Genomic DNA, 140,786 nt, shown 5'->3' with positions numbered 1-140,786 from the left:
AACCAAACCTTGAGATTTGCTCAGAGGCAATCTATCATTGAGATTTATGTTTGTGTGCCCACACTCCCACTCCCCCCAGCATGATGCAGGCTACCAGTCTGCAGAAAGTTATTTAAAAAACTGCAAAGAAATGAGAATGGACCAGAGATGGAGAAAAACAAATAAACTACGAGGAAAAGCTGAAGAGCTTTACAGATGTGAAGACAATGGAAGTGAGAAAGAATTAAATCACAACACACAAGCTAAAGAGAGAGTGTATAGAGAGAGTATAGTGTATCAAATCAGGGCGTCAAGGTGCCAACCAAAAAAATAAATAAATTAACCATGCACCTTCAAAAAGAAAATCACTTATTTTAACACGTGTCCTTTTATAAGACAGATTCATTATAAATGAAACTACCCTTTCTGCCAGTGCTAATGAGGACATTATATCTGGCACTGGTTGTTTTATTTCATCAGCTACATGATCAGAGACTCAAGCCAACATCAAATAATTCATTTTACATAACTCCTTGCTTTCGTCAATTAAAGCTGCACCAATTAATTGATTAGTTGCTATTCAATTAATTGACAAATATTTCGATAATTGATCTTCTTTTTGAGTCATTTTTTGAGATAAAAAGTTTCTCAAATGTAAATATTTTCTTCTGTAAAAGTAAACTGAATATATTTCCGTCGTGGACTGCTGGTGGTAACAAAACTAGATACTTGAGGAGGTTTTTGGAAACACAAACTGACATTTTTCACTATTTTCTGACATTTTATGGACCAGTTAACAAACAACTACCATAATTAAACGAGAAAATGTCAGCAGAATATGTGATAATGAAAATAATTGTTAGGTGCAGCCCTAAAGGAGCACTAACCCTAACCCTAACCCATATGTTGCCACTTGCCAGTGTTCATTCAAAAAAGGTTTCCCCTGTCTTCTAATGTGTCTCAGTCTGATGCCAGAATAGAAGCAATAATGTAGACAAAGCTGGAGGTTCACCTTCCTTGAAACCAGGAAGTTACAACAAAGGGCCTTCACTGATATTCATTCAATCTGCGTTCCTGAGAGATTGGCCACCGCTGCTCTGGCCTTGACCTTACAGCAGGCTTTCTAGGTTTGACAATGTACACTCTCAACCTCTCATACTGTATGCTTATTCTGTGAGCTGCCCTGCCTGTAACACCACCAGAGACAATAGATCCCATTAGACTCACTGGAAGAAATGTTTGTGCTTGTGTCAACGATTGCCAGAATCATGAAATGTCAAACTGATTCAACATGACTTGGAAATATAACAACGTGTTTCTTTTTTCGATCTTTACTTTCCTGACTTTCAGTCACGTACAACTACCGGGCTTTCCATTTCCTCAAACCCACGAACATGACATCACCACAGCAACGGTCACGTCCAATTAGAGCCTAGAGAGCGGCAGGAGGGCTGAACCCCCACTAATGGGAAATAGATATCGCAGTTATTACTCTGCTAGGAGGGTACATTTATTGGGAAATATCACACACCACCTCGCTAAATGATGGAGACAGAGGCAAATTAGAGCAGAGGTCAATCTGACAGATCCATCAAGCTATGAAAAGGCCATATTCCCAACACGTATTACATATCTGCTTTCTTTAGAGAGCCAGAGCATAGTGATAGCAGACTTTTTTTAAGGAACCTTGAGGCCATTGGGTAAAAGTCAGCCCAACAGAAACAAACCCCATATAAAACTCAGCAGGATGTTGTACTGAATGTGTGTGGGCATATCACATTCTGGTAAAACACCCAAGCACAAGAGCACAAAATTATCACATCCCACTGAAAAACAACATCGTCCATTCTTCCCACCTCAGAACTCAAGCTAAAAAACACAAGACATGTGAAGTGAGTAGGAAGTGACAAATAAGTGGCCTTTGATTTGGTTTACAGTTAAAATATTCAAATCCATTCCCAAGTGTTTTGTCTATGTTTTCTGTCAATATTATGAAACTCGCTGCAATTCCCACTCGCCAAATAAAACCTCAAGTTTCACTCAAATAGTGTAAAATGTCTAAACACATGGTATGGTTTGTGGAGAGGGCTGAGCTTTCCGAACTCTGTTTGACACAGTCAGCTACCAAAGGCACAGTCAGTCAGACCCCATTGTGAAATCCGAATAATTAAAGGATTTAGCCAATCAATCTCCCAGTGCAATTTCCTCCATCCTGGCTCCAGCCCAATGGGGTTTAAGGGCAGCCTGTGGAGGTGAAGGTCACGGATCTATGGGACGTGTTCAGGAAGTAGCAGCACACAGCTCAGCCTGTAATGAATATCACGGACGTCAGAGTAAACACAACACCACCAGTCACACCTCGAATCACACTCTCTCTAAAATATTCTGCATTCCCAGCAAACACTGCACACTCAGTTACTTCAGAATCTGTTCACTCAGTACTGTCTGCAAAAGAAGCCAAACTGGAGACTGTATTGTATGGAGGGATATCTGAAACATGTTAGGCCAAATAAATATGGAAAAAATCCATTCAGGGGGGCAATTACAGTTGGCATAGCAATTGGTATCTGCACACAAACACATGCTAACAACATGAGTGGGGACCACAAAAAATAATAAGCTATTAAGTATTAGTCGAGGCACACAGTACAACATTGATGTTTCTGCTGGTGAATAACGTGGGCATTGAGAGATGGGGAGACACAGAACAAAGACTGTATGTCAGACCTGGGAAGGAACATCAGTCCTGCAAGTGTCTGAAACATATTCCATTTATTTTTCCTTAATCACCAATCAACCCTGCTGTCAAGTGGTTTGAGCCATGCTCAGAGAAAATATTCGGTCAGTCAGTGAGATCTTAAGCACAATACATCTCTCTATGCCTTGCCACGCTCTGTGAAGACAGAAATGAACCAAAATGAATTGGAATCAGCCAGAAGTCAATTAAACATGAAATAATACTCCCACAGAGGCTTGGTGTACTGTGGGATGTTTTTTTCCACACAAAAGTCGGGATGTCACATGAGGTAGAGGTTCTGCCTTCCAGTTTTCGACCTCGATTCAAAACAAGACGTTCCTTTCTGCCCGCAAAGGATTGAGATTAGGTGGCCACCTGTGTGTCCAAGAGTTCGCTATCAAAAGCAGAGAGCCAAAGGAGAAAGAAAACCCCAAAACAGAAAACTATTTATTGAGACAAATTCAGAGCAGGAAGGGAAATATTTGGTTAGCTCGGCGGCGAACGGTCGGCGGTGTTGGAGCAGTCCACGGTTGAAGTAGGGGGGAACAGCCGGCCCTTTGTTTGCGAACAGAATGGTGCACTCCGTGGGGTCACTGCAGGAGGCCCAACATCACAGACACAAGGACACACACACACATTCTCCTCCTCTCACACACATGCATGCACACACACACATGTTTGTCTGCACATGCATGCACTCACACACAAAAACCATAACATTCCTCTGCTTCTATGAATGTTTTATTAACCATGTGAATGGGTCACAGAGTTACACCCCCTAGCATAACTATAGTCTCCATAGTCACACACACACACACATATACCCACATGCAAACACGCTCCTGCTCTTTCTCACACTCACACACCTAGCAGGCAGTGTGGATGACATTCACATGGTGGGATTCCTGGTCTTTCATTGACATCAAACCTGCGTCTCCTTGTTAGGTCAGACTGTGTGAGACTGGCCCGAAACCATGAATCCCCAGTTACAGGCAGTCTGTAATTTAGATCTGTGTATCCTGGTATCTTTGCCTCAAATATGCATTAAAGGATTAGTTCACCCAATCACCAAAAAGATATACCCTCACTTCCCGCTGGTATGTAGCCATGTGAATAGTTTTGGTTTTATTTGCCGCCTCAGAGCTTCTAGTCGTCACCCCACTACGATGGAATTTAGTTTGTCGTGTTCACATAAAAAAATTCATTTTAAAAGCTTGGTAGCAAACTAAACTAGAGACAACGCACTATTTTGACAGCCTGTTCTGTGAATTATTCAAAGATATGGCGACACACTCTCTCTGATCCAGTCCATTCACTTCCATCGTATTAAGATCAGAAACAAACATCTCAAAACTTGGACAATTAAAACCAAAATGATCTGCATGTCTACCACCAAAGTAAAATTGAGAAAACTGAATGAAGTGAACATTTAAAATATTCTTTACATTTTGGAAAATAGGATTTGTCTTGTCACTGTGTAGTTGCAAGACAACCAGTGGAAACTCATCAAGAAATAATTAGCATGTGCACCCATGAAATCACAACTTGCACAATTAGTTTTTTGTAATGGATTCAACAAACGATACTCTGTATAATGTGTTAATTAGGGAGATTTAGGATTGCTAGTGGGCTTAGACTTTGGAGAGAACCAGGCTAGCTTTCAGTCTTTATGCTAAGCTGAGCTAACCTTCTCCTGGCTCCAGTTTCATACTTAACTGGCAGACATAAGAGTGGCATAAATTTTGTTCTACCCCTCAGCAAGAAAGCAAATAAGCTAATTTCCTAAAATGTCAAACCATTTTTTTAAAATGAAATGCAGACAAATAAGGAATCTAAAGAGGAAGAAAGTGATTTACATGTGGCTGCAGTTTTCACCTTGATGTTTTTGTCTGAATAACAGGATCCTAAAAGTCTTAAAACAGCCTTTAAACTGACATTGGCACTTTTAAGTGACCTCTCGCAGTTAAAGTGTGACCCGTTGTTTTGTCCAGCCTGAGGTAAACTGGAAAGTCACTTACATCAGTTGTAAACATCCTGGAAGATACACAACAAGCGGACATTTAGCTCAAACTACCCCCTCTACTTTTATGAGCACAAGACATTGCCAGTTAGTCCGACCCCTTACGTGCACAGTGCTGCTCTTTTTGGACAAATCACGACAACCTCAGCCACTCAAAGATACCCGGCCAATAGTTGGTGTATACTGTATCCCCTGAGCCCACACACAAACATCTATTAGACCCCACCGCTGAACCTGGAACCAGAACATCTCACCCAATGCCATGCAAAGGTGTGAAACTAGGAGCATTTCCAGAACCAACCATCAGCCCCTTCACCACACAAGCAGGAATGGTTATTCCTCATGCTCCTCCGTACCCCCACCAAGAGCAACCACTGTTTGGTTTGGACAGCCCTGCGAGGAGACCTCCACGTTGGACAAACTAGAACACACCGCGGCCCTGTAACACAGCCCGCGTAGTCAGACATAACAGGCTTCACACTTCAGTGCTGCTGTAGAGATCAATGTGCAGTAGTAATTTACATTTTACAAACCTTGTATTTATCAATCATTAAACCACTTAAATGACAAATTGCATTCAATCCTGCCAGCCTCCTGTCAGTATACTTTATTCATATATCAGTGATGCAACAATCAATATTGCATCCATCTGGTAATTTCTGTTTTGTGTCTTTTTCAGCTCAACCAATGAATGCTGTGCATCACGATGGCTGCAATTTCACTTGTCTGTTTAATATCCTTTCTGATGTTGACAGCCGGATCATATTGCTGCGTTTCCATACTTGGTCTGAAAATGATTGTTATGCATCTGATGTGGCTGTTTTTATTTGAATCAAAATGTGTGGGACTGTGATGCCAGTGTCAGCTTGACTACTTCCACATGTGGCTTTGAAGATCCAATAGCAACACAAGCACAATCCGTTGTTTGCGCGCTCTGACCTGTCACTTAACATACCCACTTTTCAGACAAAATGAAAGTCGCACCAAAGTGACACGTGGAACCGTAGCCTTTGATTAGCGTCTATCCCCCCACATGCCTGCTGGAGATCTCTTGAGAAACATTTAGGACTGGTTTCACCGTCCTGCTGTGTTTATCTTATTAACTCTAGTCTCGGTGATACTGCAGTCCTCCCAGTCACGATGGAGAGAGCATTATTGTAGATAATGCCCAACATTAATCTCATGCTGCCCTACATATTCAGGGTTAGAGGTCAAAGCCATTTCATGTTGTCATCCTCATGCTTGAACTTGTATCAGGCTGTCTCCTCCCCAGGACTATTTATTATTACCCTAATGCCCTGGTTTCAGATATCACTTAGACTCTCCTTCTCTCTCTCTGACTCTGTCTCTCTCTCTCTCTCCCTCTCTCTCTCTCTCTGCTTACACAGATGTGAGGTATATTAAAATGTTCAAGTATTCTAGTATAAACCCATGGCATTTTGTTGAAAAAAGACTCAAATATGTGTATAATGCCTCTTGAACAAAGGGAGATACTGCCATGGTACAAAAACGCTAAGGAAAGCCGAGGGCTGAAGCACTTCCATTCTTTTGCTGTTGTGCATCATTAGAGAAGTGATATACACTAATCCGTGAGCACTGATGACTCCATTTGTAATTTTTGGGATGTCTTTTGTCGGCATATGTTACTCTCTATAGACTGCGAGTTGAGCACACCAGTTCTTTTGTATACTCCCATGTTGTCATAATCCAATAAGTCCTCCGAATTATGAAACGGGTATTTTAATGGCATGCTAATAACAGAGGACAACAGCATACTATTGGGAAATTATCATTTGGTTTTTGAAATGTATTATTTCCAAAAAACAACTATAAATCTGTCAACATCTGTTTTGAAGGGCTTCTAATTTACATTGGTCATTCTCAAATGCCACTCTGAATTCTCACAGTGTTTTTCAAAGATGACACTTAACCAAGTAGAAAACAGTATTGCATATAGTCACATAAATAACCACAACAATTAATCATATTTTGTTTTTCTCAAAGAACTTGACATGGTATGGGAAAAGCCATAATCCTAATGCGATTGCGTGCTATGACAAAGCCATAGAACACGCTATCTCAGCTAACTGCATAATGCTGCTCTGCTATCACACACACATTTTCAAACACATCTCCAGAATAGTCCAGATTTAAGACCTGTCGCTGGTGTGGAACATAGTGAAAAGGAGTATCCTGTGGGGCCCTTGGGGGCCAGAAAGGTACTTAGTAGCCCCGTATGTGTGCTTGTGTGTGTGTGTGTGTGTGTGTGCATGTGTGTGTGTGTGTGTGTGTGTGTGTGTGTGTGTGTGTGTGTGTGTATGTGTATGTGAAGTGGCAAAGAGTGACCCGAGAGGCCCAGCTAGTTACAGCCTCTCTGCTGGAGACCACCACTTCCACAAAACAAGCATTGTTGGTACAGAGCTCCAGACACCAGAGACACACACTGGAAACAACTCATATGCACACACACAAGTACACATGCACACACACATATAAAAATAGACAAAATTGTGGCCGATGGTGAGTTTGAAATTGGCAACCAAAGCAAAGGTAATGCAGTGTTTGCCATGAATATATTTACAGAAAGTCGCTGGCAAGATGTTTATCTAACATCTACACCGGAGTGTTTCACTACAAAACTTTCGCTGACACACACATAGAAACACACACACAACACACTGTACAAAATGTGGATCACTGTCACTAACAATAGCCCTTGGGTGGTTGGTCAGACTATTATTGTAGGTGTTTCTATGCTAATAATGTGTGACTGAGAGCATGTCAAAAGCAGTTACTGGAAATAATGTGGGGAGCTGGAAATTGTGAGGTGGAATTACTTTGCATGCTATGAAAAAAAAGTAGAGTGTTGAGTTTCAACAGTGGCTTTGTCTCACCAGTGTTACACAATTGAGTACAAATTCAAATCTGAAACGCTGTGCCAAAGCCACTGCATCATTGTTATTACTCTATCGAAGCAAAATAGCATAAGGAAAACACCACCACCACCATCATCATCATCATCATCATCATCATCATCATCTATATCATCATCAGAGAGAGAGGCGGGGGGGTTAGAGGGGTGTCAGCATCATGACCTCCACCTCTGGCTGTGCGCTCTACAGAGACATCGTTGGCTGAAAGCGGTATACGTCAGCACCTCACCGCTCCAGTATAACCCCCCTCAAGCTTCTGGTGGTCACACAAACGCAAGTGTGAAAGTAGCAGCTCCAACTGTTGCCCGGACTAACCCATTCAGCATCAACGTCCCACACAGTCTGACACAGAGGAGTGAGACGGCTCACCGAGCAAGAAGGTGGAACTGGGAGAAGAGGTGGAACATTTACGCACAGCCTTTTTAGTCCGGATCTTTTTGGCGCGTCTTTGAAGTGAACATTGGATAGTTTTAGACGTTTTGCTGCACCATTTACCTCTTGGATTTTGCTTTTGTATTTATTTAAGTACTTAAACTACATCTCAGACAATGTTTTCCTCGCACCTGCTCCTGTTGCTGTTACACTGTGTCCTGGGTTTTGCATCGGTCAGGATCATGAAAAAGGGTTCCGGGAGCGCACAGGACAGTAGCTTCTTCCAGTCGTCGTCGTCGTCGTCAGACCCCTTCTCAGATGACCTGGATCAGGACATGGTCTCCCAGCATATGTCCAAACTGTACGAGAAATCCAACCAGGAAAACCGCCTTAAAGAGGGAAACACAGTCCGGAGTTTCAGAGCCAGCCAAGGTGTGTGAACATATTGATCAACCTGTCTGCAATAGTGCTAAAATCGCCTCCTGCAAAGATGCTCAGGTGTACTCATTGAAATGTATTTGTGGAACTAAAAACTAGAAGTGTAGCATTATCTTACATTATTGCTGCAGAAATCTGACGCAAAAACAAAAAGTGAGTAGAAGTCAGAAACTCACCTGATCCTCTCCATGGATAGTTATTAAAAGTGCAAGAGCTCATTGGGCTGCATGGCTCTGCCAGACGCTCTAAATAGGTAGGATTGTTTTGAAACAGTCTGAGAATGCATTTAAATGATTTTGGGACGCTGTGAGCACACGGTGTTTGTGGCAACAGCTGTGCCCCTTCTGCGCGGTGTCTCATCAATTACCGCAGACAGACGCGCAATATGCCCAAGAATGCCTGCGATTCCCTGTGAGCCGAGCAATGCCCAACTTCAATAAAGTTGAAACCGCAGCCACAGTTACGCGCTGCAAATGGTCATTGTCATGGCTTCTGTGTTCCTGTTGCGGCTACAGGATATGTGTGACTCCACGTTCTGGAGTCAAGGGGCTTAAGGCACAGTCGTTCCTCTCTGTCTGAGGCTGTTTTTATAAACACAACTCATAGACATTTATATCCCACATAGCTCTCAGATGGCATATCATAACACATGTGTATTTTTACTGCAAAGGCTGACTGTAATCCAAGGAGAGATGTAAGCGAGTTTTCACAACAATGTAAGATCTGTAAAAACAGTTGATTATGTCTTGGTGTCCGGGCAGACAGTGCTGGCTGTATTAGGCTTAAGGGGAAGCTTATTGAGAAACTGAGGTAAGCATTTCCATATGCAGGCTGAATCCGAGGTAATGTATATCTCTTGAGTCAGTCCATACTTCCGCTGAACTCTTATACAATGAACAATAACTCTGCTGTTGAAGTTAATGTTCATCATGAATATGTAGCTCTCTGCTCGCCCCCTCCACCCCTGCCAGCCAGATCCCCAGAGTTTGCTTCCTCTTAAGGGCACCTTCTGAAATGCATGCAGCCAAGGCATGCAGCCATGTACCAGCCATATGGCTCAGTCATGTAACAGACTTTAATAAGGAAAGGTGTTTCATTGTCCCAATTTGGAGTGTAACCACAGGAGTAGTGCTTTTGGTGTAATTTGGCACCTATTTTCAAATCCTGTTTCAATTGATGTCACATTTTATTATGTTTGTTTTTTTTATTCCTTTTCATGAAAACAGTTTTTAAACAAAATGAATGAAAAATACCATAAAAGCTCAAAAGTCTGAGTTCAATTGAGGTTTCTTTCTTGGTCACCTGTGCTTACATTGGAAAACACATCATCTAATGATGCCAAACATTTTTGTCCATCAGTATGGACCTGTCAAAGAACAACTGAAGAACCATGGAACATATACAAATACTGGCTAATTTGTCCATTTAAAACAGGAACATAGAAACACCTGTGAGCTACTAAACAGCACAATTGTTTCCATTCAACCCATTTTTTATGTCAAAGAGGTTTGGCAAATCTTATAAAAGAGAATTAGTTTATAAAAACATGGGTGAAGAATGGGTGTTATTGTTGTGTTGTTCACCTGACTGACTCGATTGACTGATTGTCATTGCAGACTCCTCAGACCACAGGTTGGTGTATCGACTAAACCTTACAACCCTACAGGACTCAGAGGTCATCCTCTCTGCCACATTCCACTTCCTGCTAGATCGGCACCCTCATCAAAAACCCTGGTTCTGTAAACGCTTCAAGAGCCCATCCTGTCGTTCCTCGCCTATCCACCCATCTACGTCCATCAGCCTGCTCCTTCGCTCTGTCTCCTCGGGGTTAGGGGTCAGCTTTGGGTCAATGGGGTCATTCCTGGGCAATATGACCTTCCACCCCCACAGGAGAGGGGTGTGGCAGATGAAAGATGTGACCCAGGTCATAATGGAGGCACGGGACAAGGGTCATCTCCTAGTGTCAGTGGAGTTGGACTTAGGGCAGCAGTACCAGAGGAAACCAGAGGAAGGACCGTCTGCTGGCAGCCTGCCCTACCTGTTACTCTACGCTAATGACCGTGCCTTGGCAGAGCCCAACAGTGTGGCTACAAGCCTTCAGAGGTACGACCCGTTCCCCGAGGGAGGAGAGCCCTCACATTCCTCACAGTCCTCTCGCCTCCTGCACAGGCCTAATTCCTCACCAGAGTTGAAAGGACGTGTGAGAAGGGAAGCAAATAGCCCTTCTGACCCCATTCAGAACAATGAGCTGCCCGAGGTCGACTACAGGCCTGATGGGTACAGGAAGGATGAACTCTGGGAGAGCACTTGGTACCTGGCGCTCAAACCAAAGCTTAAATCAGGAAGGAAGGAAAAGAAGAGAAAGAGCCAGGAGGAAGAACGAGTAGAGCCAGGTAGAATAGATAGAGAAGAACCTCAGGTTCTCAAAGAAGCAGAAATAACATCAGAGGGGCTCAAATCTGACGGCTCAACTGTGAAAAGACTGAAAGACAGTCGCACACTGGTGGTGGACGGACAAAGGCATGAGCGTAGACATGAGGAGAGGAATGGAAAAAAGCACAAGGGCAGTTCTACCCCTCAGTCGCCTGTTCTGAACTTTGATGAACAAACAATGCGTAAGGCCCGCAGGAGACAGTGGGGAGACACCCAGCACAAAGGCTGCTCCAGGAGGAACCTCAGAGTGGATTTTGCAGACATTGGCTGGAGCGAGTGGGTCATAGCACCCAAGGCCTTTGATGCCTACTACTGCACTGGCACATGTGGATTTCCCTTGCCTAAGGTAAGAGCAAACACCTAAGTTACTCTATATTGTCTAATTTGTTTCCAAAATGGCAGATTTCTTAGTTAATTTTCCATCTACTCTCCCATTTACCTCTACCTCTACTCAAACTTTCTTCTAGGTGGTGAGGCCCTCTAACCATGCCACCATTCAGAGCATAGTCCGAGCTGTTGGGATCATCCCTGGGGTTCCTGAGCCCTGTTGTGTCCCAGAGAGGATGAGTCCTCTAGCAGTGCTCTACCAGGATGAATCCAGGAACCCAGTGCTCAAGATTTACCCCAATATGTCCGTCCAGTCCTGCTCCTGCAGATAAAAAACAAAACAAAACTCAAAAAAGCGGGCATCAGCCTTGGAGACAGAGGACAAGGACGGATGTGGAGAGAAACATAAAAACAGGACTTACAGAGACAGAAGCATACCTCTGTTTGTTACGTGGTTTCTTGATACTGAGAAACAGAGTCACTTTGGCCATTGTTATTCCTCAAGTAACATGGGCTGTAGAGAAATCACTTCCATCTCTCCTGTCCTGCGGCAGCAGACTTGAAGAGACATTGTCTGGCATCTGCCTTAGCAAGAGGAACAGAGTCACACATGTAAAGTCAGCTCCACATGTCTCAGAGGCCCAGTTGTTTTGATTCAGTGTTTGAGGGATTCAGTGGATAGGCACATTTAAGGGATGTTTTCCTTTTATCTCAGAGCGTACTTGTTTTTGCTCACAGTGGATTTGGGTTCACATTTTGTGTACACCAAAGGCTACAAATGAAAGACTTTATCAGCGTGTCATCAGGCAGCTCACAGAGTAAAATACAGATGACAGAGATTATAAAACATATTTCCACATTTTTCACATGCTGTGTGTAGCCTACAGCTGTTCTTGCTTTGAAGCTAATCGTGCGCCACATTGTACATACACGCATACATACAATGTTAACTTGTTTGCAAGACAGAAACATTATTGTACATTCTTGCTCTGTATATCTTAAAAAAGGAAGTATCCAATGAGTTGTGGAGAGCATCTGGAATTAATTTACACCCACAACCCCCCTCATAACATGTCAAGAATGTTATAATGAAACCAGAAATATTTTTTTATTTTAAATGTGAAAATTGGTTGAAATGAATTTGTCATGGTTACTAGGCTATGTATTACTATATTTTAGATGAGATTGTATTTTTTACATCTATATTGTTTAAATTATGAAAATTAGCTGTCTATAAATTAGAATAAAAAAGTAATTTAATCCAATACTAGAATATTATTGCTTCGTACTGTCTCTGTTATTCTTGGTCATTACTGCATATAATACTAGATTCTTTGGGGGGAACATGTCAAAACAAACCTAAAAGGGCACCACTGTTCCAAAATAACTTCAGTACAAAGGCAGGAAAGTTCCACTCAAAGATAACCAACATTCCCCTAAAGCCCCTTGACCCGTTATTACCCTCACACCAAAGGCTCGGACGTCTGTTGTCCAGCAAATAATGTGGCTGCCGTGGATTAATGGTTGATGGAGAAGGCAGGCACACACCAATTAGGACGTCAGCCACTTGAACTTCAAAACATACTGCGCTTCCCCATTTTTTACCCATCTGCCCCCCCTACCCTATTAATTTCTAAGTCCAGGATGTTATCCTCAAAGGACTATTTTTTCAACAGATGGTCGTAGAAAGAAAATACAGATTTTTGTCACTGTTAGCCTCAGGAAAAGGCGGCGACCCATGTGCTGCATAAACAGTGTGTCACACTGACAGTGAAATTGATTATTAACCCTGGGGTAAGGTGAAACTCTGTGATAGTTTCCTCTTGGGTCTGCAAAAGTTGGCACGGACCACAACGTCTGTTTTCAACAACTGCATGCTTTTACGTTTACTAAGATAGCCAAGACTGGACCATAATTTTGTCTCAAGGACAGAGACATTTAGCAATCACATAGGGGATAGGGACAGAAGATTGAGCTTGTATACTGTTTATTGCAATGAAGAATTATGTGTTAAGTATATGGAAAGCTAAAAAACTAGTATTCTTTCAGCACTGAATCACAGGGGATTTAATGTAGCCTTTTTAAAGACTACAAAAGGGACCCAAACATCACACAAGTTGGACCTTCTAGTTACTGATGTGTTCATACTGCAATCAATTGGAAGCCTACACACAGGTGATCTGCATTTACTTAATTAAGTGACTTCTAAAACCAACTGGCTGCAGCAGCAATCATTTTTGTGGAATGCGTGTTTTTATCAGTAAAGGAGGTGAATACTTATACATGTATTTTGTATTTTATAAATTGTAATTCATTTAGATCATGCGGTATAAATCTGTTTTCACTTCAACATTTAAGTGTCTTTTCCTGTTGATGAACATCAAATGCCATATTAAACCCCCTTTGATTCAATGCTGTTCTACAAGAAAACATGAAGCTGCCCAAAAATCATTGTAGCCTGGTGGTAAAAATCATGATACACTTTCCTATACCAAAATAAAATGTGTGGGTGTTTTTAATGAAAAGGAAAGGTTTGTATGAGACAGCATGGCCTGTAGTACTATATACAGTGTTCACAAGACCAAAGTAGGCCTTTGTTTTACTCTAATATGTGATGATGAGATGATGAGCAGTATGAAAACACTGAAAAGATTCACTTTAATCCATGCTTGAGGATGCAGTGAAACATGTCTGAAAAACCAAATGTATGAATTGGTTTTCTCCTATTTTGAACAAGTGGAAATGTTCAACAGAAAACCTTTTCTGGGGTCTAACCCCCTTTTAAATTAAGATGATGACTGTAATTAGGGTTATTATAAATCATGTTTACATTAATAGATGTTTTAGTTTCAAAGTAGGCTGGCCCAATTGTAATGACACATCCAGTTTCATTTTTTCCCCTCATTTCCTGACTGATCCCTTTAAAAGTCGGGACCCACAGTCTGCTATTACAAAGTGAACCCAATGTCAACCGCAATCACAGTCACAGGAGAGTACTTACAATGGTCAAATCCAGTTGAGAAAACCACAGTAGTCTCGGCTCGTGTTCAGAAACCAGTATGCCTACAAGCCAGAATGAAACGAGGCAAGCGGGGAAACCAAGAGCAATATTTTTTTTTCCACAAGATGACTGTTCAATTAATGGAGAGCAATACAGCCATTATTAGAAAACAGAGGATTTTCTGTGTCTGGGCTGAAATGGCTCTTTCTTCACATGGTTACTGAGCTCAGAGAACTAATATCTCTGTTCATTAGGACATAGCAATAATAGAGTGACACTGTGCCTCTTAATCACCAGTTTAATCATGTAGACAACTGGGTATCTTATTTAAAAACCTTATTTTTCTTTTAGAAAGTAAAAAAACAAACATGCAACTGCTCATCCGTTTTTAAAAGAATTTAACTTTTGTCGAACAATCTTTTGCAGGCTAAAGATAATTTAAGAAAAACTCAGAAACATCATGCTTTGCTGTATATGTTCACATATTTTGGCAATGTTTTGTGTGATGTTTTCCAAAGAAAAGTATTAATGAACTCCCTGAAGGCACCTGTTGATGGACTAATCAGTTTATGATGGACGAAGAAGCTGGGAGATAAACTCTCAAATAAAAGCAGATAACAGTGTGGGTGGGTTTACATCCCTGCTTACATTACAGAACAGGGTCGAGGCTTGACTTTCCCATGAACTTCATGCTTTCTTCCCGCCTCATTTACCTGCAACAGAGACGGCTATTTATGTCCATCTGTCCGCGGCCTGACCTGAATGGGCTGCAAGCTCACTGTTAGTGGAGAAAAACTAAAAAATCAAAAAACATAGCAGCAGGCTTGGATCCCATCCAGGTATGCAGATGAATGATAACAGTAAGCTTTTTAAACTAGATCCTGGCTTCATGTTTTAGCCTTGAACTCAACCTTAATTACTCATCCTATTTCAGCCCATTTTCTCAAACAGCATGCTTAAATGATGAGTGAAACATCAACAAAGGAAAACAAAGATTGTTTTTGATGCATCTAAAACAAGATGTAGCCTATGTCTCGCATTGTCGGCGCATGAGAACAGGATGGCAACAAAAAGATGTTAGTTTCCATAATTTTGGTGCAGTGCATTGATTTATATAACATTTTCTGAACTATAATTTGGTTCTGGTGTATCAGGACAGTCACAAAGTAAACATACAGATTATGTATGTGTATAGTGTATATATATATGTATATATATATATGTGTGTGTGTATGGGGGGGGGGGTGAGAGAGAGAGAGAGAGAGAGAGAGAGAGAGAGAGAGAGAGATATTACTTATTCTTTATCCTGACTAATCCACAGAAGAAAGTGTCACTACTATTTTTTTTTTGTTGGGGGGGGGGGGGGGTTACACAATTTCTGATAAATTGGCCTGAACCAACATGATGATGGAAGAAGAAAAGAAACTGGACACGTGTGTTTCATGTTTGAGAGTTTTAAATTTGAAAATTAATGTGCAAACACACTCAATCCATATCGCATGTACAAAGCAGAGATAAACTGTTAAATAAGAGGATTGCGTCAGGATATTTATGACAATCATGAGCTGTCCTCGAGATCTCTCCGTCTTTTTTTCCATCCTGAGTTCCATAAGGCACAAAATAAGCATCAAGCTAACATACAGGACTGAAGGACAGATAATAATCTGCAGTGAGATCAGCTTCCACGTATCTCTATCGTCATCTAGTGGACAGGCTGTGATGGCCACTTGCTATTTTCTTAACAGCTACCTACATTCACTGTTACGAAGTCTTGCCGTGAATCTAAATCTGTTAAATATGGATAACGCTCTACACATCATTTGGGAAATAAATATAGGTTTTTTTCTGTCTTCTGTTGTCTCAGTTATGAGAAGTCATGTGTCTGGACAGGTGGTGCCGCTCTCGGAAGTATTCGTGGCAGATCGGGCAGGTGAGTTTCTCCTCCCGTCTCCTCCTCACCTGGGACTCCGCAGCGAACTCCTTCTTATGATGAGAACGCATGTGGAAAACGAGGTCAGAGGTCATGCGGAAGGACAGGTTGCATTTGGCGCACCAGTTCTGCACCGACACGCCGAAAGAGGTGAAAGTCGGTGGGAGGATCGTGAGAGACGAGGTTGTCTGTAGCTGAGCGCCAATGTTTCTAGACCAGTGTTCCGGTGCGTAATGGAAAGAGCTGTTTAATGTCACAGGGGAGGGCACAGTCTGTAAGTCACTGCTCAGGATGTTGGATGCCAGCAGATTGTTGTATCCCATGACAGTCCTGGAGGGGAAAGCATCTATCTCTATGCGGCTAGAGGGGGCTGTTGTTGCTCTGTTGACATGCGCCGGTGGCTCACTTGGAGAAGTTCTTGTGCTCGGTTTACAAAAAGCACTTTTCTGCTCACTTTGACTGTTGGAAAGGACTGGAGAAAACGCACTTCTGCTGCTTGAGCGCACACCAGAACTCTCTCCTCTCTCCGAATCTGTCTCTCTCTCCCTGTCGTGCGTAAAAGTCCCTTTGGGTTCTCCCACTTCACCAAAAGCATAATTCTTACATCCCAACTGGTCCAGTTTGATCCTATCAGCTTTCAGCTTCCCCATAGAACCAGTAGCATCTCCTGCTGTCTGATCGTGGCCCTTGGTCAGCTGTGTAATGTTACCATCATTTGAAATATTCGTTTTTTCTAACAGAACACTTTTACGCCCTTTGAAGTATGGAGTTTCCTCGTATTTCCTTTTCTTGTGTGGGATCTCTGTGTCCTCATTGCTGCCAGATTTTTTGTGTTCCAATTCTCTGGCGATGTTGTGAAAATCTGTCACTCGGTGTTGCCTCTTAATTTCCACATGCTTATGCTCGTAAAGGCGGCTCCAAGTGTCACTCTTTACTTGGGTGCACAGGAGTCGGCAGTGAGCCAGGTACGGATACTCATAATTGAAGACCTGGTTACATTTTCCACATTTAAAATCTGAAAGAGACACAGATCATAAGAACATGGTTAGTATATAAATCTACTTGAATTAAATTACAAATGACATTTAAATAAACATCGTCTTACAAGCTTCCATCAATAAAACGTGGCATTATAAGGCTATGTCTCACCTTCACTTGATGCTCGGATCATGTCTGTGAAGCCCAGTAGGTGAGACAGCTCCTGGTCGTACCACACTAGTAGCTCTTCCTCCTGCCGGATGTCCCGGGTGGTCCGCACGTACAGTTGACCCGCTTTCAAAAAGGCCTCGGTATTCTGCTCCTCCTCATTGCGCGCAGCCTGCACGAGCCGAAGCCAGGACAGCACCAAAGCAGAATTACGCATGACCTCAGGGTCCACCTGTTGACAGAAACCACCCGCATTGTACATCACATATTATTTCATATTCTTTTCTTAGCCTTGAATTATACATTATAAATGTAGACACATATGTTGATCTGATTTCATCATCATGACAAACAAAAAATGCAAATACAGTCATATAAGACAAATTTAGTAATAATTTTAAAATGAACGAACAAATCCCACCTAGTCCATTTTGCGTGACAAACTGATCACACACTCACCTTAAATACGTAGGATTTCGCTCTCTTGTCGCAGGATTTCTGCGCTATGAAGGCGATGGTGTCATAGAAAGTGTGCTGGAGCACACATGGACCAAAGCACGTGCCTGCAGGGATGCTGCGCGTAACGACCACACTGGTGTAGAGGTCTGCTGGATGCTGGAGAAACTTACTGTCACTGGTCCAGATGGACCGAGGCAGAAACATGTGATCCATCGTTAAACTGTAATAAAATGCAATGGTCTGTATTAGTTAAAGTGTAGGTGAATAATATGAATTTATAGAATTATTTTAAATTAAAGGTAACATCTCAAGGCCTATAGCTTAATCAATAATCCAATTGACTACTTTTTTGTGTTAGACAAAATATAGTGAACAGAAACAAACACTTATAACATAAAAATATGGCTTTTACTGGTCTGATATCTGCTGTTAGCTGATTTGGATTCAGATGCTCTAAAACCACGCTGAATCGTATTGTCCTTGTGATTTTTAAAATAGCAATTCTTGCAACAGTATATGAATTTCTTCTCAAAACGAAGCATGTCAGCTGTGAAGCAGGCACAGCCGGTGTCCATGCAAAATGGTTTCTAACGTCCTTTGTCTCAGTTTTTCAGTCGGTTTCTCCTTTTGTCTCCCCATCTGCCGTGGAGCCCAACTGATTCGTATGTGCGCAAAATAAGTTCATCTCGCCTTTTCCTCGTTTATAAACAATATTGACAAACGCAAATTTTGTGACTAGCGATTTTCCAGCTCTGGTCGACATAAAGTATCGGGAGGTAGATGGAGTTTTTATTTATTGTTGACAGCTGAGCGCGCAGCCTCATAACTGAATGATGCTGATATTGTCAACACGTCAATTTCCCCAAATCAAAATACCGGGGTTTGAAGAAGAAGTAGCGTATCCCTGTGGAGAAAGCAGAGGAGTGCATTGATGGGTTGCATGTGGACTCACCTGCTGGACATGGAGGAGGATGTTTGTGGCTCCTGACAGCACGTCCCAGCAGGTACAGTGGTCTCTGTACCGATGTGCCTTAGTTGTTGTGGTGACTGCAAGATGAGCAAGTTATCCGACTGAGTCTTCCTCCGTACTGCCGTCCCTCTCCGCTCCCACTCCCACTTATCCCCTTCAGAGAGCGCACTGAAGCGTTGCGCATTAATATAAACACATGCGCGCTCAGGCGAACACAAGCGCGCACACAAGCATTGAATTTAGTATCCCTTGGCAAATTCTCTCTTGTCTGATTTACCGTCCTTTCTATGAAGAAGATACATGGGCCCCAGTAGAGATAGAAAGCGCCGATATGATGATGATCTTCACATAAAGGGAATCACATAAAGACAAGAAATAACTTGCACCTTTTTTGTTTGAAACGTTTTAAATATAACTAGTCTCCTTACTGTCATTTCAGTGGACAATGTATTTGTATATTTTGTGATAGCAAGGCTGAATTTCCTACGATTATACAGGAACACAGCCTGTGATACATATCTCACGCAAACCTTTGCCAGGCTGCAGCTAATCTGATTAAAATCATTTTAATGTGCATGCTGACATCTTAATGTCTGTCAGAATAATGATTTGAAATACAAGTCACTCCACTATTTGCACTTTGCGCAATATAAAATACATCCAACTTTTACCAACGCTATGTGGGATTCAGTGAGGGTTCTGGACACGTTTTGGAAACAATAATTGTCCTATTTAATGCGGGTAATGGGAAATTGTAAAATTGGCCCCTTGTACTTGACATGAAGCAGGGTGGTCTGGGTTTGCCACCGGGTAAATGCATTATTCATAAACTAAATGTTTTCGTCTCATGAGTATTTAGTGGATTATTCTGCATCAAAGCTTTGGTTTGGGGTAAATGTCCTGTTGGTTATTTCCAGCCAACTTTCTGTAACGAGAGAACACATGAAACGAGAACACATGAAAGCCTTCGGGGATTCCTCAAGCGTACTCCAACAGTCTGGCTCAGGCAAAATTAATCAGTTAAACAATAGGATAAAACGTTTTTTATCAAACTTTCAAAATCACTTAACATGGCTTTGGCAAATTTGATGGCAATCAGGAATGCTTGAAGTACCTTTCAGCATAAGATGCTTCATGGGTCGATTTGCATTAGGGCCCATAATTGAATTGTGCACATGTTGCAGTTCCTCTGATTTTCATTTGGGGGCAAAATGTCAGAGACAGCAAATGAATGGCACACACACACACACACACACACACACACACACACACACACACACACACACACACACACACACACACACACACACACACACACACACACACAATCATTGCTACAACAAATAGGCCTAATCAAATTATTGAGTATTTCAAACAATGCACAAAATTATTTATTAATTAAATACGACAACTGTCTCTTGACCCTATGAGACCATCCTGTCTTGTACACATTCTAAATAATCCTAAAATTATGCGTATATGCAAAATTTGAGACGTAATTTTCAATTACAATTTGAACTGAATCTTGTGTGTTTGTGCTACATTATGTTTTTCTTAATAGTTGAAAAAAGAACAAACAAAAAAACAAGACAAGTTTATTTAAAGAGACTCTTAATTGATTTATTTAATTCTTCCTCAATAATCTGTATTTTGGATAATCCCACCTCGGACAGTAAGGACTCTGCATGCTTTTTGTGGGGCTTTTTTTTCTATGGCAAAGTGGAGTTTTGGATCTCTCCTCGGGTGTCGCTCCTCTCCTCCATCCTGCCCTGCCTCAATGCATTTTTTTTTCTGATCTGAAAGCGAAGACTTGGAGAGAGAGCCCGGCTCAAACTGAACAAGACTCCTGCAGGGCTCAATGCTCTCAATCTAACAGGACAGAACACAGAGAAACAACGCGATATAGACACACAGTCGATTCTGAAGCAGATGATAGAGAGAAAATGTGAAGATATTTAGTTGTCACAGTGTTGGAGTAGTCAACATAACCGGGAAAGATGGCGAGGACACACACTCGCATGTTCCTCGTCTTGGCTTTGCTGGGAATTTTCATTCTCGATGTGTCGGTGAAAGGAGAGCTGCAGGAAGAGCAACAGGAGGAGGAGGAGAGGTCCTGTCAGGGCGCCTTCGACCTCTACTTTGTCCTGGACAAGTGAGTGTCCGATATTATTTATGGCTTTGTTACTTTCTCATCGCTGCGCATTGCCATGCAACCGCCCAGTTGTTTGGAAACGCGGAGCGCATCAGTCGCACTTAGTTAGCCTCCATATCTCTGTTGTTGTACGGACAGGAGAGAAAAGTCACCTATAAGTTTGAGCTTGTAAATCAGAGTTTAACCTGTATTAAACTGCTTTCTATCATAAAATCAGACCCCAAACAAGACAGCGTGTTTCAGACAGCTTAATGATGTTCGTTCATTCTAACATTCACATTGAAGTATCTGTATGAACACATTTTCTACTATGTTTCATTCGAGTTAGAAAGAATTTATCGGTCACTTGGATACGCTATTCGTTTCGTCCGGTTCAAAGTAGTGAGGCAAACAGAGTCTTATCCACGGGATGTGGGCTGGGCGAGCAGGATGGATAGAGTTTCAGGCTGATGACGCCTGCGGACACAGCTGCAGCAGCTGCCCCACAGCGCTTCTATATGGCCTGCATGAGCCATATTGTGTGAGCTGACTGTATCCTGCACCGGTCATTGATGCCTGGAAGTAGAGTCTCTGCCTCATTGTTTTTCTGCAGGAAGTTAGAAATCTTCAGGCATATTTTACAGATGCTATTAAGTTGTAACAAATGACTTTATCAATGGTTAATGCCTATTTATAAATGCTTCATCAGTCAGCCATTTGAAGATACTGGGTTGTCGAGAAATAATCTAATAGTGCATGTCCCTCATCATAACTTGATTTGGCTTATGAATAGTTCATTAATTCATCGAAATCACACCTCCAATAAACATTTTGAACAATTCCCTTTATGATAAAAATATTACTTAATAACCTCTATTATAAAAGTGGTGCTTTAGAAATGTAATTCTAATCTTGATTTTAGTCTAATCCTGGAATGACCCACCTTCTCATTTTTGGGAATGTTTCTTTGTTTGATGGGCGTCAGTAGAGAGTTGACAGGAAATGAGGATGACAAACAAAGATCACTGACCTGATTTGAATCAGAGACCTTGCAATTAGCCTACTTGGTACCACTTTTAGATCTATAGACTGTAAGCTTGGAGGAATGAACATTAGGCCACCACTGCCCTAACAACCATTCCTAAGTTATTGAATATGATAATTGTAGGAATTTTCAGGCTACACAGATTGCATGTTTTTGCCAGCGTTTTGAGGCTGTGTGAGTTCGTACCACTCATTATCAATGTGTGATCTGTGCAGCTGCAGACTCTCTAGCTGCTCAGACATTATAATTGACATTTTTGTCATATCTTGGCTCGAGTTGCAAAATGAGATTATGTGCATGGACACAGTACAGTCAGACATGTCAAAACATGCTAAGCAGACCTAGAGAGAGAGAGAGAGAGAGAGAGAGAGAAAGCGATAGAAATAAATAAACAAGGTGCAGTTGATTTTCTCACTCCCTATTTGTGTAAAACAACAATGAGTTAAGAATAGATCATGTCTGCAAAAGAAAGAGTGATTTGTGGGGAGACAGTTAAACACTGTGGTGTTTGTGTATACCATTTAGGATTAAGGTGAGGTAACTGTTTAAAAGAGATTCTTGCACGTCCTCAGTTGCCCTTTGCTCACCTCCTTTGAGCTGTGTGGTGGACGCGTTGAGTGACATTTCACTTTGGTTTCAGCACATTTGATGATCTTTCAAATCTCCACAGCAACATCTGTCAGCCGCTCAGTCTTTACCCTTTGCTTCAAAAAGTTTAGGAGCAGCCTGGGGAGCGTGGCACGTCACGCATGGCCAAACCACTGGTACGCCTCTGTTTGTCAACTGTCTGGACCTGCATGCTCCAGCAGGCCTTAAGGAAGCTGCTGCTCTTTCTCCTGAGATGGCACTGACTTATTGGCTTTTTTCCAGATCTTAAATGCCACAGAGTGACCTAAGCTAATGCTTTAGTGTGGGGGCAGGGGGGTTTCTTCACCTCTTCAGCATCCAACTCACATGTTTCGCTTTGGCCTTACTGTCCAGAGGGATACGAGGCATGCTGAGTGGAGAATATTTATGTGCGCTCCACTGGAAGTATCTCAGCCCACTCAGAATGAGCATTAGAAAAAATAAAGCACCTTCAGCTCTCCACATTCCTACACTCAACATCTGACCCACCCCAAATACCAGGCTGCATTCTTCCTCTCAGTCTGGTAACCCACAAATAGAATAATAGGGCCTGTATTTAAGAGCTGGGAACAAACTGATTTGTTTTTACTGATTTAAGTACTCTGGGGGGCAAATTGTCCGCAAAAAGAGATTCTGCCCTTGTATTAAGCAAACGTATGAATATAATACGGAGTAATTGCTGAACTGGTTGGATGATGTACAACTGGAGCCTCCTAATATAAGCAGTGAAGTTACAGTATATTTACAGTACATGAACTGACTGTGAACTTGTTTAAAGAATGGGAAAGTTGCATAATGTATCTCAAAGACAGTTTGTTGGATGATGTGTTAAATAATAGCATGTTGGGCTATAACTAAGCATTATATTCATTTAAATAAACTCAGAGCAAGTCTCCAATTTTAATGACTCATATTTTAGTCTATAAAACAGGAAAACAATGCAAAAAAAGTTTATTTTCTCTGAATAGCAGTCCAAAAGCCAAAGCCATTCAATGACATACAGCGATGGAAACATGTAAAGCCCCACTTTTGAGAGGCTGGAAATGTTTGGCATTTGCTTGGTAATTGACTTAAACAATGAATCGACTATCACAATTTCCACATGTGTGATGAATAATAAGTCCAGTAAGGTTCACACACATAGCTTACACTGCTTCACTTCGATGAACAAAACACTTGAAGGACTGAACAGTGATTGAAAACTGCTTTCTGCCCTGCACAACTGAAATGAAACCAAGTTTTTGTTGTTATAAATACTGTTAATCTTACTTCAAACTAAAATAAGATTAAGTTGTTTGGTCAAATTGTGAAGGCAAGAATCGTCCCAGGAGACTCAGGGCTTTTATCATATCCTCACTTACACGGGAAAGGATAAGACGAGCAGGAAGCGACTGGTTAAATGGGAGGTACAAAAGAGCCTTCATGAATCTCATCAGCTCAGACTTTCTCTCTGTTTATGACCCTGTTACACACACTCAGACCCTCCCTCTGTTGAGCTTGGTGTAACTCTGCTGTTTGATGTCATTGCATCCACTCACACTCACATTTACCCCCTGCTGAGTACTACTTCTGCATCCCTCTGTTGTCCATGTCACAGCCTTTTCACTATGCGGACCCCCAACCTGTTGTTAGACTTGCTGTGCTCTCTGGGACCATCTGTTCCCCCTCACAGTCACATGCACGCTCACATAAACACCGATATCACACATACACACACACACACACACAGACACACACACACAAACAGCACAGAGACACACAGGCCAGCTGCCTGCTACATGGTCCCTGCTAGAGGCAGACTGCTACATCTGTCCCTGTCTAACCTCAACCCTCTGGCCCAGAAGCAATTAGCCCCCATTAGCACCCCCCTGGGACTGTTCTTCATTAAGGACACTCATGTACACAACAGCATGTAGCAGGCTAACCAGCCGCTTTCATCACTGACAGGTTACAGTCCAGCGTGATGGAATATGACTAAGCAGCCAGTGAACTGTCCTCAGTCAGGTGACCTCTGACTAGGTGAGATTTTAGATTGGAGCCCCCAAAAAGTGCAATAGTTCCTACAGTCCTGGAACTTCAAAACATGAATTCATGCTAAAAACTAAGTGCAACAATGTTACCTCCAGCTCAGGCAAAATCCTCCCAGTCTTCTGGATAAAAAGGCAAGGGGTTTGAAGGTGCCATTCAGTCGAGTGTTTAGCGGCATGGCCTGATGTAGTACATGATGTTTGATGGCTGTCAGGCGAAAACTGACCAACCGGTAAGGCTCTGAAAATCAAACTGGATAAAAGCCCACATAAGTCAACAGGGAAAAAGGAGAAAAAATGTCATGAAAGGAGAACAAGTGTGTATTGCCAAAAACTGTATTGAAGCAAGAAGTATGAAAAAAAAAGAAAAACACATCCCACTCATTTGGTGGCCCCTCCCTTATTATGAACCCTAGGCCACAGCCGCCCAAAGGATGTTTGAGATAAACTGTTCAAATGTTCCATTGTGTCATATCTAATCTAACAAATAAAGCATTATTATTCATAACATTACTATGAATTTGTATTTCAACAAATACTTTTTCACATTTTGCAGTTCAAAGGGAACATGTAGATCCCTTTGAACTGTTTTTCACCATTTCTGTGTTCAGGATTTGTTGGGCGGGCCTTAAAGGACTGAGTGATGTAGAGGGGACTAGCATGGCTACCTATGTTGCAACCTTAGCATTAGCATCTTAATGTCTACTGCAGTGACAACAGTAGATATAAACTCTCTGGGCTGATAGAAAGGTCTACACCCAACTATGAGATATTCTAGGTTAGCAGAGCTTCTTTGTTTGTTAATATACATAGTCTCCCATGGCCCTCTGGTCCTAGCAGAGTCATTAGCTGTTGGATCTGTCATGTGGATGTAGCTGTCTGGTAGCTCAATGGCGCTATTGGTGACTCTGCTGTTAAGCCATGCCTCCTTAAAATCATGATGTTGCATTCTAACATTTTATGAGTGGTGATCCACAGTAGAAGTTCATCCATGTTGTTCACCATAGACCGTAAATTAGCGAGGAAAATAACATTGACATGACTTGAAATTTGACATGATTGATCAATGGTTTGTGACAACTTGTGTTAACTACTCATTTAAGTTATATTATTACTGAAATAAGTCCACATTTACCTACAAAATATGTGCCCAATTAAACATTGGCTCCTAGGGTTACTTAAAAAAATCATCCATGTTGCTTGTCTTAACCTAAAAACAATTTTCATTTTTTAAATTGTATGTATCTTTTAAGGGAGTTCAGTATGATTCAATTCAGAGGCTCATACATGGACCAACCAATACAATGACATTACCATGCTGCTAGTGTGGGGAAAATGCCATAGTGAAAAACATTTTGAAAATGTATTCTTGAATGAGAAAGTTCAAACATCCAGTGAGATCTGCCTTTGTTTATTAGCATTTCTGTATTTCTCAACTCAACTCAACTCAACTTTATTTATTTAGCACTTTAAAACAACCACAGCTGAAACAAAGTGCTGTACATAAATTCATTTGATGAGATTGTATTTGTTGTAACTATTATTAGTCATCTTTAGCAACAATAATAGTTTCCTTATAAGGTCATATTTTTGTTGTTTTTTCAGATCTGGAAGCGTGAAGAATCATTGGATAGAGATTTACTCCTTTGTGGAGCAGCTGACAGAGAAGTTCATAAGGTAGAGTCAGTATTAGTCATTCTCATTTCTGGATGTCTTTTGGTTTTTATTTGTGTTAATGTGAAACAACTGTATGTTCACAGCCCCATGCTAAGAATGTCCTTCATAGTCTTCTCCACACGAGGAAACATCATTATGAAACTGACTGAGAACAGGTAAGCCCAACACCTGACCAACACTATCTGCTGTAAAGATCTCTCCATCCCTGTAACATGCAGACATGTCATCTCCTGTTGTGTTTATCTTTATGGAGATTTGTGAGGAGATTTTTCTGAACAGGTATTCTTACAACTCAAAATATAAATGGATACACATTTCACCCAAGTCCCTGTGTATTTATTCTATTGGGAATATTTCTCAACCTTTTTTCTTACTATTTAAGAGCAGCCAGTTCTTCAGCTCTCTTCCAGTGGAGTTTATCAAGCTGTGTGTCTGTTTACCCCACAGAGAGGCCATCACTGGCGGCCTGACGGCTCTGCGGAGAGTAATCCCTGGAGGAGACACATTTATGAATTTAGGCCTAGAGATGGTAAGGCTGCATTTTAAGGGTCCAGCACACTAACTCAGTCCAAATTATATTAAGTTATTTTAAGTTCTGTTTTCGGCAGCTGGAACAAAGGAGAATTAGATAATTAGTGGCTTTGATCATGAATTACTCTTGAACTCTGTGAACAAGTCAGGCATTGTAGATGTTAAATTAAGCATGATTCCACATTTCCAACTGGCCAGTTTCTCACCTCATAGAAGTTTATTGTGGATTGAATTTAATTCCTCTCTTCAGAACAGAAGACATTTTTTTCCCAAGTTCAAGTCAGATCATATGCCAGCATTTGGTGCATTGATCAAATCGGATAAACATAGAGTTTATGTTGACGTCTCAGCAAAAATACACTACTTGAAATGACACCTATCCAAGTGAACTGCCTCACCAGACCAAACAATCATACACACACATACACACAAAAACAACAAGGATAATTTGACACATTTGAATTTGTCATTCCTTCCCTTGTCTCAAATTGTACTTGTTTTCTTCTTAAATAACTGAACACATTGCAAAGTCTTGACTGGTGTAACTCTATGTAATTGCAGGCCAATACGCAGATATTTCAAGAGAAGCAGGGTAAGCTCTGTCCGGTATGAACTGCTCGTTACTTTTAATTCAGTACATTGTTTTGCTTGGAGAAGTTGATAGTTGTGTGTTTTACAGGGACAGCCAGTGTTATCATCGCCCTGACTGATGGAGAACTGACTGACTGGCAGTTTGACACAGCTCAGCGAGAGGTAAGATGGGCAAAATATTGTTAACACTTGGCTGTCGCAACTTTTTGTTTACTATACTCTCATGTCCATTGTCTTTTCTGTTTTATTGATGCCCTTTGTGGTTTTAATATGTTTAGTCTCCTCTCTTTGACATATTCAATCATTTCGCTGTTCTATTTTGATAGAATCATACCTGCAATTTTGATGCACATGACTTTGGTGCTCCATTAATTGATTCACATGAATTTAAAGATTCAATATTCACTACTACCATTTCAATCTGATTTTAGTTTACTTGAGCTCACATTCAACTAAAGCTAAACAACTTTCAACAAAATAGACACTTTTGTGGTAGTGTATGTAATAATGCTACTTCAGAGCTTTCCTATGAGGCTTCTATATAATTTTGTCTATTTTCTGTCTAAACTTCTTACTGATCTGATGTGTTTTTAGGATTGTTTAAAAGTATCCATACCTACCTACTGGAGTGTCTTTAAGCTCACTGCATTTTGGTTTATTTGTCCTTTTCTTGCAGGCGCAGAGGGCCAGGACTATGGGCGCCATTGTTTACTGTGTAGGGGTCAAAGAATTTAACCAGACCCAGGTAGGAACCACATAGGAATACAGCCAATATATAAAAACATAGCAAAGCAAATGCAAACGTTTCTGCTTGTCTGTATGGTTTTCCAGCTTGCAACTATTGCAGACACTGTGGAACATGTGTTTCCTGTGTGGGGAGGCTTCCAAGCCCTCAGGGGAATCATTGACTCGGTATGACACATACACACCACACATATGTACACATCCACTCACCCACACACAGAGAAACACACAAAATCATATTATGTTATTCAATTTTTTTTTCTCTTTTTGCCTCTTAGATCATCAAGAAGTCTTGCATTGAGATTCTGGCAGCAGAGCCATCCAGTGTGTGTGCAGGAGGTAAGAGGTGTGAGAAGCAAGGTTTCCTCCTCCTTGTTAAGACACTGGGCAGTCAATGATGTGTGATTGTGTCAGATGACAGTCATCTAAAGCCTCTGGAGTGGAACATGAGGTTGAGTAATCGCATGGACGCTTATGACCATGGAGTGACAGAGAGCGTATTGTCATTCACGGCCGGGGGAAATTAGCATAGCTGCTTCAGCCCAGCATGTGTGCAAAAAAAAGGGGAGGGAGGGACGGGTGTTGGTCAGAGGAATTAGCCGTGAATCTTTAAGCATGGCTGCTTCTCTGGCCTAGTTTGCCACATCGTATATGCTAGACAGACATTCTAGCTTTTTCAGCCCCTTCCTCTCCTTAACGTCTTCTCTCATGGACAGCAGTTTAAGGAAGTAAAAGACAGGCCAAGAGCTGAGCTCAGAGAGACGAGAGAGAGAAGGAGCCTTTATTGGTAGCCAGCAGGATGGATGAGCTTTGACATGACCTTATTAGGACTCACTTAAGAGAGTGCATTTGCAGCCGTGCTACCAGGACAACCAATGGAGATTAGCATCCATTACGGGATATGAAAGAAAGGAAAGTGTGTGGTTATAAGCAAGGAGAGGAGAGGAGGAGGAGGATGTTTTTGAGCATGACAGAAAACATTGCCCTAAAAGGACAAAAATGAAGATGGTAAAATAAGGAATCACAGTCATCCTCATGTGATAATTAGTCTTTGGTCCACTGCCAGAGCCTTAGTGTGTCACCCGACATGTGCCCAAATATCCTCCAACAGGCTCATTTATTATTCGATTGATGAGCAGCCTAATGGTTAGTGAACTAAGAAACCATGGACCCACTTTAATCAAGACCCGATTCTGGCCTAATTAATGAACACATGATTATGGTGTGCTGGGTTTGCCTTTGTTTTCAAATTATATGTATGAATCATAAATAACTTTAATGATTACTTCTTATCTGACACATTTTATTCTTATGAATGACCTTAAAATTGAGTGCATAAAAATACCTGCAATTTGTGTTCCTTACACACTCTTGCAGTATAATGTTATTTACTGTGGATGTGGTCACACTGGTCACGTGTTGCAAGAGTTTGTTGTTATTTTGAGCTACAAGACTGTGGACAAGATTCTTTAAAAGTTTGAATATAACCATTTACTTGGATCGATACATACTGACATATTGCATAGGTACTGTGACAGTACTGTGATTTTCTCTCTCTCTGCTTGCCATGTGGTCAAGTATTGTATAGGCTTTACACACACACACACATTTAGATGTGCTGTAGTAAGTGGACACACATACACACACATGTTCAGGCACATATACACACTTGTCCCTCACATTGATGTGAAGTGACCAGACCGAGCTGCCTGCAAACAGGCCATCAGACCGGACAGTGAACGTTGGGCCGCACTATCAGACATGACAGCACTGATTCCACACACACACACACACACACACACACACACACACACACACACACACTGAGAGCACACTGAGAGTTGGGCCTTATATCTAACATGACAGCAGAGATTGCTGCTTTCATTAACGTCTGACCCTTTCCTCCGTGTTGTCCCTTCCTCCTTTGCCCCTCCCTGCCCTTCACTGTCCCGTCGCACTAACGTGATTGAAGAGCCGCCGGTCGGACAAGGCATACCCCACTTTTCTCCACACACACACACACACACACACACACACACACACACAAAACTGACTGCACATGCATGTTCATGTGTACAGCCACACACAAACACACATTCATACAACTGTAATCCTTGTCAAACGTTCAGGTGAAGATGTAAATAGACATGTGGCCACAGAGGCAGGCGTAAAGCAGAGAGAGGGCAGCAGCATATGTGTTTTACAAGTCAGCAGGGCCCCACCAGTCTCTGCCCACCATGTGTCTGACAGCACTGACCTTTTAGCCCATCAAGCCTCAGCGTGTGTGTGTGTCACAGTGTGTGTGTAGACGATGCTCAGATTTTTTTGAGTTTACAGCCATAACTAATATATTAAGATTAGGTGTATGAAAAATCTATGGAAACTAACTTGATACCTATGTGATAAGATGGGGTATTAGACAATGTTTTGACTCATGATTTAATATTTGAATGAACAAGAATAGGACAATACTCAATTTAAAGATTATAGTAATATCTGCCATGTGCCATTTCCAATGTGTATTTTTGTGTATGTGCACATGCGCCCTGTCACAATACAGCTTGTGATAGTAACATTGTGTAAAAGGGGAACGACTGCTAAAGCAGCAAAGGCACTAAACATTAGGAATAATTAGTGTTAAGGCCCCCAATTAAGTTGCTGTTATGACTGTAAACTACATAAACCATTGTTTTATGTGAAAATGAATACAGTTATCTGATGTTATATAGTTGGTTCTGATTGTTGTGGTTATATTTTATAGTTAATTTAGTGGCAAGAGGGCGGAGGAGACAAGGGTGCGGGGTAAACAGGAAATGATTAGGCTGTCTGTAATGAGAAGTGTGTTTAATCGGGTGGTGCCTGATTATGTATGTGTGTGTTTGTGCATGTGTGTGTATATACACATGTGGATAATGAGGCCGGCTTTGGAAATGACAAGAGCAGCACTGACAATTTGCAAATCACTGGATATACATAAATATGCATGCACAGCAGTTTAACAAAGATACTTAGAGACAATTTTATTATGTTGTGCCTGCATACTTGTTTATACAAACCAAATTACACTATATTTAGATATGTATTATCTTGTACCGATATTATATTTGTAATACAACTCAATGTCAGTATTACTCTGTCTTGTGGATCACCACTTTTCTTTTTGGATCACGTTCACTGGCAAATATGCACTTTTCATTTCTACAGCATGTGTGAACATGAGATGAGCAGTAGTGCTATTTGTTTTTTCCACTCAGCTTTGCCTCTGTTTGTGTATTTATGGCTTTTCATAGTAGCTCATCTGACCTTTTAGAAAGCACTCTCACATATCCACCCATTTGCTGTGATGTTTTTATCCAGTGATCTTCACGCTGGAGCTTTAAAAGTTAAAGGTGTGGCGAATGTTTGCTTCTGTTGGCCAGGATAATGTTGAAGGAAAGAGCCAGTGACCACAAACACACACACACACACACACACACACACACACACACACACACACACACACACACACACACACACACACACACACACAAACTCATGCATGTTTAAACACATACATGCACACTCTGTAGACATGCAGACGCCTTAGAAAAACACAAAGACAGCACACATGCAGTATATACATGTTACATATATATCATCATGAAGACATCTGCATACAAACACACACATGTGCTAATGCCATGCTCTGGTGCCATAGGTAAGGTCAGACCTACTTTGACAGCACAGTAATGTTGTCAGCCCTGCAGGCATGTTTTTAAGCAAGTGTTTTTTTCCCGCTCTCTAACATATGCTGGGTAGCAGCCACATAGACACTCCAGCATATGCTGGAAAGCCTCTGTCAGTGCGCTTTAACAGTGCCTGAGGGAAACTAAAGGTCAAAGACACACACATATACGCACACTCCTCCTAGCTACTGCACAGACTGAGATATTTGTGAATAGAAGCACTTTTAGCATTAGCACCATTGGAGCATATTATGGCCTCTCCCCACATGCACGCACAAGCACACAGATATAAACAAGCCGTAATGAGGCATGCACACATTTTTACTGCTTACATGAGAGAAAGGGAATGGCTGTCAGCACTCACCATAATGGTACACCAGAAATTTCACTCTACTTCAAAGCCAAATAATGAGACCAATTTTGAAATTTTTCATCTCTCACAGACAGCTGAAAACATGTCTTGCTAATCATTACTTGTGGTGCCTGCACTGTTTTTGTTTTTTTCTCAGAGAATTTCCAGGTAGTGGTGAGAGGCAATGGGTTTCTCCATGCCAGAAACATTGATCAGGTCCTTTGCAGCTTTAAACTGAATGATACACACTCCATCGGTAAGTTCTGCAACAGCACACACACACACACACACACACACACACACACACACACACACACACACACACACACACACACACACACACACACACACACACAGAAACATACAAAAAAAGAGCAGGCAATATTTTGCATGTTTTCAGGATAAAACGAATAATTAGTGTTAAATTGAATATCAGATGCAAAAAGTTCTGATTAAGTTACATAAGATTTCTAGGACATTAAAATATCCATGATTTCAGTATGTGCTAATCTAGCTTTCAAAATATAATGAAACTACAGATTAATATGCCGTGCAATACTTTACATGTATTTAATTTGCTAACAATAATTTAGCATAAAGACTCACCATAAAAAAGAAGCACTGGACAGTAGTGAATTCACTTCTTTTGATTTCTACTTATTTCTACTTAGCAAGCTGCTATACTAGATTCATGCTTTCAGTCCTCTCTGGATGCATCTGGTTTGGCTTGCGCATTTAATAGCAATGAGGGAACTGTATTTGGCTCTGCAAATGTTTAAATTTCTGCTCTACAAAGTGTGATTTTGTTTCCCCATGTGTAGATGAGAGACCAGCTGGAATAGAGGATACTTTCCTTCTCTGTCCTGCTCCTGTCGTAGAGGAGGTCGGGAGGTAAGCTGCACATCTCTTTAGGCTCTTACCTGGTTTTCACTCTCATACTGTTTTCTTAGCTATAGCTCCATTACGCAAATTCTCCATGTACATCTGCAAGAAATCTTTGCCAGCTGCACGCAAGTTTGGTGTGGATACAGAAGACTGCTGTCCTTGAAGAAATTAGAACCAAAGTCATTGAGTGTCTGTAATCAATCAGTGTTTGTCACAGCTAACAAAGCCAGACACCAATCACAAGGGGACAGCAGGAGTAGAGCCCAGGAACACGACTTAATGAGAGCCTCCTGGAGAGGACCTTCGCAACCGCCTGTGTGTGTGTGTGGTTGTGTGTTTGTGAATTTTTGTGTGTGTGATGTATCCCAATCTCCGTCTGACACTTTAGAAGAGAGGAAGTGTGAGTGGAGTCGGCGGGGAAGTGTAAAGTTTCCTCTGAGGGCTTCTAGCTTTGCTCTGGGTGATTTAGGGTAGAAGTTTTTGTGAGGCAGACAGAGCGATGCTGCGGGGCTAAGCTTGGAGAGGAGAGGACCGAGGACCAGCAGCCTGCCTTGCTGCCTGCAGTCCTGTGCATAATTATACACTACAGCCTGCGGCCTCAGACACCTCCCAGTCATCATCTGTCTTGTTGATGTCACTCAGATTTCTAGCCCAATTTGAGCTTGTCTTGTCCGCCAGTGAAAAGTCCTGCTTTGATGGGGAAGTACTCCTCAGACATGGGTAAATAGGAATTTAGTTTACACATTGTGGCTGCAGGAAGATTTAAAATTCTGTGACATGCTACAGTATATTTGCCTACACATGTTATAGCAGACGTGGCACAATTTGAATTGAAACTCATGGAGAAGCTTGGACGATTGACAAAAAATCACTTCTTAAACCACCAAGAAAATATCTGACTCCTTTTCCATCTTTGTGTCTGGTTGATGCCACTGTGGTTTTATGCAGGTTGGCCTGCTCTTCCTGAGAGCAGATAAGAACACAGTGCACCATTACGTACAGCAATGGTGCCTGAAGGAGGCGTCCTTCCATGTAACAGAAGCCCATTAGAGCAAAGTCAGTGCTGCCCGACACCCTGCACGCTACTAAAGAGGAAGTCAGCTGTGAATGGCTAAAGGGCCCAGAGAGGATTTCAGCAGCTGGCTGATGAGTTCAGGGCTGTGGAGCATTAATGTACAGAGAGATGTGGAAATATGTAGTGAGACAAGTGTGCCACCGTGCAGGCTGGACAGGTTTCTGGTCCAAAATGATCTCTTTTTGTGTACTGTTGTGTACAGATTTACAACTATTGTAGTCCTCTCAACAAACTCCTCCATTTCATCATCCAATTCACTTATTTGTTTTTTCTGAAGCTTTCAACCACACCTTATGGCCTCCTTAGTGGATGGAGATGCTTATAAAGAAACTCCAAGAAAATGGACCTTGTGTTGATAATTAAGCTGTTGTTTTCCAGGTCATGAATGAAGCTTCAGACTCAGCTGTTTACGTTCATTATTACAGCACCAGTCTTAGAAAGAATCACTGACTGTTAAATAAATACCAAATAAACCTCACTAGTACAAAGACCACTTACATATTAAATAACACAGAGAGAAAACCATATCCATCTATGTTAGTAAAATAACCATATGCTTTTCATATGTACTGACATTCAGTTAGAAGTAATACAAAAAGTGTTGGCTTGCTGATACATGTTGCAAAGCACATTTTTCACAAATGAACGTAACATTTTACATACCAAACATTTCAAAATTATCAGTTGATTAATCAATAATGAAAACAATCACTATTTCCAGTCCTAAAAATCACTCTTACATGTGAGCTCATGTTATAAGGGGTCTGTTTCCTGTTTGGGGGTTTTAAAGACTGTACATAAAATCTTAGGGACTCCAGCTCCCAGCGTCACCTCTTCACCCAAACACCAAAGACCCTCACTCACCTCCTGTTCTATCCGAGCCTTGTCGCCTATGATGAAGTCATTGATGGCGCCTTCACGCAAATCTGTGTTGACTGGGAACCTTCCGGATGCGGCTCCCCCTCTTGCACACACACATAGACACACACAGGGCAAAGACATATATAGTGAGCAGATTGATGATTGATAGGGGCTGAGATCTCTCTGTCAGAGAGGAGCTGATAGCACCGTGTCCCTCTGCCTGCCTGAAAGGAGGGCTGACCATATAGTAAAGGGGGGGGGGGGGTGGAGAGAAAAGATGAGTGGCACCTGCATTGCAATTTCCTACTCTCAATCACTCTCAGTCAGTGACAGAATGAGTTATAAGACAAACTGCTGTGTTATAGGGAGGATACTGGAGGAAGAGAGGAGGCAAAGACAGAGTGTCAGTGATTGAGGAAGTGAAGGGGAGGGGGTTCGTCTCAGAAAGGGAGGGACAGCATTGAAGGGACGTAGAAACAGGAAAGGCCCTCCTCCTACCATCCCCCACTCTCTGTTTCCTCTCTGCTGGCCCCCCCACCTTGCAGTGACCTCCCCCCTGTCGCCCCCTCCTCATATCTAAACCCAGAGCTCAATACCCCCCTTGTCTCTGTCCCCCCAAACCATAAGCACGGCACAAGAAGCCTTTCTCATTCTTTTCCAAACCTGTAACTACAATCCAGCTGTCTGCTGTTTCTGCCATCTCCAACATTTCTTACTAACACATCTTGTTTTTATCTTTTTCTTACAAGCTTTATGAGTAACATGTCGAAAAAATGTTCATCTGTCCTTTTTACTACCTCTGTCCTGTCACCCTACCACCCAAAAAATATAAGTTTTTCTTGTTTCTGTCGGTCCTATCACTGCGCAGGCAAAGCTGCAGATAACAGCTTGGAATACCACAGAATAAGAAGTCATTTAGCTGTCTGTGGTTTCCACATTAGAGGTCTGAGTCTGATCCAAACACAAGAGATTCCTTCTGTGGGTGGAGAACTCCCTGACCTCTTTAAAGGCTTTGTGTCTATGTCAGCATGTTTGTGTGCTTATAAGGCAGCAAGTATGGACAGAGTAGATGAAGGAATGTATTTGACTCCTCGGGCAAGCTTTTATAGTAGCCGAAACATGAAAACTCTGTATGCAAGCAGATTTATGCAACTCTGTTTCACAAGTTTGTGTTTTGCAGGGTGATCTACCTGCAGGTGAGCATGAATGAGGGTCTCTCCTACATCACCAGCTCGGTTCACATCACTACTACTGAATGTGTGAGTACAAACTGTGTACAATCTGCACTATCACACCAACACCCAATGATATTACCCTCTGGCTTGCTGCCCACTTTGATTAAACTTCCTTCAAACTTCTTATTTTCTCTTGGTTCTCTAGTCTTCTTCCTCTCTCCACTCTGAGGTCTCCTCTGTTGTGTCTGTCATCAGAGGAGGCTGTGAGTACTTTGGCTTTTCATTTTCACTTTTTTTCTTCTGCTGTCTCGCAATTGAGTTTAATCTTCAATCCTGTAATTCTGTGTTTTCTTGTAGTTTGACGGCACCATCGTGCTGATTTCGTTGCTGGTGGTGTTCTTGCTGTTGGGTCTGCTGCTGATGTGGTGGTTCTGGCCCCTCTGCTGCACCGTGGTAAGTTTGTACCCCAGATATTAGTATTTTAGCTTATGGTCATTTGTTTCGCTCCTGACATACTGATTTTTTTTTTCAGGTAATCAAAGAGCCTCCACCACCTCCTCCCCCAGAGCCTGTAAGACACCAGCTACATGAAGCTGACCTGATTTTGTTTTTCTTTAAAGGGGACATGATATGCTTTGTGTGGTTTTCTGTTATTTATATACTCTTATGATGTCAGATATCTATATTAAACATGATAAAAGTTCCCAAACTCAACATTAATGTATGTAGAAATTAGGGGTGTGACGATACACTCAGCTCACGAGACGAGACACGATATTGGGTTCACGAGATCGAGACGAGACAAGATTTTAACTCTATTTTTAAGAAAACTTCAATGAGGAAATAAATGATTGTTCTTTTATTTGATATTCACAAAATGGAAATTGAATTGAAATGTTTTAACTAATCATCTTGTAATGAATCACTTCAGTTCTACTTTCTAAATATAATTATCATATGCAGTATGCAGCACTGTAAAAGGTTTCCCCATATAGATATTTTATAGATGGATAAGTTTCGTATTTATGGAAATAACAACCATAAATACAAAAGTCAATCACAAATACCAAAAAGTAACTTATAAAGAGTAGAAACAATTCTAATATATAAATATAAATTAAATAAAGTATCCAATTATCACAAATCCTCCTACCTCAGGCTCTCAGTGTAGAGAACTGAGGTCAAGCTGCTCCTCTCCTCATCTCATACTTCTGACTGGGATCTTCTCGGCAGGTAGAAGCTGCAACAAGGTTAATGATCCACACGTGACTTTATAAAAAGAAGACATGAAGTGCAAATGAGCGATAGAAAACCGATCGTCTTTTTTTTTTTTTTTGATGCGCCCCTTAATTATAGCTTCGCGAGACAAAATTCACTTCGACGAGAAATCTCGTCGCGTTTTCATCTCGCAATATTTCATGGCACACCACTAGTAGAAATGGTCCCTGCAATCAAAAGCCAGGGCTTCATCCTGCCCTGAACACTTTATTTATGAAGTTTTTTTCTACCTTGTTGATGAACTGACGTTGGTTCGTCATGCGTGCACATAAACAGCAATCCGTTACTTAGCCTTGGTTGCCAGGGTTGTTACTAAGGCTTTTCCATGTGTTGTTTGCATGGGGCTATGTGAGGGTCTATATGAGTTAAATAAGGAGGTTTTTGAACTGTGAATTTCAAAGACGTTCCAGTTGAACTCCAGAATAAAAAATATGGACCTGTAATGTCCATAATGTGTCCCCTATTCATAATGTTATTGAGAGATTTATACACGCAGTAGACTATATTACTGTTGTCATTGTAATGGTAATGTTAAATGTAGTATGTTTTGGAGACTATGATCTCTGTCATGTAATTCATGTTTTACTTTAAGGAATCAGATGATGAGGATGGGATGCCCAAGAAAAGGTGGCCCACAGTGGATGCTTCCTATTATGGAGGACGAGGAGTGGGTGGCATCAAACGCATGGAGGTACATGCAAACATGCAACTTTTTACACTTTTCAACACATTACAGTACATTTTAACAATGCTTTTTTCCTCCGTCTTTCCCAGGTACGATGGGGGGAGAAGGGGTCCACTGAGGAAGGTGCTAAGCTGGATAAACCTAAAAATGCTGTTGTAAAGATGCCAGAGCAAGAGTTTGAACCTTATGAGCCCAAGCCTCGAAAACCTTCCCGCCGTGCCCCACAGCAGAGGAGATGGTACACACCGATAAAGGTTTGGCTTTTTATATTAAAATGTGTTTACTTTTTTTATATATATATTTATTTTTGGGATAGGATAGAGTAATTTCAATAAAATAAAATAATAAAATAAAGTACACAGCAATAGAGAATACACAGTTATGCCTTCAGTTCATCCATCTCAAGGTATTTAAGTACAGGACTCCAAATTCTGTCCAACATTTGTGTTTTGTCCTTGCTAGAGAACCTTATCCTTTCTAAGTGCAACACATTAATCAGCTCTCTTTTCCACATAACATATGCTGGTGCGTTATCTGACTTCCACATAAGTAGAATAAGTTTTCTTGCTACAACCATACCATATGCAATAGCCTGACTTTCATACTTATTTATCATAGGTAACACACTCATGGCTCCTAACACAGCAAACATGTGTTTACTTTTTAACTAGTCTTTAAAATGTTTCTTCTCACTGCTTCTTTCCGTTGTCCAGGGGAAGCTAGATGCCCTGTGGGCGCTGTTCAGGAGAGGTTACGATCAGGTATCTCTGATGAGACCCCAGCCTGGAGCCCAGGTGAGTCTGCCTCTCAACTACAGTCTACCAAAGATGTAGTCTACCAAACACAGACATAATGGCTGATACAAAACTGCAATTATATGTAATTTTGGGGATTGTACTGTGGGTAACAAGCACTTAAAAGCTTCTTAGAGGGCATATTAGAGGGCACAGAAAGTATTTTCTGTCTCAGCGGGGGAACAATTGAGCATCTGCATCCTTTATGTCTTTCTTTATGTCACATTGCATAAAGACACGTCAGTGAGCAACATTACACGGCAGCAGCTCAGTACTGATTTGCTACACACACACTCTCACACATACACACAGTGTGAGTGAATGAGACACTGATACCGCTGTCCTCATCAAAGCTGCCATTGTTCATGAGCACAAGGAATACTGTACTCTTCTGTACTCTTCATTGATTCCCTGTGACTCCCAGAAAATGACCAGGTTTCTATTGAGTATACAAATAACATGTTACACACTGTCTACTATCACCTGATAATTATATATTTTTAAAACAACTACTCTGTCAAACCAGGTGAAAAACCAAGTGTCATCTAACATTATGTTGAAACTGCGAAGTCCTAAATCATGACATCACTGCATGCCAGCCAAGTGTGTGTGCCAGTAATAAAAAGAGCATGCAGAGCATAGCGGCCCCTTGTTATCTTGGCCCTGTGTACTGCATCCCATAACCCCACAGACATGTTTTCATCATCATACTGGTTGTCATGGTGAAACATCTGCTCAGTTGTAAATGGTTTCATTGTCACATCTCATAGCTTAAGTCATATAGCTGCAGAATTTATTGATTTGTTCTTTGTATAGCACGATTCATCTTTATGATGCAACAGTGTGTGTGAGTCTACTGTATCTAGAGTTCGTAAAAGTGGTCACCATCAATGGTTTTATCCCTTTTTTCCATCTTGGACTTTTAATTCTCTAAATAGCACAATTAATCTCTGTCAGGACAGACGTTTCTGGAGTCTTTGTGAGACATTTTCTGTGAGTCTCCAGTTCACAGGGACGCTCAACAATGACCCCCCCCCCCCCCGACCCTCTTCACGGACCATTAACTGAGGAAAATAAAACGTCACTTCTCACATGGAAAGAAATGAGAGGAAAAAATCCACTTTTGTTTTGTCTTGCTCAGAATTGTGCTAATAGCCATATCAGACATGAGAGACAACAATGATTGCCTGAAAAAGTCAGGCAAGTTCTTCACAAACTGCAGCTGTGTGTCATACAGGGTCGACTATCATTTGAGATTTGACACTAGTGCAAATACAACATCTGAATTTTAGTACCAATATCAAGAATATCAATGTTTATTTTTCCAAAAGAAGCCAAAATTCCTAAATCTGACATCTGTAAATGCACAGTTCTGTATAATAAATACATACAATACATTATTTAGCTGTGAAGATTGTATGTAAATCATGCAATTGAAATAGATGTAAATAAGAAACTGTTATCAAAAAACTAAAGCGCTTTGATGCACAGTCCTAATGACCAACAATGCAGCCGGATTACAAAAACCCCAACAAGGTGGCAAAAAGCACAGCGGTAACTAGCATGGATCAGACTCCTCAATGCAGCTTATTAACCAGCAGCTCAGGAGGAGCTCGTCCTGCTTTCTCCCCACATTACTCCTACTTCACTGCATCCGCAAACGGCCATCAGCAGGCTGCCAGTTTCTGCCACACTCTCTGTTTGCAATCCATGCGTCTGCGCTGTGTGTGTGTGTGTGTGCATGCATGTGTGTCACTGTAAGTTGTGTGTCAGCTCTCTCCGAGCAAGCGTCACACAAACAGATGGGGATTTGAAAGGCCACGAGCCATATTGTGACAGAAGAGATTCCCTTCTTTTGTCCCCAGAGCTGATGGCACTGATGGCCCTGTCACACAGCACAGCACAGACCAGAGGGCGGCCACCATCCCTCCGTCCTCACACACAGACGCCTTCCCTTCTTTCTCCCCTTCCTCCCACTCTGTTCACCCTAATTTCTAAAAACATATTTTCTCACTTATGTATTGCAGCATTTAACAATACACATAGTTTAGATTTTATTTGCCCAAGTTTTGAGATCTCTGAGATTTCTGTTACCACCCCGATGTATGATACTAATGAGATTAGTGGAGTTATGCAAGGTCTGTAACATATAACTGTTGAATCTTTAAAAATAGTTTTTACACTTTCAGCACCACAAATTAAATTCTGTTCACCTTTATCGTATCAGTGTGAAGGCAGAAATCTCAGAGACATATGATACCACTAGAGTCAAACGGAGTGAATGTAATTTGGTTGGGTTGACCCTTTAATGCTTGATCATTGCAGTACAGGTTTTTTTCATCCTGAGTAGTTTGATAACTCTTGTGTGGGAGCACGTGGGGTGTTTTCCTTATGCGAGTGGATCACTATAATGTCATGCGAGGTGACAGGCAAGAGCTGTCAGGTCACATGTATGTCTCCCCCTCTCGCGTCTTTCTACCGTTTCCTTTTCTATAATCGCAGCAAACGTATGTGTGTGTGTGCGTGTGTGTGTGTGTGTGCAAGCATCATTTCCCTGTAAACGGCTACAAAGTATTAGCTGTATGTAAGTGTGCGTGTGAGTCAGGGAAGGGCTTGTCTTGGGGCTCGGAAAGAAAAACAGAGGGGTTGGTGTGAAGAGGAACGCTGGAGGTGTTTTGGGGTTTTGTTTTTCTCTGAAAAAGGAGCTGAGGGTTTGAAGTAAACAATCGCCGAGAGCAGAAGCAAAGCTGTGGCAGACATTACAGCCAAAGGGACACGCAGGGAGTCTGACCATCACAAGTGGCACATTGCTGACATCTCATACAACTCATATACGTACACATCTGCAAAAAATGTCCTTGTTTCTCTACATTTCTGCAGCTCTATTCCAACACTGGTCATGTTTTTTAGTGCTCTCTTACAGCCTCCCCTCTAACCTTTCTCTCCCTCTGTTTCTGTTATTCATGAGGCTGAGGTTTCATTCAGGCCATATGTTCTGGTGGAGGCATGCTTACAGTCACAGACACACACACACACACACACATGCAAACACACTCATATTCATGAGCTTGTGTAGTCATTGTGTCCATATGCTCTCTCTGGTGTTGTGCTGCTGCTCTGCTGCTCACAAACTGGCCTTTTCACAGCAGCCCGGTGACAAGACCGAAGCAGTCACCTCCTCCCACCACCCCAACCAGACCGCCCCCAATCAATTACGTACCCCTCATACACACACACCCACACACAATGGCCCCCTCAGTCACAAAGCTACTACTGCTTGGGTCCTCTTAATGGCCCCTGTGTGACTTTAGGGCCTCTCTGTTTAATAAGGTGTTATAATCAGACCACCAAGGGTCTGTGACACAGAGACCTACTCCCCATCCTTCACACACTGACTGAGCAAGACAAGAATCTGTGTTTTTAAGTGTGAATGTGTGTGTGTGTGTCTGCACTAAGAGGCTATGCAGCAAACAGAGAGGAAAACCATCAATGAGAACAATAAGAGAAGCGTTCCTTTCTCCCAGACTTGTAAATTATGTTAAACGCCAAGGGGCCTCTGTTAACTATTGTGGGGATATTGAAATCCCCCCTTTACATTCCAACAAGTCAAGCACATAAGAGGCATAAACCACTTTCTGTTCTGCATCAAGAGGCTCTAGAGAGGCGGAGGGGAAATGGGGGGAAGCTGCAGACTGCAAAAGTGTGTGTCTGTGTGTGCCTGTGTGATCACTTTGTCAGTGCCCGTCTTTACTAGCATCACAGCTATTGTGGTGCAGGTGTGGACAGAATAAGCTCTGTGCTCTCTCTGAGGCCTCAAACACACTCTCCTCTGTCAGCAGAAGCTGGGCAAAGACTCACACAAACTACTTTGGCTGGTGGATCTTAGAGGCTCATTGATTTTGCACGAAAACCCCACACAAAATAGGCACTGCATTATAATCTATGTTCTGCATTGAAATGACAATGTGCAGTTGTGGCTTAACCTCCATCTGTCTTGCAGGGTCGCTGTATACAGTTCCAACGGGTCAAAGACGGGGAGTCCACCCCAAACAACCATGCTCCTCCTCATACACATCACTCTTCCTTGCCTCCTCCTCCTCCCTCTTCTTCTCCTCCGCCTGCCGAACAGCAACCTCTGGTCTCCAACTCTGTTCCCCGGACAAAGCCCCCATCTAGAGGGCCCCGCACCACACCCCCTTCCCGTGCACCTCCTTCTGGGGTTCGACCCCCTCCAGGTCCACCCCCAAGTCGTGCACCCCCGGGTCCACCAGGACCCCCACCATCTCGTCCCCCACCTCAGCTCTGATGATGAAGCGAGGGCATCCAGTTAACAAATGATACATCTATTCCTTCTTAAGAAACGTCCTCCTTTCATCCTGGAGACTCAGTGACAGCAGAGGTGTGAAATCTTGTAAGCCAGGAGCTCTGTCATGAAGCTCTGCGCTTTGTTGCTGGACAGCAAATAAAATATTTATCTTGATATCAAAATCAGCTACTGACTTTCATCATAACGTTTTTGTATAAAAAAAATCTAAAACAAATACATTATATAAAAACGCATGTAGTTAGTTGATTAAGCCTGCACGTATCTTGATTAAAGAGGGAAGAGTAAGTGCTATCCTTTCTACAAATTCAGCAAAAACAATTCATGCATAGAAAAGTGTTGCTTTTAGAAAGTTAGATTGTAAGAGGTTGTGTGTGTCTAACAGCAATGGTAAATGTACTTATTCACTTGGGGTGTTTTTTATTTTGCAGGGCGTGATAATGTGGATTGAGGATGTGGTAAAAGATGATTTGAATGTTGGCATGGTGGTTTTTAAATCTACATTATCTTAAGACTGATGCAGCAGTTTACCTTTTAAACCAAAGAAACTTTTCTAACTACTTTCTTAGTTAAAATTTAGTTCAGTGATCTTATTGCAACTGCAGGGCAGTTTCTGCATATTTTATTTATTTTAATACAGGCTTTGTCTGCATCGATTTTCTTCTGTATGTGGTAGATTTTTGGGTTTTTGAAATCATTCAGAGGGGAAAAGTATCAGGAACTCTAAGAGAAGAGCACTCAGGCATGACAGCTGATGTATTTGTGGTCTTTAACACCAAGTGAAAGATTGCATTGTAAATTTGTATCTTCTGGGTTTTCCTATATACTGCATTTACTGACTGAAATGATCATTTGCATTATTTCTGTATTAACAACTTTTTGTGTCTGTCTCCAATAAACTAAATGTTTTTTATGTGCTGCCTGGCAGGGATTTCTTTCATAGATATTAAAACTGTTAAAAGGTATTGCATTATATTTCATTATTATAAGGCAACTTCATATTTTTTTACACAATCATATTGTGAAGCAGCTTGCAAGCACACTGGGGTCAACCTAATGACATATTTACTGGTTAATTGGATATTACATGATGCAACATTTGGTGATGTAATGCGTTCCCTTTCTGGCAATGTTCTTTAATTAAACTAATTACATTTCCTCTGCTGTCAGGACACTAATAATCTATCCATGACATTTATATAGGTAGGCTACAAAATGAATCCTAAATTCTGCCGTTTATTACTTTTGGGTTGATTCAAAGTCATATTTCTGCTCTCATATATTTATTTTTGTCATTTGTTTTCTGTTTAAGTGACCAGTGCAGCAGTCAGTGGGGATGAGAAAGTATTCAGACCAGTAAAACATCTCTTTTTGTCATTGTAGGCTATTCTATGTAGACTGATGGCCAGAAAGTACAATCCATTCATTTAAAATTAAAAGTGGGATAGAGGTGAATACTGTGTGACACCACAGCACAGTATGTATATGTTTAACCGCAGAGCTGATGATGCCTGGTCTGGGAATGTCCTGAATCAGTCCAGGACATCTGCTCCCCTCCTCAAAAACAGTGACTGACTGACACACTATGCTCAGACACAAAATAGTACAATCAGGGGGTCAGTCAGTCACTGCGACTCATTTCGCTGCAATCCATTCATGAAATGAATCACACAAGGCTAATGGAAAATCTAACTACATACTGTAAAATAATACTGGATTGCTGATGAAGAAAAGTGGAAATTTATGTTTTTTACTTTTCAGTCCAAAAACAGCTTTAATGATGTTTTTTAATCATCTTAAATGCACCCATGAATGCTCTTAAACACGGTTAATAATCCAGAGGTCTGCAGCACCCTCAAGTGACCAAATAATGCATCACCTAAGGGACACATCATTTTCCCCAAACATATCTAGACACATAAATATATTTTCATGTTTATCAGAAGGGAGAGTTTAATCTGATGCATATGCAAAAGATTACACTTCAGTGATTTATTTAACAGCCAAATGAATTTCCATTTAGTCAGTCATATTCATCAAGGCAGGGAGGGACAGCACATTGAACATGTTTGTCGTCACACGCACTACTGACTTGAAAAAGCAGTATGACGTCAATCAATCATTTCTTAAGCTCTTTAAGAGGCTCAGTTTAAAAACAAACTGATATCACCTTTGTAGACGGTCTGTCAGAAACACACACACACACTTCCCACGCTGTATGCTTCTATTTGAGTATGTTCATGAACACACCATCACACACACACACACAACCTATTTAGAGTCCATTGAGTGATATGAAGTGTGTTCCTCAGGCTTTCCTCTTTTTCTTCTGCATTTTCTTTCCTGACAGCGCCCCCTTCTGGGCTCCTTTTACCATGCCCTTGAACTGGCCCTGCAGTTTGGCACGCTTCCTGTGAACGCACACAGAATGAAAAACGTCATTTATAAACTTGCTTATCAGAGAAATTTGGAACTTGTTGGAACTTGTTGGTTAAACTTTGCTCATACCTGCGATTGAGCTGGGCCTTCCTGAGAGGGATGTAAGCGTACGGGTCGAGTTTTCCTTTTTTCTTCACATCTCCCTTTCCTTTCTGAGGAGTGAAGAATGAAAGAACAAATACTGTGAATTGCAGTTTCTGATGAACACCCCATCTCTGTCAAGTGACGTCCTGCAGCCAATGTTTCTACACACTGTCGGACTCACCTTTGACTTATAGTCCACTCCGGTGTCTCGGCTGCCTCCCAGGGGTCTGTGGATACCTGAGCCCCCAGCTGAGTGAGAAGAAAACACCAACATATATCATCAGCATGATGTGTTGCTTTCTGGCAAAACTGTAACTGTCAAGATGTTAACCTAATGCCAAACCTAAGTCTATAACTTCATGAACAGCCTTGTTATGTCATGAATCATACCTTTATATTGCAACTGGGGCTCAACGTCCATGTCGTCATCAAAGTTGTCATCTTTAAACTTTCTCTTCTGTGTCTTTTTCTGATAGTAGAAAAGGTGGGTAAATGACAGAAATAACTGATAAAATGTCAAAGGTTGTGATTACATGTACAAATACTCACACTCTTGACTCCAGCTTCTTCTAGGATATCATTCATCTCTCCCATATCTGTGAGCAAAGTAAAGATTGGTTAAGACTTAAAGATTGTTTAGATCTAAAAGAGTTCACAGAGAAGACCGATTAATTGCACAATTCCTCTTACCTTTGTCTTTCACATCCTCCTCCTCTTCATCTTCTCTGATGATCAAACGTCCATCTGAAGTCACCTTGAAGCCGTGGTCAACCTTGGCACTCCTCTTCAGCTCTGGGTTTGTAGCTGAAAAAACAAAACCCCATCTTTATTTAATATCTGACTCCTCTTCAGGACATCATGTTTCTATTCCCAAAAGTCAATGTAAAGCTGACAAAAACAAAAGCACAGGAGGATTTATTACCAAGTACTCTCTGGGAAACCTTGGGGTCCAGGAAGTTGAGCGGGTCATCTTCCTCTCCTTCTTTGAGCCAGGCACGTCCCTTCTGCTTCTGCTGTTTGCCTGCTTTCTTCTGAGCATTACCAGCCTTTCCTTCATCCTCTGACAAGTCACTGTCTGAGTCTGCAAGGATGTCCTCAATACTAAAAAGGAGAGGACAGGAGATTTGTAAAGAGGACATTTAAGAAAATGTGCAAGGAAGAATGTAGCTCTGTGTGTTCCATACCTTTCATTCTTGGCTTTAGGTGCTTCTTCTTCGCTCTCGGAGTCGTCCTGCTGCTCTGAGACCTGTTTTCTTCTCTTGGTGCGAGCCTCAGCCTTGCGGATGTTTGCCAGCACCTTGTGATGTTCTGCAGGCAGCATGCTCTTCACCAGCTCAAACCTAGGAATACAGCAGAGAAACATAAACAAATGCACCGTAACTGCAGTTCTGTTCAAAATACATCTGGTACAGTCCAAACATCCAGTCAATGTGGAACCATCTCATTTTTGTGTCTCTTCCAAAACAATCAAGAGATTAAATCAGATGTTAATCTCAACAAACTGCAGAAGCAACTATTAAACAAAGCAAACCTTTGTTAGCGGTAGCATGTGATTTACGTATGCTACATTATTAGTGCTAACATGTGCTGCTTGTAAAGTCACCAGATGTGCTTGAGTTTATGAGACTGTTTCAGTTAACAGGTAGCAAACAAACAAATATTAGCTAAACAAAAAGACTTTATAAAGCATTCATTATAATAAAAGATCAATTCTGTTACAGCACAGAAATCATTTTAAATAAACAAGGGAAGACATCAACTATCCAGACCACACATCACATGTCCACATCCCAAGTAATTATGAAGCCTGATCGTACAGAAATTCCACTTTAACAACTCATTCAATGTAAGACTGAGACTAATCATATGACTGTGGTAAGACACTATGACATCACTTGTTTTTCATTAAAAAAGTTCATATAAAAGTAATTTATTGCACTTCTCTAGAATTACCCAAGAAACAAGAGGAACTATCTCACTCCTCACCCCCTTAGTAATAATTGAATCAAGATTTTACAGCTAAATAAAAATAAAATAACAGTTAAATCTGACATTTGCGGTGCTTATTAAACACAACAATGCCTCCCTCGGAGTAACGTTCAGGAATACAGACAGCTGGTTGATGCAAAAAAGATTTCTTCAGGCCTTACCCAAACTTTCTGATAAACTTCGTGAAGATGTTCTTCAGTTTGGTTCTGAAGTGTCTCCTCACGTCATCCTTGATGTTCCCAATGCCTTCCATCTGACAAGAAAAGCCAGAAATAAATGGAGGTCACAACTGTCTCTTATCGCACATTGAAAGTACTTTATCCATAATATAAATTTTTACCATGACAGTGGCATGTGAAGCTAGAGTCTTGTGATCCATGATGAAGAGGATGACCTTGATGAAGCCCAGAGCGGCTTTCACAATCTCCCTGGTACGAGCCCCCAGCAGGAGACAAACATTGTGCAGCAGCTGCTCCATGGTGGACACTTCTATTGAGTCTAAGAATGAAAGACACAGTGTTAGATTCAGTCTGGTATTTTTAAAAAAAGCTAATAACAGAATGGATGGAGCTGGCACTATTACCTTTATACTCAAACACAAGTCGAGTTAGCGCCAAAATTGTACAGGTGATCATGGTGACGGAGCCTGTGAGTCCTGCGTACACCAACACTAAATACTGCTCCATGGCATCTGGAGGACGTACAGATACTGTTTAAGCATTTCAAATCTTCACGCATGTCCACACACATTTCAAACAACACCAAAACAAGTTTATTTTACCTTTTTTGTTCCCACAGAAGCGGACAAATGCATTTCCTATTTCCACCAGAAGATTGTAGGCGTTCTTACGAGCTCCAACAGATACCTCTTTGGTGCATATAATCACCTGGAAGAGAGAGCATCCTCATGAAAATGGTAAGTGTGTGTGTACTCTCTGTGTCTGTGAATGCATGCATGTCTGTGTGAGGTTACCTCTGGCAGCAGTGCGGTGATAAAGTCCTTGTGTTCTTCACCCAGCCTCTTCACGATGTTGATCAGACACTTGAGTCTCGGCTGAGGAAAAGAAATGCATAATAAGATATGATCAGACAGCCGGGTAAAGCAAGACATACAATATCCATTTGACATGAGGCTTATATTCATTTCCTATACGCAGCAGTCTCACCCTCTTTGCTGGTGAAGAGGCGTTTTTCAGAGTCTCGAGCAGGGCGACTTTTAGAGTTTCTAGATTAGCCACGACAAATGATCTGCACTCATCACGCTCTCCTCCGCACATCTCCTCCAGCACGCGGTACGCCTTCTTCTGCATGCCTGGTTCTTTAGTCTGAATGAATGAACAGACAGTTATCAACAAGTAAAAATTTTGGGCCATGACAGGTTTCATTAAAAAAGTTTTAAAATACGCTTACCTGCAAATATGGTTTGATTAGCTCAAAGGTATTTGTCATGGTGCCTTCCTCTAAAAAGGGAGCCATGGCAACCACAAGATCCATCATTGACAGCCTGAGAGGTAGAGAAAGCAGAATGAGTATATTAATATGTCAGTAATATGCCTTCTACCATAACTCTATATGAATGCATCTATATCCAGGTCCTACCGTGTGAACTCGGTGCTGTCTGTGCAGCTCAATCTATCTGTGGCTTTTTGCAGGAATGTGTTGATCATCTGAGGAGAATTGTTTTGATCAGTGATAAACGAGCACAAGTAGAAAAAGCAATAATGTCTCATATTCCCTTTTTACATTTTTCACTGTAAAAATGTTACTCCTCTTGATTATTTAACTTAAATAGACAGCTAATCATGAGCTGATTCATCACTGTAGCACATGAGAACATAGCATGCAAGCATAACTCACCTGCATTTCAGTAACGGTTAAATAGACCTTGATGGTGTCTAGGACAGCCATCCTGTAGGTTCCAGACTCTCCAGCTGTAGGCTGCTGGCTGTACACATTGAACAAGATGGGCAGGAAGTTCTTAGAGAAGCGGCCCACTTCAGCCTTTTCTTCATCTGTAGACACAAGAGGAATCATAAACCATGTTACCAAATATACAACAAAAACACGCTGCCGTGGATTCAATGCACATGTTTGAGCTTGTGTGTCGACCTACCTGTGCTGCAGCTTTTGTTGATGATGGTGCGCAGAGCCTGGCAGACTGTGAGCCTCAGGTCTGGACGTTCATTAACAGCCATGCCCAGAGTGCGGGCGACTCCTTTGAAGGATGCCACCAGATCCACGGGACATGTACAGAAACCAGGGAGCATGGTCCAAATCTAAAAGAAGATCACAAATATGGCCTTTTTGGCAACTCATTCGACTTGGATTCTTCACTCAAGATACGTCAAAGTCCACGTGAAGTTACCTGAAGCTGTAAGGTCTGATAGACTTTGGCCTCCAGTTTCTGTCCCTGCTGTTCCAACTCTTCAGCTACAATGCAAGGACAGAGTCAACAGTTAACACACAATAAAAAACACACAACAACCCAGCCACCCCCACCCTTAAGTGGAGCATCACACATTTGATTTACCTCTCTGCTTGAGTGTAGAAGCCAGAGGGAGGAAATAAGAGTTGAAGAAACCCAGGTGAGTGTTCTTCACGTGATCTCTGATGACCGGGACCAGCCAGCTACGCGGAAACTCCAGGTCATCACTGATTTTTTTTATTTTTCAAAAAAGGACAAAACAGGATATTAAATCACAAAAATGTCAAAAAGTCAACTACAAAACTGCTGTTGTGTCCCGTTATGTGCGCTTACTCATAGCCGGTGATGTTGAGAGGCACAGCGCCCAACACGACTTCAGGCCCCATGCTCTCTATAGCTCCTCCTACAGCCAGATCCAACTCACCACTGAAGGGGAATTGGTGAGTGCAGCGCAGGTCTGCCAGAGACTGCAGGGACTGTCCATGAAACAACACAGAGTCTGATTTATTCTTTGACTATATAACCCTCCAACTACAAGTAAAGCTTTATCTTTGTCACACACTCTGGTCTGTAGAAGTTTGTCAGTGTACCTTAGTCATGATGGGGTGAGCTTGTTTCCCTGCAACACGGTAGAAACAGCCGAGCACTTGCAGAACAAATGGCCAGGATGCATGGAAGCGATAGGACAATCCTTCTTCTACAATACTGTAACAGACAGACACAGGCAAAATGATCATCATGATAATGCTCATGATGCTCATGACTAAGACCAGCTTAGCAAGCTGCTGGGGCATTTACCGAAACAGTTTGCAGACAGAAGATGGGTTCCCTGCAGAGGCTGTGGCAGTGATCATGCCCATTTCCTCCATGCATGGGGCCACACACTCAGTCAACAGTGTCTGAAACACAAACATAAACACACAAATAATAATAAAGCTCAATACAATAACTCTCATGCAACAAAGTGTTTCTGTATATTTCTATAAACTGTTAACTTTGGCTTGTGAGGAGAAAATTCAACAAATTCCATGTCGGAAATGCATGTTTCACGTTAAAATCCAGACTTTTGTTTTTTTTTTACCTTCAGAGTGTTGGCGGCTGCAGAAACCACCTGTGCGTGAGGCGACAACAAGCAGGACATGGCAGCAGAGAAGAGGCGGGGCAAGTGACCCAAACTCAGAGAACTCTGCAAACTAGAGAAAGACAGACTGCTGTTTAATCTGAAAGTTTAAAAAAAAAAAAAAGCAGAAATCGTTATGCTGCTATTAGGAAACATGTATTACCCTGCCAAGTGAACATGTGCTTTCTCCATGACAGCGAGCCAGGCCATCAGAGGCTGCAGGTCATTCTCACTGGGCAGGTAGTCATACAGAGCCTGGGGATGAGCGAAAGCCAGTTTTATATTTCATGCCAAATGTGACAGTATGACTGTTGCGACTTTGTTATATTTCAACATTCTCTCACCGTGATGATCTGTGCGTTAAGTTCTGGAGTCAGAGTTGCAGCATTTGGCTTCCCGCTGAATAGCTTATGAAAAGCCTGCATGGCACTCGCAGTCACCAGCTACAGACAGAAACAGCATTAAAAACGACATGTAGATGAACAAAGAGCATCTGGTGGCACCTATTGAGTGTTTTTATGTTCTCACCACATGGCTGAGTGTCATCACTCGCAGCAGTGTCTCACAACAGGACTTGACAGCTCCCAGAGGAAACGTCCCCATCAACTCCTTTAGAAGACCCAGCACATGAAGTGTTGTGGTGTCCTCTTTGCTGCCTGAGGAGGGGGGGGGGGTCAGAAATGAACTACAACTTGCTTTACAACCACATAATCCCTTTAACTATTTACCCTCTTTATAGTAAGCACAAATAGGTTCCTATTGGGGCTGTATGCTGCTGTAAAGTATGTCAGCAACCATGCTGTCTCACCTCCTGCCTGATCCATTTCTTTGATGCAGAACTTGGCTGTGGTCACTGCAGCAGGATGGTGTGTCGGGGCTCTATCTGTGAACAGGAAGTCACTACCTCTGAGGATGGAGCACACACCCTGCTGTGCTGCTTTACGCACCTGAGAGGAGAAATCAGACACAATTGCATTACATATATTTTTATACATTACAAGTTTGAGATAAATAACCAAAAGAAGGTAAGCAGTGACCAGTGGGCTGATGAGACAGACCTTTGGTTTGTTGTGCACTGTGAAGCTGAGCAGGCCATGATACGCCTGAAGAGTGGTTGGGTAAGTCCAGACGGATACATCCTGCTTCCTCAACAGAGTGGCCAGGCACGACAGGATCTACAAAATGCAAAAACACCAAAAGTCAATCTGTGATGTGGTTTTCAACAGTAAACAATGAAAAAGAGAAACAGCACAGAGACATATGTATTTACCCATCTAAGAGCTGAGGCGGCCTCAGATGTGGCCTGTTTAGACATGACGTCCATCAGAGCTTTGGTGGTGTCCGAGAACTTAGACATGAGGACCGGAGCAGGAACCCTGGTGAACACACAAAACAAGTCAATCAGATGACAAATATTCACTGTGATTTCTTATGAGACATGTTTTGGCATCTTTAGGTTTTGGAAAAACAGCGGTGTAAAAAGTCCAACCTTTTCATGACGAGGTTGAGGAGGTATGCTACTGCAGCCTGTGACTCCACTGAATCTACAACCTCCAGGGTGGTCATCTACAAAAAGCAGATACATGCCGCATTTTAAGATAGAACACATATATATTATCCCTTTTTAAATGTACCACACATTATTTATACACATATAAGTCTGGACACGCTTTCTCATTGATCTGAATGGGAAAGTGTGTCTAAACGTTTGACTGGTACTGTATATAACAAAGGCAGTGATTACCAAAGCTGCAAAGTACTCCGTTTCTGTCTCCTTCCCTCCTTGACCACGGATCACCTCAGTAACAGCTGCCAACACCGCACAGATCTGTGAAGCACATTAAGAAACACATTATTGTTGTTTGTTGTGTTGGTAGCATTGCCATTAACTCTCTTTGTACTCAATGTGACACAAACCTCTTTGTGAGCAGCTGAATTGGACTCCCAGAAGCGTTGCACCTTTCTGAATGTCAGGTTGGAGCAGTCTGACAGACCGCTGAGGAAGGTGCCCGAGGTCCTGTCTGATAACGCCTGGTCTGCCTCCTCTTCCATGCAGGCATCTTTATGGCCACCTGCACTGATCTCCAGTGGACCTGCCTGCAGCTCATTGTGTAGCTTTAGAGCATCAACTGTTAGATCACTCTTTTCTGTGGAAAAAAGATAAGACATTAAGATTTCCCTGTAGGTCTCATGTGACCTACATCAGTCATCACAGACAGAGACTTCTAAAATCCATTTTAGGACTTTGACACCGCTGACATTTAGATAACAGTGCTTTACAGAGACTCTTTTTTTTTGGCTCTGTACTTATGTATCTGTATCTGGAATTAAATAACTATAAGGCTGGGTGCTGACTTGCAGTTTTCAACATCTGAACTGCTCAAACAGTAGAGGAATCAAACATCTTTTTTCAATAATTGACCCTAAAGACAGTGCTGCTGTCATTGACACAGAGCCATGGTAAATAAAAATTGATCAAATGTAACCATGACTTGATCAAACTAAACATGTGTTCACTTTATAATGCGTCACCACAACAAGGATCAAGTGAAGCTGGCTGGAGCACAGGCACCACTGTGTCTGAAAATCTGATTATTTCTGCTGGTTATATACAAAATACAATAATGAATATGATGACATATTTAAAACTGGGGGACCATGTAGAAATAGTGTTATTCCTACAGTCTTCACCCAATGTGTGGAAATTAACACCCTCAACTTACAGCTGAAAGCCAGAAATTTAGCTGTAGAGTAATCAAAAATACATTCACAATCTAATGTGCTGTTGTATGGAACAACACAGCTGAATGTGTGTGTACAAATACTAACACTAGCATAATTATTCTGAAGACTGTCTATTGCAGGATGTTGCATTACAGGACAGCAGCAATAATGTGAGCCTGAGAAGTTGTCTAGGAGGAAATGTGTTCAATGTATTGAAGTAAGTATTGTATGAATTTTAAACTGCTCTATGCATAACATTCGGGCGAGGTGCCAGAGACCTTTAAGTCATGATACAGTGATACAGTGGCGAACACAGCTACAAACACTCACTAAGATAAACTACACTGACCAGTAAATTATTTCAACCAACCAAGATAAGCCAGAAAGTGAGCCCACCCGGCTGGGAACTCTATTGGTATTGTTATGAACATTTAATGACGAAGTGTATCTCGTTAGTTTGTGCTGTGCCTCTGGTGAGATGGCTAATGTTAGCACTAGCCACAGACCCACGTGTAAAGGGAAACTTACCGGTGGGTCGGCTGAAGTAGCGGCTTTTTGCGGCCTGCCGAAAGCGACTCGTCTGCGGGTTGGAGTCACTGCTGTGTCCCTTCTTCCACCGTTTGAGTTTGGACCCCGTCCCGGATTTAAGTTTCCCCGATTTGACCATTTTCGGGGTTGAAAATATTCACGTTACCCCGATAAGTATGCAGTGCAGCTCCAGATGACGCTGTCGCTCCGCGGATGACGTCACATGTGATGATGTTTAGGTTGCGCCAGCAGAGGGCGCTGTGCGGGACAAAAGTACACATACATCCATGATCCTCATGATCCATGACACATGATCCATAGTCAACATGATCCATAGTCAACAGGATCCATAATCCATGATCCACATGATCCATACACACAGCATAAAATATTACCACCCAAAAAGAAGATGAGAGCGTACATGTCAGTGTGTCCATCTCCATACATCTGAGCTGAAAATTAGCTGAAGATATACTTTGACTCTATAAAATTTTGCAAAAATGTTTAATGTTTATAGCTTTTATTTTATGTAATTATGTAATAATGTAATAAAAGCAGTTTTCATAAACAAACATTTTTGCAACGCACACAAGCACACATATACATATACATACACTATACACACACACATTTTTTTATTTATTTTGAAAGCGATTTATTCATTTATGCTGCTCCCTTTGCGGCTTTTATTGTTAATCCTTTACTCTTGTCATGTGTCTGTTCCTGGTTTTTAAGTTGAATGTTGTTTTGTGATTTGTTTCATTCAAGATTAAATAATTTTTACATTATAACATGATAACATGCTTCTGTAAAAAATCAAAAGTTTCACGTTATAACACAATACTAATCCATTGTTCTTTATCTAGTGTGGCAGCAATACGCTTGCATACTATTCAGCTCTACTCAAGATTCAGTTACTTCAATATGAACAACATAGAATGCATAAAATAAGATTAAATATATATATTGCAATCAAAATTATTCAACCCCCATTGCATTTTAAGTTTATTGGCAACATTAAAACATTTTCAGGTGTTTGAAATAAACAAATTACACAAGAACAGTCAGTTTAAATAGTTAAATAAAACTAATATTACAAGGCTTTTATCAAAATTCAACACTAAATCCTACTTTCAATGACTACTGCAGTCTCAAAAATATTCAACCACCTGAATAGAATTCCTCATAAGGGCACATATTTGCAAATCAGGTGTAGTCTAAAGCACACCTGATGCAACATATCAAGGGCTTCATTAGTTGCATCAGGTTTGAACCCCTCAAATACCTGGACTGTTGACAGTGACGTTTCATTGCATGTTAGAAATATGGCTAAGTCAAGAAAATTGTACAAAACATTCAGAGAAAAGGTCATTGCCTTGCACAAACAAGGAAAAGGATACAAAAAGATAGCAAAGGCACTGAATGTTCCTAGAGATACAGTTAGAAGCATAGTTTGCAAATTTAAAGTTAAAGGAACAGTGGCTACACTACCGGGACGTGGCAGAAAAAGGAAGCTATCAATGGCTGCCACCAGATTCCTGAGGAGGCAGGTGGTCAAAAACCCTCGACTGACTGCAAAAGACCTGCAGCAAGACTTGGTTGCAGCAGGCACTGAGGTTTCAGTTTCCACAGTAAGGTGCATACTAAACGCTGAAAGGCTCCATGCCTGTACTCCAAGACGTACACCACTACTGACCCAAAAACAAGAAAAGTTGTCTCTAATTTGCTCAAAACTATATAAATAAACTAAAGAGGTTTTGGGATTCTGATCTGTGGAGCGATGAAACAAAATTGGAACTTTTCGGGCCTATGGATCAGCGGTATGTCTGGAGGAGGAAGAATGAAGCATACGCTGAAAAGAACACCCTGCCTACAGTGAGGCATGGCTGTGGCTCAGTGATGCTCTGGGGCTGCTTTGCTTCCTCTGGCACTGGAAACCTGCAGTGTGTGGAAGGCAAGATGGATTCAATCAAGTATCAGGAAATCCTGGGAGAACATGTCATGTCATCTGTGAGGAAGCTGAAGCTTGGATGTTATTGGACCTTCCACCAGGACAATGATCCCAAGCATACCTCAAAGTCCACCAAGGCTTGGTTTCAGAAGAAGTCCTGGAAGATACTAGAGTGACCATCACAGTCGTCTGACTTGAACACCATTGAAAATGCCTTTTTCAAATGGGATTTGAAAAAGGCAGTTGCAGCAGGCAAACCCAAGAATATTAGTGGACTGAAGGCCTTTGCCCATGAGGAAGGGGCCAAGATCCCCCAGGAATGCTGCCAGAGGCTGGTGTGTGGCTATGCATCACGGTCATAACAGCAAAAGGGTGCCTTACTAAGTACTAAAGATGCTTGTTATGAAGGGGTTGAATAATTTTGAGACTGCAGTAGTCATTAAAAGTGGCATTTTGTGTTGAATTTGGAGAAACCACTTGTAATATTAGTTGTGTTGAGCTATTTAAATTGTTCTTGTTTGATTTGTTTATTGCAAACAGCTGCTAGTTTGTACATTTTGCCAATAAACCTTATTTGCAGTGGAGGTTGAATAATACGATAGTACGAAAGTCAAGCTATTGAATTTACAAGAGTAATATGGTCAGTTCAACCACATCCACATTGTTCCTGTTAGTAGCCAATATTTCACGATCAACAATCTTTTCTTATCAATTAAACCTTCCTGTGACACCCCATACGTACCTTGGTAACCACTGCTTTAAGATAAGTTCTAACTTTAATAACCAAACATTTCTAGACTAGACTTGTGTAGCATGTCAGAATAAGGACACTGGTGAAACATTTAAACTTACAATATTTATTCATAAGTTATTCAAGTACAATGAGCATCATATTGTACATAAAATTACAGTATCATGTTTGGAGTGAATGAATTTGTTAAAACATCGAACTCTCCCACATTACCTTTCAAACAGTACCTTTGTTACATTCCATGTCTTTATTATGAATACAGTTGTGGACTCAGATTGTAGTCTGCACATAGTTACATGACCCAACAACACATAAAGAGGCTGATATTTACATTTTTTCTCTACAGTTTTTTGTCACCATCATCCTACTTCTCAAATCACATGACAGAATTTTTTTTTCTTTTTTTGTAAGAAAAAAAGAGAGAATGGCTTTTCCTTATTCGGACCCGCAGGCGGACCATATTCAGTTTAAAAAGCACAAGTACAAACACACATGAAGAGGAAGAGTGCTCGTGTAAACAATAGAGCTGTGAGTAAATGTGGTTTACTGAAGAGATGTCCACACACACACACAGACAGACAGACAGACAGACACTGGGTGGTGCATCTTAGGATTCTACTTTTAGTCTAAAGTGTTTCAGTGCTTTTCAATATTATTAGTTCATTTGGAAAAAAAGGAAAAAAAATACAAAAAGGAGCAATATAAAAGCAATATTCTTTTTTATATAAAAATGTACACAAAATTCCACTGCATTACCAACTGGAAATGATTTCAAGCCCTACTCGCATTGCTGCATCTCTCTCCGGCACGACCTTCATCTTTTCGTCACTTCATACCCCTCTCCTCTTCCTCACTGCTCAGTTAGGAGGGTTCATATTGACGATCACTTGGACAACAAAGTCTTTCTGGATTTTGGTGTCTTGCAGACGAGTCTTGTCAGTCAGGAGTTTGCCCGAAAAGAACCACCTCTGGCGGGACACACCAATTTCTTCTTGTTCCTCCAACTGCTTTTTTAGCTCAGCGATGGAGTCTGCCATACTCGCTGTCAGACGCACATCTTCTCCTAAGAAAGCAAGAGGACATAAATAGATTTGACACTGAATTCCGAGCAAGCTACATGACACTGTGAAAAGCAATTAATTCTTAATCAGTATCCGATCTACATGAGATTAAATGTCATATGCACGAGGAAAACTGCACAGCATGTAGCACAAAAGGTCAAATCAGAGAAATGCCATGGGGTTCTTTTTTTGGCATACTGGGTGTTTTCTTACCTGTTGACAATCGCACCCGCAGCTGGAACTCCTGTCTGCACGGAAGATGCTGAGCTTGTTTTTGTGTGGATTCAGTAACTTTGCTCTCATTGGATGTTTCAGAGATGAGGTTGACAGGTGGAGCTAAAGTGTACGCTGGGAGCTGATAGCGGTTGCCCAATTCATCATAACTCTCCGTGAGAGAGCCTGCAGAGGGAGAAATGACCTATTTAAACAACCAGTTTCCATAAAAAAAGAAAATTCTAAAAAAATCCATCAGTAACAACAACTAGCTTTCAATTTGATACAGAAACCATTTTTCTACTCCCTACTGTGCCATTGTCAATAACCAGAGGAAGTATGAGGCCATCACATTTACTTTCCTAAATCAATGACACCGAACATCAGTATCCTACAACTAGTGAGATGGTTAAAGGCAAAAACACTCTAGCATGTGTGTAGATAAATACACACTAACCATACAAGTGTTTTTTCCACCGAACCCTGTCATGGCTTTCTGTGCACCAATCCATTCACAGTGGTCACGCAGCACTGCGACTATTATGTAACTATTACAGCAGTAATCTCTGAACAGCTGATGCATGTGTAATGTTTTGTAATGAGTTATGCATTTGTGCTGAAAGTTTCAGGACATTTACAGCTTACAATTCATAGCTGGGTGAAGCACATTTCCATTTGTAAGGGCACATCACTGGTTAGTGTGTAAATGTGTGTGTGTTCATGTGCCTCTGAGCCTGTGGGTGGTTTCGTACCATGTGGCAGAGTGATGCAGGCTCCGTCCACTATGGCTTGTGCTAGCTCCAGGTCATTGCACTCTGCAGCCAGCGCTGCTGCTCTGAGCGCGTCCCAGATTTCCTTGCGTCCGTCAAAGGCTGGAGCCGTATCCCAAAACTCATCCCTCTTACTCCTCAGCTGGCCCTCTGTCATTGGGTACTCACTCTTCCATTTTGGGCGCTCCTTCTTGAGAGGCTCATTGCGTCCTAAGAAAAACAAAAATGAGAGTGGTTTTACATCTGATCTCAGGACTGTTACACAACATAAACCGAGAAGTCAATCCTTTAATATGTGTTATTCTACATTCAGTCAAAAAACAGTTTGTTTTTAAAAAGCACCAGGTTTGACCTTTGAAGTGACCTTTTACAGTTAATTTCCCATAATGACATTGTTGATGTTAACAGCTAAAGGGGATTATAGAGCAAAAAAACTAAGAACCTCTAAGAAGCCCGCTTATTATTATGCAGGTGTTTGCCAGGTCAGGGTCAGAGCTCATTAGCTTGACCTCAGGCACCATCACGTTGTTTTTTGGTGATTCAAAAGTGGATTCTGACACAAAGTTATCAAGTTATGATTTCTGGGAAAATAGATGACTGAAATGAAATGGTCTACCTCTTTGAACATGTCTGAGCATGTGTTCCAGCTTTGAAAAATCAAGACTATTATAACCAAAACACAATTTAGAATATAATATATATCTTTCAGTGCAGTTAGAATTTAAGGAAGATGCATTAAAAGGACCTAAAAAACTCAAATGAACTACAGTTGAATTGTAGGTGCATGTGTGGTCATGTAAACACCTATGAGGTCAGACAAGGATAAGAAGGCTCATATTAAGACTGGCAATCCAGACTGAAGGACTGTCTGCATGAAGTACAACACACTATGCATGTTTACAGCCACTTCTATTTGCAAAATTGAAAGTTTATTTGACATATTTAACTATATTATTTACTATTCATGTTAAGTAAAATCAAAGTGATTATTTATAGCGCTGTGGATTACTGCAGTGACCACTAACGCGTACGTACGTACATGTGTGCTCACATTCACTCACACAAACAAGCACACACCAGTGGATTATAGGCAGTAATCAGGTCCTACATAACAGGATTTATCTGGCTCTATAAGGCATTGGTTGGAAAGATGGGCGCTCTTTGCCCAATGAAAGGCAACAAAAAATAATACAAGTTTTACACAGAAATACAAACACAACAATAAATCAGTAAGTGAATTATCAGATTCCTGAAACACATTGGCCTCTACTCTGTCAAATGTACTCCTTTTTGTTTTGAAATGCTTCATAATTAAAAAAAAAAAAAAATCTTGTTGGCATTTTTGGCCATTCTCATCATACAGCATGAACAGATTTAAATTATTTTCTATGTCATTAACAACGCAGGCCACTATGTAATGAAAAAGTGACACAGTGGCCTTCAGGGATTAGGTGATTAGTTCCAGGTTACAGTTTGTTTGTAGCTAAGGTCTGTTTATTGTACATGTGCCAACATATTTATTCACAAATAAATAACCAAACCTTACAACTTCACGCAGTAATTTACACTCTATGTGTTAATGATAAAAAACAATTAATAACAATTAATATCAAATTAAATATATCATTCTAAAGCCATAATTACAATATCTCAGAAGTGAGCACACTTCAGCTATAAAAAAGTACAACTCTATACTCCCTTTCAGGTGCGTTATGTTATTATGTTAATAAAAAAGTATAGTCTTTTTATTTCTCTTGCTTGTCTATTCCTGTTATTGTGGACTGATGACTGTAAAGTTGCATGTCTAAATATTTGGTTTTCTGGAATACTAATGAGCATCTTGGCTGATCGACATACACATAACACACCGTAACATACACATGCAAGTTGCACAAAATGCAAGTTGCACAGATTTAATGTAGTGGACAATGAATTCAAAAAAAACAATGATCAAGCCTGAGTATCCAGAGACAATATGAGGAAAAACATCAGCTCAGCACATTATATGCTGAGCAAAACATACCTTGTTACAGCTTGTAACAGATGTAATCAGTGATGGCAACCTGCACTAAATGACAAATGTTTCATTCATCTCCTCTCTGTAGTAAAACTGTAAGCCTGGTTGTTTGTGTACAGTGGACTGTGAGTGTACTAAGACGTCAGCTTTGGCAGTGTGTCCTCAGGTGTAAGCCTTGATACCTAGAATATAAGCTTAGGAATTTCATATGAAGTCAGTGGATCAAGTTTTGTTTTTTTCGACCTTAAATGCTCCAGGCGGAAGGAAACGCTAATTTTAAGGAATGGAAATGTGCTATTTTGTGCTATTATCATTATTATTATTAGTAGTAGTAGTAGTAGTAGTATTATAATTGCAGAATTTCTATATGATGTATCTCTTGCCAAACACATGCATTGCAGTGAGAGGCAGCACTGTAGAAATTATTAACTTTAATGTCTCTTTCTGTTGGTTTTTTTCTGGCATTTTTAGACATTTTTCCTACTTGTCGTTTTTCATTTGTTCTATTTACATTCTTTCTTACACAATATCGAATGAAAACCATAAAACATGTCAATGGCATCAACAGCATGGTAAATCTTGAACTCAACACTTCCTGGACAAATTGTGACAAAACACATTGAGCCAGCAAACATTCAAAGAATTTCTTTAACCTAACACAAAAATCTATACTTACTTTTCAGCAAAATCCTTAAAGGTGCATTTGGAGCATAGTAGTTATATTCCCTGGAGTTAGGTACTCCCATGTCGCTCTTTGTCTGAAGTTTGTTGTGAGTCAAACTACATCCAAAGTCTGCATTAATCAGCCACAGACACCGTCAGCCCGAAGTGTCCAACCAGCTTGTTGCAAACACGCTGCACGATTGATAAGACAACCACCTGATCTAGATCTCCACGGTGTGAAGCCTCAGATTCACAGATCAGTTACCCCCGTGACACTTTCCCAGATGTTTAAAAATGAACACACTTCCTCCACTTATATCCTTTCTAATAACAGACACTTGGAAATCCAAAAATACCACAGGATCAGTTCATGGAAACGTGTTCAGTATATGGTGAGAAAAAGTTGTGTGTCCTAGCCAGAAGGTGGCTTCTTTCCACAAGAGGCCTAATCCTATCAGCTCTATTTAGAGACAGGATAAAAATACCTGAAGGCAACAGGCTAAACCTATTAAAAGACAATAAACCCTTGTCTGACTACTAAAGTCTGCGTGAAGGAGAAGCTGCTGTACTTCTATGAACTGAACCCACAACAAGTGATTGTTTTTCTTTCCATTTAAATAAAGAGAGAGAGCCAATCTGTCTCAGATGCTGAAATTGCACAAATAGAGAAGTCTTCTATGAGGAGTAGCAGGTTTGCAGTTATCAACAAGAACCAAGGTCACATCAGTCTTGCAGGTAAATTATGTCTCCCTGCATGAAAATGTATTTTACAGCAGCTTGACATATGGCGAATCATGCAGTGAATCACGCACCAAGTAGGTCAAACCCTGACATGAAAAGTCTCTGCTGCTGCTCAATGCATAATGGATGACAATACATCCCAGCACACAGCTGCTTTTCCACTAGGAAATGGACTGAGCAGTGTTTATATAAAACACTGTCCTATCAGATCAGATCCTCAGGACAGATTAGACACGTGAGGTCTGAAACTCTTAACACCTGAGACGTCCTGTGAGATTTCAGAGAGTGACCCATGCAGCCAGGATGAAGCAATAAATTCTGCCTCCAATTTGCATTTTCTCAAAAATGCATAAATCTTTCATTCTTATAGTCCATCTGGCTGGGGCAATGAACCCATTTGTACTCCCCTGCGCATGGTGTGATCTTGTGTACGGAGTGCTCTGCTGGTTCTGTATTGTCCTTCACAATTTGTTGTGATATTGTTATAATGTGTCTGACCAAATCTAATGCAATCTAAATAATGAAACAATACTGGGAATACACACATATGTATAGGCTTTCTCATGCTCTGGACCACCTCTATCACCACCTTTTTTCTCTCTGTTTTGGCGTCAGAAATGTTCTAATTATTTTTTTAAAAGAGGGCTTATTTCCAGAGATGTGTTCCAGCTCCTTACCTCCACGTTTTTTGCTTCTTGTTGAGCTTCGGGCACTCCCTTGTCCATCTGTCCTACTCCTCCCCACACAGCCTCCCATCACTGTGCCTACATGCCACACCAAGGAGATAAATCACCAGTCATCAATCTATCTACTTACATGCTAGGATGTTCAATTGCAAATACTTGAAATTCTTTAAATAACAATGTCAAATAAAATAAACAGTTAATGGTGTAAAATAAGATGCCTTATATGAATAGCATCACCAGGAAATAATGACAGCTCAGCACTCCTTGTTCCTGTGAGGTCAGTCAAGCTGCGATGTTTACGTCACGTGTACTGCCAGCTGACGGGGACACGCGCCTGAACCTCATGCCACACTTGCTCTGATTTTCCAATCATTTATTACGAAATTGACTTCATGCACTTTGCAATTTATCTCATACGTTTGTCATTTAAAACATGCTACACCTACATGATTGGATTAATATGCAGCACCGTTGATTGTAAACCTTCTGCTTATATTAATACTTAAAAATCAGATGCATATTTGCTTACCGGAAATCCAGTCTGCTAGATTATGCATTCGTCTGCAGTTTGCTTGCCACATCCGAACTTGCTTCCAGGTGAAGTTATCACTGGATCCTGGCGCAACGGTCAGCAGAATATGCCAGTCAGCAGGTTGACAGACTCAAACTGTGCAGGGCTGGCGGGCTGGTAACCAGTCTGGCCCTGCAGAGCCTCCAGGAAATGTCAACAGTTTCCCCCCCAAAAAATCACCATTCAATATTCCCCCCGAATCATAGCGAATAGTGCTCTGCTGCCCAATCCGTGTGCACTGATCTGGCATTAAATCCTCATCAGACTGCACGCATGCGCAGCCTTGACCGAGTTCATTAAAGTGACAAAAGATGCTGAGAACCTACTCCTTCAAAATATGAGTGCAGATTGTAAACAAATGAACAAACAAACAGGAACAGCATACAGGGTATCAGACGGATATTTGAAAAGTTATTATGTACTTGGTGAAAAATCCCAGTGATTGAAGGCGAATTCTGGCAATGCAATAGTCCATATATGTTTGGCTTAACCTAACAGGAGTTTTAATGTGACATGAAGACCGGAAGTATGACTTTCCTCCACAGCCAAAACTCATTTTCTTAAAATCTGTTATTTCCAATAAAACACTCACTTGGACTTTCATTTGCATGATTTAAATAAACTGTTATTACTTCAAAATGTCAACTTTAACTTCTATAAGATTACTCATCTCTTTACAGATGCATTATAATAAAGATGTGAGCAAAGAGTCTGATATTGCCACTGTCTGCAAACTGCAGTTCAAGATTATTGGTGTATGCATTAATCTATATTGGATTGTGTTGTATCTTAATATGGGAACAAGTCATTCCCTTCCATTTTAACACTGACACAAACATTCAACTCTGAAAACCGAATCCATTGTCAGGTCAGCATACATTCATAGTGTACAGGAGAGGGCAAAAACAGCCTGCTAAGGAGGAGGGTTACGATTTCACATTTGGATCAATGTCAGTCTCCTGCTGAAAGTCACCACATAGGCTAGCTTCCAAATCTTTCAAAATTTAATATTGAAGTTTGACCCAATCCTCCCACTGCCAGTTTCTCACCAAACCTTACTTGATGAACACTGACATCTGCTGGAAGATTGAATATTGACAGGTCTATGTGTAGCCTATGTGGTCTGTCTGATAGAGGGGGCGGGTGCGATGAGCAGTGGAAGGGTAAAGGAGGATAGGAATGAGTGTGAAAACTGTTCTAATCTCTTAATCTCTCCTCTCTCTTTATCTCACGTTGTCTCTCTACTGTGTTACCCTTTAAACTGACAATATCAGCATCCACTTTCTACCTGTCCGCTTATCAAAATATTAGACACGAGTAGAACAATTCCTAATTGGTACGTCCTCCATAACATATGGATAATATAGTATCATGCCGCCTAGATTGTGCTCAAATGGTGGATGTGGGAGCCTTCGATTTACTGCATCTGCACTTCTTACTGCTTACTTCTGATGTAATACGAGTGTGCAGATCAAGTCTGGCATGCAGCTCTATTAATCCTCCGCCACTGACGGCACTGACTCCGGGCCTATCCGCACAAGCAACTCTGTGACGTAACACTGGAGCTGGAGTTAGTACAGTGTTGGGAGTAATGCCAAAGCAAAAGAACCCCTGCATGTACCATACAGCTATACTTTACAATTACCCAAGTGAAAATGGGTGATTCTCGCAAAATCAGACTTATGAGGTGGCATTAAGTATTTTGATGAACAAAGTAAATGCTATAAAAATAAGAACAACAAAATTAGAAATGTCTTGGTTTACCTTGCACATGTTTTTAACTGAACAGCATATATTTTGTTGTTTTTCACATTTAAAGGTAACATTCCCATTACTGCAACATGTTCATCACTGAATTTGGGCTCTTTGAAACAATATAAAATATTAGTGATTAAAATAGATTTTAAAAAGATTATTATAGCCTATAACACATATAAACATGTGATATTTGGCATTAATTGGTAAAAGTAGTGAAAATAATAGGGAAAAGAAATGTGTCCAAGACCAATTTATCATCCCCAATTAAGTAATATAACGCATGACTTTTTTTTTTAAAGTAAGGTGTTGTGTAGTACATTATATTTTTGAGTTTGCTAGTCACAAAGGCTACTTATGTGAACCATGCCTTGCACACACAATATGAAAAAGTAATAATAGACTTAATCTAAAATGTAAATAAATATATAGAAAATATTAAAAAAGACCTTCTGAAAATAATGTTATTCGTAAGTTAAGTCCTTAATCTTACAAGTGCAAAAAGAAATTTGTCTTCAAAGGCCTTTTCAAAATCCAAACATTGGATAACTTCTAAATCTGGATTTCGTTAGAATCACTCAAATATGTCCTTTTAAAACAGTGTTTGATGTGCAAAAATTAAATCCGTGCATGTGTGTGTGCAGTGCAAGTTGCTTGTTTAGTAATAACTCAATACTCCCTGTGTAAAAATATTTAAATAAAGAAATTTATAAAGATTTATTAACTTAACAAGTACCAAAATACAGATAAATAATACATTGTCATGATCCTGCAGTTCTCCTTGAATGTTAAAATCAAATGATAATATTGGACTGGAGTGTGCAAATGGCAAATGAGATAGAGGGGTGAAGGGGGAGACAAGACTGTGTCCCAAACCTTAGTGTTTTTTTCTTTTTTTTAGGTTTTTTAATGAATATTAGCTTGGGCAGGAAGAGCGGATAGTTTTCTTAAAAAATCATTACTTTACAAGTACTTCAGTCCAATGATATGTCAGTCATTACATAAAAATATCAAACCCATCATTATCTCAGAATCAAGTAAGACCAGTTTGTCAGACTAACCCAAGTAAGATAACAAACCCTACAAGAGACGCTGCCTTATCACTGCTGAAAAATGTAGACCGTCAAACCATGAGCTATGCCACAGTATTGTTTGAGGTATTGGAGGTTGACATGAATCCGTTTCTCCACCAGGAAGAGAATTTTAACGCCAACCAGATCAAATGACCAGAGCAGACTGGATAGAGCAAAGTCTGTAGACTGCGAGTATCTCTAGGAAGAGTGTGTCATACAGGTATCAAGTCCTTTTTAACTGGGAAAGTGTCCCATGTCAATCCATCACCACGTGGGGCGTGACCGGAGGGAAGGAGGACACGTGTCACCCAGTGACTAAAGACAAAAGACAAAAACAGACGTTACAGAAAGTACAAGGCACAGGTGACAAGAAGATATATGGGTGTCTTAACACAAATCTCTACAAACGTCAGAGAAACACACCTTGTCTTCTCTACACCGAAGAAGACTTTCCAGTTATTCAACCTGCCATAATTGAATGGGTTTTTGTATACCTGCCAGAACAGTCAAAGAGAAGAGGAGAAAAAACTATTCACTTGATCCAAAAGAAACCATTTTATTTAAATAAAGGTTTGTGGTTAATCACAACAAAGAATCTCTCTTAACTTACAACTAGAATTATTTTAACTTTTTAATTATTCAACAAGCTCACCTTTCTCCGTTTGGCAAGTCGCTGTGTTTCTCTGCTGTTAATGTGTCTTTCTATGCTGGTCTCTCCTCTGGATATGAGAACTGCGTGCCAAATGGTCAAAGCTCCTAGTGCCACTCCTGCTGTGCTAAAAAAAACACACAAAAAAAACAGCTTGTTTGATCCTCTGCCAAGACAATACAGAACAACAACCATGTCCCAAGTCTGTAATACTTGATGGTAGTTCACATTATATCATTCATTGTAAACTGTGCTTGAGGCAAGTATGAAAGAAATTAACGTACTGATACAATATGTGTCAATCAAATTTCAAACTTGGAGTGCATCTGCCAATTAAACTTAATATAATTTTCCAATGATGAACTACTTTATTTCTTGTTTCCTTTGTGCATTGCTTTCTGTTCATGAAATCAGTATGCTTGATTTAGTCACTTTTCCAATGTGTACAAACTAAATGCTCAAACTACATGGTATGGACTTGAGATGTATGGTTATATGGCTTGGCTATATACCAAGTGGAAACGTGAATTATGTATCTTACCTGGTAAGCACCCACATGTAGATGATGCTCTTGTGAATCATCTTATCTTTATAGGTGTACGGAGGTGCAGATGTCTGATAGTGAGTCTTGACAAAAAAAAAGAGCATTACAAAAGAGATAATAACAGATAAGCTTACTCACATCATTGTGCATGTACTTTTGTGACAGTACCTGGCCAGGAGGTAGAAGCCCTATAAGAAGTCCCATTCCTGTTACTGGTACCCCTGGTTTTTCCACATCCAAATGCTTGAAGCGCTAATGGAGCAACACGAGCACACAAACCCGAGTGGTAAAGACAGAAACAAGGCAGAGTCAGTTAGCGAATGGTTACCCCCACAGAGGTAGACACCAGAAATGGAAGAAGAAAAGTTACAGTCAATACTTAAAATGCATTACAAAGACAAAATCCCCCAAGCAGGCCCACAGGCTACAGCAGTCCAATACTGTGCTGTGAGCATGAACATCTCACTCACCTCAAGAGCATTGTATGCATCCAGGAACAAGTTTCTGCCACTGATGCTGCAATAGACACAGCCCAAGGTCATGAAGAGACAAAAGGAGAAGAAGTAACGGTGGTTAAAATGTCCCACACAGTTATTCAACCAGGCTGTGTAGCTGAAATTAAGGAAAACCACCTTTGTGTTTTATAGTCACATTATATGATTTCCAATACTGTACAAAAATTGAAATGCTTTTAGCACAAAAGGATACGACAATGATGGTCCATTTTCAGAATGCACCTGTGAAAGAAATAATGAACTATTCAGTTTGACAAATCATGAGGATATGGTGTTACCAAACAGGCACAGAGAGTCAGCCCCCCAAATCCATCTGAACAGAAAAAACGCAACACTGACTCACATGTTACAGATACCGCAGTGGTGGGTTCTTGCTGGTTTGGGGATGATGCATTTTTTGCAAACGGCTACAAATGGAATGTCATTTTTCTCCTAAAAGAACAAAGAAGACATTTAAGTGGTATTACTAAGTGTGAGTTTAATTCATGCCTAGATTACTAAGGAAAAGAAGAGTTTATATCTTACTGTAGGTGGTGCCCCAGGAGAGATCTTGGCAGCCTTGTAGTAATGAAAAGCAATCATGACGATGATCCAATGTCCGAAACAAATATGCCAAGCAATCCATGGAGGGGAGTAAGTGTTGAGCACCAAAGGCAGAAGGACCAAATAGGCTATCACCACAATGGAGCCGACCAGTATCACCACCAAGCAAACAAACACCTTACAGACAAAGACAGGGGGGCAGACAGAGAGAGGTTCAAAATAAAACTGTCTGAGAATAATTAAATGAGCACACAACACAAAAACACACACACTTACCAGGCCAAACCAACGGGTGACATAATCCACAGTCCAAAACACTGGTTCAAAGACTGAATCAAAAACCACATCTGAGTCTGTGAGGGAGCTAAAGTACAGTGACCGCACCAGCAGTCTCATGTAGGCCCATATTTCCCTTATCCACAAGGGCAGTCTGTTCTTTCCTCTCCTTGTACACAACCGCAGTCGCACACAGCGCAGCAGGTGGAGAATAGAGTTGGGACACCACCGCATCCTGCATCTGTAAAATGCACTCACCTACAAGGAAAATAAAGAAATGATCTTAAGCAGTAGTTTCAGCAATAATCCAGTGGATCACTGTCAGATGCAGAAGAGCCAAATGATGCTGCTGATGGTTAACTCCAGGCCACTGCCCCCTTTTCACCTGCTAAAATCTCTACCTAGACTCCAAAAACCTCCGCCCAGTCTCCACCCAGCCTGGAATGCAGCACAGCAAGTGCATTTCATTTATGACCCAGCCCTTCTTCGGACATGTACAGTTACTTACCTCTATGTTTCTTAAACACTCAGCTGGCTTGTTCGTATGCATGCATATACGTGATGAAGTTCAAGTGTCAATGGGCTCAGACTGGTTGTGTGGCGGGTTATATAAACTTAACTGCCAAATCCAGTTTGACGTGCTCCCAAAATCCACGTTTGATGGGATTCATATTTCTATTACTCACCACCATACATCACTATAAGCAGTTAGCTTTGCTGTCGCCCCGTGAAATCGCTAAATAATTAACCTTTTCATGGTAAACATTATTGTGGAACGATCTCACTGAATCCTCACACTCCCAAATCCTATTGTTTGGATGTCATTCTGTGTTTTCCTTTACCCAAATATCCGACGATGTATGTTGTGTCTCATAAACTTACTCTCATTTAATAACATTGCAGGTTTCCATCAGTGAATACTCACTTATTTATGAATGCAAGAAAACTGCCGAAGCCAACCGTCCGGTCAGCATTTTCAGAAGAAGAGGCAAAAACACCAAATTTAAGCGAAGAAGAGCAGGATCAAGCACCTTCTGTCACTGTTAATACATCCGAATCCTGATCCGGAGTTAGTGCGCAGGCTCATGACCTGCGGCGAAAGGCATCACGGGAATCCGAGTCCGGAATTGGACACAACATTCGAGATACGGATGATTCCCTACAAATATTTACATGTTTCTTTTATACAGTCTATGGTTTCGCCCTCAATTTGATGTATTATGTATCTCTAAACACATATGTAATAAAACAGACCGTTAAACAACAGCTAGTTTATTTATTATAAGATAAGTAACAAGCTAGCAATCGGCCGCTTCGTTTCATTGAACTGTGGGATTTGCAGTTTGCTTCACACGAGTTTGCTCGCCATGTGGGAACTGTCTTAACCTTAACGGGGCCCAAGCCTGAGTTTACTTCGTGTCCATCATGTCCTTTTGTTTTGACTTCGACGTGCATGCACAAACAACAAACCCCGACGACGTGGCTGGAAATGAGCTGCAAAAGGGAAAAAACGACTGCACTGCTAAATCTGTGAGTAACGTACCTCCCTCTTAATTTGTAAACGCCAGTAGTCAAAAACTGTCAGATTGAAGTTTCTGGCATCATAGGAAAGCCTACCCTGTTTTATGCGCTATTAATCTGAATAAATATGTAAAAGATTAACCGTGTAATACATTTGAGAGGGCTTGGTGGCAGTGAGGGGTAGAGCAGCGTCCATAATATAAAATCAACAGGTTTATCACATATTCTTGTAGGACAAACCACATTGTATTCCTGTCGATATCAGTGCAAAACATCCAAGGAGTACAAGTAAGCCTAGGACAACATCAAAACAAAGGGATTAATATTACTATAACACTATAATAAAATAACAGTCAAGGGGTAAGCAATGCAGCAGTATCAACCAGATTACATTGATAAATTATAATAACATTTTTATTAAGCAAAAAAAAAAAAACCTACAGGTCTACCTGGTGTGTATGTGATAACACCAAAGAAGAAAACACAAATGAACCTCATTAACAACTCCTGAATGAAATTTAAGTGGAGAGTTCTTTCATTAATATGAATGAATATGATATGGTAATATATACTATAATATTTACTGTTTTCTTTTGAAAGACTGCGTATAAACTACAGTTTGGAATATGTCAAAGGATGTAATATTATAGGCTTTTGTTGTAGAAGACATTGTGGAAAGTGTTAAAAAGCACAGGTTTAACTGAATTTAGTGATGGCTGAGTTCCATTTAGCTGCATCAGTTTCAGGGTCTTGGTATTGTCCATGGTGGCTCACTGGTGCACTTGTATAGAACAGATTTTGTAATTCATTGTTCATTTTATTAGTAATGCCTCTGCCTCTCCCGCTCATACTATGACAAGTCAGAATGTCTGTGACGAAAAATGGCCTTTTCATTTCAATATTTAGCCAATAATGAAGATAGATCCGTCTTCTCTCTCAGTAAATACAGTGGGACTCATAAAAAGTACTAATTTGCTCCTTTAATGGGGGTACTTTTTAATTTCTACTAAAAAAAGAGCACAACATTTCACCAATACACATACTATGCATATATGCAGATTATTTTACTTTGATAACAACCTTGATAACTTTTAATAATATCCGCCATATGAGCAACTCCATCACAGCTAATCAACAATAAAAAACTTACAATGTATTAATGGTGTATATATGCATCCACTAGAGAGCATACATTGACAGCTTCCCAGCCATTGAGTCATGATGTCTCAAGTGGAAATCATACAAGTGTATACTAATAGTAGACTGTGAGAGTTGTTATTGATAAGTGTGAAGTTGTTGTTGTTTGTTTTCTAACTGTTGTGCTGTGTTTGGTATGACTACTGTAGCAGTCAGATCAACCAAGCCACACATGACATTTACAAACATTGTTTATTTCACACATTGAATCACATGGTTGATTTGTAATAGTTTCATGTCTAAGTTCATTAGTCACCAGTCAGCTGGTCTTTGTGACAACCTTTATTTGTAGGTCACATTTTATTGACCTAAAATGTGACCTACACATCAGTAGAAGTCAGTAGCAACTACATACAGAATCAGATTAAAGTCAGTCAACCAAATGAATAGTCAGACACAGAACTGTATAAATGTAAATGCTCAAATGAGTGTATACTTTGTGCTTTTACACTCAGAAGGTGTGAAACAACAACCACATTTAAGAACAAAGCGTCTTCTTCATTTGACATCAGAAATCCATTACATCAGCAGATGTCACATGAGCCATGTTAACTGAAACTGTTACCCTATATATTATTGGTTAGAAATGAGTTTAATCTCATGAATATATTAATAAAACAGGAACACAGTTTATTTTTTCCTTACCAAAGACATTCAGCACACACTCGGCATATTTATGACATTCAAAGTTGGCAGGAAATTGATATGAAGACTTCCAACAGTCATTAAAATCAGAACATTTACATTATATGTTTAGGTGCCTCTAGCTGTACAGCCTCACTGTATTGCTGATTGATATATGTATGCCATAATATTGTTAATTTGAAACATACATTGTCTAGCTCTGTTGTTTCAGACATATGGCTGAGAAAATATATTTCTTAACTGTCCACACTGCTTTGTATTTTTCAGATTGAAGACAATACCAAACCAGCAGAGCCAGTAAAAGAGGCCAAAGAGCACCTCCCACCATCTGACCCACAGCTCATCCTTACAGATACCGTCTCTGAAACAGTCATCATTGGAACTCTGCCTCCCCTCCACTTCCTCAATGAGACAGTTTTTGAGAAGACCGTCTCCGAGAGAGAAGACGGGGAGGAAATTCTTTCTCGTACTACAGAACAGAGGTCTGATCTCATCTCTGGCGTGTACGAGGGAGGGCTGAAGGTGTGGGAGTGCACTTACGACCTCCTGGAGCTGATTGAGAAAGACGGAGAGACTTTTGGGGGGAAGGCAGTTTTGGATTTGGGTTGCGGTGCGGGGCTGCTGGGGATACTGGCTCTGAAGAGAGGAGCCAGGCAGATCCACTTCCAAGATTATAACAGTACAGTTATTGAACAGCTCACAGTGCCAAATGTAATATTAAACTGCCAAGAGGATGATGCTGACAGCGAAGATGACACAGAAGGGAGCGGCAAAGGAAAAGTACAGGAGGAGCAGGATTGCAAAAGAAAAGCGAAAGAAGATTTAAAAGAAGGCAACCCACCTCCTAAGAAAAAAGCCGTTGACCCACCCCAACATCAACTGTTAGCCAAGTGCCATTTCTTCTCTGGTGACTGGAGCACATTTCTTAATTTGGTTCTAAAGAAAGACCCGCCTCCAAAATACGACATCATATTCACCGCAGAGACTATCTACAACACTGCATACTACCCTGCTCTACATGAGGCCCTCCATAAACTGCTGGCAGCAGATGGACTGGTCTACCTCGCCACCAAATCCCATTACTTTGGTGTTGGTGGTGGATTGCACCTGTTTGAGATGTATGTGAAGGAGAGGGGTGTTTTCTCTGTGGATCACGTGTGGGATAGTGAAGAAGGACTTCAGAGACATATAGTAGTCCTTCGTTTTAAATAGGATACTTAAATTGAGGATTAAATATGCAGCTTTATTCAGAGACTCAGTGTTCTGTTAAAAGGGATTAGTACACATCTAAATAAAGAATGTAAGGATTGTCCTTTAATGCTCTATATGAAGCTTGTACATGAGTGCAACAGTGCCTGGAATAAAATATGCTGTCTCATCTCCTCTTTGCTCTTTGGTTACCTACACCTTCTTTCACTTCCTATATAGAAATTTGAATATGTCTGCCAGTTAGTGAAGTACAGTTGAAAGGCGCTGTTACAGGTCTTTAAATGCATGGGGGGAGAGGAAAGAAAGGAAATGGGCTCAGTGACCTTTGCAAGTGATTTCCCCAGTGTTCAAACAGCAGCATGAAAGCCAGGCTTGTTTCTGAAGTCTGGCGCAAAATGTCAATTGCAACTTATCCCGCCAGCCCAAGGATGTAGTTTGAAAGTGGATTCTAGAGTCACTGCACATCAGTGGTGGGACTCTATGGGGTCTCTGTACCTCAGATTCTAGTAATGGATTATCTTGATTCTGCTGGTTTTCCCCGTTCTGTTCCTGTCAAGTAAAATTTCACTATATACTATTCTCTGGGTGTGGTTCCTACAAACTAAAAGATGTGACGCACAATGACTGTATACATCCTGGAAATGTGTCAAATAATCATCCAAGAACAAAAAAAGGGAACAAGGATGTAAAACTGCCAACATTATGTGGAATCCCCTTTTTGTCCAGATCAAGGAAATCCACTGAATTAATCTGACAGGGCTTTTTTCTGAGGAAGTATGCATCACGTCCAGACTAGTTTCTTGCATATGAGGTGACTAAGTAAAGATACTGGGAAAATCAAAAGGTCTTTACACAATCACTGAACAGTGATACTGTTTTAAATCATGATGTCAGACAGCTTGTTTTAAAAAATGCTTTTACCTCGTTGACCTGAGGCTGTCATCCATCTGATTTAACACCATCAGTGTCATATCTCTGTCTTGTTTGAATATGACCAATGAGCAAACACAGTTATTTTAAGGAAGCCTGTATCTTGAATTGACATTCATCAAACCTCACCTGATTAAACGACGCAGCTACACAAATATTCACATGAATCAACCTCATCCCAAATATGCCCATGACGCAAGCTGCATACACTACTGTGCTGACGAATAATATTTAGAGAAGATAAAATACTTTACCTGGAAACATAGTGTCACCAGCTCAAACATGACTGTGCATTTCAACGCCCACGGTGTGTGGACAGAATTTCCAATTACCTATTATGTAAATATACTGTAGTGTTAAAACACTATTTCAGTCTTACGCACATACAAAATACCAAACAGTTTCTGTTTGCATATGCCCGGCCGGCAAGCCTCCAGTGTGTTGGCTTCGTCATCATCTCTCATCTCGACAGCTGTTGATGGCCTGTGGGGGAATTCCTGGTTCCTCGAGTAGACACAGCCTTTCCCCTGCTTACTTTATGGGAACAGGGGGCAGGGCTAGTCAGATGGTTTTCCTCAGAAACTATTATGTGTTGATTCACTGTGAGGGGGCGTGTTGTTCACTCCCACTGTTTCCTTCTTACTGGGAAGTGACTGTCAGGCTTACCGTACGGAGGGAGTGCATGAAAAACAGATAGAGAGGGGGGGAGGCTGGTGGGTGATGTGAAAGGTGGTGGTATTTAAGGTTCTTTGCTCTGAATGTCAGACAGTATGCTGTATCCTTCCTTAGGACTTAGAGGACATGGGAGAGCACACAGGTGAACTGCTGAGGGATGGTTTACTGTACTGCGTGTTCATTCAGGCTGGAAAGCCCTGCTGCTGATTCAACACTCAAACATCTGTTTGTTGAGATGGGACTGTTGAAGTGTGTTTGAGTTTGACTAGGCAAAGAGTACATTCTTGGGAGGCCTTTATGAGGAGATATACTTCTGATTCATCCTGGAAAGTAAGCTCATCAGTGAATAACTAGGGTAAGTATTATTTGAAACTGGTAGAATTCTCTTAGCAGACTGGACACATTTTATCTAAAATTGTCCGCCTATACATTTTTTTTTATTATTACAAGATACAAAATTTAAACATGTTTTAAGTTGTGAAATTAGAGTGGAGCACTTACTAAGAAATACTAACTTCCACATTTTTGAGCACCAGCAGATGAAGAGTGTTTGTCTCTTTTGTATGAGAGCTGTTTATCTTAGTGAATGCCTTGAGACCGGGTTAATGCCCTGGATTTCTTGTATGGCAAAAGGCCGTATAACCGGTTGTTTCCCAGTCCAACTGTCGGGAAGATAGGAGTTTCCTGAACATGTTCAGGTGTGGCCTTCCTCGGAAAGTTCATTGTGCTGTATTGCATGTAACCTAAGAGATTAGAAACTCACACTGAATAAACCAGAGTGGCTGAGATAAGATTGAGGAAATATTCTCACTGTACTGTCACTGTCAATATTGACCCCAGTTTTTTAGTTAGGTATCTTTTAGATAAAGGAAGAGATCATCGATAACAACACGGTCAGTTAATGTCAAACTTACTTTGGAGGGCTCAAGGATACATTGGTTAACTGAATGTCAGTAATCACACCGTCCCAAAGTTCTTTTCCTGGGAGTGTACGGCCATAAGTGATGAGTCATTTCATGCCTTGACCAGAGCACTATAACCATGATCTGATTCAGTGCTTGCATTATCCCAACGGCTACAATTTTATTTTATTGGTTAGCTTCCCCGGGAATACTTAAGTTAAGAAGATGTTTGGAAAATTCCTCAGAAGACCCTGAAACTTCCCATAGGCTCTATCTAACTGGAGGATTGGATCTGTTCAATCATAGTTGCGTTTTGGAGGTTTGTTTTCCGATTTTTTTTTGTTTCGCAAACAGAAAATGCCTCTTAAGCTGTCTCAAATGTATCAAAAAGTACATATGTAACATTGACTTATCTCTGTTCGAGGTAAACTTATGTTGCCACTGTTACGGCCTCTTGCTCAATCTTCCAATGAAAGAAGTAGTGCTGACATTAACAAGTCATCGTCATGCTTTTCTCAAGAAGCAGGGAGGGTCATTTGTTGCTGATCCTCAATGTGCTTTCCCATGTCATGTATCTTAAACTCACTTTTATTGTTAATTAATGTACTTTATATGTAATTTTATTGGTTGTTTTGTACTTTTTATTAGTCATAGTATACTTTTGTGTAAAGATAGCTGATGCATAAATGAACATGAATTGTGTCAAATGGTTTATCAGTTGTGATGGTTAATAAGCCATTCATAAAGGATCAAGAGGCTCCTGAGGATCAGATTTTGAGAAGTGCCCTACTATGAGAACTGAATTCCATAGATGGTGGCGTCTACAGGTGTCATCTATGGGCTCAGTTCTTTCGGCATGGCACCAGTTTATCAGCCTTACTGCACAACGCCACAGAATGGAAATCATGATCGTCAAAAAGCATTAAGACTTTCTAAGTGGTTTTAGATGAACTTGCAGCTTGTCCTGTGTAAGCTGCCAGAGTGTATCACCTGACTTCAAATGAATAACAAAATCATTTCAAATTGCATATTACTCTGAATGATATTTCTGAATAACTATTCAGAATAAGCTGATGTAAGACGGATATGAAACACTTCCTGTATTTTTAATAAAGTAAATCAAAGTTAATTATTTTCCTCTGTAATTTCTTAACTCTTATTTTGTTTGAGGTTGACAATACTAAAATATTACATTTTACACTAATGAGCAAGAGCATTCACAGACAATGATTTTCACATTTACATGGGCTACCGACACACCTAACCAACACACGCAGACCTCTCCTTTTTTCCAGTCTTATCTCTAGCTCCATAAAATCCACAGCCATGGAGATGGCAGTTAGCTATAAAAGGTATAATCCTTATCATTAGATATGACAGCCAACATCCTTTTCAATTACAACATCAAACTTAAATTCCAACTACTGTACTTTTGAAGTATAAAAACAAAATAGAATATTATGGACTGTCAAGAAAATAACTCAATTATAGATTATGGATTTAGTAAACCAGTACTTTTTTGCAGTGAGGTTCTAGTTATTATGACACTAAGAGTAATCCAAAGAAAATATAATGTAAAGACACTGAAAAGTGTCATTTGTCATGTGACATGTATGTCATTTCTGTAACAAGGCAATTGAAAAATGAAATTGATGCTGTTCAACATCCCTGTGACAATAGTACAAACATGGGTATCACTCAGACTCATCCTGTGATAGGTGCCATTATCCTTTGGAACTTCTTGATAAAAGCTGGTAGCTCGATGGCACCCCATTGAAAGCCTTCAGTTTTTGTGGGTGAAACCCAGAGGACAAAGCCTAATTTAGGACTGTAGCCATAGTAGACTGGGTGGAAATTAAGCCACAGGAACAGAAGATGTCATAGTTTCTGAATTTGCATATATATGCACGTATTTCCCGCAAAGATTGTACAACATTACACATGAAGGGGTTTTATCATTCACAGTCTTAGTTGTGGAGAGTCCTAATATTCCTGACCACCAGGTATGGCTATGTATAATGCCTGGTTACATTGAAGAAGTGGCTGCTATGATAGAAACATTACCCCACTGTAGCATATAACAAGGAATTATGCATGAGAAAGTCAAGGCTTAAAGAAGAGATCTGTGAACAATGGGAGACAATTATACCATGATGCCTGACAGGCAAGTTTAGATTAACTTTGTCTGAACAGGCAGGAAGACGTTTGCTGATAAAAGACAATGCTTCATTTCTGTTGCTCTTCTCTAGAATTCACTATTATGAAAGCGATGACACGGTTATCTTTGATTAGGGAAGTGATGATTATTAAAAATGTAACTTCCTCACCTATAAGCACATTGCTGTTTTTTTCATGATAAGTGACAGATAATATATATTTTTATTTTCTGAAATAAATTAGTGATAAAATTGTCTTTTAAAAACAGGCTTTCTCAGGAATGCTTGGAGATTCACTGAAAATGAAAAGAGCAGTACAAATTAAATGTATTGTTATTTTTACTATAACAATATTAATATGAATAGTATAGCCATAATGAAGCCATTAACTACAGCTTGAGAAAGTGGTATCAGAACATCCAAGAAACAAATTGTAGATAGTGCTGAATATGTCATAGGCTATGTCTGTCTTAAAGACTTAGTTTAGACTAAGACTAAGACTTTTCTTTTCTTCTGGTGCATTTGTCCCAAACATCCATATTTTTAAAACCATCACTTACAGTGCCATGAAGACAATAACAGAAAACACTTTAATGCACTATAATGTAATAAAGATAATATAAAACATAAATGACCAGAAAAGGTCAAATCTGATTTCTTAATAAAAATGTCTCTTTGTGAACATTTCTTATTGAGTAAAAGTTGGATAGACTCTACTTTCTAATATAATGAAAAGATCAAATGATGAGTCCTGGAGAATTTGGATTCATGATTGTGAAATGTCCCCAGTATATTGAAATACATTTGAAATAAATAAATTGTTTTTTTTTGTTTTTTATTGTTGCATCCTTTGCTTCCAGTTTATTTGAATGGTTAGTTTAAGAGTCAAAGTAATTCAACAATTTTTTTCCACAATCCTGATTTATACTGACATAAAAACAGATGTTAAGTTTTTGTTTTTTTGGTTGTTGTTTGAACGAAAAGCACATTTGTCTCTGTAATTTGGCCCTTAAAATTTTCGAAGACACGACCCTTATCACTCCCTCCCTCCATTGTCTGATTGACACTTTATCAGCCAATCATTATCCAGATAAAACTAGCAGCCCCTTCTCATTGGCTATTACTAGACGTCAGTCAATGACGTCATCAGTTTTTTGTGGATGATCAACAGGCTGAGTGGAGCACAACGACCGGGGTTAAACATTTTTTACCGTTAGGTAGAATTGTTAGCGTGAAGCTTTTATGGTTTCGTTTTCTCTCTCATTTCTTTCTAATTGGGGATAGGAAGAAGAAGATAACTACATTCACGTTGTGTTTAAATAGAATAAGCACGTTAGTACGAGGCCGTGGCATGGATGAGGTACGGCCTACCAGTGGTGCTCCAGCCCACGGGCTAGCGTCAATATTTCCTCCGGGACTGCAGGCTATCTACGGGGAATGTCGGCGACTTTACCCCGACCAGGCCAACCCACTTCAAGTCACTGCCATTGTGAAGTATTGGTAGGTATCCTGTTGTTTTGTCGCTGGCTTGGCACACGTGTAAGAGTTGAGTTTGTTTGGTGATGGCTCATATTTAGCTAACAGTTAGCTTCCAAGCTAACGTTACACCCATGAGCCATATTGTAGTTAAGGCAGCTGCTATTTTGTCGGGAGTGTTGATAATTAGCGGTACCATATCTTTGAATGAACCCTATTAGTTGAGTAGAAGTTACATGGCCTCCTGTCTGCGTGTAGTGAAGAGTAAACACAGCCTACTGACATCTCAAACAAAGTGTGACATGGCTGAAAGTATTCGATATCCTTCCACAGGTTAGGGGGTCCAGACCCGCTGGACTACATCAGTATGTACAGGAATGTAGGCTGTCCAGCCCAGGACATCCAGGAACATTGGCACTATGTGAGCTTTGGACTGAGTGACCTGTATGGGGACAACAGAGTTCACGAGTAAGTACTTTGGGGTAACTTTGTCTTGCAGCTGGACATTGAAAAGTAGGCTGAAGAAATTGGGATTATCTCAGATGTTGTTTGTTTGAGTGGGTACATCAAAAGTTTTTAGTGTAACATATTTTATGTTGTTCTAAATCAGGATATTATTACATCAAGCCTCTTTTTTTGAGTATGCCCGACATTAGCTCAGGGGACCTCTAATTGTAGATCACCTACTAATTAGCATCCCACCTAATCCTTTATTATTCTACTCCATGCTGTTAATGTTGATAAGCACTGTGGTTGTGACAATACTCATGCATATCAGAGATAAATCGGTTTACTCACACTGTGTGTGTGTGTGTGTGTGTGTCAGATTCGCAGGGTCGGACAAACCTAGTGGGTTTGGCTTTGAGCTCACCTTTAGACTCAAACGAGAGGCAGGAGAGACAGCACCACCAACCTGGCCTGCTGAACTCATGCAAGGCTTGGCTCGCTACGTGTTCCAGTCAGGTAAGAGTACCATTTCATGTGCACTGCTGCATTTTGGCAAAAAACAAAAACAAAGCAGACTGTCTGATCTATGCTTGGAGTAAGCTGCACATCACTAACACCTAGAAATAACCTCTACAAGTAATATATATTTGGGACTGGTCAAAACAGAAATAATTGCCTCCATCTTAGAAAGTCATTGGTCATTCAATCATTGAAAACTTGATTGAACAACTTTATTGCAGATAAGAGTGTTTCACAGAGTGTTTCACTGGTAAGGGGAGCTATTTAAAGGTATTGTTATTTAAATACAACATGTGATATTAATATGATAGTTTCCTTCTTAAAAAGATACATGCTTTTCTTAGTTTTGTATCTTGATAATTGAGCACTTGATTGATTGTTTTCTAGCAATTGGTCAAACAGCACGAGGAGATTTGAGACATGAATTTGGGCCAATTTACTAATAATGAATAAATAACTTTAATAGATAAAGAGAACTGATGTTACATGCCCAACAGTCCTAATTGTACATCTGAAAATAGTCAATTGTGTTTTTCATGAGTTTAGTTTAGTGTAGTTACTCATTTATCTCGATATACAACAACTCCCTTTTAGCTGCTGTTGCTCTGTCACCTTGCCTGCATTTTCTAAATGTCAATAATGTGTTCTTTGTAAAGGTAGCCTGTATTTTCAGGGATATATACAATTATGCATGAGGAGAGGAGTCTGCTGCAGGCTTATTATGTAGAGCTTGTGTTTGTAAGAGCTCTGGGCATTGACAGTAAATCTAATTTAGTTATCTAATCTAATTTCCCCTTTCTTTCCTATAACCTGTTAAATAGGATTTTTTAAATCATTGCCAAACGAACAGTTGTCCAATGAACTCTCTGGTTGTGAGAAACGTGCAGATATTGTGCTGCAAAGTTTATCATCTAATGTATACAAGAAAATGTGGTTGAGAAGGAAGGGAGTATTTAGAAGCTTTGCAGGAAGAGAGGAAGGCTATTCTCTTCAAGTTCCCCTCTCTTCACCCCCCAACCCCTTTCTGCTCTCCAGCTGGGGTCAATTTGCGCGTGGGTGGGCCGGGCTCCTGAGCTAAACGAATGCTGATTCCTGGCTATCTTCCCCCTCACTTTTCTCCTGCAGCGAGTCTGGAAAGGGTGCACGTTACCTCCCAAGCAGACAGATTTCTCAGATGGAAATGTAGTTTTTATGCTTTTCTTGCCACACTGGGGTTTCAGTTTCCCTCTGTTACTCACTCTGGTTGATCTATGTCCCCTCTTTTCCTGTTACTGTACCTTTCCCTCAGTAATTCTTCACTGTCAGATGATGAAAAGTAAGAAAGTAGGACTACTTCTCACTGGTGGCTGAAGGTACAGGCTCCAATCTCCTCTGTAAACTAACACACATGAAAGAGTGTGTAACTTGATACTGTATATTTTAACATACATTCAAAGTACATGTCTGATGTTTTTTTTCCCTCTCTTCTACAGAAAATACATTTTGTAGTGGCGACCATGTATCGTGGCACAGTCCCCTAGACAACAGCGAGTCTCGCATCCAGCATATGTTGCTGACAGAGGACCCACAGATGCAACCAATTCAAACCCCATTTGGCACTGTGAGCTTTCTGCAGGTCAGTCAAAATATGTGATATTTACGTAACGCAAGTAACCACACATCAGGCACTTTCACAGACTACTGTACAATACCTCACATTAAGGAGGAGCATAGCCTTAAACGCAGAAATATACTGAGATACTTTAAATGCTAAACTCATTTCTGTAGCAGTTCCTTTGCCGTTTTGTTGATACTACACTAATGTGATACTCGACATCGAAAACATTTCATACAAGCATAGTCAACTAGTTAATGACAACATGTCCATAACAAACATGAAAGATTTGGTCATCGTTTATCAAAATAAATGCATCAGAAGCAGTTGGAGGCTCTCATAAAGTAATGGCATTGTGGACCTCACACTCTGCACTGTGTCCTCTAGATTGTGGGTGTGTGTACAGAGGAGCTACAGGCGGCCCAGCAGTGGAACGGCCAAGGCATTTTGGAGCTTATGCGGGGAGTCCGAGTGTGAGTTTCAGCGCATGTCATCTACATGAATATTATTATGTTGGCTGTTGCATCAGTCTTATGTAAAATGTATGGAGTCCAGTTTGCCAAATACATTGTGAGCAGCAAGCAAGGAGCGTTGTTAATTGCTCATTTATTTACTTGTTTAACTTAATGTTGATATTTTGTCTTATGTACAGAGCTGGTGGCCCATGGCTAATCACAGACATGAGGAGAGGGGAGACCATTTTCGACATTGACCCACATCTACAAGTAAGGCTTTATTAAGTTCTGCAAATTAGCCAAGCCCATTTATATTGCTATATAGTGTTTATACAATGTGAGATAAAGAACAATCTCCTGATCCACAGCTGTTAGCTACTTGTGTGTCATATATTTTAAATAAGTTTATTATCCATTTGTGATGTGGTTCCTAATGTATTCTTTAGAAATTGTAATATATTTCCTATTAATTTATTGTGTAACAGCATCATAATCTACCATTATATTATGCAAATGGTTTGTAGTAGACCTCCACCCTCCTGTCCAGTGTTTGCTGGGATAGGCGTGGATAGGGTAAAGTTGACATAGAGAATTAATAGATGGTCAGTTTATGAGAATTGGGTGAAAAATTGGAGCTACATTCTAACGAGTTCAGTTTAAAGTGATCCAAAGGCCTTGTTGTGCCAACGAGTTCACAATAACTTCAAAGGAAAGCCATGCTAGTTTGCATGTTTGAGAAGTTTTATCTCATCTTGTGGGGCAAGAGGTGTTTTTTTTTGTTAAAGCCCCCTTTTTGAGTTGATAATACAATTTTAATTGTCAGTTCAGTTTTCTCCAATGCTTGAAGGCCAGTGCCAGACTTTGCTATCTTAAGTGCCTGTAAAACTGTTCATGTGGTAAAGGGCAATGTAAAGACAGTGCCTGTAGTTAAGAGTATTTGAAGGGAATATGAAAGTAACCAACAATTAGTTATCGGACCGAATGGATCAGATTCTGAAAGTGAAATAAGTCATTTTGCGTGAGTTCTGTGTAGCGGAGCATGTGACGTAAGCGCATATCCATTTTTGTAATTATGCTCACTGCCAGAAGGGGGAGCTAAAAGTCATGCATTCCAGCTTTACATGTTTTGAATGGTCAGGGAAATTACATTATGGGTCCTTGAAAAGTTGAAAATATTGAAAGTGAAATGTGTGAGAACCCTGCTTGATGCAGTGTTTTCTCAAAACTGTAAACGTTTACTTCTGTTGAGCTTTACGTGAGCTAGTGTTAATGATTGCGTATATTTCTTGCTCATCTAAGCAGGAGAGGGTAGACCAGGGCATTGAGACAGAGGGCTCTAACCTGAGCGGGGTCAGTGCCAAGTGTGTGTGGGACGATCTGAGTCGACCGCCAGAGGATGAGGAGGACAGCCGATCCATCTGCATAGGATCACAGCCACGGAGGCTCTCAGACAAAGGTATGCCAAGTCCTGAAGGAGCCAAAGGAGTAGAACCTCTAATTGAGATTGAGCCAATCCAAGAACCATGTGGTCAGTGGTGCATGATGGGATAATTCCATGCCTGTGTGTGTGTGTGTGTGTGTGTGTGTTGACAGACACAGAGCAGATAAGGGAGACGCTGAGAAAAGGATTGGAGTTTAACAGCAAAGCAGCACTACCGCCTATCAACAGCCAGAGACAAGGCCACGAGAGACCTCAGTGAGTGTTCCTCCCTCACATCAACGAACTCCCTAGCACACACACCAACACCCTCAGCACAAGGGTTGTACCAGGATAACTCCCTCAACTGTGTGCAGTGATTCACAGCTCAGATGACATCTGAACTCTTATCATCATTGTTTTGTAGCTGCCAGCATATTCTAGTGATTTGTCACTACTCCTTTATTTTTCTGTGGAAATCATGATGTCGTCTTCAGAGGCAGGTAGCAGTTCTCTGGGTGGAACTGTGAAATCCGTGTGTTCATTCTCATTAGCAGACAGGCACTACCATTTCCTTTGCTGTAGCTGTTTTTCACAGAAAGCAATTCCCTCATTGCTGATTGTACCATTTCAGACTTCCTCACTTCCATTCCCCTGAGATGACTTCTACTCTTTCTTTCTGCTCATTGTCTGTTTTTCAGGAGTCGAAAGGACAGTTTGGAGAGTGAGAGCTCAGCAGCCATTGTTCCTCATGAGTTGGTCCGAACACGACAGTTGGAAAGCGTCCATCTGAAATTCAACCAGGAGTCAGGCACACTGCTGCCCCTCTGCCTGCGGTACTGCAGCCTTCTATCTCCTACTCCCACACAAGATATTTGGCTTTTTGGAATGCCCCTAAAACAGAAAGATAAAAATTTTCCAAACATTTGTGTTCAATGGGGTGTGGCAAAAATGTTTTGATAAACACAGATGACATCAGGTTATTAAAAGTTAAAAGGGGATTTTCTGCATGTCGGATCCGAGTTCTGATTTTCCTCCTTTTAGTTTCATTCTGACATCATTTCAACAAAGTAAGGTGGCCAGTTGCACAAACCACCTGAAAGTGCAAACCATCTGAAATGAACATAAATTAATTGACTGTCATGCAGTAATATTTATTTCTGTATCTGACCAGTGTGTTTTGTGTAAATAGGTTTGCTGTCTTTACCTTTTTTATCCTGACCATTTATTAACTGGGAAAGTCAACAAAGGTTTTTACATTGACAACATATTTGTGTTAATCGAGATAACACAGCTTAAGAACAACACTGTTGCAACTACAACGGCTCCCCCACACCACCTGAAATTTGTTAAATTACAGGAAATTTCTTCAGAAGGACATGAGTCATGTTTTCTTTTAAACTGAGATTTGCATTGATTATAATTTCTACAGTAAAGTTCCCTCATTATTGGCAAACTCACGATATTTGCACAATTTTGGCTTTCTCTGACAAAACCTTTTTTGGAAGCTAAACATATGTGGCTGTTAACTGTATACTCTTTTTTTGTTAATACTAGTTTTTCACCTTTTTTTATTTATAACATTTTTAGGTTGTTCTGTGGCCAGAGACATTATGTTTATAGGTTGTGTCTCTGTCCATACCATCCAACATGAATTTTGGGGATGTTAGAAATACTCCTGTGGTCTTGCTTCTCAATGAAGCCAGGAGAGGAGGATGAACCTGTTTTATGTAATCTCTATCTGAGGAAAGAACAAGACCAGGGTTAGTTTACAGAGAGACCTTTGTGTGAGAGAGACATGCAGTTAAGAGTGAGAACACAGGGCTCAATTATGAGATGCCGGCCCGGGGGTTGATTATGTCAAACGTTGCCTATAAACTATGTGACTTTTCATATCTGAAAAGGTTGTATGTGTACTGTCTACCAGCGAAGTATGTGCATCATACTTTTAACTAGCATAACTGGTGCAGAACCACATGTGTAAAACCTGCATTGATTGATAACATTATACTGTTTCCAAATGTCTGCAATGAGTCAGTGAAAAAAATCTTTGTCCTTGTATTTAGTTTTTTCTACAGAAAGTGAATACTAAAATGTTTTTCTGTGAGATGCAGATTGTCACACTGTGTCCTGATCTGGCAACTTTTTTTTTTTTTAAATATGAAAAAGGGGAACACTGTGTATTGTGTACTCAACTCCGTTCTTTTGAATGTGTGTACGTAATCCTTCACAGGGGCCGGTTGCTCCATGGGAGACACTTTACTTTCAAGAGTATCAACGGAGACACAGCCATTACATTTGTGTCTACTGGAGTTGAGGGAGCTTTTGCTACTGAAGAGCATCCATATGCAGCCCACGGCCCCTGGCTTCAGGTACACACACAGACTGACACACACAATTTTCTGTGTGCTACTTTCATATTGAATGTATTTATTTGACCTTCTGCTCTCCTTGTAAAGATATTATTGACTGAAGAGTTTGTGGAGCAGATGCTTGGGGATATACAGGAACTTAACACTCGTGAGGAGGTAAGTAAAACCTTCTGGATTGTAACGTAAATTTTCACTTCACTTTTGTTCAACTGCCTGACTTTTATATCTTGTGTTTTCTTTCTGTTTAATAGACAAAGTTACCAAAGGAGTATAGTTGGCCAGAAAAGAAGCTGAAGATCTCTGTCCTACCAGACAGTGTGTTTGATAACCCACTGCAATGAGGTGGAGATGCTTAATCACTAGACAATACCAACAAAAACACCTGCAGCCACACACTCCCAGAGTGGACCATCATGAATAGGAGGACTCCCATGCGGACATCCAGCAAATCTGAGCTGTCAGGGCACACAGATGTTTCACTCCTGAAGACTATCAGATGATCCAAGGGATCTTAAGACTTTTGACTGTTACTGCCTTCTCACACTAGCCACACTGTTTACAGCATTTCTCTGAGGCTTGAATGCTTTTGGAAATCTCAAACCAGCCTTTCCACATGGTTGACCTGTTAGAACAATCATTATAGGTGACACACTAGCTGTAGGGCAAAACAGGATGTTGTCATTCCTCCAGTGAGGACTGCCAATGTCCAAAATATACGTCACTAATGCGGTTGAGTGTATATGCTTTGATAACCAGACATGATGTCCCAAGCAACAACTGGGTTGCATTTCTCAAAAACACTAATATTTATTCCAGTGGCCATAGTAAGGGCAGAAAAGTTACCATATGAACCTTTTTTAGCAGTGTACTTTTCAATTGATATGTATATTTTTTACAAATGCTGGACATTTTCTCGTATGTGTTGTGGTCATACCAAAGTAATATCTGTTGGCAGTCGCATGCCAGCACTGTCTTTGTCTCTAATGTGTCATGTTTGTGTAATGACATGACACTGAATTATTATTCACTCCCTGTTTATCTAGGTTAACCAAACCAAAAACATTTGAACTATTGAATTGCTGCAGGTACAACCACCTCTTCTCCACTGTGCCAAGAACATGACTCCTGTATTCAGTAATAATTTCCAACGTGTCTTCTTTCAGATGTCTCACTCCTGATGTATGTCAAAGGAAATGACATACATCAAGTCCGTTGTCAGTGTTTGAAGACTGGAAATCTATGTTCAGTATCCTGTCTCCAGTGGCCATGTAAATATGAAATATTTCATCAGTAGGACCTGCTTGAAAAGAGAAAAATTCCACAGTGCCTTGTGGTAAAAAGGACCACATATTCTCTGTTGGCTGTTAAGGCTGCCTGGATTGTTAAGACATCACTTTGAATCAAGGCTGCTGCGTTCACTGTCTCTTCCTGGAACCGTCAGTGCATTCCGTGGTAGCACCAAAACAGAAGAAAAGACTACTTTTACTACAACAAATGTTCTTTTACACAATATTTGATGACATATCTTATTTTTGTTTGTCTTTTTCTTTTCAGAGTGACAACGTTTAGATGACATTGATATGCTGTTTTTTAATTAATTATCTTATTTGACTGAACTGGCTGATTGTTATCGCAAGTGCATTAAAGAGTGTAGGTATTTACACCAATAAAGCTGGAACACTAGTGGAAAATACCTGAGGATCTTCTTCCTGATCAAGATACTGTGTGTTGGTATGTTTAGGCACACTGCTTTAAATTAAAAGTACGCTATTATATTTTATATGTACCTGTTAGGGTATAAAATTATGATATAATAATATATGAGGGCAGTAGGTTGCACTCCTAATGTTTCATATAACCTCTATAGTAGCCTTCGTTGTCAGTGCTTTATTGAGGGATCTCTTAATTTTCAGTATGAACAGGAGGAGTGATTACAGCAAGAGAACTTGTCATTTGGGCAACTTTGTGTTTTAGGTTAGACTCAAAAGATTGTGGATAATCATTTAATACGTTTTGGGTTGACAATGAAAAATCTACAGCCTGTGGTAATGTGTGTGTGTGTGTGTGTGTGTGTGTGATAAATTTTGGTCACCTATTAATAAATTCTCCTTCTCAAGTTAGTTACACTTTTTCCAGTCAGTTAGTCACAAAAACAATAAATTGACCATATAGTTATGAAAGTAATTAAATAATACTAAATCATTAAAAAATCAAACATAATATTCTCTGACTGAACAAAAGGTGTATGCTGAAGACAGTTTATTGTGCCCATTAATACTTAAATCATTTTTACCCTTACTTTATGAATAACAGTGAAACTAAACAGAAATAAATGATTATAACGAAATGCAACATCATATAACAGAGACAGATAAAACATATTAATTGTCAGAAATTTCTCATTGTTGGTCATTTAAATACCTACCTATCATACATCTATTTTTCACGTTTGTCCTTACTCTTTTTTTCTTATAATTGCCCCCTGAATGGATACGCTCCCTCTCTGAAAACAACTTTATTACTCGGTTATGAAATGTTCTGTCTTGTGCTCTAAATGTGATTAGTACAACTTTCTAATAGTTCATACAGTCTGCGGCTGTAAATCTTAATTCGCAACTAGATGGATTTTGGAGCTGGTGCCCTGCAAACTAAGCAGTCTGCTGTCCATTGGAGCGGCTCGAGTAACAAACTTTAAGGGGCCAACACTGCTTTAATTGGTCATTTGATTACTGCAATTTTGTAACAGAATTTGCACCATTAAAGTACACCATATCAACTCAAACAGGTCATGCATCATTGAGTAATACTGCAGGCCAAAGGATGAGGTATCTTCTGGCTTTTTACAGCGTCTCCGGTCCAGTTTACCGTGTCTGTGGCATTCATGTGGTGTCGGAATAATCGGAAAAATGAGATCCCGACCGGGAAAATTCACGTAAACGTCCCCTTAATTCAGAACAACTCGGAAAATTGGCGAACATTTTGGTATTGGACTTGCTGAAAGTTCACGTAATGTACGTTGAAACATGGCAGACGAAAGTGAATGTTTGGCTGATGTCTAACGTTTTATAAATGTATGTATTGCATATCATTTTTTTTGTTCACATGAAATTTCTATTCGGTTACAAATGGTTAGTTGCTGTCCATGTAGAGTGACCTAGATTAGTTAGAGAAGTTATTAGCAATAACCTTGGTAACAAGTCAGGTAAAGCAATATTTTAGTGGTTACAGGGAATGTACCGGTGCAGCAATAAATCAGACAAAATCATAGGACAAAATACAACCTAGCATCTACATTGTTTCCACATTACGGTTTAAAGGGCCAGTGTGTAGAATTTAGTGGTATCTAGTGCTGAAGGTTGTAACCAACGGATAATCCCTCCCTTAAACCTTATATTTGCAATCCCTCCCTTAAGCCTTATATTTGCAGACCCAGTCTGCCTCTGGTATTTGTTGCCTTTGTTGGTTAGGTTTGTTTGGTTTAGGCATCTGATTCTGAAGTAAGATGGTTAGAGTAAAAGTGTCACAGTCAAAGCTAATCAGAGGCAGAGTAGGAATGGGTATTAGCCATCAAGTGAAGCCAAAACATCTCAATCGCCCCCTGGTGGCTACAGTACAGGTCATAAAACCCACCCCCTCTATGTTAGAGGACGGGACATCAGCCAAACTAAAGAATTAAAGTGCACGTTAAATGAATTTCTCCAAAAGATGAATCATGTAAAAACAGGATGTGACAACAGCCGCTTTCCATAAGACGTCACACAAGCAAGATGACAGCTCCCGGTGTAGGTACCAGATCAGATCAGGGTCCTAGTTGTGTACTCTGCAGAGTAGTGATGACGTACCTGGTGGTGGAACTCGTAGAAATGTAGTGCACTTACTGTTTACTCTATATACATAGTGAACTTACACACAAAAAGATGTAAAGTTTTACATTTGCATTTTATTAGATGTGGACCTCTTTCTTCACACAAACAATCACACAATCAAAATGCAGTGCACACACACGGCATCTGCACATTTTCCGACACACAATCATGTACCTGGCAGGCCAAGCCGATTTGGTACCTACACCAGAAAGGAGATATTTTTCGCTTCACTTTTGCATAATAATAATATACAATCAATGGTCTTCACAGAATGCAGGTGAGAAAAAAACTTCCCCTTCCAAGTATGTAGGAGAACCTACTGTGGCCACAAAACCAATGTAAGGTGATCTCTAGAGCCAGTGTTTAGTTTCGTTGTGTTCCATTTACCTTGGAAGTTGGAAGTCTGAGATGGGAATGAAGTTACAGCTGACTTTGTGTTGTTTCAGTTTAGAATCCAGAAAACCAGTTCTGGCCAGGTTAGCCACTGATGGCAATACCAGTTGCATTTTGCTGTATTTTGCGCATGCAAACAGCGTAATAACTAGCTAGAAGTTGGACAGTGCTGTGTGTACGACTTCTATAATGAGACACAAATAAGACAAAACTGCTAATAATCAGGATATTACTACAACGTTCACACTGTTAATGCATGGGGCTACCATCTTGGATTTTGACTTCGGGGTTGGTGGGGTACTCCGAGTCAGAGATCCGATTTTAGGGGGTATTCCACTTGAAATTTCCGACCAGGAACTCGGAAATTCCAATTTCTGAGAACAACGAAACACACCATATGTCTGTTCCAGGCTACTGTAGAAACATGGCGGTGCACCCTGGCTAGTGTCGTGGAAGACGACCCGCTCACTACATAGATATAAAAGAGTCATTTTAAGATAAGACTATTCTTATTTTCATTGTGTTATTCACAGATTAAAACATACTAATGAATATTATACTCCATTTCTGCCAAGTCAGTTTGCTTCATGCTAATAAATTATACACACTGCACCTTTAAAAACTAGCCTAATGAAGACACCCGAAATCGGAAGAATTACTTCATAATTCGGGAATTGGGATCATCCGAGGAGCACGTGAATGCAGCAGCAGCGTCTTCCTCTCGGCTCCTCCCCGTGCATGTATCATCTGTGACGGGTCACGTTACCGGAGGGGGGCAGTCGGTGTGGAAGCACTGAGCTCCCTCCTGACGAGTTTTAATCTGCCTGCACTTACCGTTAAATATTAGTCAAAGAGTTGACGGGAAGGCGAAACCAGGCCAACAAAAACCGGCGCAGAGCAGGCGGACGGACAGCCTGCCGGGATCTAACCAAAGGAGCTGGATCTGATCTGGACGCGAAGCCGTACGGCGTTAGAGGTGCACCGGAGTCTGCCGACGGACGACATGGCAAATAAATAGTTGGTAACGTTGCTTTATTATCCAGCAGAAGGGATCTAATGTGCGTTAAGGGGCTGCTACAGCGCGTTATCGGCAGCGACGGTCATTTTATTCGCGTTAAAATAAAATGTCAGTGTAGCAGTGTGACATATTATTTGACACAGTCCCGTTTCCACAGTAGCAAGTTGTCACTTGCTTTCAAACGCCACAGCTGAGAATTTCTAAGCGACAATGTGGTCATTGTAAGTAATGATAATTGTATTATCATGAGTCGGTTTCCGAAGTTCCACTGTGTTTGCAAAATGTTTGACACTTTGTTGAATATTTTGGATACATGAATAGTTATATTTTTACCTGTTTCTTACCAGACAGTCGTCGCCTGTTAAAGCTACATTTGGTCATTGTTGTGTTAATGTAATACACTCTTAATAAGCCTGGGAATTTCTCCACCTGTCGTTTGCTCACATCTTTCTGTTTCATTTTGGACCATATATTAAAAAAAAGATAGGGATAGGCGTGATTTTCATCAGTTTTTGTTAACTGCAGGAAGCACTATAATAAACTAATTCTCTGATTTGCTCCTTTTAGTCACACTACATCATTTTCCAGCTGAAGTTATGGATACAAGTTGGAAAAACTGCTTCGAAGAGGAGCTCCTGTGTCCCATCTGCCTGAATGTCTTTGAAGAACCCATCCAGCTGCCATGCAAGCACAACTTCTGCAAGGGTTGCATCTCTGAGGCCTGGGCCAAAGACAGCGCTGCGGTCCGCTGTCCTGAGTGCAACCATGACTATGACCAGAAACCCACGCTGGAGAAGAACTTTAAGCTCGCCAACATAGTGAAGCGATTTAATGCGCTGAACACTGACAAAGCCCCTGCTGTGCTGCACTGTGTCCTCTGCAGACGGGGCCCCCCGCTGCCTGTGCGTAAGGTCTGTCTGCGCTGTAAGGAGCCCTGCTGCCAAACACATATCCAGACGCACCTACAGCAGCCGTGCCCAGCCCCGGGACACCTGTTAGTTGATGCTGAGGAGCTGAGCGCTTGGACCTGTCCCAGTCATGAGGAGTACAGGCTGTTCCACTGTGAGGAAGAGCAGGTGGCTCTGTGTCCGTTCTGCTGCATCTCTCACTGCACTAACCAAAGACACACAGTCTGCGATGTGGATACACAACGCATACAAATGCAGGTAGATAAATCACACATGCCCTCCTTCTCACTAAATCATCTCGGATTATCAATTAAATGCACTTTCCTCCATTGATTCCTCTTTCTTGCTGCTCACTAGTCTGTAAAGGTTTCCCCCCTCTGCCTCCTTCTTTTATCTTCTCTGATGTGAAAGGACTGGACAGGTGAAAGCCAACCCTGAGGGTAGATGACACACACACATAACACATGCACTCATATGTCAGGCATTGCTTTTAACCTTGACAACACCACCCACTCCCCATCGCCACGCCTACACATTAGCCACCCCGTGCCCTCGGCTAAGGGCTGTGATGCAATCTGCATCCACCGGAAACGATAGCCCGGGAGGGGGGGCAGATCTTCATCCATTTAGTTTATGTTAGCTGCTCTGATGAGTTGGGTTAACCGTTTAAGGATTTGTTTAATGAGGAAATGCACACTGGGAAGGCTTTAGAGGCTGGTGAATGAACTGATGTACTGTGGCTAAGACGGAAATGTGGTGATTTTTGAAAAAGGGTTCTATTCAACCACTCTTTGTGAAGTGGAGCGTGATTCTATTGAAATTTTGGCGGAGGCAAAAGTAGAAAAGAAGACAGGAAAAGAATCAAAAATAAAGAGAGACAACTGTATGCGTGTTAATCTAACTGGCGGCATGTGAATAATGATCTGTCTTGGCAGGGTTGACCTCAGGATGCATGGAGGAATGCGTCTCGTAGACAGCCAGCGTGTCATGGCTGTGGCCGCTCCTGTATTCTCCTCACTTCTATATTTTATTTCAGTTTGTTCTCTTTTCACAAGTCTATTGTAAGTGGCAAGCTGTAAAATGCAACCAGCCACACCGCCTTGTACACATTTCCTCCCCGTTCCTCCCTATCTGTGCAGGCGCGGGAGCGAGAATCAGATTAGTTTTCGCATATGCTGTGCTGTGGTGGCGTTGTGGATACGGTTCGGTGACTGTATTATTCCAGTTGGGAAACTTACAGACTGGTATAGATCACAAAGTTCTAAATCGGATGAAGTTTTTCAGTGAAAACTGTTGCTTTGCTTTAGAGCTATTATTGGGACAAAAGATGTCTGTTCAGCCCTTTCCACAGCTGCTCTCCACACACACACACACACACACACACACACACACACACACACACACACACACATGCACACACCCACCCAACTTTCTGTTCTTTCACAACTGTATGGAGTTATCCAGGAGTCAGAGTTCCTGCTTCTTCTCAGATTAACAATGAGAAGAGCCAGAGTGCGCTCTAATTCTGATACATGTGGTAGTAGCTCAAAAGTTAGGCTCTTTGCTCACTGGGTCATTTGTTAAAGTAATTTGAGGCCAGAATGGCTTCTCATAATTTCTTCCTGCAAAGTCCTCCTTGACAAAGCTGTGGTCTATTTTAGTAAAAGGGTTTTAGATTCCCCTGGCAGCTCTCTTGTTGCTTTTGGGATAAACAACGAGGGAAAAACCAATGTAGCTATGTTCATATCTTTGGTTATCTTTGGCTCTATGGCTCTCAGAGGAGACTTTTACAGTAACCTTTTGCGGGTGTGCTTGTAATTTCAATAGGAGAAAGGAAGAGTAATATAATAGTAATGTCGTCCCTGGGACAGGCGGAGGAGGAGCCCTCCCACACAACCTCACCTTGGTTTTCTCAGGCACCTCAGCAGGAAACCATCTCTCGTGGAAGATCTGCCTTTTGCAGTTTCTTGTATCTGAGCTGGAGTGAATCAGTTCCCCAGAATGCTGAGGGCAGCCCATTGATATCAGACTTGGGGAATAGTTGTCAGTTGATTGTGAAAGAAGCTCTCTGTTCATTGAGCCTGAGGCTCCTCATTTAAACATGAGCTTCCTGGCAACCCGTGGGTGTCTGGATGCCTAAATAGGACAGTGGGGAAAGTGATCATTGGTGGGTTTAATCTTGATAAAGGTAGGCTTTCACGCTGCCACAGAGAGATCAGCAACCAGACAGTTCCCTCCTGTCCCCTTGTGCTATTTCAAGCACATAATAAGACAAAAAGGGAATTGGAGGAAACATGGCAAAATGAGGAAGACACGGTTGTTGAGCAGAAGCATTTAGGCACAGGAAAGCTGTTGCTGTCATGTGAAGCCAGCTCATAAAGCAGTTCATGCAACGCTTACGACAGCAATAACCCAGCAAAAGGTTTTTCACTGTTTTTGGTAATACAGCAATCACACAGAAGGTACGTGGCACCACTGAACTTTTTATGTCAGTGTATCATACAATGGTTATAAATACTAAAGTACAGTCTTGCCAAACACTGCCTAATAACTTTTAAGTACCATGTGTGTTTGTAGTGCAGAGTCAGTCGTTATGGGAACTATCAGATTGTTTGAAGAGGAGTGTTTAGCTGAAACTGCCTCTTGTACAAGCATGGTGTAGATTGGGGATGTAGTACCGGTGTGGGATGTGTTATTATTAGTGTGTGACACAGGATTAAGGGCCACATTGCTGATTTTCAACATGAATGCTGCCAGCCTCCTGTGAATGGAAACCTGACAAATTTCCATTGCTCCCCTGCATTCAGAACCAGCCCGTTTACTGTAAGCACTTTTAGTTTTTCTGCCCTAATAACATACAAATAACGTCAGTTGCATAAAAGAAGGGTGTCCTCTTGTGTCTTGACAGCCTGTAAAACATGATGAATGCTTGTCCCACCCTATGAAAACATTGGCAAAGCCTTAATGCTTCATGTATTTTTCAGTTTACAGTCTTCGTCTCCTCCTCTTTCATTAGTGATTTGCTGCATCAACTCCACCAACATACCAACCTCACTCCTGTGTCGGTGGCATGCATGCGTGTCCTCGTCAGTCATGTTTAAGCAGAACTGGATATGCCATGATGAAACGGTCAGCCATTCATCAAATACAACTTGTTCACCTAGCACAGCTCTATTAATACATTCACAATCCTCATGTGCGTGCAAAGGCCCAACACGTGATGCAATGTAAACAATAGTGTCACCCATCGCCGCAGTTTAAAACATAGGATTGAAATCTGCTATTAATCCATCACCCCACATGACTGACACGTCTTTTAAAACAAAAACTAGCACCAGAAAATGGAGCTATTTATATTGTTTCTGATGCTGTTTAATTGTTGTTTACACCAGTCAAAGAGTGAGAAAACAGTCTAACACAAAAAAGCACATTTCTTATAGAGCTGGGCGATATGGACAAAATCAAGTATCACAATATTTTTGACCGAAAACCTCGATATCGATATTGCAACAATAATGTAGAGATGATTTTTGATGCTTTCACAGAATATTTACACTATGAAATGTTTGGTAAATAATCATTGGTAATGTGGATATAATGACAAAGTGGGTCAAAGGTAAACAATAACACAAGCTAGAGCTAGAACAGTCCGTTAAGTTCATAAAATTACATCATATTACAATAATGCAGCATTTAAAACCAGGAAAAGACAACTCTGATGACATATCACGATATTGCGATATCCAAAATCTAAGACTATATCTTGTCTTATATCACGATATCGATATAATATCAATATATATTGCCCAGCCCTAATTTCTCATCATTAACACAAACTGTAAAATTATGTGTGTGAATTCAACTCAACTTTATATTATCCAAAAGATGAGCCTGCTGAGAGAAAGCAAATGGGAAAGTATCCGAGTTTAATTTCTGTCCGTGAAGAACAGCGAAGGCTATGCATGTGCGACCACCTTTAAGTTATTCATCCACTTCCACCTAACCCACTCTGTCACTCTCAGCAGTCTTAGTTTTTTAACAGATGAAAACCTCACTGTATGCTTAAAGCTCAGCGTCAAACAGTTTGAAACAACAGTTTGAATGAATTCAAATCCAAATGAACAGCATTTCAAGGTTATCCAACATCCGCACTGTGAACGTGACAATATGACATAACGTTGGGAGGAATTTGATTTGAACATTGTAACATTAAACTCTGTGCTGCTACAAAATTGAAGGTTGATTGATGGGTGGATGTCATCAGATCTCTTTTGTATTTGTTGGTACTTTAAATGATCTAGTGTTGATGTATCATTTTGTTGCTGAAACTAAATGCAGTGTTGGAAGTGTTCACTCTATAGTGTAGCAGCCAGCCAGTTGTTGTCCATGAGTGTTGTAAGCAGCTGAAGAGGCCTGTTGCTGTGATACCACAATGTAGCTACACTGAAACTTGCTCACTGGAGACCGCAGGAATGTCCCCATTCTCCCTATCGCTCTTTTTTAGCTTCAAACTTTCTCTCTGTTGGTTTCACTCACTCTCTTTTCTTTTTTTTGTGTGTGTCTTTCTCACTTTCATTCGGTCCGTTCTTGGCATGTGTAAGCAGAGCCCCACAGCACTTTGCCATCCCTCCCGTTTCCCTTTCTCCCTTGCACACTCATGCGGAGGGAGAGAGCCGACCCCGGCGTTATACACACAGACGTGACAATCTGTCACTGACACAGAGGCCAATGCAAACAATGAGAGCAATGCATGTGGCAAAATGAGAAAGCAGAGAGGGGTACTGTGTTAGACTCCCCCGCTTTTTCTCCCTCACACACGCATTAGCTTCCATATATAAATACATACACAAGGCTTTGTTGCCATGACAGCAGGGTTTCTCTTATTTGGGCATGTTTTGGGTTTTTTTGCAATGTAGAAACATTTCATTAAAAAGTATACCTCCCCTGTTCCTGCTTATCTGTCAGCCTCTGACTGTAGATTGATTTCCATCTCCTGCAGTAAATGAAGTAGGATTATGTTTACTGGGTCTGTGACTGACCGTTGGCTCTCTTTACACTGCAATTCTGCCCACAGAGGAAGTTGGCTGGTCCCAACAATGGACAATAGACTGAAGGAATAAGAGATGGATTTGTGCAATTGTGCTTGCCTTTGTTGGTGCTCTCCTAATGGATAAATGCATGCGGTTGTCGCTGGCAGCCATTGCTTCCTCCATCTAATCAGGATTGTGGAGGAGGTTGCCGTAGTGACTCATGAATACCAGCCAAGTTTGCTGAGGTCGCGGCAACTTTTAGTCATGTTTTTTCCCCCCTTTTTTCAGTCTTTCCTGTTGTCTTATGCATCTCTTGTATGTCATGTCTCCACAGGCCATGCTAATGAGGCAGCAAGGCAGACTGGACGACCGTGTTCAGAACATTGACGAGCAGCTTACTAAGCTGGAATCAGACAAGACACTGATGAAGGTACAGTATGTCAACATCATCAGTACAGGTCCATGAGGTTTTTTTGTCCCCATGTGGGTTTGTGCTATGATTTTTTCTTACAATGAGAGTGGGAAAAATTAAGAAGAAGAAGGATTTAAAAAGGAAAATTAGTCTAGCTTTAAATGGCTAATGCACTGGATTGGAAAATGCATTTTCTTATATTAGTTCCTAACAAAAAAGCCTGAATTCCACAAAACTTCAGTATGAGATTAACTATATTTTAATATTCAGCAACTGAACACATCAGCAGAATTAAAGATCAGTTGAGTTAAATATTAATAGATTGTAAAATAATAAATCACTGTATAATGCATAATGCAACTAAATAGCATCTTTCAGTATACCCTCTGCATTCACATTAGCTGTTTGTAATGAATGCTTTCTGTTACGCACTCTCCAAGCTCTAACTGTGATAAACTCAAGTGATGTCACTTCAGTAACTTTTCGTAGACTTGACCAAAGCTCCTCCAAAGACAAACAAGACAAGTTAATGCCTTCATGTCAACCTGTCTTCTCTTTAACAGGATGCGGTGTCTGACCTAAAGGAGCGTGTGAGAGACCAGTATCAGAGGATGCATGCGCTGCTAGAAGCAAACCAGTCTGAAACCATGCAGATGCTGGAGAGCACTTATACGACGTACACACGGAAAATCTCCCAGCAGGTCGTACAGCTCAATGAGAGGCGGCAGGAAGCAGAAAAACTTCTGAGCTCAGTACAAACGTTCTTCCAAAGAGCAGACAGCTTTAACTTCATGAAGGTATAAAAATCTGTGCTTACTCTCTCTTCATATGTCCAGATAACTGAAAACATACACATACACCAACTGAAAATGTTTTTTTACAGCATTTTCATCCTTTGAATCACTTATGTGTCTTATTTTATTTTTTCAGAACACAAAACCTTACCAGCTGCTCCTGGACAGGTTAGCATTTCTGTTTACATCAGTTGACAAGCAAAGTGCGTTTCCAGTCTTTATTACCTTTGTGTTATATGTGTGATTTGATACTATGTGTGTTTTTTCAGGTCAAATTTACACCTGAATAGCGTCATTCCTCCACTAAGGGTGGGTCAGCTCAACTCTCATCATTTGTTCTCCGAACTCTCAACAAGAGAGAAAAACCTGCGCAAAATGCTGGAAGGTAAATTTCAATAAGTAACTAAAGAGTCAGGGAATATTAATTGACACCATTGTTATTTAACACCATTTTCTATATTGTGTTGTAAGAAATAACAAATTATCTTTTTCTGCTCCACCACTACTTTCCATTTTCAGAACCATTCAGTGAGGTGCCCATTCTTGACATTGTCCAGTCGCAGAGCAGTCCTGCTGGCTCCTATATGGGGACTAGTTCAGGACCACAGAAGAGGAAATACGGTATGGCTTTCCTGGAGAGTAACACTGAAACCTCTGTCTCCCAGGATCCTGCTACGTTGCTCTACAGCAGCAAAAAACCCTTCCTGGCTGACCAGAGCCATCATGCTTCATCCATGTACTCATCTGAAGGTCTCACCCACAATCCTCACAGCGGCCCCGGCCACAGTCGGCTCCTTGACAGTTCAGCCCATCACATGGTGGGTCTAGGGTCCAGCTCTAGCCACCACTCAGGGACCATATTCACTCCCCCCCATTTCCCCAGCGGCGGTGCTTCGCAACAAGCCATGTACGAAGGGAGGAAAGTACTGATGTGCACTCTGAATAACTGCTGCTGCTCCCGGGCCCCTGCTGCCCGAGCCCGGCCACCGTACACGGCACCAGACTCCTTCCCCTCCATGACTTCTCAGGAGTTTACCCCACATGCCCCTCTACCTGCAAGCCAGCCACTGCAGCATTTTCCCATGAGGGGCCTGATGGAAGCTGCGCAGACAGCCAGGCACCCTGACTACTATGGGCTGTACAGCCAGCCTTCAACCAAGCATTACGGGACCAAGTAACAAATCAGAATCAACATCCACCATTGTTCCATTTTATTGAATCACAATTGGCATCGGAATACCAATTTTTGCTCTTTGTTCCAGAGATGTCAGATGTTAATTTGCCTTCATCATGTTATTTTGACCCCGTTTACTTTCTGAATCCCAGTGACAGTAGTATTTTCCTTTTGAATTCAACTGGAAGTGCTAATGTGAACAATATAGTCTTAAATCCATTCAAGCAGTTGAACTAGATCTTAAAGAAAAGACATTGTTCATCAGGAGCCCTGACATGGGACTCCAGAGACTTCAGTGCCTAAAAAGACATTAACATGCTCTTATTGTACTCGCAAGTTCCTAGCTCTTGATTATTTCCTGTTTGCGGCTGAAAGCATGAAGGGAGTCTCTCCGCGCACTCCAAAGTCCACGTGGCTTTAGAAAAACACTGGACTACGAATGCTTGTCAGGTTTTTCATACATTTTTATACAAGATTATGAATGAACCAAAATCAGAGGAAATACTGAATAAACAAGCATATTAAATTACATTTTTGTTTTTGTATTTTAAGCCTTGGTTTTTATAGATTGTGAGTGTAATCTTGTGGGCATCTTTTTCCATGGTAACAAGTGACATATTTGTTATTTTAGCAACGTTTGATTGTAGTTTGAGGTTTGGATTGAGGAGCATATTATACGAATTATTTGGGTTAGGAGGTTTTACAGTTTGACTCACTGGGCTACATTTGAAATGTCAACGCTGCATGTGAAAAAGAAAAGCCATTATTGTGGTGCATCCCACCCTGCAACTCACCCACAGTCTATTCATAGGTTAAGGCTTGTAAAATGGAAAAAAAACTACAAAAAACTGGACAGTAGATGACCGCATGTTTGAGACCTGCTGTATTCAGAGGAATCTCAAAACACAGCAGAGGAGGTTTGGACAATGATTTGTTACAGACTGGACCACAGCAGGCCCATTATCTGCCAATTTAGGACAGTTCACTTCCTTGTCAACATCCTGGTCTCTGGCAAAATCTCTCTCTCATCCCTCTTTGTCTCATTATTGGAGCTGGTTGTCAAGTTAGGTCAGAGAACAGGAATAACTGATGAGCAGCACCTCCCTCCTCTCTCTCTCTCTCTCTCTCTCTCTCTCTCCCTCTCCCTCTCTCTCCCTCCCTCCCTCCCTCTCCCGGGGTATCATTTGCCGAGGCTCGATGTGGAGGAGGAGGGGTAGAGCGGCGGATGATATAAGCGCAGAGTTTTAATGAGGACTGGGACAGTAAAGTCATCTACTTATCTGTCACTCATACTCCTTTCATTGTTCCCCTCCCCCCCTCCCCAGAGTGAGACGGTGAGGTAGGGAAGAATGGTTAGAGAAGGAAGGGGGGCACAGAGCAAGTGAGGCACATCACTTATTTATGGATTGTAAAATGTTCTGCCCCCCTGTTTTGCTCTCCCTCTAGTCCAGTCTAGTTCTCCTTTTTTTTGCTGTCATTCATATTCAAGAGTATGAATATAAAAAAGTTTCTGATAGCTTTTCAAAGAGCCCGGCCCCCTTTAGCGCTGAATATAGGAGGCAGTGGAGTAGGAGGAGCTGAGTTTTAGTTAGTGTGGCATCACTCTGACATTTATTGTGTGTGTGTGTGTGTGTGTGTGTGTGTGTGTGTGAGTGTGTGTGTGTGTGTGTGTGTGTGTGTGTGTGTGTGTGTGTGTGTGTGTGTGTGTGTGTGTGTGTGTGTGTGTGTCAGTCAGCCTATTAGCATTCCCCTTGTGCACCTCTTCGTCTGTGTGTGTTATTAATAAAACATACAGTAGATATTCTGAAGGAGGCCATACCATTAATTTAAAACATATAAATAATTTTATTTGTAGCTGTATGTTTGTGTCCAACCTGTCATTTTTAAGCATAAAAACATCATGAATTAAGGGATTCACGTGTTTATAGAAGGATTAATTATGTTGTAAACAGTAAAAAAAAAAGTCATAACATCATAAGAAATATTTCAAATCACCTTTATCTTACATCATTGCTAGTTTAATCAATATTCAAACATGAAACTAGAAGAAAAGTCTTGCTTTCATATGTGTGTGTGTGTGTGTGTGTGTGTGTGTGTGTTTGTTTGGTTTCAGCTGCCTTGTGTACAGGGTCGGTGCGAGTTGAATCCTGTTGTGCGAGCAAATGTGTGCTCAGGTGTCAGTGTGCAATCAGCCCAGTGAGTGTGTGTTTCCTCATATGTGTGCAGACGTAGACTCAGTGTGTGTGTGTACGCTCAGTGAGGTTACATATAGGGTAAAGGGTGATGCACTTGACAGATGTGCTCTGTTGTGGCAGGTGTGTTGGGAGCTGTATATGTATGAGTACAACACGCCTCTGCCTGCAGCAGGACGAGGGCCTGTCGTGTGTGTGTGTGGATGTGTGTGAGAGTGTTCAGTACATAGAGTCAGCTGTTGCAGCTGTTGTTTGTGGCTGGAGATACTGTTGGAGTTTAAGCGGGCTCTCTCCCTTTCTCTGTTTTCTATTCCTCTGAGCATATTTACATTTTGATTGTTTTTTTTTTTTTTTAGAAAATTAAAGGAAAAATCCAGTCAAAAAGAAAGAAAATCATAAACTGACAAAAAGAAACAGGATGTATGACAACACCTCATCCCACTTAACACACTCATGATATATGGTAGCTGAAGAATATTTCAGGAATGGAGTCTCCCTCTGTAACACAGGCCTTTGATGAATATTATTGACATAGTCCCAATACATTTGCACAGCTTGCAGCTTGTGTAACCATCCTGTCAGGTCAGTGGTGGAGGAGAGAGATGGCTGACATGGAAGCGTTAAGTACTATAAAATGTGGAATAAATGGGTGTCTATTAGTGCTATTAGTCTGGATACACAAACACACAAAGTCTTAGCAGCCATTGAACGCACACCCATGGACGTATAAAGCATAATGCATAGAGAGCAGCTATTCATCATACATGCAGAGCCTTTATCTGATTAGGCCTTTGAAATCTGTGCCAAATCTCCAATCCAGGATAGCACCATAGACACACACACACACACACACACACGCATACACACAAAGAGAGAGAGAGAGAGAGAGAGAGAGAGAGAGCACAAACATCAAAGACAAAGATTCAATGTTTATTGATCTCCAGGTCTATTTTTTGCTGGTGGAAATCAGTGCAACATAAACCAGTCCTCTGTTGTGCTTCAGCTGAAGGGAAACAGGCACCAACATTTCAACAATGTACATAATAAACCAGAAAGAAACATGCAAAGACATGAATGTGTGTGCAGGTGAGTAGTGGCAGCACAGATGTGTGTCTGTGTATGAATGGGGCTGACATTTCAGATCAAAATTAAAAGGGCATTTCAGAGTCTGTTGAGAACAGCTGTATTGGGGTTTCTGAGTGGAAATATGAAGTGGCATGTGTGAGCTGTTGCCATAGTAACTCAGGGGTTTTGACACTGGAGTGACACCTGTAATTGTGTCAGAGGTGGAACAAACTGCATATATGTACTTATTATTTCCATTTTGCTTCATTCTTTCATTATAAAGTACATTTACTTTTTAAATGATAAAAGGAGAGTTATAATTGAAAGTTATCAAGTTATTAATTTCATGAACTTTACATTTTTGTAGCAAATTGAAGCATCTATTTTGTATGTGTGTAGTATGACAGGAATACGTAATAACCAGCTAGTGAACAGTACGTTTTATCCAGCTATCTATCTAACCTCTGTATTGTTTTTGTTTTTCATGCAAAATTCGGAGGGGTTTCAAGTCAGTGGTTACATTTTTTCCCATGGAAATAGTATAAAAATATCTGTGTGATTATTAGTAATGGTACTTCTGCTGTAGTGAACCACTTAGACCAATATTTGGGCCACTTTGGCATAGATCAAATGTTCGAATGTGTTCAAGGTAACCACATAGACAGCAGTTGTCAAAATCCCCAGTCATCTTTCACTTCTTGGGTGTTGCGAAGGCATCAGAAAATCCCCCATTTCAACGTGCTGACACAATATTTCCCTTTCTGGTTTATGTTAAAAAAGCCTGTACTTTCCAAAATCATCTTTAAAACTGGAACACATATAATGACTCGAGAGATTTCCAACACTTTTGAATGAAACCAGGCACCATATGCCTGTTAAAACACTTTATATGTTTCGATTATACAATATAGCATGTATTTAAATATGATTTTTCTAAAAATTGATAATGCCTTTAACAGTTAAAAATGACTTTTCAATAGTTAGTCTTCACCCAGTGTTTATTATGTGGGATGGTGGAAAGGCAGAGCAGGGTTTAGACATGTCAGTAACTCAGCCAACCGTACTTACATGAAGCCACAGGTCGTTCTTTTAAAAACAGGCTAAATAGACAACATCCTAATAATATGCAGAAGTACTCTTCTTCTCACTTCTTTGCTGTCTCCAGGTTTTGTCTTTGTTTCCCTGTAGTCAGTGTTCACAGTAACTAAGAAAAGTGACCCAGATCTGCTTTTTTAAACCTCTTCCCTTTACAGTGGCTATAACAGTAGGCCTTTGACATGCTTCCTCTCTCGCTGCCTGATGCCAATCTGGACCAGGCCAAAAACACTGGTGGACAGCTGCAAGTAGGCAGGCGACGCTCCTGTACACATGGCAAAGTCTGGATGGATTCACTCAGTTGAGCAGGAGGTATTTGAACTGTGATATTTTGTTTATAAGAGTGGGTGTCTGTGAGCAGCTGTCCTACGCCAAGAAACAATATGACTCTGCCCTCCACCCAGACACTGGTGAGCATATGAAGCTCATTTCACGTGATTGGCTGCATGGCCATCACCAGACTGTTTATGCAGCCATTCTACTCGTGAGGTCAAAAGTTGAAGTTCAGCGAGGTCGAGAATTCTGAGTCTTACAGCAGTTGTGGATTCTTTTTGTAGGATAAGCTGTTGTCTTTGGGTTAAACCGGTCTTTCATTGCCTTGTTCAACTAAACCATCTCCAGTGCTGCATCACTTATCTCTAACACTGGTATTTAACACTGCAGTCCTCCTCACATATCAACAGTTTCCTTATTAAATGAGCTGGAAACCATCAACTCGATTTGAGCTGTATTTATAAATTCAGACTCTTTGGTGGTTCATTACTCACAGTGTATGTCATGGTAATTCCCACCATACCAGTTGCCGGTAGTAATAGGGAAAAGGACACATTTATATTATATTTACATTGTCTCAACTGTTTGCTTATCTCTAATATTTCCTCAGATTGGCAGTTCCCTATTCTCCCTCTCAGCCTACCGGAATTAACAGGGATTTGGATTTTCCAGGTAAAATAATAACTGTAAAATATTCAGGAAATTAGTCTGCACCCAGGGTGGATCCATGACCAACCCATAGTGATGTCAGTGAGGAAAATATGCATGTAATGAGGTAAACTGACATCATATGGTTGACAGATAGACTTGGTCTATGTTGCATGAGCAGTGTGCAGATGTTTAACGGACATGCTTTGCTCATTTGGAACTAAAAGAAAGCTGATACAGAACTTCGAGTGTCTAACAAATGTCAATAGGCCTTTTCATTTCTAGACATTTTGACATGTCACAGTAGGAGGATGTGAGGAGGAGAACGATTGAATTCCATTTAACTACATTAGTTTCAGTGTCCTGCTGACTCACTGTCACACTGTCATGGCTCACTGGGAGGCTTGAATATGACAGCCATTGCTAGTGATAAGAAAAAACATTAATGATGGCTTAGAAACACCTGCACTTGACTATACCAAACCCTACGAAAAGCCCTATAGATATTTGACTGATGTAAAAGTATACAGATAATGGCCAAAATGTAATCCTTTAAGACAGTGTTTTATTACATTTGCCCCATTTTCAGCTACAAGCTCTGCACTGGCCACATTTCAGCCTCTCTCTAATGTTGAGGATTTAAATGCAGCACACTCACCGGACCATTTCTACCCAATAACAGTGGTGTGAAGGTTCACAAAACTCCTGCCCAGCATACACCAGTTTTAATGTGGTTTTATGAGTCAGAAAATAGGAAGTAACAGCACCTGCTCCAAGTCAAGGTGACATTAACCAGTTGGAATATTGTTACACATTGATTTACTGTCTGTCACATGGCCCTTCAAGGTGTTTTTCACTCTATTGGAGTACTCTTCAAGAAATTAACCACCTTCCAAAAACAACAAAGTTATTTAATCTGTACCAAACCTGTCAGGTAATGTGATGTCATTTTGACCCTCCTACCTTCTCCTCCCAGAGACAGAGAGATAGCATTGGTACAGATGAAAAAAGGCAATCAGCTGGGACAGTCAAGGCTGAGAGCTTGAGTATAACATGCTAAATAATGCAACATTATTTATTTAAGCTGCCTCTGATTAAAGCATCCCTCCACCTCATGTCTCTATGGTTCCCCCTTCAACCTTCCCCATCAGCGCTGTCTCCTGCTCTCATTAACAGAGAGCTGCCATCAAGGGCATCAAACAGGTGGTCATTTTTGCTGTTACCATGGCAGCACCTGGCATGAGTAAGTTGTAATGATGTAGTTGTGTCACCCTTTTATGGACATCTGGCACTCAGCTGTGTCTTTTTTTATATTTTCATTTTTTGTTAGCTTTTTCCATCCTTCCATCCTTCTGTCCCACTGTGAGCATCATCATTGTAATGACTGGAGACGGAGTCATGCAGGTGAGCTGTGTTTGCCAAGAGTTGTGTACATATAAAAGTTGGTAAAGTAGTTAGTTTTCCACATTTTCTGTCATATAGGATCACATTCCTCCATGCTTCTCTGCAAGTGATCATAGTGGGAGGTGTTTCTCCAGTCTTATCTTCCTGATTTCTGCAGCCTGCTTCCTCTTCCTTCAAAAATGATGAATTGACTGTACTGTAGTTTTTTGGCCCTTTCTCATATCTCATCTAATAACCGTTGTTTCATGTTATTGAGGTCGGCCTCATTTACAATGACACAGAGGTAACAATAGCACAATAAATAATAATAAGATAGCTAAGTAAACACACAAATAAATGGTTGATAAAAGACAGACAGGTTATTAAATCAATTAAAACAAGTTGAAATACAGTGATTGAGTAGTATGGTTGTTAATTGCTCTGTAGATACAAGTGTATGAAGCACCAGGGTGGGCTGAAGTTTATTCCAGGTGCAGGGACACAAAAATTTAAAGTTATTTTTCCCATTTCAGAATAGACACGTGGACCCCGAGCTTAAACCAGTCATTAGAACGTGTATGATAAGGACCAAGGTTATAGTCCAGCAACAATGTAAAGTAGGGTGGTAGTTTTCCAAGAAGTGCCTTATAGATAAACAGATACCAATGCCTGTTGCATCTTGCAGACAGGAAAGAGCAGCTACCTTGTTGTGTAGGGTACAGTGATAATATAACTATCACCTGTAATAAATCTAAAGTCTCAGTGGTATACAGAGTCCAGGGTCTTAAATGTGGAGGCAGAGGCATGCCTGTAGATTACATCATCAAAAACCAGAACCAGCACAAAAAGTCATTAGATCACCCTCTTCCTATCACACACTGGGAAGATGTCTGTGTTTCTGTTAAAGAAGCTGACTCTTCACCAACAAAAATCTGTTTGAGAAAAACTGAGAAACTTCATAGATATATGGAATGAGCAAGATCTGTCTCTGTCATGCTTTCCTAGCTCGATAGCTGTGTCCAAGCTGGACTCAGAACTGAGAGGCTCTATTGTATCAAAGTGAAATGTGAATAATGTTTACGACACAGGCTGCGGCTGTTTTTCCTTCATCTGCAGATGAGCCAGTAGTACACTCCTCTGTATGGCAGTGTTTGCAGCTGCCTTACAAAGATCCTGTTTACACGTAAGGATGTTTGCACAGATGGGATTATAACGTGCATGTAGACCATTCAGACAAAGACCATATAAGCCTTAAGAATACTTTAAGTGATATCACACCGTTTAATGTATGACTAATCCCTTGTTCCTGGTTTGCTGTCAGTTACAGTTAAAGGTTCCCTGTGGAGCTCTTGACCTTTAAGTAGAGGATGGAGCAGTTTTTATGATTGGGTCCTTGTGGGTTTTTTTTTTGTCGGGCATAAGGACACACCTGCATGCGGGTGACTATATCAGACTATTCCCATGATCTACAGGTGGCAGTAATAGGACAAGACATGCAGTGAATTAAATGAATACACAAAACACAAAATGTTTTCTTGGTGCATTCATTACACGTACAAAATCTTCACATTTATGATTGACATATATAGAAAAACAGCATTTTGGAACTACAAACAGCTGGAAATGGAGTTACTCTTGTGTACCAAGAATATTTAATTCATTTGATTGCACAATTTAATTGGAAATCACTCTTATGTGGTAACATCTTTTCTCTCTGACACAAGCACACACACTATGTTTTTACTTTTTACAAGACCAGAATCTTCAAACAATACCAGAATCCAATGGTGGTAGTAAAAGACGATGCTTTCCAACACTGGTGTGATAAATCCATGTCACTGGTGGCTGTAGCAAGTACAGTATAAAATACAAGGTAGCATTTAATAGCAAAAACAGTTCTTCTATAAGTGAATGTTGCATCCACAGTTAAATTCACTGCAGAGACTGAACGCTCGCAGCAAGAAACTAAGGAGTAAAGAAGAGAGAACAATCAGAGCTCCTTGTCATGATGTTCCTTCCTCCACCGTAGTGTTCAGCTGCCACCACATTAAGCATTCATGTGGCTGTGTGGAATAAGTAATAACGTTGTAAAATGTGTCCCGTCTGGTATAAAACGACTGTTACTTCTTAAAACATTCCAAAAAAACCCATCGACGACCTCTCGGCCTACATCTTCTGCTTCTTCTTTGCTGGTTTAATTGGGGTGATCTCTTCCTCCTCCTCCTCCTCCTCGTCATCGTCGTCCTCATCATCAGAGGCGTCAGAGTCTTCGACCTGTGAGGCTTTGCAAAGACAGAGGCCAAATGTTAAATTGCTGTCTTAGATTGAATCTTGTTGGAGAATTTAGCTGTAACGGCAGTAAGGTCGCTTTATTTAATCTCTCCTTACAGAGCGGTCACCTCGTGCACAGTCTGCTGCACACATGCATTACAGCCAGTACTTAAGAGCTTTGAAAACTGTATTTCTTTAGTTGATAGATACCATTTTGAGAGATGTTCAATGCCAAAAGTTCAGTCCACTGCTAAAACTTTTGAAATGAAATACAGACAGAAAGTATCAAAGGTCTTGGATTTCAACTCAATAGAAATTCATAACCTTTCAATCAAAGTACAATTTTGACATTTTATTGATTGAAGGAACCCATCATCATTTTTCATGTAATTGGCTCAACATAAAAAGAAACTGAATGACTATAGTTTTTAAGAACCTGGAGAACACCTTCTTCTTCAAATCACCTATACTCCAGTTATTCCAGAGAGCGGCAATGATTCATCAATTAATTACCAATAATTTAATTCATCTGCAATTATTTTGATAATTATTTAAAGTCATTTAAGATTTTTTTTTCCTTCAAATTCGGTGATTTCAGCTTCTTAAATGTGAATATGTTATGGTTTCTTTAGTCTTCTATTATAAACTAAATATCTTTGGATTGCGGACAAGGATAAAACTAAACATCTGTTAGTTCCAGCCTTAGATTCCAGATGTTATCATGTTAGCTGATGATAATGTAATCTACACAATAAGCATACCTACATTCATTAGTAAATAGTCACATTAACTTTGGTTCATTTTGCTCTGGACTGCAAATGTTGCTTATATGACATTAAGCATTTGACCTGTTTTTTAAAAGGCTGTTGTTGAGTGAAGTTTGACTAAAAAGCTGTGTTACCTATGAGATGTAACCCGCTGACACTAACGGGTCCTGTGCCAGCCTTGAGCCGGAGGGTCACTGGGGCTTTCAGCTCAAACTCTCCCAAACTCACCTGAGGAAAAAAAAGTTGAAGAAATGTGAGAGTTGAGCCCCTGCTGCGTGGTTCATTAAAGTGCCGACAGAAATAAATAACTATATATCATATTTACCATCGGCAGGCAGCTGATGTGAAGGTTGGCAATGGGCACTGAAATAGTCTTTCCTTGGTGATTCATGGCTGTTACCTCCACAACGTTAGTCTCTTCCTTGGCACCTTCTCCCAAACAAACCTGTAAGAACAGAACTTCATTCAGTTAACGTCTTCTCACGCTATGATTTCAGTTGTCACTATAGAAAGAAATCTACATGTACTTTGGATTTAAAGGGGGCTATCAAACCTCAGCCTCTGTGAGATGCTGTTCACAATGTTTCATAGTCTGTATCAAAACAAGAGTCAGGTGCACATCTGAACACTGAAAGAGGTTTTACATGCAGTAAGCATTCCTCCTGTTCATACTGGCTATTCAAATATGTCCTTCAAATGTATGTACGCTGTATCCCATTCATTTGACTTGACTTTATTTGTATTTTTTTACTCCTAGTTCTTATGTTTCTTTGTCTCCTGCACTGTTGTAATGTGAAATTCCCATCTGAGGATCAACAAAGTCTCATATGAGGCTTCAGCACTCTGAGTTAGTCTTATCCAGTGGATATCTGCCACATTTATAGTCTTGATAGCATCAAATTCCTTTTTTTGTTTTTGTTTTATTGGACAGTGTTTCACTTTTTAACATTGGTGGAAGTATAGTAACAAAAAGAGGGACAGTGGCACTAAAAGACTATAAATTAACTCTAAAGATATCTACTTGATTTAACACATTTGGGTGGCTGAAGCTTTATATATACTTAAATACACTTCAAAAGATGGAGGACTGTGGATTTTGGCCTGCGTCACTTCTATTGTAAATGCATTATGGCCAGAAACAAAAAGAGGAATGATTATGGCAAGTAAAAACCTGTTGCAGTGGTCATGTGGGCACCTGACTGTTGTTTTAAGAGTGAATTGAAAGAGTGATGTGGTGAAAACTTTTGCACCCTGTGTAATCTGAGGACACTAATCTCTCCTGCTGGTACATACCGTCCTGAGCTCTAGGAAGTGCTCCAGGTCCTCCTCTTCATCTCCTTGGAAAGTGTAGAAAGGAACTTTAGAGGACAGCTCGCAGCCTGGAAAACACAAAGACATTAATAGTTTCACCTCGTTAGTCCTCTGCCTGACAGCCATAGACTGTATGACAGCACAGAGCAGGTTAGAAACACTGAAGCACATGTTTCACTGTCTGGACATCACAGAGAAACCCACGTGTGCGCCCGCAGAGCCGATAAACAGTTTCTTACTGAACAGGAAGCTCTCCAGCTTGGATTGACCCGCTAGTCCGACATCCGAGGAATCGTCGTCGTGGAAAGACATTTTGACAAAGCGCTGGATTTGAGTTTTCTGTGAAACACAAAACGGCACGAGACCTCTCTAAAAAACAAGCGTGTCGACAACTGTGACGTCAAATAGTCGTCATCACTGTGCGCCTTCAGCTTGTGGCCTCTCATGAAGCATAACATCTATGAATACAGCTAATGAGGAATATTACACTACTAATGGTATGATATATACCAATAATATATATATTTTTGTAATATAAGTTAATAATATGAAACAACAATAATAATAAGTGGCGCACGTACATTAAAACAGCAAACATTCTAAGAAAAAGTTCAACAAATCTTAAGAATAAATTATTATAATTAGAGGCAACTTTTTTTTAAATAACTGAGTTTTTAAAAGATGCCACTGAGGTAGCCTTTCTGATTAACCAATGAAATATCAATCCTGGGACTGTGGAATAATGTAATTAGCCATGCTAAATGTATTTGGGTTTCAAATACATTTAGCATATAATTAAAAAAAAGATAAAAAAAAACAAAAAAAACCCCAATACATTATTCAACAAACGACAAAAAACAAAAATGTAACAATATTTAAATCATTTTTGATTAAATGCTTAAGATAAGATCATCAGTTAAAGATGGTTAATTAATGTGGATTTCAACCAAGAATCATTATATGTTAAAAAGCCAAATACAGTTTACTTTGCAGTCTTGGTTAGATGTGGATCACTGATGAAACCAAAACAGCTCAGATCGGAGCCGGAGCATCAATTGGTTGGTTATTTAATTTGATTCATAGTACACAAGTTTTGTGAATTTATAAGACTAATGTACAATGACAACTCCTGCAGAATAATCTAAGCTTGTGGCTCTGTCTCTAGAGGTGAACTGTATCATAATGTAGCATAAAGACCTGTTATTTAGAGTTGCACTGAATCAAACTGCCTCAAATAAAATGACACAGACATATGAGCACTGTTTGGTTTCTGGTTCACTGGGTGATTAATAATGATACCACCATCTGTTGGGTCCTATATAGTCAATGGAAAGTTGGAGGTGACAGTATACATACACATTGCACTTGGTGGATATTTCATTTACAGGCACATTTTTGCTTTAATAAGAGAAGCTTCATTTAGGGTCGAGGTGATATAATATTTCATTCCTTCAGTCCAGACACAGTCAAAGACAAACACAAGCAACACAGAGCCAAGTCACTTCTTGTAGTTTATTAGTTTTTAATCTTATGTATCTTACATACAAATTTTACATAGGTAAACTGTCACTTTTATGATCCCGCCCTCCCCCCTCCCCAACCCTAAACTCAAGATAATCAAAATGTACATTTGGAGCCCTTTCTCTCAGTCACAGCCCATTTCTATCAAACCCAGTTGGCAGAAGAGAAAGCACGAGCATCAAACTGCAAAATTAACCATTGAATTACGTGTGAAAACTCTCATCTCAGGAGACGAACAGCAGATCCGTTGGTGAGTTTAACAAACTCGCTGAGACACAACCAGGTAGGACGGCTGTGCAGCACATGCTGCTGTCCGCCACTTTCCTTTCCTTTAAATGAAACAGAATGCTTGCCACAATTTCAGTAAAGATATACAAAATAATAACAGTTTATGATTGACAGTGTTACAGACTGTCTATGAACTACAGTATTATGCTCATAGAGGGGAGTGGCATGCTTCTTCCTCTACGCAGCATAGGATGAGGTTACTCTAATGACCGCCACAGCAAATCCAATACACCTCATGCACATCATGAATGTACACAGTATCAAAACATCACATTGGCAGGCAGCTACTGAAGAGCAACTGATGATCCTCGTGTATCTAACAGAACACTCCTAACTATAGTCAAAGTGCTTTTTTTGTTAACTATATAGATTTACAATAAACAAACGGGAAATGCATCAGAATATAAAACATTCAAAAGGACAGATAGGAAAAGGCCTACGAATTTCTGCTCCAAACCCCCACAGCTGCAGCGCAGCAGTGTGGGGGTCAGTGCCACTTTGGTGACATTTAGTGACAGGATTTCACAACCTCAGCAATCTTAAGAGCGCTCGCCGAGGCTCGGCTGAAAAGACATTCATTTTTGAGTATGCAATGTAAAAATTGCAGGGAAGGATGAAAAATGAAAGACGTTAACTGATTATTCACTATTACAAATGACTTTATAGCACAGCATATCTGAAACTGCAACCCAGGTTAACTGTTGATTTAGTAGTCAGGTACTGAAAAAGTGGTTAAGAAAGAACTGAGCAGCTTCCTGACAGATGTGGGTTAAATGCTTCCAAGACTTAGGACTTGTACTCATTTGAACTAATGACATCCAAATGTGAAATGCTGCCAAACTGTCAAATTTTTATACAAAATAGATGATCACACTATCAGGTTTTTGGTCCCACTGATTGGAGTTTCATTCTTTGAAAGAGCATACTGCTATATTTATCATTTTAAATATTTTAACAATCGGAAAAACAAAGACATTAACATTTCCATAACATTTAGTAAATGTACCATCTGACATGCCTTTAAAAAGATGGCCTGTGTTTCCTCTGATAGCTCACTGAAGGATTGCTGTGCTGGATTTGACATGTGACTGCTAAAGTCAGGGGAAAGAGCAGGCTACTTCTCTGGAATTTGAGCAACAACAAGGCCAATGTCCAAAATCACACGTGTTGGAAAGCCTCGACACAGAAGACACTGGGGTCGGCAATATAAACCTAAAATCCAAAGGCAATGACCCAAAAGGCAATAGCTCAAAGGGGAAATAAGCACACAAAAAAAGTGTTATTAAAAAAAAATGGCCAAAAGCAAAGCGCTGAACAGAATCAGGCTGAGAACCATGTTTGTAAACTTGTGGAAGCTTTTCTGTTGCTTTCCAAAATGTCTAACACTCGAACTGAAATTCAGAAGACCTCCTGATTGAGTCTTTAACAGTCTCAACAAATACTTTTTCCTTTGCTGGACTGTGACGATCCCCTAAGCTACAATTTTCCTTCTTTCGTGTGTAAAGACTCAGCATTTAACGTCACTTTATCTCTGTGACGTGCCCTTTAATAAAGGCCTCTTTCACCGGGTCTATTGTTGAGCAACCAGAAAAACCCATGATGTGATGATGAAAGGCAAATTCTCACACAGCACTTTTCACATCCTGTATAATGGTGTCCGGTTTATGAGGAGAGACGTGTTACTTCTCTGTGTCAAAGCTGGGAAAACAGGACGCGAGGGTAGTGAGACACTACCTGAGATACAGGCTGCCCTCGTTTCACAGCTCTGCCTCCATTTCACATACAGACACTTTGCGTTAGGGCATGTGGGCAATATCCATGTAATGGCTGCTGGATTAAATCAGAAAAAAAAGGCTCACGGAGTTGTCACTTCCTGCCTCCTGGAGGTATATAAGTAGTGGGACCCCAGGAATGAATGCTGGAGTGCCACTCTTGTTGGCTCTTATCAACTGACTACAGATCACTTCTTGGCCTGATAGCTTCGGATCTGTTGAATCCAACAGAGCTGTAACATCTATGGGCAGCACAGGGAATCTGTGTGTGCTGTGCTTCTGTACACAAATCTTAAAAACAGGTTTCCCCGGACTAGCCCAGATGGTAATGCAGTCTAAAATCATCATGGAAGTTTGTCTCATGAAGGTAGCAAACGGTTTTTTTACGCCTTCGAACTGCGGTTTGCTCTCTCTTGCTCTTTTTTTCTCTGTTTCTTATTGCAGCAGGACGTTTCTTCATAAGCTTCGTCCCATGATGATGATGTCTTTGGGGAAGCCCTCCATTTTGGCTACTTCAAAGCATCCCAGCTTACTGTAGAAGTCCAACATTCTCTTATCGGTCTGACGAACCTTACAGAATGCCCCAAGTGACCCTAGAAGATAACGACAAAAACAGATCATCATGAACAGATCGTCAAAATAATAAATTAGTTGCAAAAAACTCTGGTTTCTGTTTTTTCCTTCTGTATGTTTACGCCTCAGATCACTGCTCATGTTCGTTTCTTGTAGTTTGGTTTGTAGAACTTTCTATATTTGTGACCCTTGATTCATACTTAGCTTTCTAGATTTTAGATGGTAACATTCCTCTTACCAACATGACTAATAACACTAATACAACATGCCACTTACCATTGGCCTTTAGGGATGATAGCAAACATCCCATCATGCTTTTGGCTACGCTGGGGTCAGTGACCTTGGCGTGAATGTCAACTTTGATGAGAGAGGGAAAATTGGACAGAAAGGACTCTGGAAGACCCTCCTCTTCTTCATGGAAACTCAACATCATCTTCTACAGGGATGACAGACAAAGATGGGTAAGTCAAAGTTTTCATTAAAGTATGGGTGACACCATGAAACGCCACCTGACAGATTATGATGTTAAAAAAGAAGGTTTAAGATCTAACCTCAGCCTCTGTGAGGTCCTTCTCACAATCTGGTTTGTTGTATTTCTCCTGCATGAAGGGAATCCAGTTCAACTTGCATTTCTTGACGAAGGGTTTGACATCCACCGTGCCGAGAGCATAACCGCATATCCCTTCTTCATCCTCGAGCACAAACCCATAGTCTGGACTCAAAGATAGGAGACCTCCTACTAACCTGTGAACCAACAGACAGGATGTTCATTAATTTATCCATGTTTGCACTGCAGGGAGGACCCTTTTAATCAAATGCATGCTTTGCTTACCTGTCTCCAACGAGGTCAGATTCCTGGTCAGAGAAAGTTACCTCCTCCATACCTTCACAGTACATTTCTTTACAGATTTTATAAATTGCAGTCTGCAAAAAAGAAAGACAGAAACAGCTGTTATTGTAGCAGACAACTTGATTAACAGTGAACTTGACCCATACACCCTTTAACATCGGATGAGTGGGAAAACTTTCAGTCTGAAGCTGCCTTTCTTGGGGTTTTTCCAGAATACAGTTCCAGCACTACTCGGCTCGACTCGACTTTTTGTGTGTTTCCACTAGGGATAGTACCTGATACTTTTTTAGTACCTACTCTGGCGAGGTTCCAAGCAAGCCGAGCCGATACTAAAATGTGACGTCAACAGACTGCCGGCCACTGATTGGTCAGAGAGTAACGTCACTGGAAGAGTCATGAGTGCGATGTCCCACACAAGAATCAAAACCCACCATTTTTAAATATCGGCAACAATAGTTACAGCAAGTTTCACGTGAGTTAGTTACAGCGAGACAAAAAGCCACAGACCGAGCAGCAAGTACACCATCACCTCGATGTCCTCCACTGTTTGTGTTTGTGTCGTGCTATGACGACCCCGCCCATGTTGAGGGGGTACTATGAAGAAATGGAAAACGACGTGCCTGTTACCAAACCGAGTAGAGTCGAGTCGAGTCAAGTAGTGCTAGAACTGTATAATGGAAAAGCGCCAAATGTTCACTACATATATTCTATGACAAACAGCACAGTTCTACTGGGAATACTTACAACTTGCCATCATATCTGCACTTATACATTTAGCATTTTGTTTACAACATTATTAACACTCAATATCTGTTGATACCTAAATGTGTTGGTAAAAAGTAACATGCACAGGGGCATGACTGAACATGCAAAACGTCTCACCTCATCTTTGGCAAAGTACGGCCTTATGGAATAGATTTTGGAAGTTGGCAGTGAAGGTGGAGGTTGGTAGAAAAGATCGTTTGCCCCATCTATTGGCAACAATCTCTGTGGATATCAAAAGAAACAGGTTCAGTTTCTCTGAGACTAGGTGCTGTGTTGGTTTGGCTGACACAATTTGCTACAATTGAGCCACTATTAAACCAAAAAGGAAATGGAGAATTAAGCAAAGTGCTTAGAAATATATTGTAAAAAAGATTATATAAATATATAAAGTGACTCCTGTTCCTTGTTGATCTGACAGTGGACAAGAGCAAACGTCACATCTTTCTCTTTTTTGCTAAAGGAGCATAGCACACGCATATTCTTATTTGCTTTTCAAATACAACAAAACAAGGGTGGTATTTTGGTCTGACTAAGGTTTTACTGGCTGAAGGAGATGCTCCTTTCCCTTTATAAAGGCATTGCAATATTTCGCTGCGCAACCCTCCTGTTGAGAAAAATAATGATGCTTGCGCAAAGAGAGGGAGAACTCCAGGAAAAAAACCAAAGAGACAAATTAAATATGAGCTAACTGAGCCAGTCAATAGATTATCAGTTGCTATTGTAAATCATGCTATTCTCCAAGGTTGGAGATGTTGCTTTGGGCTGTACAGCTATGTTTTATCATGGAGTTTTCCCATTCAGACATGATTGCGTTGTCGCTGTCACTGCGATGCAGTGTGTACGCTTGCGCTTGCAAAGGGTTGGCGTGGTAATTTGTGCGCTGTGCTTTCCTGCAAAGAAATGAGATGTCATGAAAATAAAACCTAGCCATGCTCGCTTGCGCCAGCGTGCGCTAGGGAAAAACAGCATCTCCTTGGGCAGTTGCTGAAAGAAATTTGAATTAATCAATCAAAAAATGCCATGCCAAACAGCGGCTGTAACCTCTTTTGCCAAAATAGCTTTCAGGTTACCCATTCCCCTCACACAGACTGACATATCCGAAAGTAAGCAAAATAATGCTCAGGACATGAACTTCTTAGAGAACACGTGAAGGGGATGGAACCGAATCTTATGAAGCCTGAAATATTATAATCAGCTCACCTTTGACAGACCAAACCCCTTCATACCTGCGCACATTTACCATCGTCTTTGCTCTTTTATTTTTTTTTCCATTTGATTGCTGTAAATTCAGTGCATTAGATACCTGGAACTCTCCTGCTAGACCTCCCCTAAAGGCCCAGGGCTCTTGGTCTCCTCTAAGGAATTGTGCTGAGGACTGACTACGACACCCTGTTAGGAGCAGAGCCAAGCGGACAGTGTTACCACAGGATGGGGCTCTCTGACACAGATGAAGGGAGTGGGGAGATGGGGAGGAAGGGGGTCATATGTATCTAATAGCATATTCAAAAAAATTAATTTTGTTTTAATTATTAAAACATTAAAAAAGGACCTAATTTGGAATAGTTCATTACATTATGAGGATATATTTTTTGATGAAATGGGGCTCAAGCAACTAAAGCTCACATGTTTACAAGTGAGTGCAACTCAACTTCTCCATAATAATGTAAAAAGGCTCCACGCTGAAATTGTATGCAGGTCTTAAGAATTTAATTCTTTGTTGCAGTGGAATGTGCGCTCTATGAAATCTGAAGAGCACAGATTGAGTGCAGTTCAGCTCCCTTGGTGCTTGAGGAAGGGTCATTTTCATATTTAAGAGCTGACAGACTTCATAAATTTTAGATTGACCATCACAACAGGAACCCGTACTGTCTATGCACACCTGATGTAAGCTTCAGCTGCTGTCACCCCACTGATCTAAGCACCCCGTGTGAAGTCACATTCTCATCTTATCTGCCTTGTCACATGACTGGAGAGCACGGCTCATCAAACCAGGAGGACAAAATGAGAGGTAGCATAAACACAAAGGGACTCTCTGCTTACTATTCAAAGCCAAAATCAGACAGACAAGATGAACTATACAAAAGCAAATAAAGGGAAGTGTATTTAAAGCACGGGTGTTGTCAGAATCTGTATACAGCTTACAAAGTCTACTCCTGGTTGATGAGAAGCCCTATCTTGTGACCAGACAAATGCAGCGCGCCTGCAACACACCTTAAACTGTTTTACATATCAACCTCAACCTGACATCTAACACAATTCCTCTGACGAACTGACACAACACAGCAAGCTGATGCACCCACGGGAAGGAACTCTGCACTTGCTTCACTTTCACAAATGGACAAAAAAAAAAAAAGGATCTGAGTGGATTGCTTCCACCCGAATTATCTATTAAGGCTGCGTTGTCTTAATACAATCACAGAAAACAAGTAACCCTTGTTCTTGCATGGCCTGACCAACACTTACGCAGGCACACACTGATTATAACCACACAGTCCCTGAGTAGTGAAGATCATGTGTGGTACTTAGATATCAAAGCAAAGTGTAAATTCCCTTGAATGGGTGCATCAGGCTGGTCTGAGCCATTTCTATATGCCTACTGACAGAAACAAAAAAACAAGTTAGAGAGAAGCTGCCAAAGAGAAAAGATTTGGGAGTTAACACTTAAGATTGATTTCTAAAAATCGCTGCGCAAAATGTGACTTCATCCGGAGGGCTGCTTCCTATTCTCCAAATACATTTTTTACATTTATCATCCGAATAGAAGATTTTTTTTTCACATGTATCCATTTCAGACATGAACTAAAGGAGAGACAACGGCTGCACTGTGCATACATCGGCCACTGTCGATCCAATAGCAGTAGAAACTTGTACTGTGGATTCTTCCATCTGTACATAGTGAAGGGAGAAAACAGTAGAAAATAAATATTAGTAAGTGTTCTCAGTACAATAACCAAGAAGGTTATGACTAAGTGCCGGCTGCACAGCTTCTAATGAGGGGATAAGATGGGGACCAATGAAAAAATCTGCTTTTAACAGCAGCAGAAGTCCACAGGCTCTTAAAGCCACTGTGATCTATAAAGATGAGTATGGGCATACTCAAAAAACTATTTTCTTTATATTACTGGAATGATTATTGTAATTTTCTAATGCATTAGTCAATAATGTCAGCTCTGATGTGGTTTTGCCAGTGTGGGTATGCTGCCTGCTGTGTAGGCTAGAGTCCTCAGCTTTACCATATAGCTGGACTGGATAGAAACCTGCGAATGAAACTGGGTTACAGGGAGTAACCTACAGGCCATGCTGGTGCTTCAGACTATTTCAAGAGACACTCCATTAAATGGAAGTGTTATCACAAGACTGAATGTCACTCAAACTGCATCACGGTGCACCATCAGAAAGAATTAAATGAAGTATGAGGTGAAAGGAGAGGCAGAAGAGAGAGAGTGACTGAGAGAAAACATCCTCTCTGACACAAGGCGATGGACCCACCCTGATACAGCTTGAGGAAATGATTCAGAAGGTTAAAAATCGAACAACAGCGTCATTTCATAATATACTGAGGCTGTGACAACAAATGTTGTGTTATAGTAACTGATTCATGTACTTCTAGTCACAGTTTATGCACCAGAATGGCCTTCCACAGTAAGTCAGTCAACTTGCTCTCCAAGCTCGCGTGCGCGCTACAGCATGGAGGAGAAGGGGAGTTGGGGAGGGGGGATGGGGACTTCCCCCTGGTGCCCATCCCCACAAACAGAGAGATGGAAGCATGTGTGTCTGTGTGGGAATGCAGCAGTGATGTTACTGGATACACAGCAAGCAGCAGTAACCCTGCTGGGACGTTTTCCACAGAGACCTGGTTTCGATATCACCATGATGGAGCAGCTTGTTATGGAATAAATATGGAGGATGCTAGCGGTGCAAGCGGCATTCAGTCAGACGAAAAAAGAACAAAAAACATGTGTGAAACAAGAGCAATCAGAGAGCTAGTAAGAGCTGATGCCTCTAGCCTGATCTGTGCTACACTTAGCTATAATACACTGCATCAATTTAAACTGAAGGTTTTCTCATCCTGTATATAGATGTTGGCCAAAATCTCAAAAAGCTGTATTTCTTTTTTGATCAGTTAATATTAACATCTGGCCAGCAGACTTTGAAAATGTCATAGCACTGGACTACAAGATAAAACCTATGCAGCTAAAAAAATCAATCATTAAACTGCTTTGATTAAAATTATTTGTGTGTAAAAGTATGTCTGACTATATTAAAAGGTCAGAAGGACCAGACTTGCTCAGACTGTTGCTATGCTACTGCTCTCTAAGAGTAAGAGCCTTGTGTTTCCCCTCATACATACCTAGCCACTGGACAAATGACTTGACCATAGAAATGATGCTCTTGATGTCCCAGATGTAAGGGTAGAGGTCGTACAGGATGGTACGGTTGGCTGAGTTGGACAGACGTGTGAACATCTGGATGACTGAGCAGCACATATCTTCGAACTTCTCTGCCCTAGTCTGCCATTCTGTGACCTGCATGTGAACAGTGATTGTAAATAAGTATCACTAAAAAACATTTGCATTAAACCATATTAAAGTGATTAAATAAGGGAAGCTGCAATCTACACAAATACATAGAGCACCATATCTTGAGATGCCTGTACACTTGATCTCCCGTTATAACACTACCACCCAATGGGCAGTAAAGGTAGTACACATCCACCATTTTGTGTCCACCACTAGTTTTCTCAGACAGATATTTCCCTCTTGACCATGAATCTGTTTATTTCAATAAGTAACCCACCTTTTCAGTTTCCTTTCTCTTGCAGTTGACACTGACGACGCTGCTGTTGGCTCTGAGCCAGTTGAACTCTTTCAACATCTGCATGGCCTTCGGTCCATGTTCATAAGGCAGGTAGAAGAGCTCTGCGAGCAAGCTCAGGTCCTCAAGTGAGAGGGGCTCCGCTGTGAACAGGGGCTTCTCGTCGGGCCTGGGCACAAACACGTCCTGAGAAAAACAAACCAGCATTAATCTGAGGAATTTCTCATTTGTTTGTGCTTTCAATTGTGTGTATAAGAAAAAAAGAGGGAACATACAAACGTCTGCGGCACCTGTTTGAGCTGATCGTCAGTCTGCATAGGGGCGATGTCACTCCCAGAGTCCTCCTGGATAGACTCTTCGGGGGACTTGGACTCTGCCAGGCTCTCCTTGTCTGTATCCATGGGTTTAAGGTCCTCAGCCATCTTGTCTGCTGAGATAGGACCAACGTGCTTCTCCTCTGTGTCAGCTTCTGCGTCTGGCTCTGGCTCATCCAGCTTCTCAACTACCATCTCCATAGGCTCCTCATCTGAATCCTTCTTCTCAACCTCCACCTATATAGAAATATAATAATAAAATAAAATATAAAAATAGACAACCTGCAGCCTTATACAAATACTCTCCTCTTGAATGACCTTCTTTTGGAGGGGAAGAACTCAACTAAAAAAAGGTGTGTCATGGTGTTATCTGTAAGAATAACAGGTAAGTTCACATTAATTTGAGGGTTTATTTTTTTCATCTGCCCCAGTTCTGTCTGTGAAGAGGTGCCAAGTCTCACCTCTTCTTCCTCCTGAGGTCTTTTTGTCATGGGGTGTGAGAGTGAATCCAGGCAGAGAGGCGGCATGGCTGGAGACATGATGGGCTGCTGGAACACAGTTGTGACTGTGGTGGAAGAGCAGAGAGATGGAGCAGCCATGGTCGTCCCATCGATGACTGTGCTTTTGGCACCACTCTGAGGCACCTGTCGGCCTGAAAGACAGAGTGGAACTGCATTAGTAAGGCATAAAAACGTCATTTCAGACTGTCTGTGCCAACACTGTGAGCCTATTCCAGGTTATACTGCTGTGAATTACCATTAGAACAGAGCTGTAAAAGAGCACATAAAGACTGGTATGGTATAATAATGGCATTGTTCTTACTGTTGTATTGATGAGGCACACCAAACTCCCCTAGCCATTCTGTGAGAGCCAGCTTCAGGGCAAGCTGTGGGCTGTAGAGCATGTCTGTCTCCAGCTCTTCGTCACTGCCCTCATTTTCTAACTTGATCTGGATGGACACTGTGCTGTCCTCACCGTCGGCTGGTAAGAGGTGAGAGAAGAGTAGGGTAAACTGAATGAAGAGAAACATGTTTGTAAACACAACAGTTTAGTTAACATTCTGATCATACTTACTCATGACCACATCCTTGCGCACTCCATTCATATTAGACTTGTACCATGTGGCCAGAGTATGGATTGCTACAAAGTTGGACTCAAATTCACAGTTAGGGTTGGTGAGGACTCCCTTCAGCCTGGGGATGAGCTCGGTAGACCGGCCCTTATATGGACCCAAGAAAAGCCTCTTCTGGTCATAATCATTGGCATGAATGTTGTCCCAGATCACCGGGGCTCTCCTTAGGATTTTAGATACCTCCTCAATTGACTCTACTGAGATATCTTTGGAAACCACCTTGGGACCTGCAAATGAAAAAATCACATCTCAGTGAATCTTTGCCTTGACTTTGAATGGTTAAAGCAACTTCACCACTGTATGCATAAAAACAGAAGTAGTATGAGACTCGCCTGTCCACAGCACGTCAATTCCAGGAAGTAGCTTCTCTCCTACTGTGTGAAGGTAGGGGGACTGAGAGACACTTGGGTAGCAGAATGTTCCACAGTACTCTGCATGTCAGGGCAAAGAAACATACAAAAAGTGAATAAATAGGTGGATAAAACAACTGCACAACATGTGTGAGAGATTCAGATGGAGAACTGGGCTACCTGTGGGACAGAATAGGAAGGTTTCAGGCTCTCCCAGGTACTGGTAGATTTCGTTGGTGATGGAAACCTGAGCGTGTGCAAATGAGCTGAACACCTCTTTGTCAGCAGGGCACATGTTGTGGTCAATATCGTCAAAAAGTAAGGCATATGACTTGCAACCAAAGTGAGACACCTAGAGGGTGGACAGAAAGAGGTTGGGGATTCCATTTAGCAAAATGGTTACAGAAAGACTCAAAGATATGTGTACGGAGCTTTTATCATACTACTGTGAACACCCATACCTGATCAAGTTTCCTCTTAAGTGCAGAGACCTCTTTCTGATTTGAGAAGGTGATGTCCAGTCCAGGTGAAATGGCATAGATGAACTCTATCCCATGCTCTTTAGCAGCACCAATTAGAGTCATGAGTTGCTCTGGGAGATATATAAAAAAAAAATTACTTGCTGAATGCATTATTGTGCTCTTATAACAACTTAGCCTGTGCTTAAAACTGGATTTGCAGACAGCCCTTTTAACGTAAATAAACAGGCATTATTAATTTCTTTTGCACCAGACAGCTGATCCCAGTATTTGCTCTGAATAATCACCTGCTTCTTCCACCGAGTACAACTCTCTCCAGAACATTCTGTGTTTGTAGTCATCTTTGGGTGCATAGAGGTACGTATTCAGTCCCCATTTATGCTGCCTGTGAAATACAATGAAGTTTACACTCAGTAAAACATCTTAAACCCTTTAGATTCAACATAATTAATACTGTCTGATCAACATTAACGCTGAAATAATACACAGAATTCATACCTCCTGAACAACTCTTTCCTCTGCTCCATTGTCCATGGTCTGCCGTAAAAGCCTGCATGAGCAAACAATGTAGTCAGTTGAGTTTCCATGCAGTCTGCAGTGCTGATGATCAAGTATGTCTCCTGTTCTCATGGAGCTGGATGACTACTACAACAATGTACCCCTAGGGATGGGCTGGGCCTTTGTGACAACACTTACACATTTTGATCATTTCCTGTCTGTCAAGTTGCCTTACACTAACCAACTAATCATTTCGTCTATTAAATATCAGTAATTATGAGAAATGTCTGCGGGTTCAAGGATAATTTACCAGGCCAGATTTAGAAAGATCACAATTTATCGTTGCCATTGGAATTTTCATCCAATTGCCAAAATGTAGGCTACTCAATTAATTAATCATTTTAGGATAGATTACTATTTCCATTAATTATAACCTCGATGATCTGACCAGGAATGTGCATAATGTGGATTTACAGCCTACAGACATGAATAATGCAATCAGATTGTAACCTCCCACCCTTTTGTGATTTAAATTCGGTTATTGATTATTGATGTCAATGGTTATCCAGTTTTACAGTGACACTGATCACTTCCTTGCTGATTGCTGCAGCATGTAGATGTCCTCCTAAGCATGCGGAAAACGTAAAATGTGACTGCCATAACAGGAAATATTACCTTCCACGACTCCGCTGATGAATTTTCTAATACCCGTAGTTTCGACTCCGATGTCGGACTCTTCTATCACGGGGCCGGCGGCCTCCGCACAAGCCTCTCCGGAGACAGGGCTGGGACTCGGTTCACCGTCCACTTGAGGCGCCTCTAGCGTCTTTTCTTTTTGTACCATTGTTGGTTTTTACGTCGGTGTAAAGCCACCAAATTCAGACGAATATAGAGGACGTTTTCTAATGTAGGTCAACGGGGAAGCTGGTCGAGCAAACCCCGGAGGATAATACAAATAAATCGCGTCACTGACTGTCTAACGTTAGCTGTCGGTAACGGTATTACGGTATTAGCAAGTCTATCAAAATTGTCGAAAATTGTGCGACTCCTCTTGTGAGACGAAATCTAAATCACTCTCAGATGGTATAGGACATCGTTTGTGTTTGTTAACATATATTGAAGAAAGCGTTGGTTGGGTTTTGTCCGGTCATTTTCTTCTCTTTATAGTAGATTTGCTCTGGTTGTCGTCCGTTCTTCCTGTTTACACCAAGTGCGCATGCTCACCGGACTAGATCAAACCAGTCAAAACCAGATCTTTGTGACAAAACATCGCAAAGATGTTTCCATGGCAAATAGATAGATGACTTTTCTACTCCGCAACGCCAAAACTACAGCTCAATACGCATCTAACACAAGGACCAATTAATAGTTTAGTAATCATGCACAATGACAGTGACACAGAGTGGATTTATGAACAGTAATTAATCTACCTTTATGCATAACGCATGAATTGGTTGATAAACATTTGAAACATTGCACGCTTAGTATGTAGCCCAATTTTTTCCGTGCAAAACAAGCATGGAGATAATGTCACCTTTATTTAAAGATAACGATCGCACAATTGTTGAACAGAGATTCATTAACTTAATTGTTCAAACTAACTGGCTCGCACCAGTTGAATATCTCTAGCACCTTCTAATATCTTGTTATTCCGGTCCATATTAGGAGCGCAGCTGAGCTCCAGCACCACATTCAAACAGGGGGAGGTGCTGCTTATCGTGTGTGTACTGTGTCAGCAAAACACATGCTTTGTTTGAAGTCACAGCACATATCCACTCATACTTTGGAGTAATTACTTGGAGAAACAACTTATTAAGCAGAGAGTATGCATTAATGATAACCCAGTGCATGCTGTGGGAGGTCCTCTCTTTTATATGAAACTACTTTTTCTACAGCAGATACTTGAACTTGTCATAGTAAAGTGCTGATAATACTTGTACTTTAGCTGAAATAGGATTTAAATGCAGGACTTATTTATTAAGGAGTATTTTCCGGTGTTCTGTTGGTAGGCCTACTTCCACTTAAACTTAAGGGTGCCACCAGGTGGGAGTTAGGAGTTGAAAAAGATCCGGGGCTAAGCCCAGAGCACCCAGAGCCAGGGACAATTTTTCACACGCACATAATTTAATTATAGTGCATTGTATGACTACTGCAGACAGTAGTAGGCTAGTAATATATTTTTTTGGGTCCTTATTAATAATTCACATAGAAATTTAATTAGATCAAAAGGAAAGCATGACTCATAATCAGAAGCTGGTTGAAATCACTGTTCATAAGAAGTGACTAACCAGATTTTTCTTAAAATAAATTCAGGTCTTTTGAAAAAATAAATGTCTTCAAGGCTGCAGCCTCAAAAGCCACCCCCAGCTCCTTCATTTATGTGAGCTTGTTTTTTCCACAGTCAGATATTTGACTTGTCACAGTAAAGCACAGGTGTTAGTAATAACATTAACAATGGCTCCTTTCTGCTAAAGTGTCCCCAGTCGGCTGGCATGCACAATACCAACACCCTGAAACCGAATCTGCAAAGTGGAATTGAGTAATCATTACTTATGTTATTTACACATGTGCTTTTCCTACTTGCAATGAGTCATTGCCTTTTGTAACAAAGAACTATTGACAAATAATTTCCATTTATGTTGATAAAGATGTAAATAAGGAGTAAGACCAATGCAGACAGGAAAGTTGCAATCAAAAACAGAAGACATTTCAGGTTCTCTTTTTTATTTATGGTTTGTACTACATTCATATGTATTACATCCTCTCCCAATAATTAGGGAGTTCCACTTATCTTTCCCCACTTTTTTAAAAATGATTCTCTCTCTCTCGCTCTCTCTCCATACAATTCAAATTTGATTTTACATTTAAATAAACCTTTTAAAAAATTATTTTACTTATTCCATTTTTTTAAACTTCTTTTACTACTTTCATTACAAATCTTCACTTCAATAGAAGGTGTTAGCTTTCAGAAACAAAATAATAAAAAAAAAAGTTCAACAACTAAAAGTAAAGACAAGTGTTGCAGGTCGAGGAGCCATCCATCGGCTCTGAGGTAAGTGTCAGCTGCTTCCTGCGGCAGGCCTCCTGTTACCTCTTCAGATTCTGCTGGGCCTGCTTCAGTAAAGTGTCGAAGTCTAGTGCATTAAACTTGGCTTTTGCAGGCATAGGTTCGTACTCTCTACTGCAGTCTGAAATGAGAAGAAAAGGATGAAATTAACATCATATTAAAATGATCAGAGGAGAGCACATTTGCACACATTGCATAACCTCAGTACTTGTGTCTCTAGCAAGGGTGCAGCCATGGAGTCAGTATTGGAAGGTGAACTTTTATTTTCTGAAAAAATGTCTAGTAGTGTATTATAATGCTGTTTCTTCTTTTACCTTTTCTTGTTTCAATATGTAATTGAGGAGATTAGGCATTAGTAAAGTCTATGCATAAAGACAAATTCAGATATTGTGGCCAAGATTTAGCAAATTGTTGTTTTTATTGACACATTTCCAAGTAAACTTGGGTGGGCAGCAGGGGTGTTTGATCTTCTTGTCCCATCTTCTCCTCTGCAGTCAACACTTCTCCATTCATTTTATTTACTTATTTTTTCATAAGTAAACCCACCCCTATACCCTGGGGGACTACTTTTAGTCTGAATGTCTTTTAGTCTGACAAAAACATCCAGTAGCAACTTGCACTCTTGAATCATTTTTTCAGAGTAAGTGGATTATTAAACTATTTTGACAGTAACGGTTTGGGTCAGGGAGTATACCAGTATACCAGGATTCAATTACTGAACTGCACCAAACGGTTTGGCACGAATCAACAAACTGCTACACCCTTATGTTTGACGCAAACTTAAGACTTGTTGCTATGTATTTAACACGATAAAAACAAAAAGGACCCCCTTAAAAAGGAGAGGCTGCAGTGGAGCCAAGTATAACCTATAACCTAAGTGGAGTGTTGTATTTTATAGGGTTTAACTTGGTATGACATTCACATTTAGCTGATTGGGACAAGGTCCATAATCCTCCCCTCTCTGCTGCACCTGCATCTTTGCCTGCCAGCTCTGTCATATTTTAAAACTCTATTATCTGAAATACACATGAGGAATCACACTTAACAGCGCATCTTGGCCTAAATCAACATTAGGGTTATACTGTTTTGATATCATTCAGTCTTAATGATCAACATTTGCTTGCTTGTCACCTGCTCTCCCTGCCCTCTCAGCAGCTCTCTCTACTCTGAACACACAATCGTGAACATGAAAGTAATATCAGTAAACAAGTGGTGTTTCTTTCCACAATATTGGATTACTAACCATTTCTGATCTGAATGGCAATCATTATTATATCAAGAAATGTTGACTTGTAGTACTGTATATTTCTATCATCTGACTGGTACTAATTTTCTCTCTGCTTTCAACATTTCTTCTGAGGCTGCCCCCAAAAACGCTGACAAATGTCAGCCGCCCTTCTTGCTCATGACACTGTAAATGAAAGCTGACTGTCATGAATCTGCTTGCACTTTAAACACAAACAATGCTATTTACCATAAGTACAGCTATACAGCATCCTATACAAGTGAGCAATAAATGAAAGCTACTACTGTTTACTTACATTATACATGCAGCATAAATGATTAACTCTTTACACAAACATAATGTAATAAAGACATGAATGTTAGCTTAATACACCCGTGAACACAAGTGTTGGTTGCTTGGTGAATGTGTGGCTAATTAACTTTCCACAATGGACAGTGATTTCGGCCGCCTAGGCAACACTCAGTGTTACACTTTTGAAATACAGTACAGTGTTTGAAATTGATTGTATCCAACCACTGCAGTGTAGCGACGGCTTCTGTTGAGGTATGGCAACATCACTTGGGCAAACAATATAACTTTAACTGTTAGTGATAGTAACAGCACATTTTAAAAGTTTTATTATGATTACACTAGCTAATACTACTACTAGGTAATTACTTCGGACATGTTTTGACAAAATGTACATTTGTTTCCTTTTAACAACATATTCAAGGAAAGTATATTAACATTTTTGCACTATGATCATCCCAAATTTCCATGTGATTTACCAAATGTTGGAGTTTTTAGCTACAGTTCAATGTAGAGTACAGCACAGTGATGCTCTGTGGCATTTGGTTTGTGGTAAGCACATTGTATCAGACTGAACTGCAGCCAAAGCCTCCAATCTTCTGTTAACATCAGTGCTATTTGAACAGATTAACAGTGCAGCTGCAGGATTGTATAATGTGCCTGATGATTCAAACTATGCTTACCCAGGTCAGCATAGCTGGTCTGGCAGAACTGTCTCCTTCCACCGAAACAGAGATCAAATGGTAGCTCATCAGGCTTGCGCAGCTTGCTTCCATTCTCAATGGCCGTGAAAGCATCATTGGTGTTGTAATAAGTCACAAACCCGTAGTTGTCCCTGTGACAGACAATCAAGGCATCAGGCTGTATTCATTTTCAGTTAACCAGAAGTTCTAGTAATAATGAGCATTTATGTTGTGTTGAGCTGTGACTTGCTTTTAAAAGAGCCACCTGGGAGTTGTGCCAGGAGGCCCCAGTTATGAACAAGCCTTGTTTTGCTTTAGCACTGTAGCTTGGCCTAAGAGGTCACGGGCAAGACCAAGAAGGTTCAAAGTCAGTGCAATGTGTTAAATTAATACAGTAAGCCATTATTACAACAGTAAATACCGCTGAACATGTTAGCTAGGGGTGTGACGAGACGAAAACGCGACAATAAGAAATGATTGGTTTTCTATCACTCTTTCGCTCGTTATGTCTTCTTTTTATAATGTCACGTGTGGATCATTAACCTTGTTGCAGCTTCTACCTGCTGAGAAGATCTCAGTTAGAAGTATGAGATGAGGAGAGGAGCAGTGGTAAATTAAGCTCAGGTCTCTACACTAACAGCTTGAGGTAGGAGGAGGGAATCTAGCGCAGCTATGGAAGCCTAATGATGCAAAAAGTAAAATGAGTCACACTACCAAATTATAACACAATTTATATGTTGTTCTACTTGTGTATTTATCTGATACAGAATTTGTGCAATTTACTTTTATTTCAGTTTTTTTATTAGCAATATGTTATAATTTGTGATAATTAGATTCTTTATTAGAATTGTTTCTACTCTTTATAATTTACCTTTTAGTATTTGTGATTGTATCTAACTTTTGTATTTATGGTTGTTATTTCCATAAATACCAAAATTATCAATATATAAAATATCTATATGGGGAAACCTTTTACAGTGCTGCATACTGCATATGATAATTATATATTTAGAAAGTAGAACTAAAGTGATTCATTACAAGATGATTAGTTAAAAACATTTCAATTTACATTTTGTGAATTTCAAATAAAACAGTCATTTATTTCCTCATTGAAGTTTTCTTAAAAATATAGTTAAAATCTCGTCTCATCTTGATCTCGTGAACCTAATATCGTGTCTCCTCTCGTGAGCCGAGTGTATTGTCACACCCCTAATGTTAGTATTATGTAATATTAGCTGTTTATGTACTTACCCATGATCTCTAAAGTGCAGAGTGCAGTCCTCTATATGGCCAAATAAGGAAAAGCGATCTTTGAGTTCCCTTTGGGTCATTGTGCCCCGAATTCGACCAACGTAAACAACCCGCCTTTCCTCCTAAAAAAGAAAATGAATGGATCGTATGAGCCATAGTGAAAACACTCATTTTTCTATACACAGGTCTCCTGGCAAAATTGGTCATACAGTTAAAAGAACTCACAATGGCTTTCTCCTTGCGTCTCTTCACCTCTTCAGCATTTACCCTTGGACCATAGCCAGACTCGGAAGAGGGACTGAGAAAGACACAATGAAGCGTTTAGAAGTTGGTTTGCACAAGTGAAAATGTTCCACAATCCATGTAATAACTACCAATCATAAAAGCATGATGCATGTTTATTAATACACAGTAAATGTACTGAAAGTACCTGTGAAGCCTCCCGTTTCTACTCCACTGATCTCGTCTGTGAGGGGATTGAGACCGTGATCTGGAGCGACTCCATGAGCCAGAATGAGAGGAGGAATACGAGTACCTTCTTCTCCTGGGAGGGGAGCGAGACACTGAGGGAGAGGACCGAGAAGAGGAGCGGGATGAGGAGCTGGAGCTGCTCTCGGAGTGACGAGGACGATACCTTAATGGGGGAAAAAGAAAGGAGTGAAAATGAGCATCAGGGGAAATCATAACGACTATAAATTGGGATTAAGATACTGCACAAACGTTTGATGTTTTGACAGAGGGCCTAACCTTTTCTTAGATGGAGAGCGGGAATGAGACCGAGATCTAGAGGAATGGGAGTCTGACTCTGAACCGCTTGATACAGGACTGGGAGAACGACGGGATCGTCTTTTTCTAGATCGGCCTCCAGTCCTCTCATTGGGGCTGGGTGTGCGAGAAGCAACGTGCCGACGGTAGGACCTGCCAAAAGGCCCTTGCCTCAGGACGCCTTCTTTATCAGTGGCATCGTTTTCCTGCCGAGCAGGAGAAGCATCAGGTGTCTCCAGCACAGAGCTGCTCTCCATCCTATCAATCCTGTGAGCCAGGGGCTCAGTCAGTGGAAATTTTTGTCCTTTGGTTGTGACCGCACTGTTTATGGTAGACTGGGGAGGGGATTCTGGGGTGGGTGGGGATGTCTTTGTAGTGGTTGCATTAGGTTGCTTAATAGGTTTAATAGTGATGAAAGATTGCTGTTTGACATTCCAGCGCTTGCCTTGCTCTCCACTGGAAGCACCAATGTTAGGGAGGCAGTAGTCATGGTCCATGCATGCAAGCTCGGGGGCTACAGTGGTGGCAGCAGGGGTGGGTTTGCTGCGGGACCTGACTGAGGGCAGAGGCCGGGCTTCTATCTGAATGACCTTGGAGGGGCTCGCCTTAGTGGCCTCAGCAGCCTTACTCTTTCCCAGCAGGGCCACAGGGGCTAGAGGTTTCCACATCTGGTGAGGCGGGGTGGCTGGAGGAGTCAGAGCTGAAGCAGAGAGAAAGAAAAGAACACCAGAATTAGACCCAATAATGAAGAGCAGCCGGCCATCTGTGTTGCAATGTAGTGTATCTGATCAAGAGGATAATCATTTCTAATCATTTTGCTGTTTTAACATTGACCACATGTGGGATACAAGGGCAGAACTGTAATTCTAATGTGTTGCTTTGTAGTGATAGAAAAAAAAACACTGTTATGTTACTGTAATCATTTTATTTAATGGACTCACAATGAAGCCAAAATAAAAATATTGAATTACCTGCAGTACTTGAGAGATCATTAGCTTTCACACGGTCCACTACGGTTCTCTCTGGAGCCACCTCCACACTGCAAAAGGTAGACAAGAGGCTGTTAGTATATCACAAGTGAATAGTGCAGTTCCCACTTTTGTTTGTGTTTGGATGAGAGTGCAGCCTAGTATAGACAAATGAACATTAAGCACAGTTGTGGTGATTCAGACTTTAGAAGGCCAATACTGAGGCTGGACAACATCACGATTTGCGGTAGGTCTTGGCAAAAAGTGGAGTCTCACACACAGCAAACCAGGGCTTTTCAGAGAGACTGACTCCATCACTCACAAAGAGCAGCATGAGGGCTGTAGGGTAACTCACCTGGAGTTTCCTACAGCTACTGCTCTACCACAGACCTCCGGCACACATTGTTCCTCTTTGGCTGAAGAGAGAAGGAATAAGTGCATTAGCACAAGGAGCAACAGAAGAGACAGAACACCCAAAACTGAGAAATTGAAAATATATGTGTAGATAAAAATGTAAAAACGGTGAAAAATGCGTTCATGTCGGTAATAGCAATGCACAGTATATTTTCCATAGTTTGGTCAGCAGCTCTGACCACTGTACACACTATACTGGTTCAACAACAAGCCTGCTAACATGAGTACTGGTACAGGCACAGACCAGCCACTTGTTAGGCTTGGGGCTTGTACATCCGCCCAAACAAAGACAGCAGGGCGAGAGTTAAATGGATTTGCGGACAGGGCAGAATTCCAGCAGCTGAGCAGACAAGAGCACAAAGCATCTTCTCTGCCATTTGCAACACCCATCTCATAAAAAGGGAATGTTTCAGTAGATAAAAGATCCTACGATTTTGAACAGTCAATGTCCTACAATCCTTAAAAACACTTCTCCAGAACGATCAGATAAGCTCCATAAGTCCATACAAGCAGCGAGATGACATCTTTGTTCTGTGGGGCACTTTTGTGGACTGAACTTTGAGGTAATCCTCGTACATGTGTCTCTTGATCAGAAATAAGGGAATGGTCTTCCGTCTTCACCAACAACACACTGCCAAGTGTTGGCACAACTAATCAGTTGAACTCTTTGGGTGGTTATTAGCTATTCTTTGAAACCTTTTACTCAAGATTCCTCCACCCACTACTACTACTACTACCCAAAGACAGTGTTGCAATACTATGATACTTCCCACCATTACGAAACTTGGAAAACTGATACTGCTGACTACATTTAGCCTGGTAGTAAACTATGTGGCCCACTAAACTACTGGCCAATACACACACCCTAATGCAGGAAATTAACTACGGCCTGCATGGTTTGATGAAAAGAAACAAACCAGGGCTTGTGTAAGCTTGTCAAACATCAAATAGAGAGCATTCCTCCACAGACTGGCAAATATGAATGAGCAAAAATACACAGAAAAAATGGCAATTGACTTTCAATTTTCTTCCTGGTTACCTTGGGTTTCTTCAAACTGCTCTAGTAGGCTGGTCAGATCAGCAGCTTCAATACCTACAAAAAAAAACAAAAACAGAATGTCATCAGTTGCATTATAAAGATGACAATATTGTAGTTAATCAGTCATCATTTATGCAGAGGGGACTCGCTGTGGATACAAGCTCTTTAACAATGTTTACAGTTACAGTGAAATAGAAAAACAGGGCAATGAACAGGACTGAATACACAATAAAGAGGACGCAGACTCAGTTAAATTGTTGACAGCCAGATCTAGGAGATGGGGTGCAATGGTTTTTACAGTGACACTGCATATTATTTTACTGCACTAACAGCAGACACAGCCTTCCCTAAATCATTACTGATATGGGATTCCCACACATCAGGTATCAGATTAGATCCAAACTAGAGTTACAGAGCAGCAGTGAAAAGGCAATTTTGTAGATAAAATACCAGTATGTTCAAATGTCTGAATGTGTATGTGTCAACTTTAAGCTCACCTATCTCACTGGTGAAGGCCTCGATCAGCTCCTGTGTAGGGTTCTTTGCCTTTGGAGGATCTGCTGATGTAGTGGCTTTCACTTTTGCTTCAAGCACAACGGATTTCACTTTTCCACTCTGGGAGTACTTGGGATGTGCAGCTGGAGAAGAACAGGGCTGGGTATCGGTGGTTGTAGGTTTGGAGGATGTGCTGGGCCTATTTAATGCAGTAGGAGCAGTGGCCTCTGGAACCTTCTGGGACACATTGGACTGAAGGGAACTGAGAGCAGGCACAGCCAGTTTGATTGCTTCTGTAGTGATTTTGGAACAGGTTTTACTGAGCTCTACAGACTTACGAGACTCAGGCTGAGATTGGAGCCTTTCAATGACTTCACCCCTCTTTGCTGAAAGTGTAGGAGGACACTTCCCACCTGCTGATGGCATGAGTTGAGTGGGTGATTTTAAAGAAGACTGAGATCCAGAGCTCTGAGGCACGCAAGTCACTGCAGGCGGAGCTGTGGCAGGATGTTGAGTAGGTACATTTTTTATTGAACTAGGCACTCCAGCTGAAGGACTCTGGGATACAGTAGGTTTAGGAGTCGAAATCGTTTGGCCTTCTGGTGTTTGCTGAGGTTTGCGAACAGCAGTAGCAGCAGAAACTTTGCTAGAAGAGGCGACCATGTAGGCTGGTGGCACCAACAGTGCCTCAGGGGTGGGTGGTGCACATGGTCCCCTTGGCTGCCAGGCAGGTCTGATCTCCTCCACTACCACATTAGGGGCCTGGGGGTTGGGGCGTCGAGCATCCTTGGGGCTGGGGTCAGGCAGGCAGGGAATAGGTGGGAGCTCTTTGGGGAGCTCTGGAAGGCTGGGCCACTTGGTGCTGTTGTCATCTTGTTTTTCTACTGGAGCGGGTTTCTTCTGCTGTCTGAGCCGCCGGTACTCTGCTAGGCTGAGGGACTTTGGCTTTGGCTCTGGGACTGCAAGGGCCACAGGAGTGAGTGGCTCACTAACAGGTGCTGTCACCTGGGATATCAGGGTGCTGGGAGCAGCTGTAGGGCAGCCTGGAGACACTGGCGCTGCCTGGTTGGCAGGCAGGCCAGCAGAGGGAGCTTGTGATGAGTCTTTCAGCTTGTCAGGGGTTGTGGCCGTCTGTTCAGGCATTTCATCAGACTGCTGGGAACTCACTGCTGTGGGTGGACAGCTAGGTTGGCTCCTCTCAGGGCTAGCACTTAATGGAATTGTGTCCTGTCTAGGTGACACACATGTGGCAACTTTCACACTAATTTCAGACAATACTGTAGTGGTGATTTCAGGTTGTGTTTCAGTTTGGCATGAATTTAGTTTCTTAGGTTTTGAAGAGGAAGAAGCTGGATCTGAAGCACCTGGAACCTTCTTCTCTTTTTTCTTTAATCTTTCAGGCTTTTTGGACAATTCTTCTGCTGTCTTTTTTACTGAGGCACTCCTAAGGACCCTTCCTTCCACAGATTCAGGTTGGTACTCTTTCTTGCATTTCTTTTTCTTTTTTCTCCGGGAGGGGCTTTTCACCTTAATCTCTTCCTTCTGTCTCTCAATAATCATCTCATATTTCACATCTGAACATGAGTCTGATGTTGTTTGGGCTGCAGTTTTCACTAGAACCTCACTAACCGTTTTATCTTTGTCGTCATCATCATCATCATCATCATCATCCACGACTATATGCTCAGAACTGTCAGAGACCACTTCTTCTGCATCAATGGAAACTTTCTGCTCATTTTTTGGAGACTGCTCTTTAAGAGGCAGAGCAACAGGGAGATCCATGTCTGGGATGGCCAGTATGGGCTCACCATTTTCCCCCTGGTCTACAACCTCGAGCAAGATGCCTCCTTCGGGCAGCATCTGTTGCCCCTCATCGTTCTCCACACAAATGGCCATACAGTAAGGGTGCATATGCCTGACCAAGTCCCCAAGGTTCAATGCAACACCATCTTCACCTTCCTGCTCAAAGGTGACAGGAAGCGGGAGGGTCAGACCTTCCCAGCCAAGCAGGTCATTATCAGGAGATGAATCATGGCTCACTGGGCTCAGAGATAGAGAGCCATCATCCTCTTCTTCACCATCACTTCTTTGTAGAGAGTCTGCCTGTATTCTGGGGAGGCTCTGAGTGCAGACAAGACGACAAATACGCTGTCAAATTCTGAAATATGCCTGCTGTAAAAGTTGATATATACTGCTTACATGCGGAGAAAGCTACCTTTCCAGTTGATAAAGATCTTGCACTACATAATGTGTCTTTCTCTTGAGGGGTACGGGACAGACACAGCAATCTCCGGAGCTAGAAGGACAAAGACAAACAATTGCATAAGGACGTTAATGCCTATCCACTTTATGGGTAGATTTTACTTTTAAAAAACATCTGAAACACTTTAAAAGTATGTTTAAAACCACAGGTCAGCAGGTTATCCCCCTCCCCCATTTTAGAAGAACCACTTTCTCCAACCCAGGCTCAAGGGACAGAAGGGGGATGTCGAGAGCAGGAATCTCAGAGAAACTTGAAGAGTTATGTACGACAGCTGGGCGCTTACCGGAGAGTGTTCCCTGCCCTTCTGACCTGACAACAGGTCTGATTCGGGCAGTGTGTCAAACGGGGACAGGGTCTCATCATCCACATTGTCAAGTATCTCGGTCAGTGCCGTTAGCAGCGTGGCTTCACTCTCGTCATCTAGTCCTTTAGTCTAAATAAATACACAGGCATTAGGTCAAAGCATGCACAACGACAAGTATAAACAAACAACTTCACCATGCTTACACGTCACAGATCTCTCTCAGGCTACTGTAAAACTACTATCTAAAAGTCACGTGCCTCTATTGTTGGGGTGTCCTCAAATATAGAAAGGATGGAGGGGTCTAAGCAGCTTTGAAGGGCATCCAGGGCCTCCTCAGTGTCCAGCCCATCAGTCTACAGAGAAAGAAAAAAACATTTCATAGTGAAAACAGAATTGATAAGACATGAAAACTTGATTTGAGCAAGAAAAATCTGCAAGCGACCACTTATATATAACTGGGGTCACTAACTTACTAACTAACAATATTTACCATTTTATACCAGTTCACAATCTAATAAAATAACCATTTTAAAAGTGCTCATTTGATGCAATAAACAAATATGTTTATTATATTGTAACAGCAGCAACCTTAATTAAAAAATGCCTATGCTTTTTCGTGCACAAGTTTCAAGACGTGGGACATTTTGGATCTGGGACTTAGATTTACGCAGTGGGCTTCATGTCTATTATAACTGGACACGCCTGTGTTTGTTTTGTTTCTAATACCTCTGTTAAGTACTTCTAGTAGTTCTAACAACCACTGTTACTGAGACTCCTCCTGGAAACATTTGTTGCTTTAAGGTGCCCTAAATCAACAAGCCAAACCAATGCTGTAGGATGTACATATATTAGGGAGCAGTCAACTGTCTGTATGAAACCAAACAAGGACTTTGAAATAGAAATTAAGTCTAGTCTGTGTAAAGTTAAACAGTAAAATAGGTCAACCTAACTTTTTTTTAGTGGTTGGAGCTCACAATGGATCATAGTTAAAGGCTGGCATTTGAAAAGGAGAAACAGAAAAGGAAACCCCAGAGGGAAAGGGAGTGCACGTGCTGTTAGTTCCTGCTTGAAGAGGAGAACACACGAGGCTTTTTCCTACAATAACAAATATACAAGAACAAGGGCTGGACAAAATCCAATGTCACAATATTTCTGAACATATATCTCAATATTGATATTGTGACAACAATCTGACATTGTAAAGCAGTAGTGTTCATATAATGAATGAGTGGGTAAAGGCAAATAATAGAACAGCTAGAACAGTTTGTTAAGTTCAGAAAGTTACACCATTGTACTGTGATGCAGCCTTTAATATCAGGTAGACACATGATATCTATCAGACAGTAACTAGTCTCATATCATATTATATTTACATTTTAAATACTAGTTTGACAAATAAACACAAGATTCAATCAAGGATTAAAATGACAAACATGTGAGGCATGCTCACTCTGTATACATCACCACCCCAGGCTTTAATCATATACACTAACTTCAGCATATAGGGCAAGACAAACATAACAATATGCACTTTCAACTGGGAACACGGCAGTCTTTTGCAGTGACCCACGTGTTTCTGTCCACACATGCACAGACTGCGAGCAGACATGTTTGATCCTCGGCTCACGCCGTCCAAAGGGAGGATACCAAAGCCCACGTGTGCACTACAACAACAACGACGATTAAGGGCCTTCATCTTCTTTACTCCCGTTTGAGATTTTTAAAAAACACAAAACTAACTGGCAACATTTTAATACTCTTTTTTTTCCCCTTGCATGAAATCCTAAAACTACAGATAGCTTAATCATAAATCCAATGGACGCTTATGCGTCTGCTGCGCATGTGTGAAAGAAGGCAGCATGTGATTCACCACGACTAAACCACATGTGGAGATACACACACACAGGTTGTGAATGAAAAGCTATAATGCTGCTGCAGCAGTGTCTGAATGAATAATCACACACACACACACACACACACAGGTGCACTTAACTATATTGATTGCCATCATGGATCTACATGCAAAACAGCCTCATCACTATGTGTATCATGGCTGAAGTGATGACACATTACTGCAATATGCTGGCGTGGAGCCTATAAACTACACCATGGCAAAAATACCATAACATCTCAAATCAAATAATTGTCAAGCTACACAACGATTTTCAGAGAAGTAGTTTACAGCTACACTGATATGATCACAAATCTATCTGTTTGTTACCACGTGTGAATGAGTCAGTGGACAAGCATTACACACACGAGGACCTTTTCAACATAAGCCCACTGATGGTGCATATAGGTCTACATAGGATGTTATTTATACAACTGGTGCACATACCAGGTTAACTCGCAACAAAATAACACAGCTGTCACTTGTTTAATTCAAACACACGTTTAAACAACCCAAGATGAAACCTGGCAGGCTGACTAGCCGGCCGAGCTACACTGACTCACCGGCTAGCGTTGGTTTACAGTAGACTTATAAAACACATACATTAATAACAAAGCGTCCCGTGTTATCTAATATACACATTGGCATATGTGTGTCTAGCTGTTAACACCATACGACCAAACACTGCTTTTTAAAATAAGTTTGAGTGGTGCAATGGTAACATCCACGTGTCACTTTTCCATGCGCAGTGTACACGGAGCTCTGCGCTGCAAGTCTAAACATCACACAAAACTACAAACAGCAGCGATTAAACGCTAGGAAAAGAAGTGTAGGACATGTTCTTTACCTCGTCTAGTGTATCCATGGGGAAGAAATCCATAGCGCAGGCAGTTAAAGTGTCTTCGCCTGCTGCTCCCCACCGCGCCGCCATCTTGCAAGTGTACTCCCCTGGCCGGACTCGTTTTAGTAATGAGGAGCAATGAATCGCATGCACGCCGGCAGGACAGGACACACGTGGTCCGACATTCCCGGCAAAATGATGCTACGTGACGCCAGAGGTTAAGGGTTACGTAGTCTACTCACGTTTTTGTAGTTCTTTTTAACACACGTGGTGTGTCAGTATATACTGCTGTGTAGTGGCTGGCTGTTAAGTTTTGTGCAGCTAAAGATAGGGGAAAAAAAATCAGACACAAGACATAACTTTATCGTTGTTTGTTATGTAGCCTAGCTATATTAATTATTTTTAGCCATCGTAGTAATATGGGGCACGAAAAATGACA

The 140,786-nt window shown here is 41.0% G+C and overlaps 12 protein-coding genes and 1 non-coding gene across 18 annotated transcripts; 5 read left to right on the top strand and 8 right to left on the bottom strand.

The window, feature by feature from the left end:
* The first annotated feature begins 8,115 nt into the window (after positions 1 to 8,115).
* gdf10a (growth differentiation factor 10a) lies at positions 8,116 to 11,571 on the top strand. The gene is made up of 3 exons (XM_053333127.1): positions 8,116 to 8,473; positions 10,096 to 11,258; positions 11,380 to 11,571. The coding sequence occupies exons 1-3, from the start codon at positions 8,218 to 8,220 to the stop codon at positions 11,569 to 11,571; spliced, it is 1,611 nt and encodes a 536-aa protein (XP_053189102.1). The 5' UTR covers positions 8,116 to 8,217.
* A 4,526-nt stretch (positions 11,572 to 16,097) lies between these two features.
* prdm8 (PR domain containing 8) lies at positions 16,098 to 17,992 on the bottom strand. Its single transcript, XM_053333310.1, has 3 exons — positions 17,776 to 17,992; positions 17,320 to 17,548; positions 16,098 to 17,185 (listed from the first exon to the last, which is right to left on the bottom strand). The coding sequence occupies exons 1-3, from the start codon at positions 17,986 to 17,988 to the stop codon at positions 16,101 to 16,103; spliced, it is 1,527 nt and encodes a 508-aa protein (XP_053189285.1). The 5' UTR covers positions 17,989 to 17,992; the 3' UTR covers positions 16,098 to 16,100.
* A 2,564-nt stretch (positions 17,993 to 20,556) lies between these two features.
* antxr1d (ANTXR cell adhesion molecule 1d) lies at positions 20,557 to 44,196 on the top strand. Its single transcript, XM_053332575.1, has 18 exons — positions 20,557 to 20,897; positions 26,181 to 26,252; positions 26,336 to 26,407; positions 26,700 to 26,781; positions 27,345 to 27,375; positions 27,463 to 27,536; positions 28,051 to 28,119; positions 28,206 to 28,286; positions 28,397 to 28,457; positions 32,353 to 32,451; positions 33,017 to 33,086; positions 36,197 to 36,275; positions 36,549 to 36,644; positions 36,724 to 36,762; positions 38,062 to 38,160; positions 38,244 to 38,408; positions 38,868 to 38,948; positions 42,949 to 44,196. Exons 1-18 carry the CDS (start codon positions 20,743 to 20,745, stop codon positions 43,252 to 43,254), a joined length of 1,731 nt encoding a protein of 576 aa, XP_053188550.1. The 5' UTR covers positions 20,557 to 20,742; the 3' UTR covers positions 43,255 to 44,196.
* Positions 44,197 to 44,833: 637 nt separating this feature from the next.
* On the bottom strand, positions 44,834 to 54,728 carry rrp12 (ribosomal RNA processing 12 homolog). The gene is made up of 34 exons (XM_053332694.1): positions 54,582 to 54,728; positions 53,247 to 53,476; positions 53,074 to 53,157; positions 52,819 to 52,895; positions 52,600 to 52,705; positions 52,388 to 52,504; positions 52,138 to 52,276; positions 51,858 to 51,985; positions 51,674 to 51,772; positions 51,493 to 51,584; positions 51,291 to 51,402; positions 51,008 to 51,108; positions 50,800 to 50,914; positions 50,543 to 50,685; positions 50,315 to 50,436; positions 50,150 to 50,214; positions 49,898 to 50,060; positions 49,642 to 49,796; positions 49,384 to 49,451; positions 49,195 to 49,288; positions 48,951 to 49,109; positions 48,758 to 48,838; positions 48,566 to 48,671; positions 48,368 to 48,475; positions 48,125 to 48,282; positions 47,946 to 48,037; positions 46,980 to 47,135; positions 46,718 to 46,896; positions 46,486 to 46,599; positions 46,345 to 46,391; positions 46,186 to 46,264; positions 45,977 to 46,044; positions 45,781 to 45,863; positions 44,834 to 45,683 (listed from the first exon to the last, which is right to left on the bottom strand). Exons 1-34 carry the CDS (start codon positions 54,718 to 54,720, stop codon positions 45,581 to 45,583), a joined length of 3,882 nt encoding a protein of 1,293 aa, XP_053188669.1. The 5' UTR covers positions 54,721 to 54,728; the 3' UTR covers positions 44,834 to 45,580.
* A 3,311-nt stretch (positions 54,729 to 58,039) lies between these two features.
* On the bottom strand, positions 58,040 to 63,504 carry ubtd1a (ubiquitin domain containing 1a). The gene is made up of 4 exons (XM_053332791.1): positions 63,426 to 63,504; positions 59,310 to 59,537; positions 58,558 to 58,743; positions 58,040 to 58,346 (listed from the first exon to the last, which is right to left on the bottom strand). Exons 1-4 carry the CDS (start codon positions 63,502 to 63,504, stop codon positions 58,141 to 58,143), a joined length of 699 nt encoding a protein of 232 aa, XP_053188766.1. The 3' UTR covers positions 58,040 to 58,140.
* Positions 63,505 to 66,642: 3,138 nt separating this feature from the next.
* zdhhc16a (zinc finger DHHC-type palmitoyltransferase 16a) lies at positions 66,643 to 70,409 on the bottom strand. Of its 2 annotated transcripts, XM_053332790.1 has the most exons (11): positions 70,286 to 70,409; positions 69,361 to 69,618; positions 69,067 to 69,261; positions 68,885 to 68,973; positions 68,735 to 68,763; positions 68,497 to 68,630; positions 68,195 to 68,278; positions 68,024 to 68,109; positions 67,486 to 67,609; positions 67,257 to 67,327; positions 66,643 to 67,148 (listed from the first exon to the last, which is right to left on the bottom strand). In XM_053332790.1, exons 2-11 carry the CDS (start codon positions 69,592 to 69,594, stop codon positions 67,046 to 67,048), a joined length of 1,149 nt encoding a protein of 382 aa, XP_053188765.1. In that variant the 5' UTR covers positions 69,595 to 69,618; positions 70,286 to 70,409; the 3' UTR covers positions 66,643 to 67,045. The 2 variants fall into 2 exon arrangements, with proteins under 2 accessions (XP_053188765.1, XP_053188764.1); XM_053332789.1 differs by having other exon boundaries at positions 69,067 to 69,618.
* Positions 70,410 to 70,534: 125 nt separating this feature from the next.
* Positions 70,535 to 74,095, top strand: mettl18 (methyltransferase like 18). Of its 2 annotated transcripts, none has more exons than XM_053333019.1 (2): positions 70,535 to 70,890; positions 72,991 to 74,095. In XM_053333019.1, exons 1-2 carry the CDS (start codon positions 70,786 to 70,788, stop codon positions 73,933 to 73,935), a joined length of 1,050 nt encoding a protein of 349 aa, XP_053188994.1. In that variant the 5' UTR covers positions 70,535 to 70,785; the 3' UTR covers positions 73,936 to 74,095. The 2 variants fall into 2 exon arrangements, with proteins under 2 accessions (XP_053188994.1, XP_053188995.1); XM_053333020.1 differs by having other exon boundaries at positions 70,535 to 70,894; positions 72,998 to 74,095.
* Positions 74,096 to 79,766: 5,671 nt separating this feature from the next.
* Positions 79,767 to 88,631, top strand: sufu (suppressor of fused homolog (Drosophila)). Of its 2 annotated transcripts, none has more exons than XM_053333306.1 (12): positions 79,767 to 80,095; positions 80,405 to 80,539; positions 80,898 to 81,034; positions 82,510 to 82,652; positions 83,019 to 83,104; positions 83,284 to 83,356; positions 84,389 to 84,542; positions 84,680 to 84,782; positions 85,205 to 85,339; positions 86,737 to 86,875; positions 86,963 to 87,031; positions 87,127 to 88,631. In XM_053333306.1, exons 1-12 carry the CDS (start codon positions 79,947 to 79,949, stop codon positions 87,214 to 87,216), a joined length of 1,413 nt encoding a protein of 470 aa, XP_053189281.1. In that variant the 5' UTR covers positions 79,767 to 79,946; the 3' UTR covers positions 87,217 to 88,631. The 2 variants fall into 2 exon arrangements, with proteins under 2 accessions (XP_053189281.1, XP_053189280.1); XM_053333305.1 differs by having other exon boundaries at positions 84,386 to 84,542.
* Positions 88,632 to 91,927: 3,296 nt separating this feature from the next.
* On the top strand, positions 91,928 to 100,999 carry LOC128373082 (E3 ubiquitin-protein ligase TRIM8-like). 2 transcript variants are annotated; one of them, XM_053333312.1, is made up of 7 exons: positions 91,928 to 92,151; positions 92,720 to 93,318; positions 98,425 to 98,520; positions 99,066 to 99,299; positions 99,433 to 99,464; positions 99,566 to 99,681; positions 99,816 to 100,999. In XM_053333312.1, the coding sequence occupies exons 2-7, from the start codon at positions 92,749 to 92,751 to the stop codon at positions 100,472 to 100,474; spliced, it is 1,707 nt and encodes a 568-aa protein (XP_053189287.1). In that variant the 5' UTR covers positions 91,928 to 92,151; positions 92,720 to 92,748; the 3' UTR covers positions 100,475 to 100,999. The 2 variants fall into 2 exon arrangements, with proteins under 2 accessions (XP_053189287.1, XP_053189286.1); XM_053333311.1 differs by having other exon boundaries at positions 91,928 to 92,155.
* A 7,540-nt stretch (positions 101,000 to 108,539) lies between these two features.
* npm3 (nucleophosmin/nucleoplasmin, 3) lies at positions 108,540 to 111,832 on the bottom strand. The gene is made up of 5 exons (XM_053332933.1): positions 111,715 to 111,832; positions 111,458 to 111,543; positions 110,490 to 110,609; positions 110,299 to 110,392; positions 108,540 to 109,408 (listed from the first exon to the last, which is right to left on the bottom strand). Exons 1-5 carry the CDS (start codon positions 111,785 to 111,787, stop codon positions 109,293 to 109,295), a joined length of 489 nt encoding a protein of 162 aa, XP_053188908.1. The 5' UTR covers positions 111,788 to 111,832; the 3' UTR covers positions 108,540 to 109,292.
* A 1,250-nt stretch (positions 111,833 to 113,082) lies between these two features.
* oga (O-GlcNAcase) lies at positions 113,083 to 125,681 on the bottom strand. Of its 2 annotated transcripts, none has more exons than XM_053332795.1 (18): positions 125,508 to 125,681; positions 124,833 to 124,884; positions 124,622 to 124,719; positions 124,317 to 124,447; positions 124,036 to 124,207; positions 123,838 to 123,936; positions 123,448 to 123,732; positions 123,196 to 123,354; positions 122,835 to 123,025; positions 122,335 to 122,610; positions 122,042 to 122,245; positions 121,596 to 121,770; positions 118,548 to 118,633; positions 117,362 to 117,466; positions 116,462 to 116,553; positions 116,181 to 116,373; positions 115,906 to 116,065; positions 113,083 to 115,649 (listed from the first exon to the last, which is right to left on the bottom strand). In XM_053332795.1, exons 1-18 carry the CDS (start codon positions 125,674 to 125,676, stop codon positions 115,513 to 115,515), a joined length of 2,784 nt encoding a protein of 927 aa, XP_053188770.1. In that variant the 5' UTR covers positions 125,677 to 125,681; the 3' UTR covers positions 113,083 to 115,512. The 2 variants fall into 2 exon arrangements, with proteins under 2 accessions (XP_053188770.1, XP_053188771.1); XM_053332796.1 differs by having other exon boundaries at positions 122,350 to 122,610.
* Positions 125,682 to 127,620: 1,939 nt separating this feature from the next.
* Positions 127,621 to 140,451, bottom strand: pprc1 (PPARG related coactivator 1). The gene is made up of 14 exons (XM_053332850.1): positions 140,354 to 140,451; positions 137,873 to 137,968; positions 137,595 to 137,744; positions 137,264 to 137,344; positions 135,051 to 137,169; positions 134,554 to 134,607; positions 133,456 to 133,516; positions 133,104 to 133,171; positions 132,115 to 132,832; positions 131,798 to 132,001; positions 131,593 to 131,665; positions 131,368 to 131,489; positions 130,117 to 130,268; positions 127,621 to 128,020 (listed from the first exon to the last, which is right to left on the bottom strand). Exons 1-14 carry the CDS (start codon positions 140,435 to 140,437, stop codon positions 127,920 to 127,922), a joined length of 4,083 nt encoding a protein of 1,360 aa, XP_053188825.1. The 5' UTR covers positions 140,438 to 140,451; the 3' UTR covers positions 127,621 to 127,919.
* On the bottom strand, positions 130,354 to 130,493 carry LOC128373414 (small nucleolar RNA SNORA50). The gene has a single exon (XR_008322947.1). It is a non-coding gene; the product is annotated as a small nucleolar RNA SNORA50 (small nucleolar RNA).
* Positions 140,452 to 140,786: the final 335 nt, after the last annotated feature.

This window comes from Scomber japonicus, chromosome 14 (genome assembly GCF_027409825.1).
Source record: "Scomber japonicus isolate fScoJap1 chromosome 14, fScoJap1.pri, whole genome shotgun sequence".
NCBI lineage: Eukaryota > Metazoa > Chordata > Actinopteri > Scombriformes > Scombridae > Scomber > Scomber japonicus.
The sequence above is the reverse complement of the archived record's forward strand: the minus strand, read 5'-3'. Positions and strand labels throughout refer to the sequence as shown.

Coding starts and splice junctions, on each gene's coding strand:
- gdf10a (XM_053333127.1), top strand. CDS start 8,218: ATGTTTTCCTCGCACCTGCTCCTGTTGCTGTTACACTGTGTCCTGGGT. Junction 8,474..10,095: donor GAGTTTCAGAGCCAGCCAAG/GTGTGTGAACAT, acceptor TTGTCATTGCAG/ACTCCTCAGACCACAGGTTG. Junction 11,259..11,379: donor GTGGATTTCCCTTGCCTAAG/GTAAGAGCAAAC, acceptor ACTTTCTTCTAG/GTGGTGAGGCCCTCTAACCA.
- prdm8 (XM_053333310.1), bottom strand. CDS start 17,988: ATGGATCACATGTTTCTGCCTCGGTCCATCTGGACCAGTGACAGTAAG. Junction 17,549..17,775: donor CGAAATCCTACGTATTTAAG/GTGAGTGTGTGA, acceptor TTCTGTCAACAG/GTGGACCCTGAGGTCATGCG. Junction 17,186..17,319: donor GATCCGAGCATCAAGTGAAG/GTGAGACATAGC, acceptor TGTCTCTTTCAG/ATTTTAAATGTGGAAAATGT.
- antxr1d (XM_053332575.1), top strand. CDS start 20,743: ATGGCGAGGACACACACTCGCATGTTCCTCGTCTTGGCTTTGCTGGGA. Junction 27,376..27,462: donor GATATTTCAAGAGAAGCAGG/GTAAGCTCTGTC, acceptor TGTGTTTTACAG/GGACAGCCAGTGTTATCATC. Junction 28,458..32,352: donor ATCCAGTGTGTGTGCAGGAG/GTAAGAGGTGTG, acceptor TTTTTTTCTCAG/AGAATTTCCAGGTAGTGGTG.
- rrp12 (XM_053332694.1), bottom strand. CDS start 54,720: ATGGTCAAATCGGGGAAACTTAAATCCGGGACGGGGTCCAAACTCAAA. Junction 51,109..51,290: donor CAGCCGCCAACACTCTGAAG/GTAAAAAAAAAA, acceptor TTTGTGTTTCAG/ACACTGTTGACTGAGTGTGT. Junction 49,289..49,383: donor GACAGCACCGAGTTCACACG/GTAGGACCTGGA, acceptor TCTACCTCTCAG/GCTGTCAATGATGGATCTTG.
- ubtd1a (XM_053332791.1), bottom strand. CDS start 63,504: ATGGGAGGCTGTGTGGGGAGGAGTAGGACAGATGGACAAGGGAGTGCC. Junction 59,538..63,425: donor AAGAAGCAAAAAACGTGGAG/GTAAGGAGCTGG, acceptor TGTTTTTCTTAG/GACGCAATGAGCCTCTCAAG. Junction 58,744..59,309: donor CTGCATCACTCTGCCACATG/GTACGAAACCAC, acceptor CTCCCTCTGCAG/GCTCTCTCACGGAGAGTTAT.
- zdhhc16a (XM_053332789.1), bottom strand. CDS start 69,594: ATGCGGTGGTGTCCCAACTCTATTCTCCACCTGCTGCGCTGTGTGCGA. Junction 67,610..68,023: donor TACATGTGGGTGCTTACCAG/GTAAGATACATA, acceptor TGTTTTTTTTAG/CACAGCAGGAGTGGCACTAG. Junction 67,149..67,256: donor TTCGGTGTAGAGAAGACAAG/GTGTGTTTCTCT, acceptor TTTTGTCTTTAG/TCACTGGGTGACACGTGTCC.
- mettl18 (XM_053333019.1), top strand. CDS start 70,786: ATGTCCTTTTGTTTTGACTTCGACGTGCATGCACAAACAACAAACCCC. Junction 70,891..72,990: donor ACGACTGCACTGCTAAATCT/GTGAGTAACGTA, acceptor TGTATTTTTCAG/ATTGAAGACAATACCAAACC.
- sufu (XM_053333305.1), top strand. CDS start 79,947: ATGGATGAGGTACGGCCTACCAGTGGTGCTCCAGCCCACGGGCTAGCG. Junction 80,096..80,404: donor ACTGCCATTGTGAAGTATTG/GTAGGTATCCTG, acceptor ATCCTTCCACAG/GTTAGGGGGTCCAGACCCGC. Junction 85,340..86,736: donor CTGCTGCCCCTCTGCCTGCG/GTACTGCAGCCT, acceptor AATCCTTCACAG/GGGCCGGTTGCTCCATGGGA.
- LOC128373082 (XM_053333312.1), top strand. CDS start 92,749: ATGGATACAAGTTGGAAAAACTGCTTCGAAGAGGAGCTCCTGTGTCCC. Junction 93,319..98,424: donor CACAACGCATACAAATGCAG/GTAGATAAATCA, acceptor ATGTCTCCACAG/GCCATGCTAATGAGGCAGCA. Junction 99,682..99,815: donor CCTGCGCAAAATGCTGGAAG/GTAAATTTCAAT, acceptor TTCCATTTTCAG/AACCATTCAGTGAGGTGCCC.
- npm3 (XM_053332933.1), bottom strand. CDS start 111,787: ATGTCTTTCCACGACGACGATTCCTCGGATGTCGGACTAGCGGGTCAA. Junction 110,610..111,457: donor ACTTCCTAGAGCTCAGGACG/GTATGTACCAGC, acceptor CTGTTCTTACAG/GTTTGTTTGGGAGAAGGTGC. Junction 109,409..110,298: donor CAGCGGGTTACATCTCATAG/GTAACACAGCTT, acceptor GTCTTTGCAAAG/CCTCACAGGTCGAAGACTCT.
- oga (XM_053332795.1), bottom strand. CDS start 125,676: ATGGTACAAAAAGAAAAGACGCTAGAGGCGCCTCAAGTGGACGGTGAA. Junction 118,634..121,595: donor GTCATTTGTCCAGTGGCTAG/GTATGTATGAGG, acceptor TGCTCCTAACAG/GGTGTCGTAGTCAGTCCTCA. Junction 115,650..115,905: donor ATCATCCCTAAAGGCCAATG/GTAAGTGGCATG, acceptor GTTATCTTCTAG/GGTCACTTGGGGCATTCTGT.
- pprc1 (XM_053332850.1), bottom strand. CDS start 140,437: ATGGCGGCGCGGTGGGGAGCAGCAGGCGAAGACACTTTAACTGCCTGC. Junction 137,345..137,594: donor AGGGCAGGGAACACTCTCCG/GTAAGCGCCCAG, acceptor TTGTCCTTCTAG/CTCCGGAGATTGCTGTGTCT. Junction 131,490..131,592: donor GACGCAAGGAGAAAGCCATT/GTGAGTTCTTTT, acceptor TTTCTTTTTTAG/GAGGAAAGGCGGGTTGTTTA.